The following is a 144,179-nucleotide window of genomic DNA, read 5'->3' on the forward strand; positions in this document are numbered from 1 at the left end:
ACCTCTTTATTCAGATTCTCATTGAGGAACGTTGTTTTTACATCCATCTGATGTAGCTCTAAGTCATAAGGAGCTACGCGGGCCAAAATTATCCTCATTAACTCCTTAGTTGAGACGGGAGAGAATGTCTCATTATAGACAATGACCTCCAACTGGGTGAATCCTTTAGCAACCAATCTTACCTTATGTCTCTCTATGTTAGCTTTGGAGTCTTTTTTTGTCTTAAAGACCCATTTATATCCTATGGGTTTTACTCTTTTAGGTAACTCAACGAGATCCCACACTTGATTTTTAGCCATAGAGTCCAGCTCTTGTTTTATGGCTTTTATCCAGTGTGAAGATTATTTGCTTTCAATAGCTTTCATAAAAGTCAATGGGTCATTATCTATATCTATGAAATCATCAGGCTCTTGAAAGTACACCACATAGTCAGGATGTATGGCAGATTTCCTAATTCTTGTGGATCTCCAAGCAGGTTGTTCCACAGGTTCAGATTGAATATGTTTGTATTCTTTTGCATTATCCACAATAGGTTCATTTTGAATTTGTGCATCAACAAACGGGTGATCAACCACATCATCTTTAGGGATAATAATATGGTATCTTTCAGTGTTTTTCTTAACAGGTAATGAAACTGGATTTTGTATTTCTTCAAAACCAAGGTTTTGAAGTTCACTTAATCCAACTGAACCATCTTTAAAGAATTTTGCCTTATCTGTTTCAACAATCTATGGTGAATAAGATGGGCAATAAAACTTGTATCCTTTTTATCTCTCTGGATAACCAATAAAATATGCACTAGTTGTTCTTGGATCAAAGGCTTTAATATAGGGGTTATATAGCTTAGCCTCTGCATGACATCCCCATATGTGCATATAAGACAGTGATGGTTTTCTATCTGTCCACAACTCGTAGAAAGTTTTAGGTACAGATTTTGTAGTAACCTTATTCAAAATATGCACAACAGTCCTTAAGGATTCACCACACAATTTTATGTGAAGTGTTGAATAATTCAACATAGCCCTGACCATTTCTTTAAGCGTATGATTTCTCCTTTCAGCTACATCATTCTGGTAAGCACTACCAGGCACAGTATATTGAGGCATAATGCCTTTTTCTTTAAGAAATTGCGTTAGTAGTCCTTCCCTTTGCCCCATCTCAGTAAACCTACCATAATATTTGCCATCTCTATCAAACCTGACTATCTTAATAACTTTATCGGTTTGTTTCTCTACTTCTTTCTTAAATTCTTTAAACATCTGAAAAATATTAGATTTTTCCTAAATCAAGTAAAGATACATATATCGTGAATAGTCTTCAATAAAGGTGACAAAAGATTTTTTGCGTGTGCAACAGGGGTAAAAGGTTCACATACATTCATATGGACTATCTTCAATATCTCACTACTACGTTTGGCACCATCTTTATATGTGTTTGTATGCTTAGCCTTTATGCAATCAACACACGGATCATTGTCGATAAAATCTAGAGATTTCAAGATCCCTTCATTTACAAGTCTCTTTATTCTCCTTTCAGAGATATGACCCAATCTTTGAAGCCAAAGTATGTAGGATTTATCATTAATCATGCTACGTTTATTCTCAACCAATGCGTATTCAGAAGTCAAAGACTCCTTAGTTTGGATCTTCATGTTTAATTTGTATAAATCATCATAAACTAATGCAGAACCAATTTTGACAGAATTTTTGTAAATGAATAACTTAGAATTTTTAAATTTAAAGCAATATTTAAATTTATCTAATCTTGAAATTGAAATTAAGTTTCTACTATATGATGAAACATAAAAGACATCATGAAGATCTAAATCTATGCATGTATCTAAAGTGATCATGTAGGTCCCAACACCCTTGACATGTGAATGCATCTTGTTCATCAAATAGATGCTCTTATCATGCATTGTTGGTTTCCTTCTGTTCAGGAACGACGGTAGACAGTTGGACATATGAATAGTAGCACCAGAGTCAATCCACCAGCTATTTTCAGGAATTTGTAATAAATTAAATTCATGAGAAATAAATGATAAATTACCTTTCTTTTCTAACCATTTTTTTATAATTTATGTAATCTGCCTTCCTGTGTCCCTTCTTTTTATAAAAGAAACACTTTATGGGAGCAGAATCGGGTTGCTTGCTTTGAGATGACTTATCTCCTGTTGACTTTTTCCTAGCAGTTTTCTTAAATGCATTCTTTTTTTGTCCTACCTTGGAGCCATGAGAAGTCATATGTGCACTTTGCACATTCTCTCATTTCAATTTATCTTCCTCTTCAACACACTTAGACATAAGTTCATTGAATGTTCATTCACCATTATATGTATTATAAGAGAATTTGAAAGGTCCATACTCCAAAGGTAAGGATGCTAGAATCAAATGCACTAGAAATGGGTCAGAAATGGTCAGCTTCATGTCATTCAGCTGAGAAGCTATGTTCCTCATTTCTAAAAATGTGTTGGCTAATAATACCCCCTCCAAAATATTTCATAGTTATGAGTTTCGATATTAGGATATTGGCCCTGGCCTTATTGGAACTGGCAAACTGTGCCTCAATGGCACTCAGGAATTTCTTCACTGTTCTGCATTGCGGGATAACACTTTGAATATTCTTAGCCACCTTAGATTGCAAAAGCAACATGCTAAGTCTATTCGAGTGCTATCACTTGTCAAAAGCACTCTTTTGTTCAACAGTGCGTTGATCTGTCAGGGTAGTAGGCTCATCCATTCTTAAGGCCAAATCCAGATCCATATATCCTAATATGAAAAGGACAATTTTTTTTCAATCACTAAAATTAGATCGATCAAGAAAAAAAATAGAACTTGAGTCATCTAGAATCACAGAACTAGAAACTGCATGACAAAAGATATGTATCAAAAGAAAGCATATACGAGACAAACCTGATGGAAAAAGCAATAAATAAAAAGCCCTGAATATGCTTATTTTTGGGCAAGTGCAGGGAGTCATTGAAGTCTTACTTTGATAAGAACTCCAATACGCGTAAATCACTTCGCCTAGCGACCACAATTGGTAAAACTAAGACTCATGTGAAGTTAGACCATCAACACATGGTACCTTTGGATACTCATGCATGATATATCTCAACACACTTGTCTTATTCTACCCTAGTTAGAATTCTAAACACGATAAAACTATCTTTGGGTCATTTATCGTTTCATGAATTTAAGTACAAAAATAATATTAGCTAAAGCTATATGATAGAACAAAAAAATTGACAACATATGTGCATTCAGTCACTTTGGTGATATAAATTCACTAAGTCATCTAATTATCCTTGATTCCAATATTATACATTCATTTATGCATGCATAATTACAAATAAAATGCATGAAGAATAACAAAAGCTAAGCTTTAATGGGTAAAACTGTGGGTCCATAAGTAGGAATCAGTCTAAAAATATCCTGAACCGGTCTGAAAATAGCCCCGAACCGGTCACCGGTCATCCAAGGCTCTGAACCGGTTCTAAACCTTATGAACCGAAGTCAAGTATGAACAAAAATTCATAAAACCCTATAACCATATGCTAAAATCCCTCTATCTTCTTATATATAAGAAAACAGGGTCTTAGCATCTCAGAATTGGTGAAAACTAGAAAGAATCGGTGAAAACGGTTCTGAACTGGTTCTGGAAAGGGCCAAATCAGTCACAGATCCGGTTCAGTTTCAAATAGTGCTAAGATCCTGATCCGGTTCATATTAGATTTGGGTTTGACCCAGTATATATTGGATCCAAGTCTGACCTGATTATAACTGGAGTCGGGTCTGACCCGGTACATATTGGATCATGGTCTGACCCAGTTCTAATCAGATTCGGGTTTGACCCGGTACAAACCGAATCTGGGTCTGACCCGGTACGACCGAATTTGGGTCTGATCTGGTACAAAACTAGATCTGGGTCTGACCATGTACAAATCGGATCTGGGTAGGACCCGATCCAATCATAACCTGAATTGGACCCAATCATTTAAGATCAGACCCATACCCAGATCCATTATGGGTTCAGGTCTAATCCAAGGATGACGGCAGACCTGATCTACCCTGAATGGGTTTGGATCGGGCCTATCACCGGGTCAAGAATATCAGACCCGAACTGGTTCCAACATTAAAACAGAAACCCAAGTTCTGTTTACAGATCGATCCTGAGAAACCGAAAGGGTTTCTCTTAGAATTCATGGTGACCCATGTCGCCTGAGCGATGACCCACATCGCCTGAGCGACAGCCCACGCCACCTGTCGGCGACCCACACCAGAGCCCCACCGGTGACGCTCCTCCCACCTCACCCAATGGTAGAGGGGAAGCCAGAAAAAGAAAAAAAAGAGGGCTTCACCGCCTTGGATGTTGTGTGATGTCGGACGGACCACGACGCCAGTGAAGCGGCCGATGAAGGCCGCCTCTTCCCGATGATGCACCCACGACATCCTGCAGATGTCGGCAAGAAAGCCCCACTACCCGACGGCAGATGGAACAAAGAATGGGAAAAAGGGGGTTTTTAAAACCCTTGTTATTGCACGTCGTCAGACGGATGTCGGTGATCCGGCAAAAACAACTCCCCTCCCCCCCCCCCCCCCCCCCCCCCGCGACAGTCCAAGGCAACCCCGACGCCGGTCGGCCTCCCTGCAACTCAACGGCACAAGTAAAACCCCAACTTTATTTTTTTGTGTTCGGTTGTCGCCGCCTGCGACCAACGTCGTCCCACGGTGACTCTGCTTCGCCGATGGCCGAATACCGATGAACTACGTTTCCTTGCAGTGATAGGCTATCGGAAAACATTGTCGCCCCATTGCGACAGTCGTCAAAAAAATGCCAACAGGCCTGCGCAGCGAAAAAGAGTGGTGCGGGTCCATAACCCAATGTTGGGATCCTCTGCGTGTAAGAAGTTCGAAGGTGTACCTGAAGAAGCCATTCCAATCCAGCAATGGCAGATGGTGTGTCGCAGAGCAGAAGAAACAGGGAAGATTCACTCCTCATTTGAATCACAGTCCTCCAATGACCGCAGGCACCTTCAGCAACCGGTGAGCAGAATCCCTTTTCCTTTTTAGTGAAAAATTCAGAAAGGGTAATTTCTTTCTTAATCATTTTCTTTATTTTTCTATTGATATGGGTTTAAATTGACACCCGTTTATATAATGTAAATCTTTATTAGAGAACAGTTATGTCCCTTTCAAAATCGTGAAATTTATCGGATATGGACACCTTCATGAAAGTCCTTTAATCTAGGTAACGCCCACTGGGGGACTCCAACAATTTGCTCAATGATGGGCCCAACGACGTACGTCCTTCGTTAAGAGGGGGTCCCACGCCTCTCTAATCAAAGGGCCGAATACCTATGTCACAGCGACGTCTCCTGAAAATATCACCTTAGATTAGCAATATTTTCAAAATCTAACGAATATTTGTGGCATAGGTTGGAGTTAGTATTGCTTTTTCCATTGATGTTTACTACAAGATCGGAGACTTAGCCGCGCTGGTTTGGCCTCTGTCATCGCAGAGTAAAACTCGGTCAGTACTGCTTGACTATGCTATATAAGTAGTCCCTCGTCCCAGCTCTTTGTAGACAACCAGCACTAGCGGCTTCTTCTTCCTCCGCATTTTTATTTTTATTTACTGTTTCCAAATGGGTAGTTTTCACAACACAAATGGAAGTTTCAACCCATTAGATGCAGAGGAATTTCGAAAACAAGCACGCCAGGTCGTGGATTTTGTTGCAGACTATTACAAGGAGATTGAGAGTTATCCTGTGTGTAGCCAAGTTGAGCCTGGCTACCTCCGCAAACACTTGCCGGAGAATGCTCCGAACTTGCCGGCGTCCTTGGAGGCCATACTTCATGATGTTAGGCAACATATCATCCCCGGCTTAACACATTGGCAGAGTCCTAACTTTTTTGCCTACTTCCAAGCCAATGCTAGCACTGCTGGGCTACTGGGAGAGATGCTTTGCAGTGGCTTTAACGTCGTTGGTTTCAATTGGATCGCTTCTCCGGCCGCCACCGAGCTCGAATCGCTTGTCATGGATTGGATGGCTGACATCCTTAAGCTCCCCTCACCATTTGTATTCACTTATAGCAATGGCGAACCCAAGGTTGGTGCTGGTGGTGATAGCGGTGGTGGTGTTATGCTTGGCAGCACATGTGAGGCAATAGTGTGTACTCTAGTGGCTGCCAGGGACAAAGTCTTGAGCAGCATAGGTTATGAGAACATAACCAAGCTTGTTGTGTATGGCTCTGATCAAACACACGCATGCTTGCAAAAGGCATGCAAGATAGCAGGGATCAACCCCAAACATTACAGGCCACTTGCCACATCTGATGCCACCTGCTTTGCGCTCTCGCCAGATGTCGTTCGCATGGCAATGGCAGGTGATGTGGCCACTGGTTTGATCCCACTCTACTTATGTGCCACGGTGGGCACGACAGGTGTCGGTGCCGTCGACCCACTCGAAGCACTAGGACAAGTGGCAAGAGAGTACAAAGTCTGGCTCCATGTTGATGCAGCCTATGCGGGTAGTGCTTGCATATGCCCAGAGTTCAGACACTACCTAGATGGGGTGGAGCATGCACACTCGCTAAGCATGAACCCACACAAATGGCTTCTTAGCAACATGGACTGTTGCTGCCTATGGGTCAAACACACTTCTCACTTGGTGAGTGCCTTGTCCATAAGTCCTGCTTACCTGGCCAACCGGGCGAGGACGAGCCTAATGGTTATTGACTACAAAGACTGGCAGATTGCACTGAGCCGACGGTTTCGCGCCATCAAGTTGTGGCTTGTGATCCAAAGCCATGGCCTAAGTAACCTTAGGGAGCATATAAGGAGGCATGTTAGGCTTGCTAAGCTCTTTGAAAGGCTGGTTAGTATAGATGAGAGTTTTGAGATCTTCACGCCTAGAAGGTTTGCGTTGGTGTGCTTTAGGCTCAAACCAAGAGGAGGGGATGGCAATGGCTTTGAGCTGAACTGCAAGCTGCTTGAGGCAGTCAATGCTACAGGGAAGGTCTATATGACACATACCGTTGTAGATGAGATGTATGTGCTGCGTTTTGCTGTTGGTTCTGCATTAACAGAGGAAAGGCATGTTCATGGTGCCTGGAGTGTCATACAACAGCAGGCCAGTGTACTGTTGGCAAGAGATGCAGCCAGTGTTGGTTAGGCCTGTTCTCACGTGGAAAATGGTTTCATGATCAAGTCTTGCTTCTAATAAATAAGTGATTAATATCCACATGCCAGGTTTGTAGCTTTTAGAGTTTTCTCCCTACCTGGTTATGCAAATCAGGTGGTTCGAGATGATGGAACTTGTTCTTTGGATTCTACTGTTGTTCAATGTATGACTTATATTATATAAGAGGTGCATTGTGTTTGAGCTATCATAAGTTTGTCATGCTATCTTTGTAAAAGTAAATAAAGCTTGTTCCGAGAAGTGGGGCAGTCCGACCAAGGAAGGTCTAAAATCTACAACCAATGATGTTTGTCATAAATTTTATCCACTTAATGGGACAAGTTAAATGTGTTCATTTTTTATTAATCAAGTTAAACAAAATGTTTGTTAAACAAGTAGCTAAAGAAGCTAATTGGTGTCTCGAGGAGGATGCAGAATTAATGTGAAATAAGATAGCGGGTTGCATGCGAATGGTGGCGAAGGAGGTTTTGGGTGAGTCTAAAGGCAGTGCACCGTTAGGTAAGGATACATCATGGTGGAACGAAGATGTCAAATTAGCTATTAAGGTTAAAAGAGAGTGTTATAGAAATCTAAGTAAGAGTCGTGATAATAAGAATTTGGAGATGTATATGGTAGCAAAGAAGGAAGCTAAAAAAGTAGTTTGAAACGCGAGGGATAAGGTATATAAGGAGGTCTATGACAAGTTGGATACCAAGGAGGGCGAAAAGGATATTTATAGGCTTGCAAAGATGAGAGATATGAAATCGAGGGATCTGGGTATGGTTCGATGTATCAAAGATGAAACACAAAGGGTTTTAGTTAAAGATGAGGAGATTAAGGAGAGATAAAAAGATTATTTTGATAAGCTATTTAATGGAAGGCATGCCCAGGATCTTGAAGACTTCTCCATTCCTTTTCATAAGATGAATCGTGACTTCATGTGCAAGATTCAAAAGAAATAAATTACAGAGGCTTTGAAGAAAATGCAATCCAGAAAGACAATTGGCCCAGATGGTATACCTATCGAGGCTTGGAAATGCTTAAGTGAGAAAGGTTTAGTATGGTTGGCAAATCTTTTTAACAAGATTTGGAGGACAAATAAGACGCCTAATGAGTGGAAGAAGAGTACTTTGGTGCCTCTCTATAAGAATAAGGGTGATATACAAGATTGCACAAACTATCATGGTATAAAACTCATGAGTCATACTATAAAACTTTGGGAGAGGGTGATTGAGTATAGGTTGAGGAAGGTTGCCATGATATCGGAGAATCAATTTGGTTTTGTGCTTGGAAGATCAACTATGGAAGCTATACATCTTTTTAGACAACTTATTGAGAGATATAGAGAGTGGAACAAAGATTTGCTTATGGTTTTTATTGATTTGGAGAAGGCATGCAATAGAGTACCTAGGGATGTTCTCTGGTGGACAATGATGAAGAAAGGTATCTCTCTCAAGTACATTAGTTTAATTAAAGATATGTACGAAGGAGTAGTAATCAATGTCCGCACTTGTGGAGGGGTGACAAACAATTTTTCTATAACGGTTGGGTTACATCAAGGATCTGCATTAAGCCCTTTCCTTTTTGCTATAGTGTTAGATGAACTTACGAGATCAATTCAAGAAAATGTGTCGTGGTGTATGTTGTTTGCTGATGATATTGTTTTGATTGATGAGTCTAGAGCTGGGGTTAATGCTAAGTTAGATATATGGAGACAAACTTTGGAAGCAAGAGGTTTTACGTTGAGTAAGAGTAAGACAGAATATATGGAATGTCGGTTTAGTAAGCAGCGAAGTAGTGATGACAGTGTAGTAAAGCTTGGTGAGCAAGAAATAGTGGTGGATGACTGTTTCAAATATTTGGGATCTATCATTCAAAAGAATGGAGAAATTGATGGAGATGTAAATCATAGGATTAAGGTTGGGTGGATGAAATGGAAAAGTGCAACTGGAGTGTTGTGCGATCGTAGAATGCCATTGCGGTTGAAGGGGAAGTTTTATAGGACGACAATTAGACACGCTTTACTATATGGTACGGAATGTTGGGCTGCCAAGAGACATCATTTTCAAAAAATGAGTGTAACTGAGATGTGTATGCTTCGATGGATGTGTGGAAAGATACTAAAAGATAAGATTTGGAATGAGGAAATACGTAAGAAGGTAGGCGTTGCACCCATTGAAAATAAGATGAGTGAGAATCGTTTATGATGGTTTGGGCATATTCGACGAAGGCCTAATGATGCTCCAATTAGAAGGATGGAGAAATGGGAAAATATATTAGCTAAAAGAGGTCGGGGTAGGCCTAAGAAGACTTGAATGGAGATTATAAGAAAGGATATGAAGGCTTTGAACCTCACCGAGGACATGACATTGGATAGAAATGATTGGAGGAGAAGGATTCATGTGGAGGACCCAAAATGATTTTCTTTTTGGTTCATATCGCCGACCCCAATTGTTTGGGATGAAGGCGTTGTTATTGTTGTTGTGAAGAAATGTTCTTTGATTCTGGTTAGTTCAATTCATTTGTGTTGTAAAAAGTTTTGATGCATCGTAAGTTGATGTTTTTTCACTAAACAAGCTTTAACTCGAAAGGATATCCTCTGCCTGAAAATCCAAAGAAGCTGAAACTCAATATAATTAAAGAGATAGCATCTAATAACTTAACTCGAAAGATAACCTTGTACCCTCCGGAGTTAAAACCTTTAGGATTGGTAGGGCAATTATCTTCCAATCTTCTGAGGCGAATTCTATAAATATCAAAAGAAACATTTTTCAGATACTAGGTAGCTAAAAGCAATGCGCTCAACATTGTTGTACAAAGTGTCCTCCTCCTTAACCCGCTTCTTGAGAAGAACAACGTGGTAGTGGGAAGGGCACATATTTCTCTCTTTTGTTCACAAGAGAAAGCGAGCGAGTGATTAGTCGTTCTTCTCAGGGTTATGTTTTATTTTTACAAACTAGAGGGTGGTGTATGTTCTCCCCCGATGATTCAATGAATCCCACGTCTGTGTTTGGGGGTTCGAATGAGCACCATGTATGTAAGCACGTGGGGCTTGTATGCCTGTGTATGTTGACATCACTTAACATCCGAGTCGGGTGCGGTTGCAAAGACTTAATCACCCTTTCTTGCTATTCTTGCCATAAAATGACGGTTTGAGAAAATGACAAAAATGTCCATTCAAAAAAAGGGAAACAAACAGTTCAAAAAAAGGACAAACATGTCCTCCATCTAGAAAGTTGAGGATGATGTTGACTCTTCAAAGTCTACACAGCAAAATGAGCCTTAGTTGGTGATCCGATGGTGATCCAGCAAAACGATGGTGAGCTGGCGATCCGATGGTGATCCGGCGAAATGAACCTGAGCCATCAAAAATGTATGTTTGAACTTTTCGTCGTCATCTTCTTCTTCTTCCTTCTCCGTAAAACACTGTAAAACCCTCTCTCTCTCTAGAGAAGAAATCAAGGGAGGCAAAGTGTCGGCAATCTGATGGTGATCGTCATCCTCTTTCTACTAGCAGTGATCGGAATGTTGCTCTCGTCCAGCGGGCAACCGACTGTGGTGGCTCCTCCTCCTCCTTCGAGGGACACCTACAACGGAATCTTCCTCCAGTACACCTATAACAGAGTACAACCTCCAGCTTCCCCATCATAAACCTCAAGACTTCCATCGGGATGGCTGGCGACTACAGCCTGATCACGACGAAGATCGTGCTCAAGGGGGCGGTGCTCGGCATCGCGATTTATGAAAATTGCGTCGCGCAAAAAAAATGGCAAATCGCAAAATCGAGTAGCGATTTATGGAAATCGCATAGCAAAAAAATAAATCAATGGCAAATCGCTATGTGATTTTCGTAAATCGCTATATCGAGTAGCGATTTACGAAAATCACATAGCAAAAAAAAATGGCAAATCATTGTGTGATTTTCATAAATCGCAAAATCGAGTAGCGATTTATGAAAATTGCGTAGCAAAAAAATAAATAAATGGCAAATCGCTATGTGATTTTCGTAAATCACTATATCGAGTAGCGATTTACGAAAATCATGTAGCAAAAAAAAAATGGCAAATCACTATGTGATTTTTGTAAATCGCTATATCGAGTAGCGATTTACAAAAATCACGTAGCAAAAAAATGGCAAATCAAGTAGCGATTTACGAAAATCGCAAAGCTGAAAAAAAAAAATAGAAAAATTATAGAAAAGGGTGTTAAGAAAACCTCGAGCAAGAAACAACCGAAGGAAACATGAGCACCACGATTAAACAAAACACTTTATTGCTCTTTTTCGATAGTTACAAGAGGGAAATAAAAGAAAAAATTTATACAAGGCCCCAAAAAAAAATTGGTTTGGGGGGCGCTGCCACCCGAGCCCCCCGCTAGGGCCGCCCTCCCCTGTACCCTCGCTGACTGCGCAGTGGGACTCGCGCCAAGGGGAGCCCCCAGACCCCCCTCTTGTAAGGGCAAAAACTTTGAATCAGGCTCCACAACTCATCAAGTTGAATGATGCTACCCACGCCAGGGGGAGCCCCCAGACCCCCCTTCTGTAAGAGCAAAAACTCTGAATCAGGCTCCACAACTCATCAAGTTGAACGATGCTACAGGCAGTGTGCAGGTCAGTCGGTGCTTGATGGAGCAATGTAGGATCGTCTGCTGGATGTGCATAAAAGCAGAAAGAGAAGGGAGAGAGAGAGAGGGTTGATGTTCATGGCCTTCTCCAGGGGGGGATTCTTTTCTCGGATAATCCTGTAGTGCAGGGACTAGGTCTTAAATAACCATCTTCGGGGTACTTAAGTCTTTACAACCACTTCTTTTCTAGAATCGTCATTTTTTTTGCACCAATGGAGGAAAGAGTACTTAAGTCTTTGCAATCGCATCAAACTCCAACGCTAAGTGATGCTGACAAACATGGGGATACGAGCCGCACATGCTTATATATGTGGTGCTCTTTGGGACCCCTGAACATGAGATGTAGCTACCTGCCCTGTTCAGGGGGGGACATATAACCTGCTTCATAAATTTATGGTTTCAAAAGTTGAGAGCGAGAGGGAAAGATAGAGAGGCTTAGGGTTTCAAAAGTTTTAAGTTTTTAAAACAATTTTGAAACAGAAGTTTTAAAACACTGGTGACTCGGCCGATACGTATCAGTATTGCAACTCAGAGATTTCTGATTTTTTAACCCACTGGTCGGCCGAGTCTCGATTATGCAAAATGATCGTGACTCAGCCAGAGTTTTAATGTTGAATTGGGCAAGTTTTTGGTGAATATCGAGTCACTGGGTTTTTTTTTACTCAGGTGGGTTCTGATCCCGAGTTGACTCGGTCGAGTCTGAAGTTGTTTGGCCGAGAAATCCAACCATGGTTTGTGGTGGTAGCAGAGGGATCGGGCTCGAGACTAGATGTGCATCTTAGTTAATGCTTTGTTCTTTGGATAATAAAACCTTTTTACCGTCTTTTTCCTCTCCTTGCAGATAAACCATCATCAAACCACCATTGTGATGACTGTTCAATATCTCTATGATAACCTAAGCGCACTACGACAACTTAAGCTGAGGAATCTATCATCTGGGTTCCTGCCCAATTAGCATTTGTATATGCATTAATAGAGTAATTTTGAGATCTCTTGATAAGAAAGATATGCTCAATAGTTTTCTTGAGATATCTCAGAATTCTTTTGACCGCCTTCTAATGTTCATTAGTAGGGGGTGTGCATATATTGGCTTACCCTGTTCACTGCAAATGAAATGTCTGGTCTAGTAAGGGTGGCATATTGAAGGGACCCGACGATGCTTCTATAAAGACTTGGATGTTTAAAAACTGAACCAGACTTTGCATATAAAGGAGGAGACATGGCCATAGGTATATTTGCGAACTTGGCATCTAATAATTTTGTTATGTTCAGGAGCTCTTTAATTTACCTTTTTTGAGACAGAGTCATTCTTTGAGAGTTCTTTTTCACTTCAATACCCAAGAAAAAATGTAGATCTCCAAGATTTTTTAGAGTGAACTCCTTTCCAAGCCTGCATATGAGTTGATGAACAATTTTTTTTGGATTTTCAATTATTATAATATCATCAATATAAATGAGAGCATAAACAGTATATTTGTCATTTTTTAGAACAAATAATGAATTATCTATTTTGACTCCTGTAAAGCCCAGCCTTTGAAGAAATGTGCTTAGTCTAGAAAACCATGCACGTGACGCTTGTTTGAGACCATATAGGGCTCTTTGAAGTTTACACATATAATTCGGATGTTTGATATCCTTAAATCCTTGAGGTTGACTCATATACACTTCTTCCTCAATATACTCATGTAAAAATGCATTTTGGACATCAAGTTGCCGCATATACCACCCTTGATCAACAACCAGAGAAAGAACAAGTCTAATAGTGAGAGGTTTCACGATAGGACTAAAAGTTTTGAAATAGTCAATCTCCTACTGTTGACTATAACCCTTGGCGACAAGCTATCTGACCTTATGCCTCTCTAAAGTCCCATCAATCTTTCTTTTGATTTTATAAATTCACTTGCATTCGACGATGTGATAATCTTTGAATCTGGGAACTAAGGTTCAGGTTTGATTTCTTTTTAATGCCTCAATTTCCTTTTTCATGGCAGAGTTCTAGTTTGGATCTCTCATGGCTTCTTCAAATGTCACATTTTCCTTGTCTTGAAACAAAGAGGCAAGAAAGGCACTTGGCAATGAATGTTTTGACACACCATAGATTTTTGGCTTCAAGGTTTCATCTTAAAACCGAGTTATCATGTGATGAGTGTGGGTAGGCACCATTTGAATGCTGTTAGAATCTTCACAAGCTTGATCATTAGATGTCATGGACTGAGTGTGGTCTTGACCGTTGATCGACATGGATTGAGTAGCTTCACTTTCAAATCTAGATTCATTAGAATGATTTGAATCAGGCTCAATGATCGAGCCATTGGATCTTAATTCATCATTGGAGGGAAACCTTAAAATAAAAGGGTCTTGATTAATCTTTTCCTTGGATTCCAGGTCCTTGGACTTACTTCCACTTCTAAAAAAAAATTTGTATTCATCAAATATAACATGTTGGGATATAAACATTTTCCTGGTTTTCGGGCTTAAGCAAAAATAACCATGGTGTTTGGGAGCATATCCCATAAACACACATTTTTCAGATTTTCCCTCCATTTTGTGTTTTCTATAAATGTGTAATCATGAAAAACAAGCACAACAAAAAACTTTTAAAAATTTATAATTTGGTTCAACTTTAAAGAATACTTCAATAGGACTTTTTCCTTTAAGAACTTTAGTTGGGGTCCTATTCATAAGATAGGTGGTAGCACTGAAGGCATAAGACCAGAATTTTTATGGTATACCGGCTTCAGCCATCATAGTAAGACCACATTCAACAATATGACGATGATGCCTTTCTACAATCCCATTTTGTTCTAGCGTGTGAGGACAAGACACCCAATGACCAATACTATTGGATTCAAGAAATTTGAGAGACCTTAATACTCGCCTCCCCAATATGAGTGAAGAAACTTAATTTTAAAGCCTATAAATAATTCAACATGGGCTTTGATTTTTTAGAAAACATAAAATAAATTCTATTTTTGCTTCAGTAGATATAACCAAGTGTACTTAAAGTAAGCATCAACAAATAAAGCATAATAATAAAAACTGTCAATTCTAGTTACCAGGGCCGAACCCCAAACATCAGAATAAATAATATCAAGCAAACCATTTACTGGTGTTGCGGACTTGTCAAAGGGTAAGTGATGACTTTTTCCAATTAACATGCCTCACACACCTTATTATCAATAAAACCTCGAAAGGGAAAACCAAACTTATTTAAAATTTTCACCACAGTATTAAGTGCAGGATGCCCCATGTGCTTGTGCCAAAGTTTAATGGAGTCTTTTTCAAAAAGATACGCCTGCTTATTTCCAACGAGAGTCATTTTGTAGAGTCCTTCACTTCCTCTTGAATAAGAGTTTTTTCTGTGTTGCAATCCTTCACATAGCAACAACTCGGGTGAAATTCAAAAAACACATTGTTATTTTTATCAAATTTCTGAATTGACAAAAGATTTTTTGAGATTTGAGGCACATGCAATATGTTATTCATCACACATTTATCAAAAATGGAGGAGCCAATATCCTTGATACTCAAACTTGACCCGTCGTCAATTCTGATGTTGTCATCACCTTGGTATTCCGAATGGATTAACAAATTATTCAAGTCACTTGTGACATGATGTGAAGCGCCTGAATCTGAATACCAGTTGTTGTCGCCACTAGAATCATTGTGAGGAGCCACATGATAAACACTAGGAGGAGATGTTGGGTTGTTCTCAACATAAGACTGCAACTTATAACATGTATGGGCTGAATGACCCAGTTTTTTATAAATCTGACATATAATGTGTGATTTATCATTTTGGTGTCGATCACCTCTACCATGAAACTGGCCTCTATTGCCACGGCCTCTTGGAGTAAATCCACCACGATTTTGATTGTCATAATTAGGTTTGAATGTTGTGTTCACTGAAGCATTAATCTGATTGGACTCGGTTTTATTGATGCCAATAGGATGTTTTTCTTGAATAAGAAGAAGACTATAGGGTTCATTCAAAGAGATTGGATCTGGTTTGGTCCGTATAGATGTTTTAAAAGCATGAAATTCAGAGGGAAGTCCTTTCAACAGTTGCATAACTAGATCATCTTCAATGATCGATTTAGATGCAATGGCCAACTGGTGAGATATGAACATGGCCTGCTAAAAGTACTCATAGATTGACTTGTTTCCCTTCTTGAGATCCTGAAGTTGGCTTTTTAGTTGCATCACACGCGATCTCGAATGAGCCACATATGATGTCTTGAGAGAGTTCCAAACCTCCAAGGAGGAACTTAACTCAATCACTTGACTGTGAATAGATTCACTTAAGGAGTTGATCAGCCAACTCATTAACAATTGATAATGTTTTAGCCAGGCACTATACAAGAGATTCAATTCCATTGACCCTTTGACATATCGAGGAGGACACGGTTTTACTACCATCGACATAACCCATAAGATCATAGGTGATCAAAATGGGTTTGAATTGGGATTCCCACAAGTAGTTTTCAGAAGTCAATTTATATAATGGATAAGAAATGGTGAAGATTAGTGGAAACCTAAGAAAATACTAAACCGCCAGTGGTAGAAGAAGGTTGATTTTTGGCTCCACTGAACTGAGAAGATGACATCGAGCTTGAGGCCATGATCGTTGTGCTCTGATACTATATAAGAAATCTCTTTTACCGTGGTTTGGTCCCAAGGTGGTTCCTACATCCACGGTGCTCTCTCTCTCTCTTAATCATCTTTGAAAGAGAGTATTCATTTACTTTTATAATTCAGAATACACGTCTGATCCCTTGATTCAAGGGATTAGAATCAATAACTGATTTACATGATAATAGCAATTATCCTTAATTATCATGTCTATTTAAAGTTACACATTTCAACAGCTTTCCATTTGCGTCATCACTTTCTCTTATTTTACCAGTGGTAATTGACGTGAATGTAGGATTTGATCTGGAGTTAGGATCCAGTTCTTGATATCTGCTAACATGTTTCACAGCACAACACCATATTCAGGCTGGGCAAAGTCAGTACCTCAGCACCTGTCCCATGACCGCTGAGGCCAGAAACAGGTCGGGTCGAGTCGAAAGACCTACGCTTCACAGCAGCAGAATATGTTCACTTCATGATGGCAGCACCCTCAGACCTTGACGAAAAGGACGGTATTCGTCATGGTCATCCAGTGGGGGTGCAAAAGGGGCAGGGTACTGACCCGACCTCAAACCAGATCCAACCCATATTCTGAATACTATAGATCTCAATTTGGGTCATACACAGGTGAAAGGTTATAACCCAACCCCTTTTTATGTTTTCCACATGGAAATTCGATATCCATTTTCAGTGGATCTAGCACCAGACGGACTCATATCCTAGCCAGATCGAAGCTTCAAACTATATATGAGTCAGGTCTGTTAGCTAGTCAGCCTGCGACCAATACCAGAGGATGGTCCAGTCTGTTGTAAAACATAACTTTCCAGACAAGGGGGGGGTTTGCCTGATTATGTTAATGTTTGCTTACAGTCGCCTGGACCTGGATCTGATAATCAAATCCAGAGTTTGATAAGACTGGGCTTGGAAGACACGGATATACTTGGGTCCAGCTTCATTCCTGCCTCAGTGAAATAAACTATTTCCAAGTAGGCAAGTAAATTCATTGATGACATACTATGCTTATTCTGAAGCGTCGTTATGCAAGGATTGGTGCTTAAATAGCCGGCAGAATCCTGCCTGGATACTGCATGCCCACTAGGGGTGTCAACGGGTCGAGTTTACCCGCACATGTCCCGAACCAAACCCTATAGGGTCTGGGTATGGTGATAAATAATAAGACCTGGGTTCCGACCTGAATGTCTGATTAATACATGAATCTGGGTATAGTTTGTGAATTTTTATACCAGACCCGGGCCCGACCGGAGTTCCGATTAAGACCAGAATTTTTTCAATGTAAAAATGATAAAAACTTTTATTTTATTGGGTATGGTCAGGGTCTGGTTCATGTAGTTTTTATCGTGTCTGAGTATGATTTCTCTTCTAGTGGACCCGATTTGAACCTGGATGGGACCCGATACTATACCCAAAATTCTGTCTCAAGTCTGATTCTACCTGGGTCCAAACCAAACCCGACCCATTGACACCCCCTAATGCCCACGTATGCATATACACATGACCTACTAACACCAACGTACAATGTCGGTTTCGTTAAACCACCATTTGCTTGATACATGGTTCATAAATCATAACATCTTCAGGTGCAACTAATAAGGTTCTGACCTAGGTAAATACAATTAAACGAATCTTAGTTGGAGACTATTCCTTGAGGTGGGTCCCATGCCTTTGTGAGAGGCCTCCCTGGCTTGACACATAGTCTTCTATGCCCACTTCATTGCATTGGATATAGTTGCTAGATGAGAAATTGGTGGGCATCAATTGGTTTCACAGGTTGGAAAGTTTTATGAGTCACATGTTTATTTATTACACTTGGTGTGGAAACAGTTGGGTTTAATTGCTTCACGTATTGTGCTGGCTTGAATTGCTACACTTTTTGACGGTTTGAAGCTGTCTCGTTTAGATTCCAAGTACCAATATGTAGACTCGGACTCAACCCATGGCTTAGATAGAAGTGGGTTAGATCAGGTTCTTAGCCCACTTAAACTCAGTAATTAGTCGCACCCACCTGAAGACCACTTCTCAGTGCAATAGTTAAAGTGCTTGGGCTGTCAGTGTGGATGATCAAATGCGGGTTCGAATTCAGAGTCCATTATTGAGTCCGAAGAGCCTAATGGTACCGATAGAACATGCAGTGTTGTTAATTACTGTTTAGTGAGGTGAATCCCGGTCGTGTTTCATGCAGTCGATCTAGACAGATGGGCATGAAGGGATGTCAATGAATCAGATTTTATCTGATATCGGACCGAATTAGATTCTGTTTAGTTGCATTTGGTAAGCCAAAACCATATCAAATTATAATAGGATGTGAATATGGTTTTGTTGTTTTGTTACCGAATCAGATAGATATCTGAATTTTGCAGATATCCAAATCCATTTACATGCTATAAAGCAGATTTGGTATGTCTTTTTGCCATCCTAATCTGAATTCGAATTCAAATCGGTTTAGCCAACATCCCATCATTGTCGAATATGGTATTGGCCACATCAGATCCGAATCGTAACCATTTACTTTCCTATGGCCATAAGCGATGAACCTAACATTTGTAGTGAGCCTTCAATGAGCTTGAGAGCCGTTGACTACCCGATAGTTTGGATCCCTTGACTTCAACATGAGCCGTGATCCAGCTGAATCTTGTTGTATTAATTCTGCCACATTGTATCTATATATATATAGTCTATGAGATAACGTGCCACTTGACCACTTATTCTGTTTCGAGGGAGTTGCAAGTTATGCTAAAGAAAATTTGGTCAATATCAATAGATTGCAGTGTAAATCCTAACTCAGTTCTGGATCCAGATCCATACATGCGGGTCAATTTGAAATGTCATTCTAATTGGGGTCCACTCACGATGAGTCTAGAAAAAATAGAATTTTGAAATACAGGGCCGTGTTACATGACTTTGAAATTTTGCGTGAATAATGGCCATCACCAGGATTCAGGTTGGACTTCCTTGAATTCAACCTGCAGATGTGGACTGGGTTCTGGGCCAGACAGGAATCCAACCAGAACGGAAGGGGCTTTTTTCCGATAAAAGAAAACATACGAACCCGGATCGCGTTTCAAAGTCCAACCAGAGACCTGATTAAGATCCAATCCTTTCATATGCAAATATTGAAAAAATAGAGATCTCACTGTCTAATTCTAACTATCCGAGCTTGGGACCCAAGGGGTTTGGCGTAGTGTGATAAGGCCCCGGCAGTCTAGCTTCAAATCTCATGGGCGTCACCCTCCTGCATAAGCATAAGCTTGGCAACTCCCTAGTGTGAGGTCAAGGGTAAGCCCGCGACCTTAAGTACGGCAGGCTGAGTCAGTGCAACTGGGTCCCTCCTTCTGAGGTGGTTTCTCTGAGCTATATATATATATATATATATATATATATATATATATGGATGGCACCTCAAAGTTGGATCCAGATTAGGTCCGGCCATTGACAGCTCCAGGCCCACAATGGCCCCCATCACCAAACCGATTCTCCGAAACGAGTTGATTCCCAGACCAATTGAGTCAGTTCCAATCTTATAGTGCAGAACAATGTTGTCAGTATCGGTATCAATCATTGGGCCATCATTCAGCTGTATCGGCCAATACCGATACTAAAGTGAATCGTTTTGTACTAGCCTAAAAATAATAAAAATTTATTACTTGTCAATCATAACGTGACACGTATTAAAACCCTTAAAATAATTTTAAAATAGCCGATTCAGGGTTCCAGGGTATCGATTTTCTGCCTGTGTATCGGCCGATACAGGCCGATACGCACCGATACTGATAACATTAATGTAGAATGGGCAGTTAACAGATGTCGTCCCCACCGCCCACCATTAGCAAACAGGTTTTTTACCTATAATATGCATTTCGGTTAGTATCGTATCGGATAAACTGAGTCGATCATGGCTGACCGCCATGAAAGCGACAAGGGGGGAGAGATTACGTCTCCTCTCTCATTAATGGCTGCCAACGTGACTCACTGAAGCTTTGGAGTCTTACTGGGAGGTCAAACGGTTTTTACATGGCCCTGCTAATGGAGGGAGGATCAGGTGTAATGCGATTGCACACGTTTATTGTGCTGCTGCACCTAATCACCCTCCATCTTCGGGATATAGCCTGTCAGATGTGTGGCCCAACAACAGATGGAAGGTGATCAGGTGCAAGTGTGTAATCACATTGCACCTGATCTTCCCTCCGATCCCTAAGGTTAATCTACGAAACAGCTTGAGTTTGCCTTCTCAATACCAATGGAAAAAAGTTGAAAAAAAGAAAAAGGTAACAAAACACCACGAGGCACGATGAAAGGAGGGACACGTTGCAAAGAAGCTGAAGATAACCAGAGGGGAGGCCAGTACCAACCAATCTAAGTTGACTTCTTGCCCCCTTGCCCTCTCTTCAAGCTGCCACTATTTATACACCTACATAGCTTTTACAGCAGCACCATGTGATCTCAAATCATACAACTCTCTCTCTCTCGACTTTTTTATGTCGACTTTTTTAAAAAAATTTGGGACTATGTTAAATCAGACGTGGTGAGTATGTTTGATGAGTTTCATCGTAACTCGAGACTGCCTTATCATTTGCATGTTGCTATTATTTCGCTCATTCCGAAAGATGATGAGGCCAATGATATTTCTCGATTCCGACCACTCTCAGTTATGAGTGTTCTCTATCGGATGTTTGTCAAAGTTTTGACGAATAGGCTGAAATCGATAGCTAACCAGATTTTTTCAGACTCTCAGTTCGCCTTTGTCCGTAATAAGAGGGTTCAGCACTCGTTCATCATGGCGTCCGAGGTGGTCCATTCCTTGCAGCATAACGGTCAACCTTACTTTGTCCTTAAATTAGACTTTCATAAAGCTTTTGACTATGTGCATTGGCCATTCTTATTTCAAATGTTAGCAAATTTCGGTATTGGTCGTCATTTTTCTGGTTGGGTGAGAGAGCTGGTCTCAAATGCCCAGGCCATGTTAAATATCAATGGTATTAGAGGAGACCGGTTCAAGCTAGGGCGGGGTTTGCGGCAAGGGTGCCCCCTGTCACCTTTGTTGTTCAATGCAAATGCTGAGGGTCTTGTGGTCTTGCTTAAGCGGGCTGTTGTATCGGGTTTCATTGATCCTTTGCAGGTTTTCGACTTCCCGGGTCATATTCTTACTTATGCTGATGATATGATCATTTTTTGTCGTGCAAATGTTCAACAGATGCTTAGGTTCAAGCTTATCATTCAGTTCTTTCTCTTCATGTCCGGGCTTTCCCTAAATGAGACCAAATGCTCTATAACCATGTTCAATGTTAATGCCAATATGCTTGCAGCTGGAAAGAGAATTTTTAATTGCACTACTTATGACTTGCCTATTATGTACCTTGGCTTGCCGTTACAAGTGAAGCCCTTCTCTTCAGCGGCTCGAGCTCCGACACTTCAAAAAGTGAAGCGCAAATTGCTTTCGTGGCAGTCATCTTATCTCTCTAGCGCTGGACGTCTAACCTTAGTCAGACATGTTCTTTCAACTATTCCAGAATTTTTCATGTCTCTGTTTATAATGCATGTGGGAGTAGAGAAGCAGCTGGCGCGCTTGCTGGCAGGCTTTCTATGGTCTGGGTGTAAAGTCAAAGGTAAGTGTCACTTGATTGGTTGGCGTTCGGTGGTACTACCTCGGCGTATGGGTGGTTTAGGCATTCCAGTGCCCAGACTGCGAAGCATTGTTCTTGTCGCCAAGCAATGTTGGTTGGCCTACCAACCGGATAACCCTTGTGCTAGTTTTCTTCTTGCTAAATATGGGGATCCAACTCTTATTCTGGTTCGTCTGGGAACCCAAGGTTTGGCGCTCTCACACTTGCGTAAATCGTGGTTGAGGGCTTTAGCCTGCTTTAGAGACCATTTTGAGGTCTCTAGAAATTTTGGTCAGTGGTTGCAGTGGGCGTTGGCACCAAGCGGAGAGTTTCTCACCAAAAAAGTCTATAGATCGTTGTTACCGCCAGGGGCTGATTGGTTGCCCGAGGATGTGCTTTGGGCGAAGGGTCCTTCCCCCCGTTCTCGAGTCCTGGCTTGGTTAATTTTGCATGATAGGATCCAGACCCACAGTAATTTAAAGAAGTGGGGCATTCAACTCCCGAGTTGATGCGTACTTTGTCAACCTGCAGAAGAATCTGCGTTTCACTTGTTCTGGTCTTGCCCAATTTTTATGGAAATCTTTAGTAGGACCTGGAGGCATCCGAAAGTATTTGTTAAGGAGGAGTCCTTTGCGCTAGATCTGATCTTGGGGCCGGTTTGTATTAGGCGCAGCAAGAGGTGGAGGTTCATCTGGCGGACATGGTTGCTTACTTCTTGGTGGTTTGTTTGGATGGCGCGAAACGATGCTCATTTTCGTCATATTCGAGTTAACATTCAAAATCTGGTGCATAAAATCTTGGTAGATGTTTATGCGATCTTGCGTATGCATCTTAGTGATCTTCCACTCTCTCCTGCTGATGCTACTTATCCTTTGTCGCAATCTGGGCAAGCGTCTCTGGCGTGAGCCCATTTTATCTGTCTAATGTTCTTTTCTCTTGTGCTTTCTTTATTTGTTTTGGTTTTTGTTCTTGTTCAGTTCATGGGTTCAACATTTTGTTGATCTTCATGAGTGGTAATGTTGAATTACTTTCGTCTCTCTCTCTCTCTCTCTCTCTCTCTCTCTCTCTCTCTCTCTCTCTCTCTCTCTCTCTCTCTCTCTGCTTGGAATTTGAGTGTTTTGAGTGATACCAAAAAAAAAAGTTTGGAGGGGTGAAATTGAAGGGTACAAAGAAGGATGTTGAAAGAGATGGGGAGGGTTTCTTGTTGTGGCAAAGATGGACTGAAAAAAGGACCATGGACGTCAGAGGAGGATAAGAAGATGATTGATTACATTCAGAGGCATGGGGCAGAGAACTGGAGGACACTCCCTAAGAATGTAGGTATAAAGAACAGGCTAGCTAGCACTTTTTGATGGGGTCACTCTCTTTACAAGAAAAGTGATTCTTTCTGTTCTTTTTTACCAAAAGAAAAGTGAAATAAAAATTAAAAATAATCTTCTAATCATGTTGAGAACTCACTGCAAGAATTTTTGTTGTTCAAAACTAATGTTGTTGGGCAATCAAAAACAGTTGTCATATTTATGTTGAAACCGATTTTGGATCAGAGGAATGATGAAAGTTGTTTTCATGAACTATTCAGGTCTATTAAGATGTGGAAAAAGTTGTAGGCTTCGTTGGATTAATTATCTACGGCCAGATATTAGAAGGGGTCGATTCACTGAAGAAGAGGAGACCATTATTCAATTGCATGGCATTCTTGGAAACAAGTAAAGCCTCATTAACCCAATCAAAATTTAGTAGCTAGCCTTTCCTTGTACTGTTTATGAAACAAATCACATATTTAACCTTTTTCTTCTTTGTTATTGAAGGTGGTCAGCCATTGCTGGACGTCTGCCAGGAAGGACAGATAATGAGATCAAGAACTACCGGAACACCCACATAAGGAAAAAGCTTCTAAGAATGGGAATTGACCCAGTGACTCATAGTACTAGGCTTGATCTCTTGGATTTCTCCACTATGGTCTCCTTTCTTTCCTCTTCTGATCTCAGTAATGGTACCAATCCTCTATGCAATTCCGAGGTGCTCAAGCTAGCTATAAACGTCCTATTGTCACAAAGACAGAATACAAGCCTTTGAAGCAATCAAGTTTTCATTCCCTATCAAGCAAACCACTCTTCAAGCCCTCAAATTGAGAACCAATGTCAAAATTTCAATGCTCAAAACATCACCTATATCCCAAATTGCACCACATCAAATGAAAAAGTTTTGGACTACTCACAGTTGATGCAAGCAGGTATTGATCATAAGATATTGTCCAACCCTCATATGTTTTACACCTCAACAAATCTACAAGAAGATTCATCTTTCCTACTTGACAATCTTTGTTATCATTCATCTGACAATCTTTGTTAGCCTGCACCCCCCCATACCCTACTACTTTCCATTCAGATGACCAAAGATTCAGCTTTTCCTGTGTTTTCCACCCCCATCTCCAATCACTATACCCTTTTGATTTCGTCGTCTACGTATGCAAGCAACTTGCTACGCTTTGCCACTCTTGACACTACAAGAAAAATGTTAATTAGCGACGGAAATTTGCGACAAATTTTTTCCGTCGCAAATTAGCGACAGATTAGCTAGAGAAAACTTTCTTAATGAATCCGTCGCTAAGTAGCGACGGATTAGCGATGAAAGTTGTTTCGTCGCTAATTAGCGATGAATTAACGACAACAATTATTTCGTCGCTAATTCTCAATACAAGAAAAACATTTTAGCGGGGGATTTAGCGACAGAATTTTTCCGTCGCTAATTTTCGATTTAAACCGAGCGCGAAATTTTCCCTCTCTCCCCATTCGAAATTTAAATCGATCGCGCTCGATTTAAACGGAGCGACGTCGGAGAGCGCGTTGGAGAGCATGTACATGAGAGTGGAGGACGGCGACGCCGGAGGACAGTCGGCGATCGCTGGAGGACGTCGGCGCCAGTTCACGGAGGACGACAACGCCGATTCACGGAGGACGGCGACGCCGGAGGACGGTCGACAATCGCTGGATGATGTCGGTGTCGGTTCACAGAGGACAACAAACGTCGGTTCACGGAGGACGGTGACGGCGGAGGACGGTCGGCGATCGCTGGAGGACGTCGGCGCCGGTTCACGGAGGACGATGACGTCGGTCCACGGAGGATGACGGCGACACCGGTTCACGGAAGATGACGGTGCCAGTTCATGGAGGACGGCGACGCCGGTTCGCGATGAGGCAGAGCGATCGTTCTGTGCATGCAATGCCTGTCGGGTGCGGTATAAGTCCGGCTTAGTGCTGCCGGAATACCGCCCGACAAGGATCAATTTTTTTTTTATTTTTTTTTTAAATTTAGCGACAGATTAACGGATAATGTTTGTCGCTAATCTGTCGCAAATTAACGACGGAATTAACGACAGATAATTTTTTCCGCTAATTAGCGAACAAAAATTCGCGATGGCCTCTATCCATCGCTAATCCGTCGCTAAACAGTTTAGCGACGGATTAGCGATGGATAGAGGTCGTCGCTAATCCACGGTTTTCTTGTAGTGTGACCCCCTTGCGTGCTCTCTCTCTCTCTCTCATATGTATGGTGAGACAAATATGTGTTGTTTTATGAGCAATTTGCGACAATCGGGGTTATGTATAGCAATGTTGTCAGTATCGGCCCTGAATCGTTTGGCCACCGATTCAGCTGTATAGGCTGATACCGATACTCAACTGAATCGTTGTTATGTATCGGCTCAAAAATAATAATAATTTATTATGTGTCAATCAACGTGATACATGTTAAAACTATTAAAATAAATTTAAAATAATATTATTATTTTTGGTAATTTTTACATTTATTAAAAAAATATCTGATTCAGGCTTGCATCGTATCGAAATTCTGATAAAATTCTGGCGTATCAGCCGATACAGGTAGGGATGTCAACGGGACCCCACCCATACCAAACACTATAGGGTCCGGGTATGGTGATAAATACGATGACCCGATTAAGAACCGGATTCGGACCCGAAGGTCCATTAATACATGGATCTGGGTATAGTTTGTGAAAATGTATACCAGACCTGGGCCCGACCCGAGTTTCGATTAACACCCACTAATTTTCAATGTAAAAATGATAAAAATAGTATTTTACTTGGTATGGGTTCATCAAGTCTGGGTATGGTTTGGGCCTGATTAGACTCGGGTGCATTTGTTGAGTTTTGATTGGTCGTTCGTGTCACGTTTACAGCATCCCCAGTCGATGCGGTGTGAGAATAGTGTCAGATAATGCCACATCACCACGTGTTGACCTTTTACCAAAAGTGTGTTTCTCGTGCCTACAAAGGCTCTACAGTGTCTACACACCTGATTAGGTGGGGTTGCCCCAAGGCGCTCAAGCTTAAGGACATCAAGAGTTCAATTACCCGTGGTGTGTGCATTCTTTGTCGAAGTCCAAAGCAACAGGTTCCCTAAATGGGCAAAGGTTGGTGGCCTTCCACTGCTAACTTGGGTTCTCTTTTCACCGCACACGGCATCGTGAAAGGTGGCGACCATAGCTTGACATAAGATGTCTGTCGACAACACACCGGGTCACAAGGACTCGCCATTTTGATGGTGTCCCTAGTGACATGAGTTCATGTAAGCACAGCCACTGACACATATGGTCAATATTTTAATATTTTATAATTTATGTATTGTTTTAATAAAAAAGTATATATTAATATTTAACTTTCAAATTAGCCTTTTAGGTAAAAAAACAAAAAAAAATGAACAATAGGAGTGTGGTTTCCTAAACGAATGAGGAAAATGAACAATAGGAGTGTACCGTAAAGCTTGGAATGAGTGTGGTTTCACTACTCTTGTAAACAATTCGGATTAGGATTGGAGGTGGCCATTACTATATTGGTCTAATTGATTGTTGGCTAAATGGATTGGAATTTATATTCTAATTCAGATGGTGAAAAGCTCATACCAGGTCTCTCCTTTTTTTTTTACATGTTAACAGATTCGGATATCTACCAAATTCGGGTATTTGTCGGATTGGATAGAAAAAAATCAAAACCATATCCATGTCGGATTATAATCGGGTATAGTTTTGGCTTACCAAATGCAACTGAACGGAACCGAATTCGATCGGATATCGGGTAAAATCCCATTCATGCCGTATCACGCTTCTCAAATGCTTTAACTAAAAAGCTTTTGGGAGATACGATCCAACCCAAAAATGGCGTGTACGATACCCACCACAAAATCTTTCAAGTAGCCAAACGGATGAATGATCAAAACGGTCGCCGGAAAATTCCTCCCACCAATCCTCGTTCAAAAATGCACCACCATGAAGCAGCTCAAGCAGATACACGCCCACTTCATCACGGCCGGCCTCCTCGACGGCGATGTATTCCTCCTCGGCCGCCTCTTCGCCTTCTGTGCCGACCCCAATTCCGGCGATCTCGACCACGCCCACCTCCTCTTCTCCCAAATCCAAGACCCCAACATTTTCTTCTTCAATACCATAATTAGAGGATACTCGAACAGTCCCAACCCCATCAAGTCCCTTGAATTCTATACCCACATTCTCCGGTCGCGCCTCGTCCCCGATCTCTATACTTTTCCCTTCGTTCTGAAGGCTTGCTCCCAATTTTCGGACCTCCGGCAAGGCGAAACGATTCATGGGCAGTCGATAAAATTTGGATTTAGTTCTTACGTGTATGTGGGCAATGCATTGATTCATATGTATGGTTTTTGTGGGTGTGTTGAGACCGCACGCCAACTGTTTGATGAAATTCCCCATCGAGATACAGTGTCTTGGAATGCTATGATTTCGGGGTATGCTAAACGGGGAGACGCCAACGAAGCGCAATCTCTCTTTGATGAGATGCCGGAGAAGAATGTGATCTCTTGGAGCGCCATGATTTCTTGCTATGTGCAGCAGGGATTGTCTAAGGAAGCGTTGGTTATCTTCTCCCAAATGCAAGTTGCTAAGGTTGGACCCCATGAGTCCACTCTGGTGAGTGTGCTATCGGCTTGTGCTCATCTGGGTGCGCTCGAACAAGGTAAATGGGTTCATGCTTTTGTGAGAGCTAATGGTATGAAATTGGGTGTCATACTTGGAACTGCACTTATAGATATGTATGCTAAGTGTGGGTGTGTAGACCTTTCCTTGAAAGTCTTTCATGAGATGCACGATAAGAACCTATTGGCATGGACCACTATGATCAAAGGGCTGGCAATGCATGGGCACGGGCATGAAGCGCTCAATCTGTTTTCCCGTATGTTGGCAGTAGGTATAAAACCTGATGATATTGCTTTTATTGGGGTGCTTTGTGCTTGCACTCATGCAGGGTTGGTGGATGAGGGGTGCCATTATTTTGAATTGATGAGTTCAATGTATGATATTAAGCCTAAAATTGAGCACTATGGTTGCATGGTTGATCTCCTTGCACGTGTTGGGCAGTTTGATAAGGCAAGGGAGATGGTAGAGAGCATGCCGATGAGTCCTGATAGTCTTATATGGGGTGCTCTAATGGCTGGCTGTAGATTTCATGGCAATGTGGATCTTGCAGAGTATGTTGCCAAGCATTTGATTCAGTTAGAACCTAACAACAGTGTAGTTTATGTCCTGCTGGCTAATATATATGCGGCATCCAATAGACATGGAGATGCTCGGAAGTTGCGAGAAATAATGAAAGTAAAGGGGTTGATAAAGACCCCTGGATGTAGTCTCATTGAAATTAAAGGGATTATACATCAATTTCGTGTTGGTGATACATCACATCCACAGATTAAGAAAATACAAATAATGTGGGAAGCGATAGAGAGGCTAACGAAATTGGAAGGGTATGTGCCTGACAGAACTCAGGTGTTGCTTGACCTTGATGACGAGGACAAGGAAGAGGCACTAGCACGCCACAGTGAGAAGCTGGCAATTGCTTTTGGCTTGCTGAACACGAGCTCTGACACTGTCATTCGCATTGTTAAGAATCTCAGGGTGTGTCGGGATTGTCATGACGTGACCAAGTTCATATCGAAGGTTTATGATCGAGAAATTATTGTTAGAGATCGAACACGATTTCACCGCTTCAAAGAGGGGATTTGCTCTTGTAACGATTACTGGTAACAATCTTCACCTGCATTTTTTGTACCTGTCAAAGTGTCAATCATTATTAATCTCTCATTTTTGGAGTTAAGTTGGTTAATCTTTACTTGCATACTTGGTCAAATTTTCTAAAGTAGTCCGATTACCCTCATATTTTGATTGTCATCTTTCCCTCCTATTCATCGTTTTTCTTTACATGGACACGCTGAACTTAAAAAAAATATTGAAAATGTAGTAACATGAATATGGCAGGAAGGACTCAGTATAGTCTTTGCAGAAATTCAGGGGAAAAAATTTCTCATGAAAATATTTCCAAGGAACATTAGATAAAGTGAAACCATACCTGGTTGTCCTTAGTTATCTTTGTACATCAGTGAGCTTTTTGCAAAGACAATTATTCTCACTTATCTTTTCCAAAATGGTTGTAGACCAGTGAGCTTTGTGCAACATTTGTTATAGCTAGAGATTAGTACGTGTCTATAACATGCATGTCCCAGGCACACGTGCGGCCCTCAGTTATTAGTCGTGTTTGGTTTCGAGTCCAAGCATGGATTCAACTCAGATTTAGTATGCGTGTGGGTCTAACTGAATCAACTCAAATGAAATGTACTGAAGCGAACACACCATTGGTTGTTGAATACACATAATGCACTTGGCTCAACTCTTCGGTTCCTACTATGGTCTAACCATGTACAACTGTGCCTGGTTGGGTCGACTTGACCCACTTGCACCCTCAGATGAGGCGCTGGCAATTGGGCTAGGTCTACATGCACTTGACATGCCACGTCATGGTGGTGACCTGTAATCTGGTCCCTAGCTACCTGGCAGCAGTATAGTTCTCCAAAATGACACCTGATAGCAAGACAGGAGTCGATGATCAAATTTTCTCTCAAGATCTGGAAAATTCAAGAAAAGGGAGGAAAGTTGTGGATTCAATCTCCTTTCCTTATCATGGTTCTTAGGTCAAATATTATTTAGTCCTTGTGCTATATATGCTGTTTAGTTGCTGCGTTTCTATTGGATCATATTATATTTAAGTGTGAACAGTAATTTGATTCCTGATTTATTTTATTACAAATTTATCGTGTGTGCATCTCCACCACCACCACCACCATCATCATCGACATCCGGCTTTCTTATCATAGATCGGTAAATATCATTACCTAACTCTATTACTCTGTTTACTTTATGAGCACTATAATCAACATTGATCAAAAATAGGGATGTCAATGAATCCGATTTTATCGGATATCGGACCAAACATGAATCCATTTAGTTGAATTTGGTAAAAACTATATTCGATTATAATCAGATACAGATATGGTCTTCATTTTTTGCTATCGAATCTGACAAGAAATTGAATTTGACAGGTATCTGAATCTGTTTACATGTAAAAAAGTAGATCTAGTGTGAGCTTTTCACCATCTGTATCCAAATCCATTTAGCCAACTTCGGTTAGTTGAATATCGTCTTGGTCACATCCAATCTGAATCCAAAATGTTTACATCCCTACTCAAAGAATATTCTGTTGAACTCTGAACATTGTAATCCTGGGGATTTTGCATGTCTAAGAGGTGCTTGATTGCACCCATCTAAACCGAAAAGTGGGTGTGTCCAAGCACCTTATTACTAGGGGTGTCAACGGGTTGGGTTTGGTTCGGACCCAGGTGGAATCAGACTTCAACCTGATTTTTGGGTATGGTATCGTGTTCGGACTCGGGTTTAATCAGGTCTACTATAAAAGAAACCATACCGGGACCCCATAAGAACTACCCAAATCCAGCTGGCATCTTTGATATTTGAGGTCACCTCGTAGGGCCTCAAATGAAAAAATATATATAACGCTTATATTTCACATGTAGGGGTGGCAATTTCTGACACGACCAACCCGCCTCTTAGGCGGGTTCGGGTTGGACTTAAGCCAACCCGTTTAATAAACGGGTCGACCCGTGTAACCCATTTATTAAACAGGTCGGGTTCGGGTTGGGGGTATGCCAACCCGCCAACCCGGCTGACCCGTTTAATAAACGGGTTAGGCGGGTGGGTCAACCCGCCAACCCGACTGCCAACCCGACCCGTCAACCCGACCCGCCAACCTGCCTACCTGCCAACCCGATCCGTCAACCCGCCAACCCGACCCGTGAACCTGAAAACCCGTTTACCCAACCCAACCCATTTATTAAATGGGTTGGCGGGTCGTGTCGGGTTACCCGTTTATTAAACGGGTCGGGTTCGTGTTTGCCACAGCCGACCCGTTTAATAAACGGGTCGGGTTCGGGTTGAGGTATGCTGACACGCCAACCCGACCCTATTGCCACCCCTATTCACATGCTGAGGGCCTCCAATGAAAAAAAAAATGAAGAAATATGGGCCTCCAATGAAATATACCTAGGGCCTCAATTTATCTTGAGCCTAACTGGAACTACATGAACCATTCCCGGTAAAATAATATTTTTATCATTTTTACATTGAAAAAATTCAATTCTTAATCCAAACTCGGGTCGGGCCTGGGTCTGGTATAAAATTTCACAAACTATACCCGGATCCATGTATTAATCGGACCTTCCGATCAGGACCCGGGTCTTAATGTGGTCTAGAGGGGTCTCCGTAAAACCGGCATGTTGACACCCCTACTTATTATTGATAAATGCTTGATTGAAAAGACAAGGGACTAAGAGTTCTAGGCAGAAGACCATGTTTCATTTCAATGAATGAAAAAATCCAGTTGGAGTTAGGCTCGATTGATCCATAACTAAGTAAATCTTATTTAATCTTTCTACCATTGTTTTGGTACAGGCCCAAATTAAGCCAGTAGGATGTACAGCAAGTGCGGTTGGAGTCTGAAGTTTTCCTTTATATGTGCATTGACCAAGTAGATCTGGTCTTGGGTCTAAACCTATGTCATGATTCATCGACACAAGGACACGACACATTCTCCACTGGCAAGTTCGATTTTTTTCAGAAGTAGGACACGAGGACATGGATTTTTTTAATATTCATCAATAAAAAATATTCTTTTATATTTTAATGTAAAAATGCATGTTTACTTGAAAATATAATATACAAAGTGTTAAAATATTATTAAAACTTATTAAAATAATGCCCTACGTGTCCGTGTTAATGTGTCCGCTTGTGTCATCAGGCACATGCCCCCAAAATGGTGTGTCCCTGTGACATGGGTCTAAACTAGGAAAACACATAAACGGTCTATAAGTACAGTTCAAGTCTGAAGTTTTCCTGAATATAACGCATTTGTGGAATAAGTCATGTCTATTAACCTTGAGTTTAGTCAGTAACTAACAATACAAAATAGTTCATCAGCCATCTGACCAAGTTTTAAGTCAATGTGACAAATCCTGTGGATCTTGCAAAAATACCGGTGAAGGAAAATCTCGTGATGTTTTAAAAAATCAGTTTTTTCTTAAGAAATTTTCAGGAAAAATGTTGGCATAGATAAAATATAAATATATATAAAGATACATAAAAGCACATTTAGAACTATTAATGAAATATAATGATATTTTTGGGTATCAAATTAGCCTCTTAAAATATCATGATATTTTCAAAATATTGGCGATATTTGTGACACATTTTGAGTCAGTACATCATTTCACCCTATGTTCACAATTAGTACATCATTTTGAGTCAGTACATCTCGTTGAGTGTTGGATTGAGTCACAATTAGTTCAAATGGCAATTTGATATTTTAGGTTGGAGAGTCATGAAAATAAAAAACATTTCACAAAAGAGATACTTATGTTCATGTAGTTACCCTTGTGGTCAGTAGGGTCCTGTGCCAGGTTGAAAGACCATTCTTGCTGGTGAATGGGGGTTGCCGTTGCTTTGTCACTAGGGATGCAAACATATCAGATTTCGGATCTCAAAATTTATTGAGAAGTTGGGTAGATTCGGATCCAGGACAGCCAAAATTTGCAAATTTAGCTTCCTGAATCCAACCCGTTTGCAACCCTATTTATCACGGTTGAGGCATGTAAGGTTGGATGGTCGTGTCCTCAACCCGGAGTTCTACCTCACAAGGAGGCTGGCTCATTAAGTGACACAAGTTCTCGGGATTTTCTTTAGTCACACACACACACACACACACACACACACACATATATATATATATATATATATATATATATATATATATATATATATATATATATATATATATATATATATATATATCACAAGAGTGATACGTTAAGATATGTTTAAGGGGATTACTGTTGAGGAAACCAGATTTTATGATTGAAATCCAGATTCTTTACAATTTGACACAAGAATGTGTGGAAATAATACCTAGAGTTGCGACCGAGGTGGTGTCCCATGTGGTAAGCGGGGTCTTGCGCCAAGCTGAAGGCCCAGCTTCGAATCCCTCTGCCACATGGGGCTTAAGAGATATCTGGTAGAGGTCTGCCTAACCCCAACTTGCCTCTCAAAAAAATAAAAAAGCAATACCTATAGTTAGTTAGTGGCATAATGTTACCCTTCCATGAGACTCATGTGGACACTTGCCTAATAAGGATTAGTTCCATTTCTTTAAACAATGGGTCATGCATTTCATGCTTGTTTTGGTAACACTCACAGCTACTAAACTATTATGTGCCTTGAGAGCGCAACTAACCTCACTATTCCTTGTGCCTCTATATTGCTACAATACAAGGTAGTAATAATTCATGAATGATGTCCATCCTTAATAATAAATTTTGTGAGTAGGACAAAGTACTTGACTTATATTTCGTTAGTGAATGCATTATTTATTATGCAGTACTTGACTTATATCTAGCTTTTGAGATATTAATCCTTGACAAAAGAAAATTTGATAACCAAAAAAAAAACTCACCCAGAACCGGGTCACTTATTGGTTCTCACTTATTGATATCCACCACACAACCCTGTACGGATGCATGTCCAAACAGACACTTTTGTCCCAACAGACTTTTGTCTGACTCAACAAATTGGGACAACCATCCTCCATTTTATCCAAACAGACACTTTCGTCTTGAAAACGTTGGGTCAGTAGGCTCCTCATCTTTTTGGAAGATGGACATGGTTGCCACAACTTGAGTTGGTGACAAGACAAGGGTGATATGTAGGGCTGCAAACGGATTAGATAACATCAGATATCCCACCGGAGTTTGACGTTTTCTTCCCCATATGGATCCTTTAATATCAAAATATACATTCAGATCGGATTCAGATTTGTTCAATGGGATTACTTTCAGATTCCAATCAACATTTAAGTTGGATCTCAAATTGCTCTGATTTAAAATCCGACCCAATTGCATTTTCTACATGTAAATGGCTTGTTTTTGTTTGATTTTTTTCCGGATCCAGTATTACGACATGTATTTTGGATTTGGATTCAGCCTTACATATTCATATTCAGATCTAGCAAGATAAGGCTCAAGTCCCACCCATTTGCACCCTTAGCGATATGACTTAAAGAGTCCTTGACCAAGTGTGACTTTTTTTTCATAGGCAAGCTGGGGTATAACATCCATGAGATTGGAACTCAAGACCACTGACAATGTGATCAAAGAAAAATGTTTATTTATGTGCTTCTAGGATGGCTTGACTTGGATGCTTGTAAAATATCCGTATCTATAAGTTCATGGGACCATGGAGGCCCTCCTTGGGGGCAGGTCGAAGTTGGGTCCACTTGGTGAGATGTGGGGACCCCAAGAATTGAGATCAGGTGCGATATGTTTGCACACTTTAAGTGTGCTGCTTTTCCTGATCACCCCACAACTGATAGACTTCATCTCAAAGATTGTGGGTGATCAAGTGCACACTAAAAGTGTGCAATCACATTGCACTTGATCATCCTTTGGACCTCAAAGCATTTACCAATTGGATTCTTGTCAATATACGATCAGCAATTAAGGGTTTTCTCTTGGCCTAATAAGAAAAAATATATACAAAAATACAAATAATAAAAAAATAAACAAAGTGTCATGTCATGATAATACAGGCCACAGAATATTGCTATTTAAAAACCATATGACACTTTGAAAATATCTTGTATCAATCAATGAGTTGGGTTTGTATTGGGTACCTGACCCAAACCCGAATTCCTAGGTATGGGCATGAAAATGTCATCCTGAATGATATTCGGGTTGACCCGAACCCCATCAGAGCAATATGCAGACCGAGTTTGGGTCATGATTTTTGTCGGCTACCCAACCCGACTCTGCTTTTTTGCCAAGTACAGTAACCGACTTGAGTACTTTATATGTATTTTTCATAAAAAATCATGAGATTGTGCGGGTTTGGGTCTGAAATCCTATTTTCGTGACTCTATTCAGGCGGGTTCAATATACCCTAATGAGTCGGGGTACCCGGACCAGTTGACAGCCCTGTTTGGGACTACGCTTCTAACTGGTAGCCAAGCCAACGCCATCACAACATAATAGTAGTTGGGTGATGTCTTGTGGACCTGAACCCGACCTGTTTTACAGAGAGCGGGTCAGGTGATGGGCTCGATCATGATCCACTGACTGATCCTAGAGAAACAACCCACATTCTTCCGGGGTCCAACAATAGATGCATCACCCTAACTGGAGGTCGGAGGCTTGATTGTTATGGATTCGATCACCTGATCTTGCTCTCCACCAATGTGACAAATATAGTGAGATTTATACAACAACAACTACGCCTTCATCCCAAAACAATTGGAGTCGGCGATATTTATATAAAAATAAAATAAAAAATATGTCAAGAAATTACTTGAAAGTTTTAAATTTTTATTTCTTGAAAAATTTTCAGAACATCTTGATTTTTTCATTAAAACCTAAATATCTCGTTTCAAATGTGATATTCATGTTTTTTCAGGCTATTTATCGTTAAAAAAACGTGTTTTTTAGTTTTACATAATTTTCTGTAATTTTTTCTATTTTTATTTTATTTTTATTGCTAAAAAAATTCTATTTCTCGCGAGTTTTTTGGCCGCCGATTTTTTTGCCGTTTTTAGCTTTTGTCGCTATGCTCTCCGCATTGATAAGTCAAAGGGCAGTGCTGTCTCCTAAAAAAAATAGACGAGGCTAATATATGTCAAAAAGAAATCCATAAAAAAGAAAAAAAAGAAGAGAAAAGTCAATTTCGTGTTTTTTGAACAGAAAAAAAAAGAAAATTACGAAAAAGGGTCCCCGTTTGGCTTTGACAAAGAAAAGGATAACCATTTGCGCTCGCGACGGGGAAGAGATACCGCGGGCCCCACAGCTCCTATATCCATTCCTTTCCTTCTTGCTTCCTTCCCTCCTCTGCGCCAGATTCGAGGCTTGAACCCTTAACCCCAGATTCACTCTTCCTGGTTCAGATCCCAAGCTAGAGAGAGAGTGATAGAAGACACAAAAAGTGGGAAGGATAGGTTAAGATCCCTCGACGACCCGATCCCGATCGCTGGAGTTTAGGCCGAAATCCGATCGTGGTGAGTCTCTGATTTTCTGGCGTTTGGTTGAACCGATTTCCTTGATTTTTTTTTTTGTTTTCTTCCTTGTTCAGCTCGTTGTAATTCTGTTTGGATCTCCACCGCCCTCTTTTTATCGATCGCGGTCTTTCGGTTCCGTTGAAAATCTTTTTGTTGTTTCGTTCGTCACGCTGAGTCGGTAGTTTTTTTTTTAGTTTTCCTTGCATTTAGGGAGTTTAGATTTTGGGGGTTTTTCAGTTTTCGGGGAATTGAAAGTTTCGTGATTTCGGGATCTTAAATGCCGTAGGACGAAAATGTCCGTGATGTCTTGGTCGAGGGTGTGTTCGATGGCGCCGGACGCTGCGCCCATCAAACGCTGGACGTGGCCAACTCGAAGAATGTGCATACCTTCCCAACTTTCCCTCTTGTTACGCTGAGAACATGACTGTGGCAACACCACTTGAAAGAAAAACTCGGCGGAGGGGTCGTCTAACCTACCTCTCTCTCCTGTGCAGCAGCGGGGCAGTGAGGCCCACAGCAAAAGGCCCTCTCTCTATTTTCTTTCTTTTTTTCTTTTTTTTCTTTTCTTTCTTGTTCTTGGTTCTTCTTCTTTTCTCTCTCTAGAGTTTTGATTATTGCTCTGAATAAGAAATTTCTTTGATAAGGCTTTGAATCAATTTTTTTAATTAAGATTTTTTATATTTAGTTTGATTAGGGTTTTTTTCAATTTGACGAGGGTTTTTTCCTTTGATTAAACTTTTTTTATTTTTATTAATTAGGGTTTTGAACCAAATATCTTTAATTAGAGCTTTTGATATTTAATTTGATTAGGACTTTCCTTTTATTTGTTTAGGGCTTTTTTCTTTGATTAGTTCTTTGAATTAAGTATCTTTAATTAGGGCTTTTGATATTTAATTTGATTAGGATTTTTTTATTTGATTATGTTTTTTTTTTCTTTGATTAGAGCTTTAAATCAAAAATTTTAAATTAAGGCTTCTTATAGCTAATTTGATTAGAGTTTTTCTTGTATTTGACCATGGTTGTTTTTCTTTGATTAGGGTTTAAATTAGGGCTCTTTATATTTAATTGTATTATTTATTTATGGTTTTTTTTTATTTTACCAAATATTTTTCTTGTAGTTTAGGGTTTTTTGGTTTATTTATGATTTATTTTTTTGCATTTTAGGATTTTATGGATTATTTATGGTTTTTGCATCTGGATATAAAAATATGAATTCTTCTTTATTATTCTCAAATTACTCAAAATTTAAACATTTTTTGGTATTTACATTCAGTTTGAGATACATATTTAAGATTAAAATTCATAATAAACTTTCATAATTAGATCCAATATAACGCATATTAAAGCATTTATATTATATAAAAAATATCAATTCTTAGCTTTTTATCAAATTATCTAAATTTTAAACAATTTTTAGTTTTTAGATCCAATCCAATATCCATATTAGAAGTTAAAATGCTTAATGAACATGTTAAAACACTCATATGGTGGGGACAGATTGAGTAAAAATCAAATGCCGGACACAAGTAACACAACTTCTTGTCCAATCAAAACAAATGCATACGTAGTAAGGTTGCTACGGAAAAGACAGAACATGTGTTCTCTCTGTTGTTTCATCCAAACTCGAACAAACAATAAAAAACACCCTTACCGTCAGGGGCATTGGGATGACAATTTTCTGAAATTGGCTTTTAGGTATGCCTGTTGTATTTTCGCTGAGACGACAAATGTAGGATTCTCAGATCCATGGAATTTGTTTTCTTGTGAAATTAATTTTCTTGGGATAATGTGGTGATAGAGAATCCATCATATCCAGTGATACGGTGGAAAGGGAATTTTTGCAGTCTAGTGTGAATTTGGAATTCCGGGTATTCTAGTTCTGCAGGATTTCAAGTTCTATAGAAGTTGATTTTCACACAAACAATGGAAATTCGTTGCCCAATCGGTGTCTAATTTTTTGCCTACTCCAAACGCTCTCTTAGCATCGTCATTCTTACACCGTGAGAAAAGCCATGTAGATCAAATTCATTTCCTAATCTGAACTTGCAGTGATATCTAAACATGGGTTTTCATCATAAGCAAACACCTTGGTGATGAATATTTGAATACTTCTCGAGAATATCGTTAAAAAGAGATGATGTTTTGCTAAAGAATCAGAACTAGGGATAGCAGTGGACCGGGGCAGGGGACAAGGTCTCCACCCTCGCCCTGTCTCAAAATACGGACCTCCATCCCTGCACGGGTTTGGATTTTAACCTCCATCCCCATTTCATGTCCTCCATCCCCTGTTAAAAACCGGATGAGGTGGGCTCGTTTTCCCTTGGTCCATTGCCATTCTTTAGAAGGATTGGGGACGGGACTGTACGGGTGGGGCAAGGCAGGGATCGGTGCAAGTCCATCCCTGCCTCCATCTTCGCATGGGTTTTGATTTTAACCTTCATCCCTGCCTCCATCCCTGTTTCATGTCCTCCATCCCCGGTCCAAACAGGGTGAGGCGGGGCGGGGCCCTGTTTTCCCCCGGTCCACTGCCATCCCTAATCAGAACTCTGTGTGTTGAAAAAGTTACCATTGTGTTGTTACTGTTGTAAAAAAAACTGAAAAAAAATATATTTATTCAACATAATAAAAAATCTTGAGAAAACTCATGATTTTTTGGATTTATAACTCGAAGAAACCGAACCCGTCTGGAAGACCTGGTTTTGCTGCTCAACCTGCCATACCTACGGTCGTCGTGCCGCCAATGTAAAAACTCCCAGGCTAGGACCCCTGCTCCCACAGCCTATGCTAGGCATTGGCTTGGACAAGCATGAGCAACTCTCATGGGAATTGAACCTTGACTGCCAGTCTATTCGCCAAGGCCCCTGGGCAAGAGAAAACTAGGTGATTAATATTTTAATTTAGTTTATGTCTTGTATTTTTAATCTGTTTTATTTTCCTGAGTCTTCCCAATAAAATTTTCGCTTTTCTGAAAAATATTAAATGCTACAAAATTGGTGGTTATTGCATTAATTGTCATAAGAACGTGATATTTGAAAAATATCACCTTTTTGGTGTTATATTGGGCTTTTCAAAATATCATGATAAACTCACGATATTTTCATAATGTCGGTCATATTTGTGACATAGGTTGTAGGTTGCAGTCCTATCCAACCAAACGACCGTTACCGAGCGACTCAACCTGGATCTTGGCATGAGTTATTGTGTTGTGTGGCGTTTATCAATAACCTGAAGTGACTAGGGATGTGAACGATTGGATAGGTCTAATCACATTTGGATACTAATGGAAGAAGCTATCATCTCATCCACGATACACTTTAATGCATTTGGTTTTGGATGTTAGTTCCATTCGGATCCAGATTCAGACACGGATATAAAACTCTAGAAACAGAATATGGCATGTTTAGTTAATTGGATCTGGAATGCTTTCCTGAATTGGAGTAATTGGTAGACTGGATATCCAAACCATACTTAATTCGTTGAAAACACCATCACCACCAACCGCACCTTGCAAGCCTCTAGTTGGTAAAGCCCTTGAGGTCCTCTCTGCTCACTGGGAGTACACCAAGTTAGGACCTTGCGGCAAGCAACACCCTTTGTGGGTCCTAAACTCGTTGTGTCCCGTGAATTGGTGACGTTCACAAGTCTCCCCTACCAAATGAGTGGAGTCCTTGTTGTTAACGCTGCACTGTTTTTGCAACTTGGAAAAGTAGGAAAGAAAATCACACGGAAAAACTATTCCCATGATTGGAATTACATGCGAAACATTTTTCTCGCTAGCTATTTAAATAAATTATTTATCTACTTCTACGTACAATAATAAATGAGTGTTTTTTTGCTGATTGGTTAGCATATATATATATATATATATATAATGCGGCTAAAGACTAGATTGCAGTTAGGCTTGCAAACATGTCACTATAATCTGGCTAAGCTGCTAGGAAAGAAATTCAGTTTTTCTGATTAAGTTGAGACTTCCCTTGTTTGGGTGAACAACTTCACCAAGCTTATAAGGTCCTCATAGTGTTCATTGTAAGTTATGACAGGACTCAACAAACCTTCTGCAAGATAAGAATAGCAGAGATGGCTGACTGCAGTTCAGATACTACTCGGTTCCTGAAGGAGTTCTATATTCCGGATTACATAATCGACTCTGAAGCCAGCATTCAGGAGATGTCGTACACACCAGAATTTCCAGTGCTAGTGTTCATTAACTCCAGAAGTGGTGGTCAGCTTGGTGGGGAATTGCTCAAAACGTACCAAACACTTCTTAATCCAGCTCAAGTGAGTTAGGTGGCTGCATTGCTGAATGTAAAGTTTGTTCTAACACAAAGCAGGATGAACCAGTAAGAACTGGTGAATTCCTTCTTAAACATTAGAAAGAGAAACAGAGGATACATTCAGTTTTAAATTCTAGAAAGATGTCTGATCTGGTATTCGCGTTACTTTTCAGGTTTTTGATTTGAGAGAGCATGCACCTGACAAGGTTCTTCACAAGCTTTATGGCAACCTAGAACGACTTAAGGCCAATGGCGATAGCTTTGTTTCCGATATTGAGAAGAGGATGCGAATAATTGTGAGTTTTTTCCATGGGTCCTTTTGGCTTCATGGACATATTGCAACCCAGAACGACTTTTGGAGATTCAGTTTGTTCAATCTATAAGAGATTCTTTATTTGTGAAAACTCAGTTTAGTTTGACTGTGTATGGGTACATTTGTGATTCTGTGAGTGGCCATGCTTATACAGGCTGCAGGTGGGGATGGTACAGCAGGTTGGATTCTTGGTGTAGTATGTGATCTCAAGCTCGCTCAGCCACCTCCTGTAGCTACAGTTCCTCTAGGAACTGGGAACAATCTGCCATTTTCATTTGGTTGGGTAAGCTTCAAATTGTTTTTTCTTTCCTTCAAAATGTTCTATTGGTGAATTTGGAAGAATGAAAGACACTATGTTGAGGGAAACCTTGACCATTCTTCGAGAATCCATAATTTGTTTGCATGTCTATGTTGTGCCCAATGGACATTATGCCAATTCGGTGTAAAATTCATTTATTGGTAGTTAGTGGTTTAAATATAATTATTCTGCTCTGTTAGGCCCCTTTTTCATTAATTTTTTGGAAAACTTATAACAATTTGGAAGAAAAAAAAAGAAAATTGGCAAATGGAAGAAAAGAAAGGAATAAAGAAAAAAACTCAAATCACTATAAAAAGAAATAGTAATGAGATGAAATTGTGAGAAACAATATTTAGCCAACACTGAAAAAGTTAGTCAGGTCCAAACTGGTATATAATCTAGTTTTGGAAGTCTATCTGAACATACACTTGTTGAACACGGCTATATACTTGAATTAGTCATTGCAATTTATAAGCCTTAATGCTTATATATACTTAAATATTTAGATACTGTTCAGTATACTAGTTACTGATTGCCTTAGCCAAAATGAGAGTTAACTCTGAAATAAATTACAAAATTTCCTTTAGACACATACGAAAATAAAGAAAAGAGCATAATAACATAAAAAATTGCTAACATGAAAGTTGAAATTCTTGTTTGTATTGTGGTACTGTAAACCTTTCGTTAATGAGGATACTATTGATGGAAAGCCTAAAATGAGCAAAATTGAAGTGATATAGTTGTCAAAAGGTGGAGTACTGTTGCCAAGAGAATGAACAGTAGAGATGATATGTTTTCTTAAATTCACATTCTGAAGCCACTGAAGCAGTCATCCTGCAAGCCAATGTGTGGCAACAAGTGAAAGTTCAGTAATCAGTATCTTCTCACAAATTGATGAATTAGGTAGGATGTTGCTTTTATGCAGAACAAAAACTGTAGAATTCTTAAGATCAAGCACTTATCTAACAGAAAAGACAAGCCAACAGATAAAAGTTGAGATACATGCACCATTCTATGAGAAGATGGTGTGATGTGGGGAAGTTTCCCTTTGGAGATCTCATGGAAATCTTGGAAAACAACTCAATTTGCTGTTTGAAATTGGAGAGAGGAAATGCTGATGAATATTGGATGGTAATTTATCGATTAAGTTCTGTGGGAAACTCATCATAGGGATAGCACATTCTTCAAGAGAATATCCTCAGTTTATCTTAGGCATTTTTCCCACCACAGAGTTTACCAAGAAGCGGTGGTTGGTTGGCTTAGTTGCAGACTTACACTGGATGTATCTGTTATATTACTGTGCATCTTGCTTCTGGAGCCAATACAGTTAACAGAGGCTGGCTACAGGCGAGGTAAACAGCCCATGCAGCTCCCAGTGATAAAAATCCCAGAGCATTTTGGCATCTCATTGGCTAATTGGTATTTGACTGAAAGGGAATCATGTATCCTTTTAGAAATGGAAGGCCCACCTTCTGAAGCCATGTTTTGTCAGTAGGATAGTCCTTAAGTGAAGTGTCTCAGGTATAGTAAAGTAGATCCGAAGTAAATGTTGGGCAGAGCTAAACGACGTATGTCCTAAAGCAAGCGCCAGGAGTGTATTTTTGATAATTTTCATAATTCCACAACGGATCATGATCCATTAGGCTTCCTCCTTGTTCATTTCTTATAAAGGAATGGATATCACGTTTGTACTACAATATGCACATAGCATTACTCAATGTAAATTGCAAAATACACAATCAGGAAACCAAGAATGATCTTTCAACACTTCAGTGACATTTGTCAATAGATTGTGCTCTTGGTTGATTAAAATCTTGTAGCAAACAGAACATCCATCTCCATGGCAGTTTCTCTTAGACAAACACTTGCATGCTGTGTCATTTAAGAAGTCTTCTTTCTTCATGCACCAGGGTTAAGTATATAGGCTGTATTTTCTAGTTCCTGGAGCATTAAGAATGAGGCCACCAAAAATAAAACTGTTTAGGGAAATGCTTCAGCATTGATCTTTACTAGGCTGTACTGCTGTACATCACATGTGCAGCAAATCAGGTTGGTCAGTTTTGTTTAATATGTCTGAAGAGAAGTTTTTTAAAGGGCTGTTATATCCCAAAAATGATCTTAAGATGTGTTATATCCCAACAATTATCTTGAGATGTCCAACAAAATTGTTAACATGTCCAGGACTCCTTTATTGGGCTCATTAATTTATAGTGGTTGTTCTCAAAGGATTTCTTACCTTTTTGAAACTTCCATGTATCAAAATCAAAGAGAGTACTTGTTCCCAATAGCGAACTACAAGATAAACAGATGGCATTCTTCAACAGTTGGTAATTAGTATTTTGGGTGTTCTATGCCTGCTTATTTTCCATCATTTTTGCACTTGAGATGAATAATGATAAGCACAGTATATGATTCATCCATGTAAAGAATCGTTTATGGTTTTGCCATATCTGTTACCATCAGTAAGTGATTTTGCAGGGGAAAAAAAATCCTGCTACAGATCGGGAATCTGTAAAAAATTTCCTTGATCAAGTGAAGAAGGCAGAGGAGATGAAAATAGATAGGTATTTTATATTACATTAATGATTGATTTTTGAGAGACTTGTCTTTCTAATAGGAATGTATTGCATTGATATTCATGGAATGCATGTACACTTGTTTTCCTTTGTATCAATATAATTTGAAAGCTGGTTGGCCTTTATTATGTAAATTCCAGCTTTAAGGGATGTTTTGTTGTTTATGTTGTCAATGTTAATTATTAATATGTACATATATATATATATATATATGTATTTATCAAGGTTGTAAGTATCATATCATTACCTATATTGGTTGGTCCCAAAGTAATACTGTATCATATCATAAAATATCATAATTTTTAATAAAAATTCCCAAAAAAAATAAGAAAAGTAGCAAAAATTATAAAAAAATTATAACACATAAAACAAACCATGTAACTGATAACTGACAATATAAATAAAAGGCAACTACATAATTTGAACACAATTAAAACCTTAACAATATTAAATTCATATCCAAGTCACACTGAAATGTCATAAGTCATAATTAAACTATTGAGAGTTCATGATAACTCAAAACATCACATGTAACCAATGTCTTATCTGTTAATCTTCATTTCTAAAGTCTAAACTATAAAGATCCTATTTTTTAATAGGCCAAGAATTAGGATAGAAAATCCTCATTGTTGCATCCAATTGTTGCGCCACCACCTCTTCGTATTGATACTCTTTTTTGGCAAGTGGGTCATCATCATCTTCAGAATCTGGAATAATGGTTGGAAGTCTTTCTTCTTTGTATTTTTTGCGACCTTCTTATCATTTTAATTGCTTCTAGTTCAACAGTAATATCAACACGAAAAGTGACAGGAATAGATGGAGAATCACATGGACATACTTTTTTACGAAGACCTACAATATGTTGTATGAATCTATGCAACTCACCTCTAATAATAGCACCAAAAAACACACATCTCAATGATGACTCCGATCGTGGTACATCATCCATGCTTCTGTAGTATCACCATGCAAGATCATCTCTATGTGAAGATTGTTAGAATACAGTCTGCATATGCGTATGGATCTGGATCCAGATCCATACGCATATTATATGCAACACATGTTAAATAGGATCTCATTAATGGCATTCTTGTAAAATGTATATGTTTTTACTTTATAATGTTTAGGGTTTTGGAGGTCGCGTATTGAAGTGCCGCCCCAGCCATTTGTGAATTTCTCTCTCTCTCTCTCTCTCTCACTCTCTCTCTCTCACTCTCTCTCTCTTTCTCACTCTCTCTCTCTTCTTATCCCCTTTGATCAAATCTGTTATGGTATCAGAGCTCAGGTTAATCCTGTGCGTGAAGAAGTTCCAGCGTGAGATCGTGGTTCTTCAAAGCTCAGCGTGAACAGTTCCAGCGTGAGAAGCGTGAACAACAAGCCAGCGTGAGATCATGGTTCTTGTGAACAGCAACACAGCGTGAGATCGTGGTTCTTCAAAGCCCAGCAACACAGCGTGAGATCGTGGTTCTTCAAAGCCCAGCGTGAACAGTTCCAGCGTGAGGAGCGTGAACAACAAGCCAGCGTGAGATCGTGGTTCTTCAGCTTTCACATCAACCCCAGCGTGAACAACAAACCCAACATGAACAACAAACCCAGCGTGACATCTTCTCTTTATCTTATCTGAAATCTTATCTTCTAAATCTGAAATTTCATATTCTGAAAGTTGGTACCTTTATCTTCTTCATTCCATCTTTTCCTCAACATCAACAACTGGTTTTCAGACCTGTGTTGGTTCCATCTTTTCCTAAACACCAACGATTGTTTTATTGTTGTTTTAGTGTTCTTTGTGCAACACTTTTGGTAGTACAGGTATATGCCTTATTCAAGGTTTACTGATTGATTAAGTGATCTCAAAATCTGTTTTATTTTCTTCCCATTCATCTTGTTTGCTTATTCATCATTTCACTGCTATGGACTTCTCTTCGTCATCTGGCTCGTTACTGAAAAACTTACTCATTCTAATTTTTTGACCTGGAAGAGGCAAATCCTTCCTTTTATACGGAGTCAGAATCTCGATGAACATTTGGGTGGTTTAGTTCCTATACCACCACGACTTATTTTGCAGGAAACCAAGGATGAGAAGGGTGACACAATTACCATTTCTATTAAGAATCCAGAGTATACAGCTTGGAGGAAGCGGGATCAGTCTTTGGTTGCTTATATTACGTCAACACTCTCTCAAGAAGTGTTGGTTACTCTTTCAGATGATTGCACTGCGGCAGATCTGTGGAGTAAGCTGTCTCAGACATACTCTCAGATATCAGAAGTCCGAGTTATGTACTTAAAACATGAATTTCAAAGTTTGAAGAAAGGCTCTATGACAGTCATGGAATACATAGGCCGCTTGAAGAGTATTACTGATCAATTGGTTGTTGTTGGAAGTGCTATTGCAGATAAAGATAAAGTTCAACAACTTCTCAATGGATTGGGTCCTGATTTTGACATGTTTACCACAGCTTTATCATGCCTCCCTCACTTGCCTACTTTTGACGACCTCCAAGCGAAACTTCTTCAGCATGAGATGATTATGAAGCAAAGGGCAGAAGGAAATGAATCAGCTCGTCCTCATTCAGTTTTGGCCATGGACACTTCTGTAGGTTTTGGACGAGGGAATGGAGGGTATCAAGGAGGCAGAGGCCGCAGATGTTTCGGGCAGGGAGGACGTGGTATCTTGCCTACACCTAATATTTCAGGGGCTTTTAATACAGGGAATCAGAGGAGAGTGCCCACTTGTTTCTTATGTAACAAAAGAGGACATGTGAAAGCTGATTGTTGGTTCAATCCACAGAATAGAGGAAAATAAACAAAATTGAGAATAAATCAGCTACTGCTCTGGACACAAAAGTGCCATCCACAGATGTGCAACAACTTTTGTTATCAGCATTGTCACAGATGACGATCAAGCAGAATGAACAAGGTGAATGGTATGTTGATTCAGGTGCCGCCACACATGTTACGGGTAATGCGGGTAAGTTATCTCACTTATTGCCTTATTTTGAAAAAGGTAGTATAGTTACGGGAGATGGAACTTATCACTCCATTAGTCATACTGGCAATGCACATATCTCTATGTCAAAATCCTCACTTCATTTGTCAAATGTCCTTTTTGCTCCTAATATTAAAAAGAACATTGTTTCTGTAGCTAAACTTGTTGACGATATGAATTCTTCCGTCAAATTTACTCCCTCTTCTGTTTATGTTAAGGATCTACGAACGAAGGAGACGTTCGCTAAGGGGGAGCAACAAGGAAACATGTACGTCTTCAAGGAGATTCCTTCAGTGTCTTCGCCCTCAGTCCCAGTCCTCCAGTTGAAGTCGTCCAAGCATTCTTCAGTGTCTTCACCTTCAGAGTCTTTGTTTTTTCCTTCATTGGAAGTTTTTAATTCATCTTATTGTAATAAGCCAGATATTTGGCATAGTCGTTTGGGACATTGTAGTCGAGGTTTCGTTGAAAATCTTGTATCTGATGGTCTCCTTCCAGAGTCTAGTTTAAGTTCATTTTTTGACAATAATAATAAATGGTCTTCATGCGAACTCTGCAAAAGCCATGTTCTTCCTTTTCATATTATAAATAAAAGAGCTTCAAAGCCATTTGAGATTATTTGTTCCGATGTTTGGGGACCCGCACCTATTCCTTCTCTTTCTAGCAGTCGTTACTATGTTGTCTTTATTGATTCCTATTCCCGTTATACTTGGATATATTTCTTAAAACTCAAGCATAAAGTTTTTCAAATATTTCGGAAATTCCATTCGATGGTCAAAACAAAGTTTGCTTGTGATATTGTGCATTTACAATGTGATGGTGGAGGAGAGTATTCGTCGAACGAGTTTATTGCCTTTCTTCGGAATAAAGGAATAAGTCGACAGGTTTTTTGCCCTCATACTCCTCAACAAAATGGGGTTGCGGAGAGGAAACACAGGCATATTGTCGAGAGCGCGATGAGCATGTTACATGATAGCAATGTGCCCGTTAGTCTCTGGACAGAAGTTTTTCACACATTTTTTCATATCATAAATCGTCTTCCTATGGCACTTTTGGATCGAAAATCTCCCTATTATACTTTATTTGGGCAACATCCTTCTTACGATGAGCTTCGTGTTTTTGGTTGTGTATGTTATGTACATATTGATTCATCTCTGCGAAATAAGTTTCAGGACAAGGCTGTCAAGTGCAGATTTGTTGGGTATGCAGATGAATACAAAGGTTATCGATGCTATGACCCTACTATAAAACGTATTAGGACCTCCAGAAATGTTGTTTTTGACGAACAAAATTTTCAGGTCAATGACTCTGCAGTGTTGCCACCTCGAGAATTAGAAGTATATGATCCATGGATGAGCGCAGATCTTTTTGCTAATACAAGAGAAAAATGTCAAACAAATTGTTCTTCCTTCGGCTTGAGTAGGGAGTTGAATGACTCACAAATGCATGTTGAATTATCTCCAGTTGAGCCAACCCCAGTAGAACGTTTCTCTGGACAGATATACACTAGACAGAGCAAAAATACAGAGCCGAGGAATGTGGAGGAAAGCATCGCCAATGATTCAGCTCAAAGGCCGTCACGCATTAAGCATCCTATTCAACGATGGGTGAATTATGAGACCTTTTCCCTTGATTTCCAGTTGTTTATGTCTCAGTTCACAAAACAGGATGAACCCACTTGTTTTAATCAAGCTCTTCAATCCCGCCATTGGACTGAAACTATGAATGAAGAAATGGAAGCTCTTCATGAATGCCAGACTTGGGAAATAGTCCCTCGACCAGAAGGAAAGAATGTAGTTGGCTCAAAATGGGTTTATAAAATAAAATATAAGCCTGAAGGAAGTATTGACAGATATAAGGCGCGACTTGTTGCTCGAGGATTCACACAACAATATGGTGAAGACTACGACGAAACTTTTAGTCCCGTAGTCAAAATGGGTACTATTCGTATTATCATATCCCTAGCAGTCGATCAAGGTTGGAGCCTTAGCCAGATGGATGTTAAAAATGCATTTTTGCATGGAACCTTAAAGGAAGAAGTGTATATAGAGCAACCACCTGGTTATGCCGGGAATGATCCTATTGCCTGGGTGTGCAAACTAAGGAAATCTCTGTATGGGTTGAAACAGGCGTCCCGTTCCTGGTTTGAAAGTTTCTCTATGCAGATTCAGAGTTATGGTTTTATAAGATACTCTCTGGATCACTCACTCTTTATTTACCAAAAGGCGGACATTGTTATACTTCTTCTTATATATGTTGATGACATTGTGATCACTGGGAGCTCAGATGGTCATGTGCAAAACGTGAAACAGTTTCTAATGAAAACTTTCAAGATGAAAGATTTAGGGGAGTTGCGGTACTTTCTTGGTGTGGAAGTTAACAGACAACAAGACACATTGACACTCATGCAACAAAAATACACTCTTGACCTTCTGGAAAGAGCAGGGATGACGAATTGCAAACCAGTCAGCACTCCTAGTGTATTACATCAAAGGCTGAGCTCTGAAGATGGTCATCTTTGTATCAACCCTACAACGTATAGAAGTCTCGTGGGGATGTTACAGTACTTGACCTTTACCAGACCTGATATAGTTTATGCTGTCAATCAGGTATCCCAGTTTATGCATGCTCCAACGGAGGGTCATATGGAAGCTGTGAAGCGCATTCTACGCTATTTAAAAGGAACTATAGGAGACAGACTTGTTTATCGCAAGAACGATAATCTGCATAGAGGACATGCACTCATCACTTATACAAACGCAGATTGGGCAGGGGATCCAGATGAGAGACGATCTGTCTCTGGATATTGTGTTTATATTGGGCACAATTTAGTGTCCTGGAGTAGCAGAAAACAAAAGGCAGTGGCACGATCCAGTACAGAGGCTGAATACAGATCGATGGCTGCAGGCACGGCAGAAGCCACATGGATTAGACACTTATTGAGTGATCTTGGGGAGACAATTATTCGATCATTTCTTTTCTGTGACAATCAAAGCGCAATAAACATTGCATGTAATCCTATCCAGCATAGCAGAACGAAGCACATTGAGATTGATCAACATTTCATACGGCAGAAAGTCGAGATGAAGGAGATAGAACTACGTCATGTTCGAACAGAAGATCAAGTGGCAGACATGTTTACCAAGGGATTAACAGGACATCAATTTTGGCTATTGAAGAGCAAGTTGTACATGCTCCAAAATCATGTACAACTTGAGGGAGGGTGTTAGAATACAGTCTGCATATGCGTATGGATATGGATCCAGATCCATACGCATATTATATGCAACACATGTTAAATAGGATCTCATTAATGGCATTCTTGTAAAATGTATATGTTTTTACTTTATAATGTTTAGGGTTTTGGAGGTCGAGTATTGAAGTGCCGCCCCAGCCATTTGTGAATTTCTCTCTCTCTCTCTTTCTCACTCTCTCTCTCTTCTTATCTCCTGTGATCAAATCTGTTAAAGACGACATCAAAAGATCTAAAATAAAACATAGCCAATTAACTACAAAATAAAAATATAGGCATACATACAAATATTCGACAAGTTTACACATATATAACAAACTTATGTCCTAGCAGTACGAATGTTGACAACCACGACATTTGTCTGCTCGACTAAATGTTGAGGAGTCATAACAGTACAACATTTGCCTGCTCAACTATGTTTCATTATGCTCTTCATTGTAACAAAATAGTTTTTTGGTTTAACGAAATAAGACTACCCAACCACCAGCCTATGAGAACTCCCTCCTCCTAGCACCAGCTATAACTTTCCCCCAAAAAACTCAGTAAAAAGCAAAAAATAGAGATTCTTTACCTTAACCCACTTCCTTGAGTGAAAAAAAAGGTGAAAATTTACTCTTACTTGAGAAAATCGCAAAATCCCTCTCCCTAACTCACAGATCGGCCCCCAAATTTCTCTCACGGCTCCTAGGGTACATGGGTTCCCCTCTAATGGCCTCTACACAAGTGAGGGTGTCAGCCCTCAAGAGGTCTTTATAACCCAAAATTGTAAAATTATGATTCAAATCCTTTTTAAGTGCGTTGAGCTCGTATCATACTGTATTATATGATATGATATGATACATACGATACAAATATGATACCCACTCGTTTCGAGATACAAGTGTGTATCGTATCATTTTCCTTCATAGTAACAATATGTATTGTACGATACTTACAACATCGGTATTTAAATACTGTGATTGTATATGTATATAATACGTATACTATATGTATATGTTACATATACTATATGTATATATTATATATATTTATTTCATTTATTTTTCTCCTTTGTTATTTTATTTTTCCTTTTTTTTTAATTTTGTGGTTGGTTTGACCAGCCTTTGACTAGCCATTAGGACTAGTCTAACGGCTATTCAAACTAGCCATTAGACGATTCTAATGGCTAGTTAGTGGCCTCTCTTTTGTATATATAGGGGATCTCCCCTTCTTGTAATGCATGCATATTTTGTGCATTTTGTGAGATCAATAAAGTAACTATTTTTTATTTTTGTGTGTTCTCGTCTTTAGTGGCTTGTGTTTACCCCCTTATTGGCTTTGTGTGTGCCCACTTTTTATTTCATTACATGGTATCAAAGGCTTGGGCTCTTGATTCTTGGGATATTGGTGATCAAAGTGTTTGTGTGAACATAAACTTGTGGTGATGGTGTGGCCGTGAGCTCATGGTGTTTGTCTGCCTTGTTCCTTCTCTTTCTCTCTCTCTCTCTCTATCTCTCTCTCTCTCTATATATATTTATATATTCCTTTACTCTCGTAATGAAGGACAAGGAATCTATTACTGTCATCCCTATCAAGCTTGATGACTCCAATTATGTGATGTGGACATCTATGGTGAAGCATCATATTTGGGGTAAAAGATTGTGGAGTTTGGTAGATGGGTCCGATAAAGAGCCTAAACTAATCCTCACAAAGTCCGTCAATTGAAAGAAGGTGATGTTGTAAGGGTACAAAAAGAATAAAGATATTAACAAATATGAATAAAAATGGAAAGGATTGGAGGATGGGTCATTCAAAAATTATGTCTTAGCTCATTAGTAGTATAGACATAAAGAAGTGTGCAAGCTTGAAAAATTTCTAATATGCTAATGATGCATGAAAGTACCTTTAAGATATGTATTCACTCAGATATTTCACATGTGTGTGATTTACAAGACAAAGTGAGGACTATCACTCAATGAGACATAAGCATTCGTGAGTACTATAATACTCTATCTGTCCTTTGGGATAAATTAGCATTGCTTGAGCCCAAATGGCATTATTCATTGGATGTTGAGCTCCGTTAAAAGCAAAACATTTTTACCAATTTAACTATACGCTTAGACCCAAGCTTGAGGCCACCAAATCCGCTCTCTTCATAGAAGGAGTACTCATTCTATTGTTAAAACATTAGAAAGATTGGCTATTGAGGAGAATAGGCTAAAGAAGAGTATTTCTAAGAATGAGGACTTGGTTTTGACTATGTCTAGGCCCGACTCTAACACTTGTACTTACAAACCATCACATTTTGAGAGATCTTTCAATGACCATGAGAATAAGAAGAGAGTTGTAACGCCCCAAAATTTCGACTTGTGATTTCGAAAACCTTATCGAAAAACCTTTCAAAGATTTAAAGTTTTAACTTTTAAAAATGACAGCGGAAGATATTTAGAAAGGAGCACAAGTCAACAATCCTGGGTACGTTAGTTGAAAATCATCATTCACATGTACAACAACTTAAAGGAATTGAAGAAATAAGGCAATAGATTAAAAATCTGCAGTTTATTACAAAATGAGCATTTTGTTCCAAAGTTCAATAAATCTAAAGAAAACTCCAAAAAGACCCAGAGCCAAGCCGCCAGCAGAAAGAAGATAAATCTTGATCCATGTTGCACCACGCCATCGGCCGCCAGTGAAGTCCTACTCCTCACCTGCCCATGAAATGGGTCAGTTTCATAACAAACCAGTAGGTGCACGAACAGATAAGTAGAATGAAAATAAACCAGGGCATTCATGAGATAAGCAATTATGATATTGAAGCTATCAATACAATTGTAATCTATTCTAACAAGTGTAATATGTGCAAAGAGTTGTTAGTTAAAGCATTTTCAGCAGTGCAAGTCTCAATCATCTACAACTATTCATGAAAATATTCTTTTAGTTCTGATATTAACTGGCATGTGGGTACGCACAGACGCGAAACATAGAAACATCCGAGACCGATCCGGGGGTTTATTATGTCAGGTGTTTTCATTAACCCGGATGGCTGACTGAGTCCGCTCCTAAGGGGACGGTCAGTGACCAAGAGAGTAAATCCCCAAAGGCATTCGTGGCCCATGGATGCATCCAACTTCTGCAGAAGTACCTGGGAGTTACCACCTAGGATAATTTATGGTAATCCCAATTCCCCTAACTCCGATGACTGGGGAAGCCGGGTCTTTTGCCCGTGGGGTGGTTGTTAACAACCTGTCCATCGAAGTTTTTGTACCATCCATCCTCTCTCTTGATGAACCGTGAAGGTCGAATGGGTACGACGGGGGTTTCTTAACCGCTGCCCCATCCTACATGCTCTGGTCTATTAGACCCACTCGAGCATCTTGCCTGTGAAGGCGAATGGTCACCATTTATGTGATCTCAGCATTGTGCTAATTGCACGCATCGAGGTTGCTACAACCTCATCCTCCAACCATCGTAACCCACATGGGACGTACTTGTCCAAAAGTATGGTTGTACCTCCCTAGAGGTACGACTACGATAAGAGGGCAACATATAATGTTTTATGATTCTTTTGGTTCATACATGACATGTATTGCTCTTTTGAGCAATTGGCCTGTGGAGGCCGATAATATCACATCAAAACAATAAAGTGTTAATTCCCACTTCAAGATACTCCATGACCTCACATAAAATTCATACCGTACATGCCTTAAGGTTCGGTTACAATAGCAATTTCAGTGGTTTTCTCTCCATAAATGAGTCTATTCATAAAGTCTACCTTAAGTATGCAGTTTCAACAGAATAAGCATGCAAAACAGACAATCACGAGTTAAGTAATCCTACAGGTAACAGGTAAGCCAATTAACTACTTGATTCTTTCTAAAATGAGTCTACCATTGAGCATGTGATTTCAAAAGAATAAAAAAGAGTAAACTCTGACCAGCAAATACTTCTTCAGATAAGCAGGTATGCAAAATAACTATTCTATATCAGAAGTCTTATTTTATTTTGTTCATACAAACTCTTCGTGCGACTTTCCCCTACCTCGGAATGTCGTCCAGCTGCGTGCGTCTACGAGTGTAGATGATACGAGGCTCAGGCCGCGGAGCCAAAGCGGGGTTCGATACGAAGTCTGCAAAAGTATAAGTATTCAGCGCTACTCTATTTATCATGCAGAGAAATAGAAAAACAGGCCTGTTGATCGAAAAAGAGAGAGGCAGCAGGGGTGTGCCCCTGCTGGCCGAAATCAGAAAAGCGACAAGGGGTGAGCCCTTGCCTGCAGACAACCGCAGGGTGACAGGGGCTGAGCCCCTGACAAAAAACAGCGAGGCGGCAGGGGGGCCCAGCCCCTGCCGACAGCAACGAGGCGACAGAGGGTTTGCCCCTGCCGACAGCAATGAGGCGGCAGGGGCTGAGCCCCTGCCGACCGCAACGAAACAGCAGGGGCTGAGCCCCTGCCGACAGCCACGAAGCGGCACGAGGGCCAGCCCCTGCCGACAACACGAGACGACAGGGGACCAGCCCCTGCCGACAGCATCGATGCGGCAGAGGAGGCAGCCCCTGCCGAAAACCATGAAGCGGCAGACGCTGAGCCCCTGCCGACAGCCAAGAGACAGCAGGGGCTGAGCCCCTGCCGACAGTCGAGAGGCGGCAAGGGGCCAACCCCTGCCGACAGAGAGGGAGAGAGCTCGGGACAAGGGGGGGGGTGACAGGGGGACAAGCCCCTGCGTGCTGAGAATCAAGGGGCAGCAGGGGGGTTATCCCCTACCCTCCCAGAAGCCAAGAGGTGGCAGGGGGGTGAGCCCCTGCTAGCCTAACAAAACAAAAGGGCGACAGGGGCATTGCCCCTGTCAGCCGAGACATGAAGGCGGCAGGGGCACTACCCCTGCGCGCCAAAACTCTAGAGGCAGCGGGGCGAGCCCCCGCCTGCCGAGAAACATGAGGCGGCAGGGGCATTGCCCCTGCCTACAGGTGATCGAGAGGTGGCAGGGGGACTGACCCCTGCCAGAAAGAGAGAGACCGGGGTGGGGGTGACAGGGAGGGCAACCGACCTCCCGTCGGTTTCCCTATCACCCACAGAGGTGAGGGAGTGTCGCAGGGGCCATTGGTCCTCTGCCGGCACTCCGGCGCACCCCCCAGAGGGATGAGGGGATGACAGGGGCCTCGCAGGCCACATGTCAGCCCTCCGATGAGTACAAAAGAGGCGGGAGGGCGCGGCAGGGGCCGTGCGCCGCCTGTCGGCCTCCCGGCGAGGTGACTGAGAGGGGGGGGAGGGGGGAGGAAGAGAAGAGGGAGGAGACGAGGGAAGGTACTAACCTGGGAGGCGGTGGCCGGCGTCGGCGGCGTGCGCAGCGAGGGAGGAGACTGGCGCGATGGGGGGCGAGGGCTGCGAGAGGGAGGTGTGACTCTCCTCGCCCTCCAACGTTTCTCTTAAAGGCACAGTGGGGGCAACGAATGGGGAAACCCTTGGTGGGTTTCCCTAATCCGCCCGCAAGCGAAGGGGAGGAGGTGCGGTGCTCGGGAATGCTCGGGAGTCGGGTTACTTAAAACCCTAATGAAAAGGGGGTCCGGGTCGGGTCGGGTCCGGACCCGACCCGGCCCGGGTCCAGAACAACAAAATTTTTTTTTGTGTGTGTGGTTTTTACAAGAGTTGTTTTTAGAGCCTAATGATGTTTCCACACTACAAGGAGTTCCAACAAACCACAATCAAGAAAGAGAAGCTTATGAAGAAAATGCAACTATGGATGAGAGATATAAAGAAGGCCATGTATATACCAAAAGAAATAAAGGGGCAACTTGTTTTGAAGTTGGGGAACAAAGGGAAATTGGTAATGAAGTCAGACAAGAGTCAGAAAACATGGAAAATACTATCACCCAATTTGATGAAGTAGTAAAACAACCAGGGCTTAGGAGATCAAACAGGGCCAGACATCCTATTGAAAGTTGGGTAAGTTATGAAAATTTTAGCACAGATTATCAGGCTTTCCTTATGGAGATAAAACAAACAAGAACCAGTTACTTATTCCCAAGCCATCTAGAATAAGAAATGGATTGAGACAATGAATGATGAAATGAAGACATTACATAAGTGTCAAACTGTGAAAATGTCTTCAAAGAGACAACATACACAAGAACACTAAGTTCTTAATGAAAAACACGTGCATAAAGGCACAATAAGAACACTTAAAGCAAATGTGCACAAAGGAACAACACATTCAAGAGATCACAAATGCACAAAGGCATAAAGAATATTTTTTTTATTGAAAAAGGAAGAGAGCTTTTGCTAAAAAGATTAAGAAATACAAAGGGGTTCACCCCTATTTATATTGCAAGAAGGAGACCTTGGAGGGGCTCCATATAGACCTTGGAGGGGTTCACCCCAAACAATTTCTATGGTTGTAGTTGTCATGGCTTGGTACTCAGCTTCCATAGAAGATAGGGACACCTTCTGTTGTTTCTTACATCTCCATGAAACTAAAGATTCTCCTAAAAATACAAAAATCAGTGGTAGAGTGACGGTTATTTGGGTCACCTCCCCAATCAGAATCAGTATAAACAATTAAATTTAACTCAGAAGACGAAGATAGAAATACTCCCTTATTTATGGACTCTTTCATATATCTGATAATCCGAAGAACACTCATATGAACTGATGTAGGGGCATGTTGAAATTGGCTTGCAACATGCACTGCATGAGAGATATCTGGTCTGGTGATGCTAAGATACATCAATGAACCAACGAGTTGTCTGTAAGGAGTAGGATTTTCTAGCAAAATCACATCATCAATCTTCATCTTTGTCCCTACAACTTCAGAAGTTTCACAAGTTTTGTCATGTGAAATACCTGACTTGTCAATGACCTCATAAGCAAGCTTAGTTTGGGACAAAAAATAACCCCTATGAGAATAGGCAACTTCAATGCTCAAAAAGTATGTTAGAAAACCTAAGTCCAACATTTCAAAAATTTTCGTTACAGTAGACTTGTTACTCTTGATTCCTATTGCATCATCACCTGATAATCAACATATAATAACAAAATTACAATACCTGCATAAGAGTTCTTGACAAATAAAGCAATATTAGTGTAACATGAGACAAAACCATTTTCTACCATTATACTGGTAAATCAATCATAACAAGCCTTGGGAGCTTGTTTCAAACCATAAAAGGTTTTTTGTAGGCGAAGAACTTTACCTTTAAGCACATTCATACCCAGAGGAAGATCCATATAAACTTCTTCATGTAGCTCTCCATTTAAGAAAGCATTCTTAACATCCATTTGATATATGTTCCATTTTTTAATAGATGCAATTGTAATTAGGCATCTAATAGTAACCATTCGTGCAACCGGAGCAAAAGTTTCATCGTAATCAATACCATATTTTTTACTATACCCTTGGCGACAAGACGAGCTTTATATCTCTCAAGAGACCTGTCACTCTTCGTTTTTACTTTGAAAACCCACCTACATCCTATTGTTTTCTTTCCTTTACGCAAATCTTAGAATTCTTAAGTTTTAGCTTTCCTAAGAGCTCTAAGTTCATTATCATTGTATCCCTCCACTCTAATATTTTTTTGGCTTCTTCAAAACTTTTAGGTTCTATACATTAATGAATGGAACTAAGACATGCTCTATGTTTAGGTGAGAAGGATTCATAGGAAATAAATCTAGAAGGGTTTCTTCTAGTTCTCTCGGTTCTACGAGGATTATTTGTTAAAGAAGATTCACTATATTTTTCAATTACACTTTTAAAATTGTTTCTATCTCTATGTGTATAGGTGATAGGGTCATTAGAAGCTCTTTCTATAGGATGATCAATAGGTTGATAATGGGAGTTGTTATTTTCATTATTTCTAGAATCATCATATTCGAGTTCATTATCGCTAGAAATATCATCATCTCTAGATAGTAACTCAAACAAGAAAGAGTAATCCATCTTCTCTTTTGTCATCCTTCTTCCCTTACTCCTTGATTTTGATTTTAATTAAAATGAGGAGGCTTATATGCTTTTAAATTGCTTTCGGGCCTAGAGACAACATAAGCACCTTCGTTTTTATCTTTACTTGAAGGCATGACAAGAACACTTGGGTTTTATTTACTCATTCTCAAACAAGTCTCTTCTCCACTTAATTTGGTAAGAATATCTTCAAGAGGAGAAGTAAAAGAGGATAGGAGAGAAGATCTTATTTGTTTGAATTCGGGTCTAAGCCCATTCAAAAAATTAAAGAGCCAATCTTCTTTAAATTGTTGGTGGTGAAGCTCAATGGCTTCTCCACTCCACTTTGGTTCAAGCATAGCAAGCTTATCTCAAATAGAAGACAATTCGGCGAAATATTCTCTAATGGTCATTTTGCCTTGTTGAAGAGTCAAAGCTCTCTTTTGGAGATAATACTTATGACACAAATCTCTTGAAGTATACATCCTCTCAAGATATTCCTACACTTGAGATGCTCTTTTAAATTTAAATTTTTTTGCATTGATTCTAGTCTCAACCAAAGAAAAAATCTATGATAGGATTTTGTAGTTTTTCATCTCCCATTCTTCATGCTTTTTGCTATATTCTTCAAGTGTTTTGGCTCTTTCTTCTCCATTAAGAACTTTTATTTTCCCATTTTCAACCATCGTAATTTTTTGCTCCGGTTCTGGTATTGAACATTGCATGTACCCCCAAAGTCCCTTACCTTTGATGTGAGCTTTCATATTACCGGCCCAAACATGATAGTTTAACCCATTAAGTTTGAGACCAAGAGAAAAGTGAGAATCTTTTTCCGCCATATGAGAAGCTTATATGAGAGATTTCAAGAGTAGAAGCATGTGATCATCGCAAAATTTTTTCCTCTCGTAATATTCTCTCTCTTCCTTCTCTTTTCTTTTCCAACCTCTTATTTTCCTCCTTTTTGAACGGAGAAAGATAAAAGACGGAAAGAAAGAGAGAAGAGAAAAGAAAGAAGAGAAGAGAAGATGAACTCTTTTGCGGGTCTCACTTGACCTTAATTTTGAAGAATTTTGAAATAACTCGCCTCCGTTTTTTAAATATTTGCGGGAAAACTGGGAGACGGGATCCGCTCGTCGGTACGAGGTTCGAGCGTTCCTGACGCCTTTACTAGGGGTAATCGAACCAAGGGTCGAATTAATGCCTTTTGTTTTGCAAAGAATTTATCTAAGTATTTATCCTAAGTCTAAATGCACAATGAATCATGCTTGTGCAAATGCCAAGATGTATGCTCTTTTTGAAAATGTTTTGAAGAATTCCCAAGTGTTTCTGAGATGAATCTGATAAAGTGAAGAAATGATTTAGAACTTAAGATTAAAGTTATAAGTTTTTAGAATAATCAAAAGTTTGGGAATAAATCTGGAATTTGGAAATTGATTTTGAAGTTTTGAGATAAAAAGAGAAGGAGATTTTCAAAGTCACAAATGGACTTTGAATTTAGAAGTTTGAACCTGGATGAATATTTGGAGTGGAATTGAAATCCAATTTTGAAGTCTTGAATTTAGAAGGACATGTGGGAAATCTAAAGGAATTGAGAAATGGGATTTGTAAAAGTTGGAATTTCGAGATGAAATCTGAATCCAAGTTCTGGATTTTGAATAGAGTTTTTAGTTGATTTTTGGATTTGGGATCCGAAATAGGAACTTGATTTGAAATCTGGAGTGAAGAGGAATTGATTTTAAGAATTGGAATTACAGTGAATTTGGATCTGGAATTTTGAATGGAATTCGATTCAAGATTTGGAATCCAAGATGGTATTTGGATCTGAAATCTGAGATCCGAGATAGGGTTGGACTCTGGGTCCTAAGATGGAATTGGATCTGAAGTCTGAGATCCAAAGTAGAATTGGATTCTGGATCCTAGAATGGATTTGGGTCTAAAGTCTGAGATCCAATGTAGAATTGGGTTCTGGATCTTAAGAATTGGAATTTGGATCTGAATCTGAGACCCAAAGTAGGGTTGGATTTTGGATCCTAAGAATTGGAATTTGGATCCGAATCTGAGATCCAATGGTAGAATGAGGATCTTGATCCTAAAAGAGATTTGGATCTATGATTTGGAGATCCAAAGTGGAATAAGGATTTAAATGGAATTTGGATCCGTGATGGGAGATCCAAAGTGGAATAAGGATTTGGATCCTAAATGGAATTTGGATCCGTGATGGGAGATCCAAAGTGGAATAAGGATTTGGATCCTAAATGGAATTTGGATCTGTGATGGGAGATCCAAAATGGAATGGAGTTTATACTTGGAAATCTGGATCCAAGTTGAGACTAGGATTTGACTTTGGATTTGGGTAATGAAAAGTCCAAATAGGACTTTTAAAGATGGATCTGGGTTTTTTAGAAACCCAAAATTTAAGTTTTGAGATTCAAATCCAAACCTTGATTGAAGATAAAGGAGGTGAACTTGATTTTAAAATCAGAAGATAACTTCAAAGTTAAATTGAACTTTGAAATTGAATTTTGGATTGAGTTGGAAATTTGAAGTTTGAATATAAAATGATTTTGGAATTTCAAAGTCAAATTGGACTTTGAAATTGAATTTTGAATCTTTGAAATGAGATAGAATTGGATTTGAATAAGATTTGATTTAGGAAGAAGAATCACTTGGAATTTTTTTTTAAAAGAAGTTTTGAAAATATGATGCAATTCTATCCCATATGATGAATGAATTTGAAAAAAAAGTTTAAAATTTGGAATTTGAAAAGCTATTTCATTCTTTAAATGAATTAAAAATAAGATTGAAAATATAATACATCCTTGACTATGGTCATTGAATGTATTATATGATAATCTGTATTTAAATTCAAAAGAAGAATAAAATACATTTTTAGTGCTTTTATAGAATTTAAAATGAAATTAACCCTCAATATACCCTGACTATGGCCATTGGTATATATATTGAATTAATTCTAAGTTAAACTCTGATAAAAGGTGAGATATTTGAAGAATATGATGATTTTTGAAAAGGATCCAGTGTGGATCCAGTGTTATTTCATAAAAGATAAAAATACTAAGTCTTGTTTACACCCCGACTATGGCCGTTGATGTGAATCATCAACTTAGAATTAATTTACCTCTTATGAAATAGTGCACGTGTCATTCGTGTTTCACCATTGTGAGAATTTGAGAGAAAAAGAAAAAAAATGCATGAGAACAAGCAATTTATGATGTTTACAATGCTCATCCATTTTACCTAAAGCCGAAAATGTAAATTTTTATTAAGGCCTAACTATTACATCTCATAAAATCAAATTTACAACTTCAGATAACTTTATACACATATTTCCTGCAAAACAAGAGTTAGCCTAAACAAGAGATAATATATCACAAGAGATGTCACAATGGGAATTTAAGACAACATGATATACATATTTAGCCAACATACATATACATGTTATTTAGGTGATATTATGCATACACAGCAGGTGGTTTTGTAAAGAAAATGCAAGTGGCTATGATATATTGCATGATATGGGCTATTTATATCTAAGTGGGGGTTATGAATGCTTCGAATGCATAAATGGTTAGGTGAAGTACTTATACAAATGCCACTATTAGAATAGGGATATGTTGTATGGAGGATGAAGTGAGTGTGGTGACAACATACTGAATATGATAAAATTTGGCAGATGGACTAGGGGAAGTGTAAGGGAAAACACTATGCATGCCGCAATTTTGCAGCTAATGGCAACAGTGGGGAGTGATGCTGCTGTAAATGTATACAGAGATGGTGTGAAAGTATAGCAGGGGCTATACAAATGTTGTTGTAGCAGTGGAAGTAGGTCTGAAAAGATGAACCACAGCAATGCCTTGGTGTTGTTGTAGGCATGTTTAGAGGGTACGACAGTACCCGACACGGCTACAGATACAAAAGAGAGTATCACAGTAGTGCATAGGCACTGATGTGAGTCTATGAAACATTATAGCAGTGCCACGCACTGCTGTGGGTGAGGATGACTGCGGAGTGTGACAAATGGGAATGGACCTGGAGGGTAGGAAACAGCTAATGAGGCAATGGCAAGGCTGTGTTGTGCAGCAAAATGCAGGATTTGCTGCTGTAGTAGCAGCAAATAGGCGAAATGCAGCAAAAAGATGCTAACTGAATCCCAATGGCTGAAATTCCCAAAAAAAAAATGGATTTATATACAGGCCCCAATTGCTATTGTTCAAGTCAACCATTAAGCGTCCGGAAAATTCAATCTCCTGTACAACCATATAATAAAGGGAGGTATGGAGAGGCTTATGCTGCTACTGTAAGCAATGCTAAATTTGCTGAAAAGAAGCAATAAGGATGTAATTGCTGGAGCTAAAAAGGTGGTTGAAGTGGATTAGATGTAGGTACTTGGAGGTGAATGTGTTGGTGAATGGTTCCTATCAGTAGAATCTAATTTCCAAGGAATGTTATGAAGGCGTCATTCATGAGTTAATAGCAGTGGACACTTGCTATAGAAGTAGTGCAGGAAATGAATGGTAATGCCAACGTGGCACATAAGGGAAGGTGCAGCAAGTTGATGAGGGAAAGGTCAAGGCATGGAGTATGGTGCAGGTAGGTAATGCCGGTATAAGGAGATAGGGAAATCTGTGTAACAGGGTTATAGATGGATGAGGGTGCTACGGTAGATGTTAAATGAGCGTGAGATGTGGAAAACACAGTGGAGGGTGAATGATATGAAAGTCACCAGTGTAATGACTAATGCAGCGAGAAACGAAGGTGGGTCTTCTACAATACTTACTCTGGATGGAGGCATTGGCACCAAGATTTAATCAAAGCATTTCCCAAATCCACCAGATAATTTCAACTATATGGCGAAGATTTCTATGAACACAAAGATCAAAGGAATGCTACCATTACGAATGAATGGGAGGCACCAGCTTTCTTTTGCAGATGAATCATCACTTTATAACAAGAATATCCTGTATATGTTATTGAAGAAAATTTCACACTACCCTTTGCATTAACTGTGAGTTTGTGACACGGGTATATAAAACTAGTGTGTACAAGTGGAGATATGCAAAACTAATACAGGGTACTAATGACAGGGTATGGGTGCTATGCTTAAACCAATTATTTGTGGTTAGATTATCACCAACGAGATATAGGCAAATGAAATGAACTAATATGATATGGCATGTATACAGATACAGTAAAATGCAAAGGGATCATGTGCAGGAAAAAAAAAAACTGTATGTAAGATTGAACTGATTCCCAAGCACTCCTGGAGCTGCTATTATAACATTTAGTCAAAAGGAAAAGAAGAAGGAAAAAAAAAATTTGAGAGTGGAAAACTAAATAAAATAGAATGTCAACGAAATGTTATAGGGACAGAAAAGGCAAGGGATAAATAAAAGAATAAAAAAAATAAATAAATAAATAAAAGAAAAATGATGACACAACTGGTTATAAACAATCTAAAATCCTATGCCCATTAGGAACTGATACTAATACACCAATCGAGATCGACCGACGATCGGGATTGAAACAGGAATCAAAAGAAAAGACCTAAAGGATAAATACACAATTATTAGGGGGAAGCAGAGCATTTATGCTAAACCGAAAAAAAAATGTACAGGAGACTTGTCACTGTAGAAATGCACGATGAAGGGAATTAACAATCAATTCTGAATCAGTTTTATAATGGATGGCCTCATTGCTTCTGGGTTGATAGTTGAAAGGGGAGAGTATCGTGAATTTGATTGCTCAAAATACACGGACAGGAGAGATGCCATCGAATGTAGAAAAAAAAAAACTAAGGGAAATGTAGAAGGCAAAAACTCGGCCAATGAGATGATATGGTTCATGACCCCATTGATCTCAACGGTATTTGATGATTCTTTAAAACAAGAACATCCAAAACGATGAAACCAGAAACATATATATATGTGGAATACTGGAGATTGCGTATCCAGAAAATAATAAGAAAAAAAATGCTTGATGAAACTACGATCTAGATACACTAATCTATGTACTCTGAACAGTAAACGTGATGATCTGAATAGATTTCACTATATTATGCAGGGTCTGAAAAACACATAACTTGTAATTGCAAATACAGGAGATGAACTGAAATCTGAAATCACTTATTAAGAATAAGATAAATGGGAGAAATGAATGGCATTAGTAAGTATAATAAACTAATGATATAAGCAGATGATGGGAGCATCGATTCAGTTCATACATATATAAAAAAAAGGATTCAACATTACAAAATGAAGAAGAATTGTTGGAATATAAGTAATCCATTGATTTTGCAATATGTAAGCCGATAATGCTACATGCGTATCGACATTACACAGATGCTTGCCTCCGAAAGAAGAAATAAAAAGAAAAAAAAAAGAGAAGTGAAAAATCAGACACTACAGAATTCGTGGCAGAGAACTTAGAGATAAGAGAAGAAAAGGAATAAAGGGGAAGAGCAGAAGTACTTACCTCGGTAGAGCTTCTGTCGTAGGATCTACCTTATTCAGGTGATAGAAAGAAACTAGAAAAGTATAGAGAAGAAGGGAGGGCGATCTCCAGCCCGTGCGCCACCACCGGTCTGTTGCTCCACCAAAGAAGAGAGAAAGGGGAAGGAGAAGAAGAAGAAAAGGGAAAGAGAGGGAAAGAAGAAGAAAAGAGGGGTAAGCTATCGATGCCAGGCAAAAGGGTGATGATGGGGCCAGAGGCGATGAAGTTGCTCTAGCAGAAAGATCAATGGATATTTGATGAGAAGAGGTGTTGATCGAAAACCGGATGCGTGAAAGTAGATGGATTGCAATGGATTTTGCAGAGAAAGCTTAATGACGAAGATGCTGATAATGGATGCCTAAAGACAGGAGCTCGCCTCTTCTTAAAGGGGGAATGGAAAATTCGAGAATGGAGGTCGTTTCGGATCGAAGGTTGAGGAGAGAGGAGGCTGTTGGAAGATCAACGGTGGAGAGGAGAAGGAAGAAGGCGCGGGAGGATTCCGTTGTAGAATTTCTCATTTTCCAATAAGAGGACTCCTTTTAAGAATTTTTTGCAAAAATGGTTGGGAAATGAGTTTTTTAGCAAAACAACTTTAAAAAGCTTGAAATCGTTCGTTTTTCCTCGTAGTTTTTCTAAAATCTTGTTCTTTTTGGTTTTTATGTTATTTTTCTTTTTTTTTTTGTATTTTTAGAATAAAATCCTAAAGTTTTACGAGAAATTAAAGATTTAAAACTAACTTTTTTTGTGTTTTTGCGAAAATATTTACAAAAAGGAATTTTTCTGAGAATTTAAAAACTATTTTGAGAAAATTTCTTCAGAAATGGGTTTTGTTCCGGATTTGGAGGAAATATGGATTTAAAGTGCTGGATTCGGATCCGGAGTTGAATTTGAATATATCAATGTGGAATTTTAATTCAGAAAATCTGAAGAATGACTGAAATTTAGCTTTGAAATCGCCTTGATTTTCTTAGAAGATGGAGTCAGGGACAAAAGGGTCATTTTATAAATATTTGAAAATTTTGGGGTGTTCACAGATGCCCTTCTTTGCTACTAAGCCGGTTGAAAGCCGAGCTTAGTGGCAAAGACAACACTCCAAATTTTGAAAATGCCCCAGTCAGCAGATCTGAACTAGGTGTGGAAGAATTATTTTGGAAATATGGCTTCTCAGGCTTTGAAACCTTATCCTGAATGGTTTTGGGGAGACGAAATCCTCGAAGATGATATGATTGAGTAGAAAAATGAGGAAATCGTGATGGGACTTTAGATGGAAATTCTGAAATGGTGGGAAATGAAAATTTTGATCAGGTCTCATGGGTGAGACAAGATACTCTTTTTGGAATGATCCAGGTTTAGCCCTTATTCTGGATGGGACGAATATATATCAAAAATGAATTGAATGAGGAAAAGGCTACATGAGAACCTTAATGGGACATTTTGAGAAATGTCTCGTGAATTGAAGCTCGAGTGGAATCCTATCCTGGATGGATATACAAAGCATGGGTTCCTTGATGGGAAGAACCATGATGGGACTGGAAGAAAACATCTCGTCAAAACGAGGAATCTCATGGGAATGTGACTCAGGTTTAACCCAAACCTGCAAGGAAGATACCTCGCGAAGCGAGGTTCCAAGTTAATTCTTAATATGGATAGGAAATCTACCATATGGGTTTCTCAGAAATAGAGAAAGCACGATGGGACCTTCGGAATTTAGACGAACAAATCCGAGAGGGGTTTTTGCGAAAGAAGGAAATATAGAGTCCCTAAAGCTTTGAAAAGGGGAAGAAATTGGGCGTCTCATTGCTGAGACTGAAATAGCTTTTGAAATTAAATGATCTTTCGCAAATGGTTCAGGTTTTGACCCTTATCCTGAGTGGGGGAAATCTACCATACAGGTTTCTCAAAAATGGAGAAAACCATAATGGGACCTTTAGAATTTGGACGAACAAATCCGAGAGGGGTTTTTGCGAAAGGAGGAAATATAGGGTCCCTAAAGCTTTGAAAAGGGGAAGAAATTGGGCGTCTCATTGCTGAGACTGAAATAGCTTTTGAAATTAAATGATCTTTCGCAAATGGTTCAGGTTTAACCCTTATCCTGAGTGGGAGAAATCTACCATACAGGTTTCTCAAAAATGAAGAAAACCATAATGGGACCTTCGGAATTTGGACGAACAAATCCGAGAGGGGTTTTTGCGAAAGGAGGAAATATAGAGTCCCTAAAGCTTTGAAAAGGGGAATAAATTGGGCGTTTCATTGCTGAGACTGAAATAGCTTTTGAAATCAAATGATCTTTCGCAAATGGCTCAGGTTTGACCCTTATCCTGAGTGGGTCATCCATACGGAATTCTTTAATGAGAAAACCGTGATGGGACAGGAAGAGATGCCATCGAATGTAGAAAAAAAAAAACTAAGGGAAATGTAGAAGGCAAAACTCGGCCAATGAGATGATATGGTTCATGACCCCATTGATCTCAACGGTATTTGATGATTCTTTAAAACAAGAACATCCAAAACGATGAAACCAGAAACATATATATATGTGGAATACTGGAGATTGCGTATCCAGAAAATAATAAGAAAAAAAATGCTTGATGAAACTACGATCTAGATACACTAATCTATGTACTCTGAACAGTAAACGTGATGATCTGAATAGATTTCACTATATTATGCAGGGTCTGAAAAACACATAACTTGTAATTGCAAATACAGGAGATGAACTGAAATCTGAAATCACTTATTAAGAATAAGATAAATGGGAGAAATGAATGGCATTAGTAAGTATAATAAACTAATGATATAAGCAGATGATGGGAGCATCGATTCAGTTCATACATATATAAAAAAAAGGATTCAACATTACAAAATGAAGAAGAATTGTTGGAATATAAGTAATCCATTGATTTTGCAATATGTAAGCCGATAATGCTACATGCGTATCGACATTACACGGATGCTTGCCTCCGAAAGAAGAAATAAAAAAAAAAAAGAGAAGTGAAAAATCAGACACTACAGAATTCGTGGCAGAGAACTTAGAGATAAGAGAAGAAAAGGAATAAAGGGGAAGAGCAGAAGTACTTACCTCGGTAGAGCTTCTGTCGTAGGATCTACCTTATTCAGGTGATAGAAAGAAACTAGAAAAGTATAGAGAAGAAGGGAGGGCGATCTCCAGCCCGTGCGCCACCACCGGTCTGTTGCTCCACCAAAGAAGAGAGAAAGGGGAAGGAGAAGAAGAAGAAAAGGGAAAGAGAGGGAAAGAAGAAGAAAAGAGGGGTAAGCTATCGATGCCAGGCAAAAGGGTGATGATGGGGCCAGAGGCGATGAAGTTGCTCTAGCAGAAAGATCAATGGATATTTGATGAGAAGAGGTGTTGATCGAAAACCGGATGCGTGAAAGTAGATGGATTGCAATGGATTTTGCAGAGAAAGCTTAATGACGAAGATGCTGATAATGGATGCCTAAAGACAGGAGCTCGCCTCTTCTTAAAGGGGGAATGGAAAATTCGAGAATGGAGGTCGTTTCGGATCGAAGGTTGAGGAGAGAGGAGGCTGTTGGAAGATCAACGGTGGAGAGGAGAAGGAAGAAGGCGCGGGAGGATTCCGTTGTAGAATTTCTCATTTTCCAATAAGAGGACTCCTTTTAAGAAATTTTTGCAAAAATGGTTGGGAAATGAGTTTTTTAGCAAAACAACTTTAAAAAGCCTGAAATCGTTCGTTTTTCCTCGTAGTTTTTCTAAAATCTTGTTCTTTTTGGTTTTTATGTTATTTTTCTTTTTTTTTGTATTTTTAGAATAAAATCCTAAAGTTTTACGAGAAATTAAAGATTTAAAACTAACTTTTTTTGTGTTTTTGCAAAAATATTTACAAAAAGGAATTTTTCTGAGAATTTAAAAACTATTTTGAGAAAATTTCTTCAGAAATGGGTTTTGATCCGGATTTGGAGGAAATATGGATTTAAAGTGCTGGATTCGGATCCGGAGTTGAATTTGAATATATCAATGTGGAATTTTAATTCAGAAAATCTGAAGAATAACTGAAATTTAGCTTTGAAATCACCTTGATTTTCTCAGAAGATGGAGTCAGGAACAAAAGGGTCATTTTGTAAATATTTGAAAAATTTGGGGTGTTCACAAAGCACTTACCACAACTAGTCTTTAATGCTTACTTGATGTGGTGTGCTTCACTAGGAATGAGTTGTAGAAGCTCTCCATGCTAAAATGCAAGAGTGAAGAACGGGCACGATTTTCGAGGTGGCCACTGAGATGAGGCAAATCACAAACTAATCTTTTAGCGAACTTGCTCTGATACCATGTGAAAATGTCTTCAAAGAGACAACATACACAAGAATACTAAGTTCTTAATGAAAAACACGTGCACAAAGGCACAATAAGAACACTTAGAACAAATGTGCACAAAGGCACAACACATTCAAGAGATCACAAATGCACAAAGGCATAAGAAATATAGATCTTTATTGAAAAAGGAAGAGAGCTTTTGCTAAAAAGCTTAAGAAATACAAAGGGGTTCACCCCTATTTATATTTCAAGGAGACCTTGGAGAGGCTCCATATAGACGTTGGAGCCCCTCCAATGGTCACAATTGTAACCGTTGGAGGGGCCCAACGTCTATATGGTGGTTCCCTCAATGGTTTAAAAAGGAAATAAAAAAATAAAAAAGAAAAAAACGAAAAAAATACAAAAACAAAATTACATACATATTCCAAGGGGAATATGCGCAAAATGAGAAATAATAGATTTACCCTTAGGGTATTACAAGAAATATATATATATATATAGATATAGATATAGATATATATTGTATGTATATGTATCTCTCTATATATATGTATAGATATATACATAGGATACATTTTAACACAAACATGAGAAGTAGTTAAAAGACATTCATATAAGAATATGGGTTTATAAGATTAAGTATAAACCATATGGGACTATTGAAAGGTATAAGGCCTGACTTGTTGCAAAGGGATTTACTCAAGAGTATGACATGGGCTATGAGAAGACGTCCAACCCTATGGTGAAAATGAGAACAATACATATCATCTTGTCCCTAGCAGTGGATCATGATTGGACACTAAATCAATATAATGTTAAGAATGCATTCTTACATGGATACTTGAAAGAAGAAGTTTACATGAAACAACCACAAGGATACTGTGAAAATGATCCAACTGAATATGTGTGCAAGCTTAAGAGGGAAATATATGGGCTAAAACAAGCCTCTCGTTCATGGTTCGAGAGTTTTTCTATGAAAATACAAAGACATGGCTTCTACAAATCTTCACTTGATCATTTGTTGTTCACTCACAAAAGTTAAGGATATATGACTTTTGCTTATATGCATGGATTACATCATTATTACAGGAAGTTCGGATAAACATATTCAGGAAATAAAAGAAGTTATGAATAAACATTTTAAGTTGAAGGATCTTGTCCAGTTGAAATTCTTCTTGGAAGTTGAGGTTGATAAAAGGAAAGATGGTTTGGCCTTGACTCAATATAAATACACCATAGATCTCTTACACAAAATAGGTATGTCTGATTGTAAGCCTTTATTAACACTTGTTCTACTCCTAGTTGTCAAAGGCGGGTGCCTAGGCGCAGCTCCACTGCCTGGGCAACCAGGTTTGGGCGGTGGGGCCCTATATTGCGGCCTAGGTCACTTAGGCACCGCCTGGGCTTTTTTTAGAGCCTTGTTTTTTTTTTGAAGAGTTTTTTTTTAATATATCATTTGTTTTCTTCTTCGAAGAGGAGGAGAAGAAGAAGAAGAAGACATGTTATTTGTCTATTGCTTGTATTATGTCTATTTTCGATAAGAAGAAGACATTATTTGTCTATTGCTTGTATTATGTTTATTGTTGGGAAGAAGAAGAAGAAGAAGAATACATTATTTGTCTATTGCTTATGTAATGTCTATTGTTGTTATTTTTTTTGTATATATGATTTTATTTTTTATGTATTGTTCATTCACATTGTTAGTTATATGGTTTGTTTATTCAATTGTTAATTTATTCCTAATTTGTTTGATCCGGTTAAGATTATGTAATATAATTGCTTTACAGTGTTCAACGGCATATTATTTGTCTATTACTTATTATTGATTGATTTTATGTTGTATACATGTTTCTTATTATGTTTTTTTTTTTAAATTTTTTATTTGGGGTACTACCTAGGCTCCGCCTAAGCCTTTTTAGGGGCTCACCACGTAGGCTTTGCCTAGCGCCTATGACAACTAAGGTTTTAGTACATCAGTAGTTAAGTGTTAATGATAGAGAGTTATATAATGACCCTACTGAGTATCGGAGTATTGTGGGAATGTTACAATATCTCACTTTCACCAGGCCAGATTTTGTGTGTGCACTAAATCAAGTATCTCAATTCATGCATCAACCAAGAACTATTCATATGAAAGTAGTGAAGAGGTTTCTAAGGTATTTGAAAGGCCCCCTAGGTGACGGATTGTTTTATAAGAGAAGAGATAAAAAAAAAATCTTCTTATAGTCATGCTCTACTCAGATGTTGACTGGGCATGAGGTCTAGATGAAACGAGATCAGTTTCAGGTTATTGTATATTTGTTGGGGGTAATTTAATTTCTTGGTCAAGACGTAAACAAAGAGGTGTAGCTCGGTCCAGTACTGAAACCGAATATCGAGCTATTGCAACAACAACTTCAGAGTTGACATGGATAAGAAGATTATTACATGAACTAGATGAAACAGTCCCTAGATCCATTTTATTATATAACAATCAGAGTGCCATCAATATCTCCTTGAATCTTGTTCATCATGGAAAGACCAAGCACATAGAGACGGATCAACACTTCATCAGAAGCAAAAGTGAAGATGGGGAACTTGAAGCAAGATTCATTGGCTCAGAAAATCAAATAGCGGATCTCTTCAAAAAGCTTGACAATGCAAACGTTTTTGTACTTGAAGTCCAAGTTGTCCATGGCGATTACCATGTACAACTTGAGGGAGGCTATCAAGAGATAATGTCAACTAGATCTGGATATTGGATCCAGACCCAGATCCAGATCCAATATTCAGAACCAGCATACAGGAATATGCTTGTTCATGCATGCCTTCTATTTGTGTAGGTTTCCAATTTATATAAGGTTTCCTATTTGTGTAGGTTCCCTACTTGTACACGGTTTCCTTTTGCGTATGTTTCTATTATCTAGAGAGTTATTATATTTTGGAAGGACTTTATTTCATATTCTATAAATAACGGAGCATATCACACAATTTCTCTATTGGGAATCATAGGAGCCCTTCTTCTTCGTAGCTGTTCTGGACACATAGGTACCAGATTTATTACTTGACAAATGACTGAGAGCCACTATGGGTTGAAACTAGTGGCCCACGTTTCATAAACTTTGAGTATTATGTTATAGAGTCACTAGTTTTTGTCATGGCATCTCAGGTAAGAAATCTCTCAGGTGACTATTCCCCAACTTGTCATGACAAAAACAGGTCATACAGTATCCTGTTTTAGCACTCTTTGCCTGGATAAACCTTCTCCCTGTTGTATCCATCACAGATTATTATTAATTTTGAAAGAATACAACACAGAAAATATGCTACCTAGAATTTTTGTATTTACTTTGTGTAATGTTTTTCAGGCATATGAAGCACTCACTCGGTTGGTGGTTACCAAAATACTTTAGCTAGTTAGTTGGAATAAAATATCTGTTGCTCATATGTGTTTTCTTTGTAAGCCATGCTTACATTATAACTTCATAACTTGGTTATGTCAGTTTGACGACGAATTTAACTGCAGAATCTCTTTGTGGCTAGGTATTTTTTCCATTATGATGTTCTTGCAAAAATGACTTTGACCAAATGGGATTTCCATGAGACCTTTAGAAGGTCTACAAGCATGTCATGAATACTCCATTCTATATCATCTATGTTGCACAACATGCCTTATTGCAGTGATATTAAAACTACAGTATTGGTGGAATACCGAGGTTAACCCTTTGAAGTTTTAACATTTGTGTACAATGATGTCTCATGCTTGTATTAGTATTTTTTTTTTCTTTTTTCTTTTTTAAGTCAATGAACCAATCAGGGACGTAGTCCATTGTGGCATTTGAACTCAATACCTCTTCGATTAAAGATAGTGCCACTCTACAAGTCAGGCAATGATATTGAACTAGTTTTGAACTTTTGATAATACTTGCATAAACTATGGTTTGTAGCATGAGAAAATAAGAATTTAGAATAAATGACCATATTGCAACATGAACGTATTGTACAAAAGGACTTCTCATTGATATCTTTGCTTTACTATTGTAGTTGGCACATTCTCATGAGGATGAAAGCTCCAGCAGAAGGTGCTTGTGATCCTATTGCACCTCTAGAGCTGCCACATTCTTTGCATGCATTTAAGCGTGTATCCCACACAGATTCAATGAGTGAGGTAACCCATACATATAATATTCTCTGTGCACCTGCAATTTTGTTGTATGAATTCAGGAACTAGATTCATCTTATCTTCTGATATACTGAATTCTGCACTGTTTTAGATTCATTTTATAATAGCAAACTGTATGCCAAAAATAAAATTGGTGTATTATCATTGATGAAATTCTTAGAAGTTTTCTATTTTAAGTGTGGTAATTGGTTAGAATGTAACAAGTGGTCAAATTACAAATCCAAAGAAACAGATGAAAAGTAAATTTTATGAATGCATAATACCTTTGCCAGAGATATATGAATATCGGAATGACAAATGTTATAGGTAATGGTTGCATATGGTATTGAGGCATGCATATTCCATATTGGAAAATGAAAAGTGTGCTTTTTAAAGCAGCTGTATTATTTTATTCCCTATAAAAATTCCAAAAGATTATCATGCTACTGTCCCAATGCACTTCCGCTAGTGTTGGTGGATGTTAGCAAGTTCGCCACATTTTTTGCTTGTACACGATATTTCTGTTGAGTACATGGTACATGCACATGCAGAACCAGTCACCTGTATGTTAAAGGTAATTTCTCAGAGAGTGTCTTTCTCGGAGAGATTTTCAAAAGTTGATAAATCTGGGGAGTTTAAAATTTTGAAAAAATATAAATAACAACAAAAAACCAAAGAAAATAATAAGTTATGCATTATTTTTCATTCAAAAATATAAAGAAACATGTTTTAAAGGTTTTAAAATATAAAAGAAACAAAAAAATAGGAAATGCAAACTTTAAAAAAAAAAGAGTTTTTCCCAAAAATATCACGATAATGTCTTTTGGCGATATTTTGAAAATATAGTGAGATATTACCTTTAATATCAGCTACCTTAAAATATTGGTATTTCTCGCGATATTTTCAAAATATCGCCGATATCGGTGACATGCGCAGAACACATACACATACTTTTCCATAAAGTGTGTGTTCATTCTGCAGTATTACTTGCCATGTGTCATTAAAGACATTTATACTATGAATCTTGTTATTCAAACAAGGTTCTACTTTCTGCAGGATGGTCTAGATACCTTACTCTTGTCTTTTCTTCTGATGTGGGGGTGATGGGTTGGCATTGAGTGTTTGTTTTCTGTTTCTGGTTGACCACTGGTCCACAACCTTGTTGCATGGCCGCTAACTAGGATGGATGGTGGCACCCCCCTGAAATTCTAGCAAAGGGGCACCAGAAGGGCAGGAAGGAGAGGGAGAGAGAATAGAGTACAACAACAACTATGCCTTCATCCCAAAACAATTGGGGTCGGCGATATGAACCAAAAAAGAAAATCATTCTGGGTCTTCCACATGAATCTTTCTCCTCCAATCATTTCTATCCAATGCCATGTCCTCGGTGAGGTTCAAAGCATTCATATCCTTTCCTATCATCTCCATCCAAGTCTTCTTAGGACTACCCCGACCTCTTTTAACTAATATATTTTCCCATTTCTCCATCCTTCTAACTGGAGCATCATTAGGCCTTCGCCGAATATGTCCAAACCACCGTAAACGATTCTCTCTTATCTTATTTTCAATGGATGCAATGCCTACCTTCTTACGTATCTCCTCATTTTGAATCTTATCTTTTATTGTATTTCCACACATCCATCTAAGCATATGCATCTCAGTTACACTCATTTTTTGAATATGATGTCTCTTGGCAGTTGAACATTCCGTACCATATAGTAAAGCATGCCTAATTGTCGTCCTATAAAACTTTCCCTTCAACCGCAATAGCTTTCTACGATCACACAACACCCCAGTTGCACTTTTCTATTTCATCCACCCAACCTTTATCCTATGATTTACATCTCCATCAATTTCTCCATGCTTTTGAATGATAGATCCCAAATATTTGAAACAGTCATCCACCGATATTTCTTGCTCACCAAGCTTCACTACACTCCCATCACTATTTCGTTGCTTACTAAACCGACATTCTATATATTCTGTCTTACTCTTACTCAACTTAAAACCTCTTGCTTCCAATGTCTGTCTCCATAATTCTAACTTAGCATTAACCCCAACTCTAGACTCATCAATCAAAACAATATCATCAGCGCAAACAACATACACTACGACATATTTTCTTGAATTGATCTCGTAAGCTCATCCATCACTATAATAAATAGGAAAGGGCTTAATGCAGATCCTTGATGTAACCCAACCGTTATAGGAAAAATGGTTCACCCCTCCACAAGTGCGGACATTGGTTACTACTCCTTCGTACATATCTTTAATTATACTAATGTACTTGAGAGATACACCTTTCTTCATCATTGTTCACTAGAGAACATCCCTAGGTACTCTATAGTATGCCTTCTCCAAATCAATAAAAATCATATGTAAATCTTTGTTCTTCTCTCTATATCTCTCAATAAGTTGTCTAAGAAGATGTATAACTTCCATAGTTGATCTTTCAGGCATAAAACCAAATTGATTCTCCGATATCATGACAACCTTCCTCAACCTATACTCAATCACCCTCTTCCAAAGTTTCATAGTATGACTCATGAGTTTTATACCACGATAGTTTGTGCAATCTTGTATATCACCCTTATTCTTATATAGAGGCACCAAAGTACTCTTCCTTCACTCATTAGGCATCTTATTTGTCTGCCAAATCTTGTTAAAAGGATTTGTCAACCATTCTAAACCTTTCTTACCCAAGCATTTTCAAGCCTTGATAGGTATATCATCTAGGCCAACTGCCCTTCTTGATTTCATTTTCTTCAAAGCCTCTGCAATTTCTTTCTTTTGAATCTTGCGCATGAAGTCACAATTCATCTCATAAAAAGGAATGGAGAAGTCTCCAAGATCCTGAGCATGACTTTCATTAAATAGCTTATCAAAATAATCTTTCCATCTCTCCTTAATCTCCTCATGTTTGACTAAAACCCTTTGCGTTTCATCTTTGATACATCTAACCATACCCAGATCCCTCGATTTTCTATCTCTCATCTTTGCAAGCCTATAAATATCCTTCTCGCCCTCTTTGGTATCCAACTTGTCATAAACCTCCTTATATACCTTATCCCTCGCGTTTCAAAGTACTTTTTTAGCTTTCTTCTTTGCTATCATATACTTCTCCAAATTCTCATTATCACGACTCTTACTTAGATTTCTATAACACTCTCTTTTAACCTTAATAGCTAATTTGACATCCTCATTCCACCATGATGTATCCTTACCTAGCGGTGCACCGCCTTTAGACTCACCCAATACCTCCTTAGCCACCTTTCTCATGCCACCCGCTATCTTATTCCACATTGATTCTGAATCCTCCTCGCGATACCAATCAGCTTCCTTAACTACCTGCTCTACAAACATTCCTTGTTTAGCTCCTTTCAGTGCCCACCACTTAATTCTAGGATCTATCCTATGTCTATCCCTTTTGTGGCATAGAGTGATCACCTAAAATTTAGAGCAAGAAATACCAGAGAGAGAATAGAGTGATCACCTAAAATTTAGAAACTTTCTCTAGTGCAAATGGTATCAATATCCTGATAACTTAATGTTTTCGGACATCTTGTTATCTGATGAGCTATGGAGTCAGAATTTCTAGATGGTGCCTACAATAGTAAAGAACAAATATTCTGAAATTCTAAAAAAGTTTAAAAGAAATTTCAATTTTACTAAATTATGATAATAAATTTCTAACATTAACTAAGAAAGTTCTAATATTTAATTTTTAATTGCTTTGAGATGCATAGCACCTGTGGCACTGGCTATGTTAATTTGGAAACAATGTGCATGGTTTTTCTTTTTTTCAGTATGGAATTTCTGCTATGAAGCTAATGAAGGAAGCAACCTTGATTTTTTTTTTGATCTTCTATGGAATTATAAATTATTTTAATCTTATCACTATTTTGAATTTAAAGGTCTGCAAAAATTTAGTTTAAGTTTTATACATAGCATTATTTTAGAGTGAACTTTGAATGTATACCTCCATTGTAAAACAGAACACCGAATCCAATTCATCTAGATAGCATATTTATAGATGGATCCCTTGTCTTGTTTTAGGTCTATGATGTTGCATCACATTGTTTATGCACACTACTTTTTCATGTTCTATGACCTCTTACAGGATGGCTTTCACACATTTCGTGGTGGATTTTGGAACTACTTCAGCATGGGTAAGCAATCTTTCTTTAGACCATATATTTTGATTCTCTTTATTGAAGCATCATATGCTAATCACCTTCTTTTAGCATAAATCCCTGGCAAGGTTCTTCACTCATAAAGACACCCAATTACCAATGCAAATGCTATCCATGATCCCTGCTTCTCTAGATTAATGCTTAGTAGTTATGACAATTGTGTAACTAAATCAATGTACAGTAATTGAAATATCACTAATCTGTGTGCATTGGCAAGGAGCTCGTGGGTGGATGAGCAATATGATTTGATGCCCTTGGCTGCTGATGTTTTTGCATTTAAAAGTCAAATTGTTTAAAATGAAATGGATGAATAGATGAAGAAATATGTAGATGCTATTTGGTTCTAGAGGCACTTTTTGTAATATTGGTGAATTAAATGGGTGACTTTGTATTTTTTACATGACGCAGGGATGGACGCCCAAGTATCCTATGAATTTCATTCTGAGAGGAAGCTGCACCCAGAAAGATTCAAAAATCAGTTGGTCAACCAGGTTATTTTCATGCATTCTTTTTATGGAAAATTTGAAACCTCTTGCTTCCTTAATTATTGAAGTTTGGTAATATGTATAGTTCTTTTTTCTACTCTTTGAACCATCAATTATATCAACTTATTGAGTTCTCATTTTGTAATTCACAGTTGCTGAAGTTTGTCATGTAATATTTATAATCTGGCACTTTGAGTGGCGTTATGTTCACTTAGAAACATGTTACCCTTGTTTTGCTGGTTATTTGACCTTTTGGGTCTTACCTAACATCATTTTGGCACTTTTCTCTCAACAAATTTGGTTTCTACAAAATTTTGTCTTTTATAAATTTTATAGAGGAAAAAAACTGCAAGAATACGTAACTACATTTGAAACTTTACAATCTAGAAATTTATATAATAAAAAATTAGGCTAAGACATGATTAAGGGCACTAAGCATTTATTGTCACAAAGAATTTCCTTTATTTTTGTTTGTTCAAAACACAAAACTGTGAAATCTAAATTGATTGCACTATTAAGTCATGGCATAAAAATGTATAATTGACTAAATTAAATTTTGTTTGTTTTTTATCTTTTAGGTGTTTTAATGTATTGACCTAGAAAGTTTCTAAAAATTGGACTATATCCTTATATACAGTTGTGCAACATTTTATATTTTGTATTCCTTTTTGCTTTTTATTCTTTTTTGCTGGCAAAACATTTTACTTTTTTGTGTGTTGATTTCTGTGTGAAAAGTTTATATGTTACATAGTGTCCCATTGTAACTGTGTATTAGGTGTTTGATGCATATTGGTTCAAAGTAAGAAGCAAAACTGACCTAATTCTTTACCTCAAAATAAAAAGATGACATATATGTAGAGAAATATAACATTGTAAAGATATAAAGTCAGACTATTAGCTAAAGGGTATTCACAGGAATATGGGATAGACTACGATGAAACCTTTGCCCTGTCGCTAAAATGATCACTGTTAGAACACATATAGTTGTGACTGCTATTAGGAAATGACCTATCTACCAAATGGATGTCAAAATTTTCTTTCTTAATGGAGAATTGAAGGAAGAAGTATATATGGATCCACCACCTGGGTATGATATTCCGAAAGAAAAGGTTTTTCATCTTAAAAAGACCTTGTATGGTCTCAAACAAGCACCGAACGCCTAGTATAAGAAGAAAAAGAAGAAGCGCTCCATTGGGAGATTGTTGGGAATCATACTTTTCATGAGCGCACTAAACACATCGAGATGGATCGCCACTATGTCAGAGAAAAATTCTTGAAGACGACGATTTTGCTGCCACATGTCGTATCTGAATATCATCTTGCTAACTTTTTCACTAAAGCACTTCGTTCTCCGAGGTTTCATTTCTTGTTAGGCACCGTAAGTTTGAGGGGGAGTGTCAATGTATATAGTAGTATTTTAGTCTTTTTGTACATAAGGGTATTATTGTCATTGTATATCCTTTTTTCATTTTTCTTTTCTTTTCTTTCTTTTCTTTTTATTTTTTCAATTGATAGATTAGGGAAGGACTTAATGGTCTTTAGACTATAGAGCCGTTGGGATCTCCCCAACGGCTACATTTTTAGTCGTTAGGGAGGTCCCAACGGCTCCCTCTTGTTTCCTTTGTGTATATAAAGGGGTTGAAACCCCAATCCTTGTATGATTTTTCTTAGAGCATTTTATAAATAACATTTTACATTTTCTATGTGTTGTGTACCCTTAAGTGGCTGATTTGTGTCTCTTGTGTTCATGCAATTGACCCATAAGTGGTCATTACGATTGTGTATGTCCATAAGTGACATTTGAATATCTTTTGTATTTCGTTACACCATGTCCATCACATAACCCCAAAGTTTCCTTCCCTTGAGGTTGTTTTCCATGACGGTGGTCTACATCTTGTAGTTTGTACCATTAAGTTTGAAGGAGTGATCTATCTTACAATCATGCTCTATACTTGAAGATGAGAAAAGAGAGAGAGAAAAGAAAAATAGACAAAGAGAGATGGCAAAAGCATGTCCACCATAATCTTCACGAGCACACAATCCTTGATCGCCATGAACAACTTGTTTTAAGGTCCTTCGGCCCTGATACCATGCAATGAAACAAGCGGAAAATGAAAGTACAATGTGCACAAGCACAAATACAAATTCGCTAAGGGATAATACAAAGGTACTAAGGCACTACATAAGCACAAAGTGCATACAAGGCTTCAAGGAGCCAAAAGAAAAATACAAAGTTAAAAACATAAATATTATTGGATCCTAAAAATGCTTAAGAGAAGCATAATACAAAGAGAGTGGGAGACCCCCTATATATACACCTCTATGGGCCTTGAGGAGCTCCCAACGGCTATAATTAGCCGTTGGGAGCTACCCCAACGACTCTATGGTCTTAGAAGCATAATACAAAGAGAGGGGGAGACCCCCTATATATACACCTCTATGGGCCTTGAGGAGCCCCAATGGCTATATTTATAGCCGTTGGGAGCTACCCCAACGACTCTATGGTCAAAAGACCATAGAGCCCTTACACAATAAAAAAAGACTAAAATAATAGCAATAAAATAAATACAGAAAAAAGTCAGTGTTGTCCCTAGTGGACAATCCCTATTATATGAGTGAAATGGCCAAAATACCCTTGAGGGGCAATACAATTTACATTTGAGAAATATATATATATATATATATATATATATATATATATATATATATATATGACTACATTTTAATAGTTATACACCAATATCTAAATAGGGTGTAATCAGCAAATAGCTGCCCATGTAATGCTTAGATATCTTCTTTAAAAAACTTAGATTTCTGTACAGCCTTCTCATAAAAAAAAGTACATTAGAGAAATATCAATAACAAGCTCCATTAAAGGTAAAAAACGATGAACAAGATGACAAGTAACCTTGACCCTCAAAAACTGTAACGACCCCAACTCCTACCTTTGAAAAATGCGGAATAATTTTTTTTTTTTTCTAAGAGTCGCGGAAAACTTCCCAGAGACCTGGGGTCCCTACAGTTTCAATTTCAGTTGGATAACCATACACCACAAAGCAACTTACATTTATCAATCATAACCAATCCACTGAATTCTTTTATTAATGAATCAATAAGAGTAATATGTTCCATGTCAAAAATGAAATATCAAATTGCAGGAAATCAGAAGAACTAAAAGAAAATAACAGTAGAGCCACTCTGTCTGTAAGTGAAGTCGTCTGAAACAAATGTGACCTCGTATCCCTCAGAAGCGAGTCGACTTCACTGATTCACCCGTGCCTGGGAAAAACCAATAAAATAAGAGGGTTAGAAATCCGAAGAATTCTGCGTACAGGTTTCTCTAATGAATCAAATAAGAAAAAGAGCATAAATAAGATCCATGTAATATTTTGAGGAATACGATTATACTCAATTCCTAAGTCAATTAACCATTCATGCATAATTAAACATGTAACATTTAACAGGAGGGAACACGAAATATGTAACATTAATCACAACTTAATCAATAAGGCAATTAAATGCAAAAGAGCTCAACATCATACTGATCAACATAAACAACCAAGTGAACAGGTAAACATGCATGAACTAATGCATAGCAAGAATATGCATGATTTATGTGCAATACATGAACCATTTATTATTTTCCATTTAAGTTTTCCTCTTTCCATATGCATGTCCTATTAAATGCACATAATCCTTAAGTTCCTCTTTTTAATTACAGTGGCCCGCGGATACACCAAACGGGTACAATCCCCGAGGTCAAGTAGGGTTCCCGGGGTAGCTTCACACACAATTTGTATTTTATTACCGGGTTCCAAACTTAGCCCTCGACCGATATCAGGAAACAGCACCATCTATCGGAACCTTGGAAAACAACATCCAAAGTCGGGGACACCAGGGAAAACAGCATCCACTGGCGCCACTTTCTTGGTATACCAAAACAAACTCACAGCTGTGACTAGCACACCACTCCCGGGTAAAGTGGCGGATTCTCCCTAAAACCGTGGCCAGGAGAAGAACCTCAATATCGGGTTCAGGGGCAACAAAACGCACACGGAGTTTTTGTATCCTCACGGTTTCCCCTAAACCGCAATATCCCAGATTCCCACGCTAAAGCAGGGACATCAAGGAGAAAGTGAATTACACTGTTCTTTATTTTCTTTTATCTGGTTATTAATTCATTTCTTTTACATTTGCAATTTTACATGCAGAACTAATAACCTAAGCTTGCACCTCAGCATGCTAAGCTTTTCACGGGACCACCGCCCGTGACAACATAGAACAGTGCGGTAAAACAACAATATCACATTTGATTTGTTGCAATGCGTCAAAAACAATTAAAACGGAGAACAACTAGTTCTCGAGGCTCACCCAGCCCCTGATGATCCAATTTATCATCGATGCACCACATGAAAAAAAAAACATGAATAGCATACCACAAAGCATCACTTTTGAATGTTTCACAATATACATTTATGCATGCCAATTAAAAATGCGCACTAACAATGATAAGCATATGCATGCATATGAATTCGCAGTCTCATATTTATTGCATGTGTCCCTCGGATTTGCATATTCATGTCAACGGCATGATTTCATTGAGTATTTGTATGCATGCTTTCCTTGCAATACATACGTACAACGGCTATGTGCACACTCATACAACCACTCGCATGTAGACATACTTCAATTCCATGTAGACTCATGCATGAGAAAACAACCAAGTGTTACCATTAGTAATGCAGCATAAGCTATCCTACGTATCTTGATCACAATGTAAATGGGCATGAACAAAATACATAAACATAAATCAAGATAGATTTGGTGTCCTAAGATTTCTTTTTATTATGATAAAAATGCACAGCCCTTGCACCAAAACTTTTTCCAAGAATTTTGAAGGTTGACAAATAATATGAATATTAGGCATATGGTCTAAGTAGCATTGGCGAACACTGGGCGGCCTGGACCAAGACCATGTTGGCTTACCAAACAGAAGCTTCTAGCACTGGTTACTGGACCAAAAAGAGTTATGTAGAATAGTCACCCAAAACACGAGTCAACAATTCACCAATCATACACCACAATCTTAGTAAACCATGTACAATCTTTCTAGGACACTGAACTTGGAAACAGATTTTCTGCAAACGTAGTCACATTGCAATCATAGATGCATAAGTAAGGTCATCTTGTAGCATATGAATGTCAGATAAACATGATAGGAAGCATAAACATCAATTCAATCATACTGCTAAAACATCATCATATCTGAAACCATTGTGCACCTACACATAAGTATTTCTGTATATGGAATCAGCACAACCTGTGCAGATTCTAAATCAACATATATATATATATATATATATATATATATATATATATATATATATATATATATATATATATATATATATATATAGGGTGTCTCTCTTTTTTTTTTGACAGCTTACAGTCAGCCGACCTAAGTCGGTTGGGGACCCCAAACAGGCCCAGCTGGCCCAGGTCGGCTGGGTCTGGCCTGGGCAGACTCTGGCCGGACCTAGCAATGGGCTGCCAGGCCTATTCCAGTCCGGCCCAAGGGATGGACTGGGCAGGCCAGTCCCTGCCAGACCGGGTTAGCCGAGCCAGCCCGTGTGCAAGTACTTCCCTAATGCAGAAAAATTCATGATATCTTTGACCATGTGCAACCCAAAATTTGATTTCTATACAATACATTTAAAACAGAAATCACAAGTTAAATATCGAATTTACACTACATGAGTGCATGCCTCACTGACATGTTTTTAATGGCAACTCTTTCAAAATCACTTCGCGGAGGAAAGCACAAAACAAGCATATTAATGTTGATCAGATTTATACGTATCAATTTTTTTTTTTGGAAATTTCCCCTACCACATCGATTAGTAGTTCATCCAATCCATTCCGGGTTTTATTTCAGTATGATAGGCAGGTACCAGTTAACATGATTCAGCATTATACAGATACACACGGACTGATGGTGAAGTATTACAGAAACCAAATCTTTTTTTTTTCTTGCATGTACTCGCATGACCTCTAATACTAAATAGTTCACAGAACAGGGACATCTACAGAGAATACAAGTTCCAGCATTGGTACCACAGCCAACGCATCAATTCCGGATATGCCATAACAGGAAGTGAACACGGAGGTTCTAAGCATCAAAAGACTGCATAACATGCAGCAACCTTGATCTGAAAACGGGGTTTCCCAGCAGCTGAGATCCCCAAATTGGCAGCCATTAAACCCATCCGTAACGTGGATCGGAAAAAAAACCCAAATCTGAGATTTTGAGGTTTTCAGAAACAGCGTTCCTAAAAGGAATCCGGGAAGCGGCACTTGTCCTTGGGAAAATTTCCGGCAATCCACATCCCTTTTCCTTTGGATCCCGACCACTAGCATCCCAAACTCGACCCACCGAAAGCCCAAAAGAAAACAAAAAGAACCATGAAGTTCAAGATGAGATTTCCCCTCAAAATATTTCATGAAATCCAGTCCATATCCTGTTTCTCATTCGATTTCAAGAGAGAGAACCCGTACCTCTTACGGTGGTTTTCCGGTGGCCGGAGACGGTTGTCGCAGAGGGGTGCTGACTGGTGACGCTCCTTCCAACTGCCGTGAAAAGAGGTGCTCGAGGGGCCCTTGACGCCTGCGGATGGCCGGTAATGGGCTCCTTCCTCCGGCGTGCGCACACACAGCGAAAGAGAGAGAGAGAGATTGAGGGAAGGGAGAAACGAGGGAGACAAGGGAAGAGGGTGAGACCCCCTCTTCCACTTCCCATTTATCGCCAACCCCCCCCCCCCCCCTTTTCTTGCCGAGATGGGTGGGGGTTTCGGTTACGCCTGCGTAACCCCCCCTCTTTCCCCTTTTCTGTTCTGCTACAACCCTATCGGGCAACCCTTATCGGGTTGCCCCTTTCTTTAAAAGGGTTACACAGGGGGTGTGGCTCGGGTCCGGACCCGAGGCCCGTAACCCGACCCCCAACCATATGGATCCATCAGTTGGATCCGAATGGATCCAACTGTGGATCCTCGGATAATTAAAAAAATAAAAATTTAAATTTTATTTATATATTATATTATTAGTTTTATTATGAATATGGATTTAAAGACCATTTTATGGATCTTAGATCCATATGTTGGATCCATTTGGATCCAAAAAGGATCCAACCTTAAATACTCGGTTTTTCTTTTCTTTTATACTATTAATTATTTATTTAACTATTATAAGTATAGTTTTAATACCCCATTGTGGGTTATTTACACGTTCTTTTATGGATCCGAGGCCCAAATTTAGAAAAATACTCGTTGTTTTCAAATAAATAAATTACAAAATTTGAGGTTATTACATCCCTACCCCCTTAAGAGAATTTCGTCCTCGAAATTAAAACATACTAAATAAGTATCGATAGTGCCGAAATAAAACATCATACGAGCCTAACGATTGACAACAAAGACGATACCTTACACCAGATCAGCCTGATCGTCCTGTGTAGTGGTCATAACGGCATAAACTCTCCCGTTGGCCTTTCTTTGGCCTTGTTGTTGCTGAGGTCTCTGTTGTTGTTGTAGCTGCTGCTGCTGATGTCCTCCCTGAGCTACTGGCGGGTTTGGACAGTAGGGAGCGATGTGCCCTGGCTGCTGGCACCGGTAGCAAACTCCCTTAAACATCGGACAAAAACCCTGAGGATGACTTTCATTACATCTACGACACATTGATTGGGCTTTCCCTTGCTGTTGCCTCTGCTGAGGTTGTCCCTGATGCGCACTCTGCTGACATCCTTCCTGGGTTCGCTGCTTCTTGCCAACCTGAGTCTTTTCGCCTATCGGCGGGTCTTTCCTCTTTCCGCCCGAAGCATTCCCTCCATTTGTTCCTCCCTTTTGTGACACATTCCTAGACCTCTCCCAGTCCTTGGTCAGAACCGTGGCTGACTCGATCGCATCGGCCAAGGTAGGAGGCCGACCTGACAGTACACGAGCTCGTAATCCATCATTTAGTCCGTGCACGAACTTCGACGCTCTTGCCTTCTCATTTCTGAAGAGGTTCGGACAGTACCTCTCGAGGTTCCGGAACTTGGTAGTGTAATCTACCAGACTCATGGTTCCCTGAGTCAGATCAAGGAACTCCCGTTGCATCTGTTCCTCGGCGTATGCGGGGAAATACGTGTCCAGAAACTCTTCCCTGAATGTCTCCCAGGGGATTTCGTCCCAATAGGCGAACTTCACCCTTCGCAGGGTGTCCCACCATTTCTTGGCATCGCCCTTCAGACGGTACGTGCCAAAAGATGTCTTCCTGTCCTCAGGAACAGACAGGACGTCGAACACCCGTTCCAACTCCTCAACCCAGTGCTCTGCTGCCTCTGGGTTTGCCTCTCCTGAAAAGGAAGGCGGGTCCAACTTCAGAAACCGCTCGAAAGAAACGTCGCCTGCGTTTGGAACAATATTGACAGGAGGGTCACGAGTTGCTACTTGTGCGGCTGCCTGCGCAGCTGCCTGGGCAGCCTGTGCAGCTTGCGCCGTTTGTGCTGCCTGTGCCGCCTGGAGGTTCTGGGCCGCTTGCAGCGCCTGCGCTGTTTGTGTTGCTTGAGCCGTCATAGTCTCTGTCAAAGTATGAATGGCTTCCATCATGAAATCCCTTTGCTCCTGCCAGTCTGAGGGAGCAGCAATAGAGGACGAAGCACCTCTGCGGGTATAATGCGACATCTACAACGTACATCCTTTCTACAAATTAGACTCCTACTGATCCTACCCCCTTAGGGTTGATCACTAACAATAATAGTTCACGTAATCATACCAAGACTTATTAAATTCATAAAAAGAATATTAAACTATAATTTCAATCAATCACATAAAATTCACATACTTAAAGTAAAAGTATTAAATAGTCATACAAGCGAAGAAGACTGCTCTGGAGGACGAGTCACACTTGTCGACGATTCAGGACAGGGCTCATATACCAAAATTTAGAAATTTAACACAAGAAAGATGATAAAAGTGTAAGTCTTTGTGGTGGCTCTGATACCAAACCTGTAACGACCCCAACTCCTACCTTTGAAAAATGCGGAATAATTTTTTTTTTTTTCTAAGAGTCGCGGAAAACTTCCCAGAGACCTGGGGTCCCTACAGTTCCAATTTCAGTTGGATAACCATACACCACAAAGCAACTTACATTTATCAATCATAACCAATCCACTGAATTCTTTTATTAATGAATCAATAAGAGTAATATGTTCCATGTCAAAAATGAAATATCAAATTGCAGGAAATCAGAAGAACTAAAAGAAAATAACAGTAGAGCCACTCTGTCTGTAAGTGAAGTCGTCTGAAACAAATGTGACCTCGTATCCCTCAGAAGCGAGTCGACTTCACTGATTCACCCGTGCCTGGGAAAAACCAATAAAATAAGAGGGTTAGAAATCCGAAGAATTCTGCGTACAGGTTTCTCTAATGAATCAAATAAGAAAAAGAGCATAAATAAGATCCATGTAATATTTTGAGGAATACGATTATACTCAATTCCTAAGTCAATTAACCATTCATGCATAATTAAACATGTAACATTTAACAGGAGGGAACACGAAATATGTAACATTAATCACAACTTAATCAATAAGGCAATTAAATGCAAAAGAGCTCAACATCATACTGATCAACATAAACAACCAAGTGAACAGGTAAACATGCATGAACTAATGCATAGCAAGAATATGCATGATTTATGTGCAATACATGAACCATTTATTATTTTCCATTTAAGTTTTCCTCTTTCCATATGCATGTCCTATTAAATGCACATAATCCTTAAGTTCCTCTTTTTAATTACAGTGGCCCGCGGATACACCAAACGGGTACAATCCCCGAGGTCAAGTAGGGTTCCCGGGGTAGCTTCACACACAATTTGTATTTTATTACCGGGTTCCAAACTTAGCCCTCGACCGATATCAGGAAACAGCACCATCTATCGGAACCTTGGAAAACAACATCCAAAGTCGGGGACACCAGGGAAAACAGCATCCACTGGCGCCACTTTCTTGGTATACCAAAACAAACTCACAGCTGTGACTAGCACACCACTCCCGGGTAAAGTGGCGGATTCTCCCTAAAACCGTGGCCAGGAGAAGAACCTCAATATCGGGTTCAGGGGCAACAAAACGCACACGGAGTTTTTGTATCCTCACGGTTTCCCCTAAACCGCAATATCCCAGATTCCCACGCTAAAGCAGGGACATCAAGGAGAAAGTGAATTACACTGTTCTTTATTTTCTTTTATCTGGTTATTAATTCATTTCTTTTACATTTGCAATTTTACATGCAGAACTAATAACCTAAGCTTGCACCTCAGCATGCTAAGCTTTTCACGGGACCACCGCCCGTGACAACATAGAACAGTGCGGTAAAACAACAATATCACATTTGATTTGTTGCAATGCGTCAAAAACAATTAAAACGGAGAACAACTAGTTCTCGAGGCTCACCCAGCCCCTGATGATCCAATTTATCATCGATGCACCACATGAAAAAAAAAACATGAATAGCATACCACAAAGCATCACTTTTGAATGTTTCACAATATACATTTATGCATGCCAATTAAAAATGCGCACTAACAATGATAAGCATATGCATGCATATGAATTCGCAGTCTCATATTTATTGCATGTGTCCCTCGGATTTGCATATTCATGTCAACAGCATGATTTCATTGAGTATTTGTATGCATGCTTTCCTTGCAATACATACGTACAACGGCTATGTGCACACTCATACAACCACTCGCATGTAGACATACTTCAATTCCATGTAGACTCATGCATGAGAAAACAACCAAGTGTTACCATTAGTAATGCAGCATAAGCTATCCTACGTATCTTGATCACAATGTAAATGGGCATGAACAAAATACATAAACATAAATCAAGATAGATTTGGTGTCCTAAGATTTCTTTTTATTATGATAAAAATGCACAGCCCTTGCACCAAAACTTTTTCCAAGAATTTTGAAGGTTGACAAATAATATGAATATTAGGCATATGGTCTAAGTAGCATTGGCGAACACTGGGCGGCCTGGACCAAGACCATGTTGGCTTACCAAACAGAAGCTTCTAGCACTGGTTACTGGACCAAAAAGAGTTATGTAGAATAGTCACCCAAAACACGAGTCAACAATTCACCAATCATACACCACAATCTTAGTAAACCATGTACAATCTTTCTAGGACACTGAACTTGGAAACAGATTTTCTGCAAACGTAGTCACATTGCAATCATAGATGCATAAGTAAGGTCATCTTGTAGCATATGAATGTCAGATAAACATGATAGGAAGCATAAACATCAATTCAATCATACTGCTAAAACATCATCATATCTGAAACCATTGTGCACCTACACATAAGTATTTCTGTATATGGAATCAGCACAACCTGTGCAGATTCTAAATCAACATATATATATATATATAGGGTGTCTCTCTTTTTTTTTTGACAGCTTACAGTCAGCCGACCTAAGTCGGTTGGGGACCCCAAACAGGCCCAGCTGGCCCAGGTCGGCTGGGTCTGGCCTGGGCAGACTCTGGCCGGACCTAGCAATGGGCTGCCAGGCCTATTCCAGTCCGGCCCAAGGGATGGACTGGGCAGGCCAGTCCCTGCCAGACCGGGTTAGCCGAGCCAGCCCGTGTGCAAGTACTTCCCTAATGCAGAAAAATTCATGATATCTTTGACCATGTGCAACCCAAAATTTGATTTCTATGCAATACATTTAAAACAGAAATCACAAGTTAAATATCGAATTTACACTACATGAATGCATGCCTCACTGACATGTTTTTAATGGCAACTCTTTCAAAATCACTTCGCGGAGGAAAGCACAAAACAAGCATATTAATGTTGATCAGATTTATACGTATCAATTTTTTTTTTTGGAAATTTCCCCTACCACATCGATTAGTAGTTCATCCAATCCATTCCGGGTTTTATTTCAGTATGATAGGCAGGTACCAGTTAACATGATTCAGCATTATACAGATACACACGGACTGATGGTGAAGTATTACAGAAACCAAATCTTTTTTTTTTCTTGCATGTACTCGCATGACCTCTAATACTAAATAGTTCACAGAACAGGGACATCTACAGAGAATACAAGTTCCAGCATTGGTACCACAGCCAACGCATCAATTCCGGATATGCCATAACAGGAAGTGAACACGGAGGTTCTAAGCATCAAAAGACTGCATAACATGCAGCAACCTTGATCTGAAAACGGGGTTTCCCAGCAGCTGAGATCCCCAAATTGGCAGCCATTAAACCCATCCGTAACGTGGATCGGAAAAAAAAACCCAAATCTGAGATTTTGGGCTTTTCAGAAACAGCGTTCCTAAAAGGAATCCGGGAAGCGACACTTGTCCTTGGGAAATTTTCCGGCAATCCACATCCCTTTTCCTTTGGATCCCGACCACTAGCATCCCAAACTCGACCCACCGAAAGCCCAAAAGAAAACAAAAAGAACCATGAAGTTCAAGATGAGATTTCCCCTCAAAATATTTCATGAAATCTAGTCCATATCCTGTTTCTCATTCGATTTCAAGAGAGAGAACCCGTACCTCTTACGGTGGTTTTCCGGTGGCCGGAGACGGTTGTCGCATAGGGGTGCTGACTGGTGACGCTCCTTCCGACTGCCGTGAAAAGAGATGCTCGAGGGGCCCTTGACGCCTGCGGATGGCCGGTAATGGGCTCCTTCCTCCGGCGTGCGCACACACAGCGAAAGAGAGAGAGAGAGATTGAGGGAAGGGAGAAACGAGGGAGACGAGGGAAGAGGGTGAGACCCCCTCTTCCACTTCCCATTTATCGCCGACCCCCCCCCCCCCCCCACCCCCCCTTTTCTTGCCGAGATGGGTGGGGGTTTCGGTTACGCCTGCGTAACCCCCCCTCTTTCCCCTTTTCTGTTCTGCTACAACCCTATTGGGCAACCCTTATCGGGTTGCCCCTTTCTTTAAAAGGGTTACACAGGGGGTGCGGCTCGGGTCCGGACCCGAGGCCCGTAACCCGACCCCCAACCATATGGATCCATCAGTTGGATCCGAATGGATCCAACTGTGGATCCTCGGATAATTAAAAAAATAAAAATTTAAATTTTATTTATATATTATATTATTAGTTTTATTATGAATATGGATATAAAGACCATTTTATGGATCTTAGATCCATATGTTGGATCCATTTGGATCCAAACACGGATCCAACCTTAAATACTCGGTTTTTCTTTTCTTTTATACTATTAATTATTTATTTAACTATTATAAGTATAGTTTTAATACCCCATTGTGGGTTATTTACACGTTCTTTTATGGATCCGATAATGGATCCAAGGCCCAAATTTAGAAAAATACTCGTTGTTTTCAAATAAATTTAAATAAATAAATTACAAAATTTGAGGTTATTACAAAAACTGCCTAAGAAGCCCAAATTTGTCACAACTTATACTCTAAAATTTCCAGTTCATATATTGAGACATGGAAAGAGACGTATAGTTTTTCTTGTCCAATAAGTGAATATCTCCTAGAAAAAACCACTTCAGTCATACAGCTGACTGAGATGGCCGAGTTAGGTTTCTAAACGGGCAGGTACTGGTTATGACAAATGTAGGCTGACTAAGATTAGGCACCAGAGATTTGATGGCATCTGAAGCAATTTAGCATGCATCTGTCGATAAGTACTTAGGTAGTCAGCAACAGTTTGATACTCATGAACCAACTTGGAAATAGCTTTCATGTAAATTGATTAATGGATAAAAAAATTGAAAAGTATGATAGTGTACAATATCAACATCCATCCTGATTTTGAAATACTCTATCAGCAGTTTATTGGAGCTTTTTCTTTTTTCTTTCTAATGGATGTTGTATGGTACCCTATGATTGTTTTGTGCAACATGATGTTCACTAATTTAATTGTTTGTTTTTCTTGCTTGAGTGGCATGTAAAGACATGTTCCATGTATTTGTTTAATTGACATTTTTCACAATTATGTAGAGCAACTATGCAAAGATTGGATGCTCACAAGGATGGTTTTGTGCTTCTCTCTTGCATCCATCTTCACGGTATGGTTCTTACCAACAAATTAACAATAAGTGCCTGATTTATTCCTCTGATTTGGAACCATTAGATGAGCATCTGTTTTTTTTTAAAGTGATTACTTCTGGAACTTCTCTGAGCATGGCTGGAACCTGTTTGATTATTACTCCTATTTTGCAATTTTGTGGTTGGTGTTAAATTATGTATATATTAATATATATACATATACTTATATATATATATATATATACATTCGTATATATATATATATGTATATATACATAATTTATTTTTCTTTTTCTGTACAACCAAAAACCCGATAGGGGTGTTTTGGTAATTTACCATGTATTTTTTCCTTTTTGTATTTTTTCTTTTTTCTTTCTTTTTTCTTTTTTCCTTTTCCTTTTTTTATTTCTTTTTCTTCTTTTTGTAGGACCATAGGGGGCCCCACCCATCTAGTCGTTGGGGCCCCAACGATCATATTTATGACCGTTGGGGCTCCAACGACTAAAAAGGAGCCCCCCTTTATGGTCTCCTTTTTAGCCCTCCTCCTCTATAAATAGAGAAGGCTCTCACTTGTAATGTTTTGGGGTTTTCACCCTTCTCTTTCTTTCTTCAATAATATTCAACTTATGACTTTAAGTCATTTTCTACTTTTGTGAGTTTTGTCACTTTGTGTGTACACCTTTAGTGTTTGTGTTCTTGGCTCTTGTGGTCACTCTTAAAGAGTGCTTTTTGCTCTATTGGTGCTTCCGCCTCTTTTCATTACATGGTATCAAAGCAAGGTTGGTGATTGGGCTTCTCTTTGTTATCTTGGAACGTGTACCTCTCAAGCTTTTGAAGAAAGGAAGAATATTTGGTGCCGATGGAACGTGATTCTAAAGTTAAGCTTTCTTTTAAGCTCAATGGGTCCAACTATCTTATGTGGGCCTCCGCTATGAAAAATCATCTAAGAGGTAAGAAACTTTGGGGTTTTGTTATGGGAACTACTCCCGAACCCTCTCTTGTTCTCACTAAAATCGAAAAATGAGGATTGGGAGAGTAACCATGCCAAAATTTTGGCATGGTTTATGAACAATGTAGACCTTAAAAATTGTGCTAATATTGCCAAATTTAGAAGGGCCAATGAGGCATGGTTTTTCCTTAAGGGTATGTATACCCAAAAGGATCTTGCTCGACAATTTTTTTGTCAAGAAAAATTCCGTTCCACCAAACAAATGAATATGAGTGTCCGGGACTACTTTAGCTCTCCAACCCCTCTTTGAGATGAACTTGCTCTTCTTGAGCCTAAATGGGTGGCTCCGGAAGATATTGAGTTAAGAAGGGAACAAATTGAAAAAGAGCACTTTTTCCAATTTCTTCATGATCTTCGACCGGAATTTGAACAAGTTAGGGCATCACTTCTCTATAGAAGCAAAGCCTTACCCATTGAAGACGCCCTTGCCGAAATATGCCAAAAAGAAACTCGACTTGGCCTAAGCGTTAGAGTGATGAAGTTTTAGCCGTTACTAGGCCCGAAACAAATGTAAAAGCATATAGACCTCCTCACTTTAACAAAAATAATGGGCCTAGAAAGGGAGTGATATGTCATTATTGTAATGAACCGGGACACATTAGACCGGTTTGTCCCAAACTTAAGGGAAAAGTAGCCGCGGTTGGAGAAAATTCTCCAGAGAAGGAAGAAGAAAGTGCCAAAGAGGGAGATATTAAAGAAACTCTTAATCATATCTCTGAAGTTCTCCTACATCTTCTCAAGACTTCTTCTTCAACATCCGGAGCCGCCATCGCCTATTCTTCATCACCTCCAGGTATGTGGATACTAGACTCCTGTGCTTCTTTTCATATGACATCTCATAAAAACTCTCTTTCACATGTTTTTTCCGAACCCATATCCTCTTATGTTTCAACGGCCGATGGAACATCTTTGAAAATTGAAAGTATTGGAACACTTGATTTTAAAAATTCTAAAAACTTTTTCGTTCCTAAAGTAAGAATCGTTCCAAAAATTAATCTAAATCTTTTTTCCGTTTCCCAAATCACCGATCACGGATGCCAAGTCTCTTTCTCACCTAAAGATTGCACCGTGCAGGATCTCCAGTCAGGGAAGCTGATTGGGCAAGGCCATTGTGATCATCGCAAAAATTTTCCTCTTTCGTGGTTTCTCTCTCTTCCTTCTCTTTTCCTTTTCCAACCCCTATTTTCCTCCTTTTTGACGGGAGAAGAATAAAAGACAGAAAAGAAAGAGAGAAGAGAAAAGAAAGAAAGAAAGAGAGAAGAGAAACTATTTTGCGCGGTTTCACTTTACCTTGATTTGAAAATATTTAGCAGATAACTCGCCTCCGTTTTGAAAATATTTGCGGGAAAATGAAGAGACGGGATTCGCTCGTCGGTACGAGGTTCGACCGTTCCTGGCGCCTTTACCAGGGGTAATCGAACAAAGGATCGAATCTATGCCTTTTGCTTTGCCTAAATATAATCTAAGAATTTATTCTGAATCTAAATGCACAAAGAATCATACTTGTGCAATGCAAGGATGTATGCTCTTTTGAAAAGAATGTTTTGAAAATTTCCAAGTATTCTGAGATGAACTTGATAAGGGAGTGAAGAAAATGATTGAATCTAACTTAGAACTTGAGATAGATCAGGGAAGTTCTAAGTCTTTGAAGTAAATCAGAGTTGGAAGAATAAATGAGAAAGAATGACTTGAAGCTTTGAAATGAAAGGAAATGAAGTTTCAAAGTCAGAAATGAATTTTGAATTTGAACTTGAATTTAAGAAAGGAAATGAATACTTTGAGATGGAATTGAATTTGGATTTTTAAGTTTAAAATTTAGAATGGATCTAAGAAGGTCAAATGGTATTTTAAAAATGGATTTAGGAAGTTCAAATGAGATCTGAAAATGGAATTGGATCTGAAATCTGAGATCCAAAGTAGAATTGAGTTCTGGATCATAAAATGGATTTGGATCTGAAGTCTGAGATCCAAATGTAGAATTGGGTTCTGGATCCTAGAATGGAATTAGATCTGAAGTCTGAGATCCAAAGTAGAACTGGGTTCTGGATCCTAAGATGGAATTGGATCTGAAGTCTAAGATCCAAAGGTAGAATTGTTTTGGATCCTAAGATGGATTTGGATCTGAAGTCTGAGATCCAAAGTAAAATTGTATTCTGGATCCTGAAAAAAATGGATTGAGATTTGAACTCTAACTTTGGACTTTGGACTTTTGAAAGTCCAAATGGGACTTTGAAGATGGATCTGGGTTTTTGAAAAACCCAGATTAAATTTAGAAAAAGAATTGAATCTTGAGATTCATAACCAATCTCAAGAGGATTTTGAGGATAAAACTTGATTTTGAAATGAGAAGATGAATTTAAATTGATCTTTGAACTTTGATTTAAATTTAGAATTTGGATATACAAATGAATTTCAAAGTCAAATTGGACTTTGAATTTGAAGTTTGAATTTTGAATCAGAAGATGAATCAAAAATTTCAAAATTGAACTTTGAATTTGATTGGAGTTTTGAATATAAGATGAATTTGGAATTTCAAAGTCAAATTGAACTTTGAAATCTGATTTGAATTGGAATTTTTGAATATAAAATGAATTTGAACTTTGAAATCTGATTTGAATTGGAATTTTTGAATACAAAATGAATTTGAAATCTCAAAGTTAAATTGGACTTTGAGATTGAAAATGAAATAGAATTGAAAATGAAAAAAATGAATAGGATTTTACAAGATATGAAGATTGATTGAAGAAGATATTAACATCACTTGGGTTTTTGAAAAGGGAATTTTGGAAATATGATGCAATTCTATCCTAAATGATGAATGAATTTAAAGAATTTTGAGATTGGTTTTTTTTAAAACCATATTTCATTCTTTACATGAATTTGAAATAAGATTAAAAAAAAATATAATACATCCTTGACTATGGTCATTGAATGTATTATATAATAATCTATATTTAAATTCAGGTGAAAAATAAAACATATTTTGGTGCTTTTATAGAGTTAAAAATGAAATTAATTCTCAATATACCCTGACTATGGCCATTGGTATATATATTGAATCAATTTTAAATTAAACTCTAATAAAAGAAGAAAATATTTGAAAATATGATGATTTTTGAAGAGGATCCAGTGTGGATCCAATGTTATTTTATAAAAGATAAAAATCCTAAGTTTTGTTTACATCCTGACTATGGCCATTGATGTAAACCATCAACTTAGGATTAATTTACCTCTTACGAAATGGTGCACATGCCATTCGTGGTCCCATTGGTGAGATTTTTGAGAAATAAAGGCAAAAAGCATGAAAATAAACAATTTATGATATTTGCAATGCTCATTCATTCTATCTAAAGCAAGAAATGTAAATTTTATTAAGATCTAGCTATTACATCTCTGAAAAAAAAAACTCCAACTCCTAAGTTAAGAAGGAAATGATTTTTTTTTTTGTATATTTCCTGCAAAAGAGCAAAGTTAGCAAAGTATGAAATGAGATTTAAGAATGTACATCATGATGAGAAGGTATATCCTTGAATACATATGAGATATCCTAAATAAATGAGAACATTTGAGATGCATGTACATGTATTCCTAGATATGATGCTTAGATTTGAGGAAGGATATGTAACCTTGGGAAACTATGTTTAGATCAATGCTAATTATATGAAGGATATATCCTTTTGCAGAATATGGGTGGTGCCTAAATGCAGGGTAGTGGAATACCAATGGCTGGGGCATTGCTTCCAGCGGTGCATAGGTGAGGTAAAAGAAAGATGAATATTTGTTGTGAAGAAAGGAAACAGAGGTGTTGGCATCATGAGCTGGGAATGGCTTTGACGCATATGTATGCTGGGCGGATGTTGATGTTGTGCTGAAGATATAGCCAGTTGCGGCGATATTTAACACTATCGCAGGTGACCGAATGAAATCACAGCAGTATTCATGCACTGTTGTGGGTACCAAAGATGCAATCACTGTAATGCCTAGACTTTGCTATAGGTGACAGCATGAATATACGTTGCTGTAGCAGGGGATGTGGATGAAGGGTAGACACTGGTGTATGCTAAAGGTGACTAGCACCTTGGTGGGTGCCTGAAGCAGAACCACAAGAGTGTTTGTGCACTATTATGGGAAGAAAAAAAAAAAAGTGAGACAGTAGTGCATGGGCACTGCTGTGAGCACGTGAGAGGCTACAGCAGTGCCGAGCACTGCTGTAGATGTGAGGATAGCTATATAATAGACAGCAAGGGTAGGGATATATACTTTAGCAAAACACCACTGTGTATACATATATGATGCACATGCTGTGGTAAGTAAATCGGTGATGTGCACAGTGAGTAGGTGGTGTATGTGCTACATCACAGATGATGTATGGCTATTGGAAGGGTAGGTTTGAGGGACATTGTAGCATTTAAAACATAACTGTAAAACAGTTAATGAAGTGTTGTGGTGCTGTGATTAATGAGCTACTGCAGGAAAATGGATGTGGGAAACATGCAGAGTGGCAATTAGATTACAGCAGGTATTTGTGAAGGTGCTGTTGTGAAGAAACTGTGCAAATAAAAGGATGAATGAGGGTGAGAAAATGGGAGATATGCTGTGTAAAGGGAGGCTATTTAATCTAAACATGCAATGCACTCTGGCTCTTAATTAATCAATCGGCAGAAGCAAACAACACCTTCCTTTACCTTCTTCAATCTTGCCACTGCACTGGTCCTAGCCAAATTACCTTTTGGCAATTCTCCTGTGCACGTCAACCCCACCTCCAGAATTGGTGGTGGTACTTGAAATTCCAAAGCTGGATCAGATTTAAAACATATCCAGGGGCAGCACCAATCCCAATGCTCACTTAGAGATGGTCGTTTATAACACCCATTATCACATCAGAGAGTACTGCAGCCACCCAATTTCTCAGGCTGAAGCTTCCTTCTAACGTTGAATCAGTAGGTTTTCTACAGTGTGATCCCATAGCTGTGAACATCAGTCTCTTTTTTTTTTATGAAACTGCACTTGGGGTAATGTAACTGATGGTGCTTGTGATGGGATAAAAGGGAAGTTGTCAGGTGCATTTTAGAAATGCATATTTATATGTAAAGGGGTATATGATAGGGAAGTGGATATATAAACCTGGAACTGACTACTACATTGAAGTCCATTTATATTATCCCCATGACAGTTACCACTCAGTGATATATTAGGTTCCATATAGCTAACGTGGCTCCACCAACATTGATTTTTGAATAGACCACAAGGCAGTTTTTTCAGACATGTCCAGAGAGTCAATTTTATTGCAAAATCAACCTCACAAGATATCAACACTAAACTCCACACTGAAGTTCAGAAACCTAATTCTGAATCAGCAACATCCACCAGGAAGGAACAACAATATTTTTAGGGTAAGATGGATGCTTAGCAGATAACTAACACAAGCTCAAACAGTGGCCAGGTATGCTGATGCTATCAAGATTATTCACTGTGAACGATGGTCACTGAACTCCCTCACCAATTGAAGGTAAACTCTTCTATTTGAAAATACTAAAACAGGAATAATGTTTAGCACGTAGTGATTTCCACCTTATGAAACCTAAATCACCTTGCTATTCCTAATCCAAAACAACTCATCATGATCAAAATGTTGCACCATGGCCACCCTTAATCTATCCCAAAGTAAAACTTATTATTCACTACCATTATACAGATTATATGTAATTCAACAATAAAATCAACAGTCTCGTGGCCTTATTCATATACATTTAACTTGTAGGTTTCAGCTCAATATATAATGAGAAACATATTGTGCAAAATTAACCGTGTGACCAAATTATGCCATAACACACAGCTATAATAAGATCTTCCTCATAAAATGACCAGACAAGCTTAGTTAATCCACAAAATATGAAATATTTTTCAAACAATACCCTTTTCATTCATGGGACTTCTCACGCAAGAATAAAAATAATCACCATATCGATAACAGGAAAGACCATTACGTTATTGCAATAGGAAAATGAAGCTAACAATCTTTAACAATCCCCTGTTTCCCAACTATACTTTCTAGAGAGAATGAAAACATCGAACCTATAATAGCAAAATCAACTTATCATATTCCCTGTCATTGAATCCAGCAGAAATTTACAACGCATATGATGAGGAGAGTGTTAGGGGAATACCTGCTGGAGATTCCATTTGTGGCTACTGTAATAGATCCACCAGATGTAATGCAAAATCATGCAAATGACAGAACAACAAACTATGGAAAAGAAAGAAGCAGTGCACACAAGAGAATTACTCAGCGAAATGAGGGAGGTTCTACTATGAATCGTGCATAACGTTTATTCAAACATAAGCATTCTCAGAGGGATATCCTCAACGTAGCAGAGGCGTACATTGCAATGAGCACAACAAAGAGGGGAAACTCCATTCTCAATTGACAACAGGGGTTGATGTCTTCCCTTGAGACAAATCTAATCTTTTGACAGATCGAAGGAGTTGTCCTTGGTAGAGCAAGCCGAAACAGTAGATCATACATCACGATGGGTATCAGCATTTTGTAAAAAGTGGACGTTCAGCCTTTCCTCCCTCTTGATCGAACCATGTTTAACCACTAAATTCTTGATCGATACATAGGAGATGGGATGGTGGTGCATGTTTATGCTACAGCAGAGCATGAACACACACTTATGATGGAGTCGCAAGGATATCACCCCGAAAGACCCCAAATTGTTTGGACGAAATGATACATTCGGGTTATTATTTACAGAAGCTCACTCTCATAAGGCACGAATTAATATCAGTGATTGATAACCTCTATTCGCAAATGAGGGGAGTACATCCCCAGAAACCAAAGACTACAAGAATAAATTGTGAAGATACACCACGAATTACAGAGATAACAGAGAGATAAAAAAAAAGAAATCTAAAAGAAAATTTGATAATTACAAAAGTAAGATGTCGAAATCGGAGAGGATTCCATTTGATCTTGCACAATATGTATGGATCAGTATTCGCTACATGCGAGACTGATACCTACGATAGTGCTCTGATGGGGCAGAAACCAAAAGAGATCTAAAACCAAAATCGAGAGAGAGAGGAGACGCACCGCGGCCTTGCAGAGAGTCTAAACAAGAGAGAAGCGATGCTTCTTCAACAGAGCTGGAGGAGGTCTTCTTGCTCGCAGGAGCCTTGAAGGAAGGAACAGTGGTGGCGACGAGGCGCCTTTTCTATTGCTGCAGATCTCGATTCCTTGCAGACGACCAAGAGAACGCATGCAAAGGGGGAGGGAATGGGCGTCCAGCAAGAGAAGGTCGAAGACCCGAGGGGAGGAGAAAGGAATCAAGATGATCGATACGACAGGCTGCTTAATGGATCCCCCCCCTCTCGGTTTCCTCATTGTGCCTCTCTTAAAGAGGGGGACGATGGTTCGAGAAGGGTAGAGTTCGTTAAGGATGAACGTGAGATGGAGGCTAAGGAGGATCGGAGGGTGGAGGAGCCCAGGAGATGAAGCATGCGAGTCCGTTGGAGATGGACGAAGGATGGAGCAGGAGGTTTACCAGTGGGTGATGGAGGGTTTGGGCGAGAAGGGGAGAAGGTTCTGGAGAGTTTCGTAATGAGCGAAGGAGAGAGAGACGATGAAGAGAGGAAGATTCAACCCCTTTTCTGCGAAGGATCTCAAAACCCTAAAAGGTCTTTCGACGACCCCCTCTTAAAAAGTATTTTATAAAAAGGGGTTCCTTTTAAATAAATTAAATTTTTTTTTTCTGAAAAAGTGGTTTTAAAAATGAGGTTTTTAGCAAAGTTCAACTCTTTCAAGCTTTAAAACCATTTGCTTTCCTTATATTTTTCCAATTTTTTTGATTTTTGTTTTATTTTTTCATTTTTTTGTATTTTTGGAATAAAAATCTAAGATTTTACGAGAAAACAAAGATTAAACACTATTTTTTTTGTATTTTTCTGAGAAATATTTACAAAAGTGTTTTCCGAGAATTTCAGGCCATTTTGGGGAAAATTCTTCAGAAGAATGAGTTTGGACCCAAGTTTTGAGAAAATGTTTGAGTTTTGAAACTCGAATCGAGAAATATAACGTAATGGATCCAAACGGATGTCGGATGGACTGTCCGAGCTATTTTAAAAAAACTATTTTTGGTATTTTCTGTAATTTTAATTTAAAATTTGGACAATGAGACTCATATTTGGATCTGGACAATGGATCCAGATCCGAAATTAATTTAAACATATAAAATGGATTTAATTTCAGTAAAGCTTGAGAAATGAACTGGAATTTAGATTTAAAATGACTCATTTGCTCAAAAAATGAATTTAGGGGCAAAAAGGGAATATTTAAAAAGATTTTAAAAAATTTGGGGTGTTCACAGCCATAGAAGGGGTGATCTCTATTTTATGGATTTTTTGACTCTTCCATCTAAGTCATCTTGCAATCTTGTAAAAGACAAAAGTATTGGAATTTGGCATGAGAGACTTGGTCATCCAATTTTTGTAAAAATGTCTTTTTTCCTTTTTTGAACAATACTTGTAAAGACAATCACATGACTTGTAAAGATTGCATTTTTGGGAAATCTAAAGCTACTTCATTTCCTCAAAGAAGTTACTTCACCACTCGGCCTTTTGAACTTGTTCATTCCGATGTGTGGGGACTTTCCCTATTTTGTCTAAAGGAGGATTTTTGTACTATGTGGTCTTTATTGATGACTTCACTCGATTTACATGGATTTACTTCCTAAGTCGCAAATCCGAAGTTTTCTCCTTCTTTAAAGAATTCCATGCGATGGTTAAAAATCATTTTTTGGGGAACATATCTATTCTTAGGTCCGATTCGGGAGGCGAATATATGTCCAATGATTTTCAAAGCTATTTAAAAGAAAATGGAATTTGTCATCAACGTTCTTGTCTCAACACTCCGCAACAAAATGGTCTTGCGGAAAGAAAGCATAGACACATAATAGAAACCACAAGAACGTTATTAATTTCAAAAAATATTCCAAAATCCTTTTGGGCCGAAGCGGTTCTAACCTCAACATACCTTATCAATAGAACCCCTTTATCTTCTTTGAAAAATCTTTCTCCATTTGAAAAACTTTACAATATGTCTCCCGATTATAAAAGGCTAAGAATTTTTTGATGTAAATGCTTTGTTGTAACTCACAAAAATGATAAACTTTCTCCTAGGGCTATTGAATGTATTTTCTTAGGATATGGGGAAAAACAAAAAGGTTATCAATGTTTTGACATACTCAAAAACAAACTTTATATCTCAAAAGATGTCACATTCCTAGAAGAAGAAAATGGTTTTTCGCACCAACCAAATGAAAATATTGATTATTCCTTTTTATTTGACTTGTTGCATCAAGAAAACATCATAGATGATCATATTGATCCTAGTGAACCTCTTATTGGAGATCATTTTGAACATCCAAATAATGATCAAAATTAGAAGAAAATGTTTCAAGGCAAATACAAGTCTACTCTAGAAGGAATGAAAGAAATCCTCCTTGTGCCCTTGAAAAATTCTCTCAAAGTGAGTCGATCGAAGAAACCTCTCAAAGAAGATCAAATCGTATTTCCAAAGTACCAAATAGATTTGTTTCTTATGATTCTTTTTCTCCAAACTTTCGAGCATGTCTACTTGCTCTTCACTCCTTTCATGAATCATCTCATTACAATTATGCTAAACAATATGTTCATTAGAATGAAGCTATGGAACTAGAACTTAATGCTCTTAAAAAGGCACAAACTTGGGAAATCATTGATCCTCCCAATGGCAAGAAACCCATTGGATGTAGATGGGTTTTTAAAGTAAAAACTAAGAGTGATGGTTCATTAGATAGATATAAGGCTAGGTTAGTAGCCTAAGGATATGCCCAAGAATATGGGGTAGATTATGATGAAACCTTTGCCCCAGTTGCTCGAATGACTAGTATTCGAGCTCTTATTGCTATAGCCTCTGTTAAAAAATGACCAATTTTTCAACTTGATGTCAAAAATGCCTTTTTGAATGGAAATTTAAATGAAGAAGTTTATATGGAACCTCCTCCGGGTATAAATTTAAATGGAAAAATTTTGAAATTAAAAAAGGCCTTATATGGACTTAAGCAAGCTCCTAAAGCTTGGTATGACAAGTTTAGTAATGTATTAATCAATTTAGGATTTTCTTCTTGCTATACTGACACTGCTCTTTTTATTAAGAAGGCAGGTGACTCCATTGTTATGCTTCTGCTATATGTTGATGATATGATCATCACTGAGAATGACAAAAAGGGGGTAAATGATGTAAAGTCTATGTTAAAAGAAACTTTTGATATGTCTGATCTTGGATACTTGAGATATTTTTTAGGAATTGAAGTGGCTTATTCCGCGCGAGGATACATCCTATCTCAAATGAAATTAGCTGCAGAAATTTATACCAAATCAGGAATATCTGATGAAAAGAAAGTTGAGACTCCCGAAGCTATCAATGCAAAACTGAGACTTGAAGATGGTGTTCTTCTTGAGGATCCAACCTCCTTCCGTCAATTAATTGGATCCCTCACCTATCTATCCATCACACGTCCAGATATAGCTCATGCGATTCATGCAGCAAGCCAGTTTTAGCATTCACCTACTTCGGTTCATATGGCAGCCGTAATGAGAATTGTGCGATACATCAAAAATACCATCTCCAAGGGACTCTTCTTATCCTCTTTCTCATCTCTTGAATTAACTGCTTTTACTGATGCTGACTGGGGAGGAAATCCCAATGATCGTATCTCAATTACGGGTCTTTGCATTTTTTTAGGTGAATCTCTCATTTCGTGGAGATGCAAGAAACATCAGAAGGTATCACTATCATCCACTGAAGCTGAATATCGGGCCATGACAATGACAACTATGGAAATCGTATGGCTCAGAAGTCTCCTTGGTGACATGGGCGTCCTCATTTCCACTCCCACCAAGCTTTGCTGTGATAACAAAAGTGCGATATATATTGCAAGCAATCATATTTTTCATGAGCGGACCAAGCATATCGAAATGGATTGCCATTATGTTCGAGACGAATATCTCAAAGAAACTATCACATTACCATATGTTACTTCAGAATATCAACTGGCTGACTTATTCACCAAGGCGCTCCCAACTCCACGATTTATGTTTCTTCTTAGCAAACTTTCGGTCTTCTCCCCGTAAAGTTTGAGGGGGCGTGTTAAATTATGTATATATTAATATATATATACATATACTTATATATATATACATTCGTATATATATAAGTATATATATACATATATGTATATATACATAATTTATTTTTCTTTTTCTGTACAACCAAAAACCCAATAGGGGTGTTTTGGTAATTTACCATGTATTTTTTCCTTTTTGTATTTTTTCCTTTTTCTTTCTTTTTTCTTTTTTCCTTTTCCTTTTTTTATTTCTTTTTCTTCTTTTCGTAGGACCATAGGGGGCCCCACCCATCTAGTCGTTGGGGCCCCAACGATCATATTTATGACCGTTGGAGCTCCCAACGACTAGAAGGGAGCCCCCCTTTATGGTCTCCTTTTTAGCCCTCCTCCTCTATAAATAGAGAAGGCTCTCACTTGTAATGGTATGGGGTTTTCACCCTTCTCTTTCTTTCTTCAATAATATTCAACTTATGACTTTAAGTCATTTTCTACTTTTGTGAGTTTTGTGTGTACACCTTCAGTGTTTGTGTTCTTGGCTCTTGTGGTCACTCTTAAAGAGTGTTTTTTGCTCTATTGGTGCTTCCGCCTCTTTTCATTACAGTTGGTTGCCTGATATGATCTACATATGGTATTATAGGTATTGTTTGCCAAAGGACATTTATGGATTGTGGAACTCTGCATATGAATACTTTTAATCCAAATGGAGAATTGCTCATTCGAATGACTTATTTCAGATCCAATTGGATGAATGATAATCATATGTCAGAAATATTAATCTCAAATTTTTAGGGAGATTATGTAAATTAAAAAATGGTTGATCTAAGTGCAAGATCTGACAGAAGAAAAAGAAGAAGAAATAAGGAGTGATAGAAGACTACGAAGCTTCCACTCATGCACTATAGGGATTAAATTTCTTTCTAGACTATGGCACTCTGTAGATGCATTAAAATTTCTACAATTAACCAAATACTGAAGTACACTTTCTTAACATAAATGATATAAAGGAAAATAATAATAAGGGGTCGTTGTTAACCTCTCTCATATCAGGATAAAAGTGCCAAAAAAAAAACAACTTGGATCTGCTACCCTTGTCTAACTTCATCTACAGTAGGTCCCTCCATATTCTATCTTGTTCTATCTTGGAGGGTTCACACTTCTTAGGCTCATTTATTTTATAACATCATTGGAAAGGACATTTCCATTGAAATTCTGAATTTACTTTTCTGTTAATGATTTTGTAGTAAACTTGAACTTGTAAGTTTCTGAAACTCATTGAGCAGGTTTGACAAAGAAAATGAGAAAAACAGATGATGTATCCAGGATACCAATTTATCTATGTTCTACTTCTGTTATCTGATTTCATTGTGAGATCTAGTTTACCAATGAAGGTGTCATCCCTGTGAATTATGTCTGCAGTAACATCGCTCAACTTGCAAAGGTGAAGATAATGAAAAGGCATGGGAAATGGGAGGACCTCCACATTCCACACAGGTAATTTTGATGGTTCTCTATCACTTCTCTCTTTTGAGAATCTCTCCTGGACCGAACTTTAGACATATCAGCTTTCATGTCTTATATCAATTGATGTTCACGAAGGTGATATACCTTTTCAAGGATCATATATTACTACTGCTGTCAGTATTTCTCTAATTTGGATTCATTTATTTGATATCTTTGAGAATGTAAAGAATCCTGTTCCAAAATAATTGGTATATACTTCATAATTTGGTTGATTATTAAGGCATACTAATTACTTATAATTGAACACTTTTATTCATTTCCATGTCTCTTCTTCTTCATCTTTATTCATAATGTCATTTGTAACTGGTGGGAACTAATTCAGCTCTCATGAAGATCTGAAAATTGTTAGCGCTGGCAAAACTATGTGAATTTGTTGACATACACCAAACTGTTAAGTTAATGTCCTTGGTATATATATTATATAGATATATGGTTATATCATATATATGTGTGTATTTAATATATATAATATATATAATGTGTATATACATTATATATTCTTTTATTATTGTAATAAGTAATACCTTCTAGGGGTATTTTAGTCATTTTGTCTTGTAATAAGATCTGCCCATTAGGGGCAGGACAGTCTTTTTTTTATCTAAGTCCTTTGTGTAATAGCCAAGTGCATTTTTATCCTTGGCTATTGTAGCCATTTGGAGTCCCCAACGGCTGGATTTTTAGCCATTGGGAATTCCCCAGCCGTTGGGAATTCCCCAACAGCTATATTGGAGTCCTTGGCTCTTATGTTGTGTATAAATATGGGACCACTTGTCCCTTATATTCAATGCATTTTTTATGCATTTTGACATTAATAAAATTATTATTTTTTATGTGCTCTCTTGGCCCTTAGTGGCTTTTGTGCTTAAACCCATATTTGGGATGTGTGAAGTGACTCTTGTGCATGAACCCTATTGGGTTGTATTTGTAAAAAACATCTTCGTTTCATTACATGGTATCAGAGCTTTGGTAAATTGACTCTTGAAGACAAGTTGCTCATGTGGACATGAGCTTGTGGATCATGTGATCGTGAGGCTCTTCGGGTTCCTTTGAGCATTGTACCTCTCATCTTCCTTTCCCTCTCTCTTGCTCTCTTATATCTCTCCTTCACTCTTGTGACATCACCATGGAAGAGAACTGAGAAAACATTGTTACCATTCCCGTGAGATTAAATGACTCCAACTATATGATGTGGGCATCGATTGTCAAACATCAAATTTGGAGTAAAGGTCTATAGGGTTTGGTAGATGGTTCAGAAAAAGAGCCCAAACTCAAGCTTACAAAGATCGACAATAGTAAAGAAGTGTCACTCCAAGAGGACAATATGAATAAAGTTGTTGCCGAATATGAAAAGAAATGAAAGGCATCGAGGATGTGTCATTCCAAGATTATGGCAGGACTCATTAATAGTTTTGACATAAAAAGTGTTCTACCCTAGCCAAATTTGATTTTGCAAATAATGCTTGGAAGTATATCCAAGACATGTATTCTTTAAAGGACATCGCTTATGTATATAATCTTTAACATAAAGTTATGACTATAACCCAAGGAGACATGAGCATAAGAGAATATTACAATGCTCTATCTATCATTTGGGATGAGTTAGCTCTTTTAGAGCCTAAATGGCATTGTCCCATGAACATAGAGCTTTATGAAAAAATTAATGCGGAGCATTTTTATCACTTTTTAGATGGACTTATACCTGAATTTGAGGGTACTAAGTGTTAGATTTGCAACCTGCAGATCGTTCCATGCGAGAGAGTTGCGAAACAAAGAGAGATAGAGAAAGGGAGAGAGAGGTTTGGGAAAAACCGATACCCTGCAGTGTTAGGGTCGGCTGCTGTGTATATTCCTTTATATTAACATGTGATTACAAAATTAGGGTACTAAAATACCCTCATTACAATAACTAATATTACATAATGCCATTAATGAAGAAGTGGATGTCACGGGTCTGGATCTTCAGATCCATGACCCGTAACCAGTGAAAACACTTCTTTTCACCCTCCCTCAAGTTGTGCATGATCTTGAATCATGAGCAACTTGCCTTTTAACGTCCAAAATCTGTCTTTTGTCAATCCTTTTATAAATATATCAGCCACTTGATCTGTAGTTCGAACAAATTCAGGCTCAATCTCTTTCTCTTCTATCTTTTGTCTCACAAAATGTTGTTCTATTTCAATATGTTTGGCACGACTGTGATGGATTGGATTAAAGGACATACTAATGGCACTCTGGTTGTCACACAAAAGAAGTGATCGAGATATCGATTCTCCGACTTCTGTCAGTAGATGTCTAACCCAAGTAGCCTCAGCAGTGGCGGCTGCCATTGACCTGTATTCAGCCTCTGTACTGGATCTGGCAACAGCCTTTTGTTTCTTACTACTACAAGAAACCAAATTCATCCCAACAAATACACAATAGCTGGATACTGATCTGCGTTCATCTGGATCTCCCGCCCAATCCGCATCAGAATAAATAGTGATCTCATGTGCATTTTGCCCATTTGTCTTTCGCTTATATATGAGACCATCCCCAACTGTTTCCTTCAGATATCGTAGTATCCGTTTAACTGCTTCCATATGCCCTTCACAACAAAGGGAACCATCAACCTTATTATGCGAACTTAACCGTGAAATAAAGCCGCTCGACACCAGTTTCTCAAGAGAAGCATTATTACAATGACCCAAACGACAATGCCAAATATTTGGCTTATTATACGAAGATAAACTCAAACAATCCTTAGATGAATCCAATTTGAATGGTTGACCAATGGACGATTTTGATCCAGCTCTACGAACAGGTGAAGAAGTCTCTTTGAGGATATATATATTTCCCTTTCGCTTTCCCTCAATGAGCGTCTTCTTCGTGAGTGGATCCTTGACACAGACAGAAGAAAGAGTAAATTCGACGCAAGAATGAATGTCATCAACCAATTTAGAAACGAAAATGATATTTTTGACAATATTAGGAGAATGAAAAAATTGGACAATTTTAGGGAACCATCAGAAAGAGGAATATTCACATTTCCAGTGTAAGTTATTGGATGGAGAGCTCCATCTCCAATTTTAATACTTGCATTTCCATGATAAGGGATAGGTTTCAAAATCTTACCAATATCACCGGTCACGTGAGCTGCAGCTCCAGAATCAACATACCAAGTTCTCTGATCACCCTGTTTGAAATTCAATCCTGACAAAGCTGATATTAAAAGGCTCTTGACATTGTCTTCATCCCATTGATTTCCTCCAGCTTTTCCCTTGCTCGACGACCCTGTGACATTCATTTTCCCTTTGTTTTGCGGGTTGTGCCAACAATTTGCCTTGATATGCCCTTTTTTGTTGCATAAATAGCACGTTGGAACATTTTTGAAATTGTGATTTCCTGAAAAACTACCTGACGGCATGCTAAACGTGGGAAACAATCCACGCCCCCCTTGATTATTTCTTATTTGTCCATGTCCTCCTCGAAAGTGGCCCCGTCCTCTCCCTGAATTTGTCCCTGTAAACAATACTTCTTGGTTTCCTGAATTGTTGCCTACATCTTCTCCTTTAATGGAAATTTCATATTGTAGTAATTTCGCTCGAAGGTCCTCAAAGTTAGGAAGTGAAGGAAGACACAAGAGAGATGTTACCAGCATATGATAATCTGATCCAAGTCTGTTTAGCGCTTGTTGAACTTTATCCTTATCAGAAATCACACAGCCCACCATAGCCAATTGATCTGTGATGATCTTCACCTTGTTCATATACTCTGTAACAGTCATGCTTTCTTTCTTAAGGAGTTGAAACTCCCTCTTCAAATGCATAATCCTTGCCTCTGAGATTTGAGAATAGGTCTTCGTAAGTTGTTCCCACAACTCCATTGCTGAGCACTCATCTGGAATACCTACAAGAACCTCTTGCGAAAGAGTAGAGGTAATGTAGGCTACAACTGCTTGATCTTGTTTTCTCCAAGTGGTGAATTCAAGATTTCGAACCGACCTACTAGAAGCCTCTCCCTTATCGTTCACAATTTCCTGCACAATAAATTCTGGTGGTGCGGAGATCGTTCCATCTAGGTGTCCATAGAGATCAAGACTCTTAATGAAAGGCAATATCTGCCTCTTCCAGGTCAAATAGTTGTTGTTACTCAGTTTGTTCGAGATAAGTTGACCTAGAAAACTAGATGGCAGGGTAGGAGAATCCATGAAAACTGAACCGAAAACTGAATGTATCTGACTGCTGCCAAACACTTAAGGAATGACTTTAGAACTGAAATAAATTCAGACCAGATTAAATGAAGAAGAAAAAAAATAAAGAATAAAGAATTGGTATTTTAGGTCTAGAAGGAATGACCAGAAATCAGAAATCGGGAATAAAGGGATGAATTTGGATCAGGAAAATAAAAAAAAATGATTCGCTTCAGATCTGAAGTGAACTCAGATCAAACCGTGACAGGGGAAGAAGACACAACAACTAAGAAAACAGATCTGATATCAGAATACACGTCTGGGCAGATTCGGACTTCAGATAGTCTTTGGGTCCGACTGTCTGATCCAAATCAGACGTGATGAACAAAAAAAAAAAGAATATAGGTAAAGAGGGCAGCAGTCATGCAGGGTAAAGAGAGCAGCAGTCACGCAGCCGAAGAGATCTACGATCAGATCTGACCGATAGTTGAAGAAAACAGAAGGTTCAATAAGAAATAGAAGCAGTCGATGACTAAACAAAGAGGAGGGGAGAGGATGATCGACTAAACAGAGAGGAGAGGAAAGGATGGTCGACTAAACAGAGGGCACGGTAATAGAAAAGATGGCAGATGGAAGAACCTGGAAGAATCAGCACCTGGGACGTTGATCTCGCTGGATAGTCCTGGACGAAACAACACCTGCATTGTCGATCTCGCTGGACATGCCCTTCAGAGTTGACTCACGGTGCAGAAGCCTGCTCTGATACCATGTGAGAATGGCCCTGTGAGAGAGAGAGAGAGCTGCGACAGTAAATGGGGAGACTTCGCAACCGAAGCCATGCCCTACTTCATGTATATATATATACAAAGTAGTAACTGGGTTGGACCAAATGTTTAGATCCATACCCAAACAACTGGGTTGGACCAAATGTTTAGATCCATACCCAAACATAAAGTTATATGTTACATTAAAGAACCCAACATTAACTGGAAAACCCGATCCAGTTTATAATACAATCTTAATACTTCACCCCTGTCTGTCAAGCATGCAAGGAGACAGGGACTTGTCCCCTACTTGGCGATTATGCAAACAGGCAGGGGGTGAAGCCCCTGCCTGATGCCGGGGGAGAGGAAGGGGGCTCTGCCCCTTTCAGCCAAAAAGCAAAGAGGCAAGGGCTAGGCCCCCCCCGTTAGCCACAAAGGAGGAGGCAAGGGGCTTCGCCCCTGCCTGTCGAAATTAGCGAAGGCAGGAGCGACGCCCCTGCCTACTAGAAGGAGAAGGTGCAGGGAGGGGGCTTGGCCCCTCCCCCGCCAAATTGAGGGTGCAGGGAGGGGCTCGGCCCCTCCCTTGCAAAACGAGTGCACAGGGAGGGGCTTGGCCCCATTCCTGCCAGAGGGTATGCAAGGAAGGGGCTCAACCCCTCCCTTGCATACAGGGGGTATAGGGATGGGGCTCCGCCCCTCCCCTATCGCTAGAAGGTGTAGGGGGGGGGGGGTCGCAACCCCTCCCCTGAACAACAAGTGTGCAGGGAGGGGCTCGACCCTCCCCTACCGTCAAAGGGAGCAGGGAGGGGCTCAACCCCCTCCCCTGCTGTAACAAGGAGCAGGGAGGGGCTCGACCCCCCTCCCTTGCCTATAAGGGTGCAGGGAGGGGCTCGACCCCTCCCATGCAACCAGAGGGCACCGGGAGGAGGATCGGCCCCTCCCTTACCAAACACGACACAGGGGACGGGCTCAGCCCCCTCCCTCGCTAAAAGGAGTTGCAGGGAGGGGGGCTTTGCCCCTCCTCTGCGATTTAGGGCAGCAGGGAGGCGGCTCGACCCCCTCCCTGCGCAACAAAGAGGTGAAGGAGAAAGAGAGACGAAAAGAAAAGGAGAAGAGGCGTACCTGGGGGTTGCCAGAGGAAGGGTCACCGGCGTGCGAGCGTCGCAGGAGAGGAGCTTGTCGGAGGGGGTCGCCGGCGTGAAGAAACGAGAGAGAGAGAGAGAGAGAGAGAGAGAGAGAGAGAGAGAGAGAGAGAGAGAGAGGTTTCGAGAAACCTCCCCCCTTTGCCTTGTTGTCCTTAAAGGGCGCGAGGGAGGCGGTGCCTCCATTGGGTCCGGGTCGGGTTTGGATCCGATTCAAATCCAGTTATATTTTTTTTCTCGAGTTTTACATATGAAGGACGCAACTCTATATATACAAATTATTGGAGCTCTAACTTACCTTTCTATTTCTCGGCTTGATATTGCTCATGCCATTCACTCTGCTAGTCGATTTCAACATGCTCCTACTACAGTATGTATCAGTGTTGTAATGAGGATTATTAGATATATTAGAATCTATTAGTTATGGTTTATTTTTGTCATCTTCTTCTTCGTTAGAAGTCATTGCATATTCAGACTCTAATTGAGGTGAAGATATAAACGATTGATACTAAACTACAAGTTTTTGTGTTTTTGTAGGTGATTCCTTGATTTTATGAAAATGCAAGAAACAACAAAATGTGTTTATCTTCCACAGAAGCATAATACTAAGCTATGACAACCACTACTTTTGAATTGGTGTGGTTGAGACAACTGTTAGAAGACTTAGAAGTTCACATAGCAAAACCCTCAAGATTATATTGTGACAACAAAAGCACAGTTTATATCGTGGACAATCACACATTCCATGAGCGAATCAAACACATCTAAATGAATTGTCATTATGTTAGAGAAGAATTCTTTAAAAAAACCATTACTTATTCACCAAAGCACTTCCGTAACCGAGATTTCAATTCCTCCTTGGCAAACTCTCGGTTGTGGCATCATGAGTTTGAGGGGGTCTTAAGTTAATGCCCTAAGTATATATATTATATATATATGGTTATATCATATATATGTGTATTTAATATATATGATGTATATATACATTATATATATATATATATATATTCTTTTATTATTGTAATAGGTAATAACCTCTAGGGTTATTTTAGTCATTTTATCTTGTAATAGGATCTACCCATTAGGGGCAGAACAGTCTTTTTATTTTTCTTTTATTTTTGTATAAGTCCTTTGTGTAATAGACAAGGGCATTTTTGTCCTTGGCTATTATAGCCGTTGGGAGCTCTCCAACGGCTACATTGGAGCCCTCTCTCTTATGTTGTGTATAAATATGGGAACTCTTGTCCCTTATATTCAATGCATTTTTTGTGCATTTTGACATTAATAAATTTTTTTTGTGCTCTCTTGGCCTTTAGTGTCTTTTGTGCTTAAACCCATATTTGGGTTGTGTGAAGTGACTCTTGTGCATGGACCCTGTTGGGTTGTGTTTGTGAAGAACATCTTCGTTTGATTGCACAAACTTGTGGCGACTACAGTGTACAAGCTACACGTAGAATAATCCTACATGATTTGGTCAAGTTAGAACAAATAGCTTGCTTTATAATTGAGATAATTGATCATAAATACAAATTGTTGAAATTGAAAGCAGGGAAAGTTCAAGATAATAAATATTGACTGCAACATAATAGCATAGTCGTGTTCTAAAGACAACAGAAAGTTTGACTTACAGAACTTAACATTCTTTCACTCAGGATGTGTCTCATGAACAGATTCAATGATTTACTGCATCTTCTTCATATTGATTGTCATCACTGTGTTAGTGCTTACCCTTGTTTTCATTCTCAATCTTCAGCATCAGATCCATTATATGCCTGAACTTGCCTAGCTTTTCTGGGGGGTTGAATCCATGGGGAACACCAAGTAGTAAGAAAAAAGGAGATGTGAGTGGGTATTTCTATAATTCCCATTGCATGCTTTTTTAGCTACAAAGACTTCTAGCCACTTGCTGTTTCCTAACTTTGATATGAACTGTTAACATTTGGCAGAGGGATTTGACTGCACCATTTGTTGATGATGGTCACCTAGAGGTGGTGGGATTCAAAGATGCTTGGCACGGACTTGTTTTGCTTACCCCCAAAGGACATGGGACTCGACTTGCACAGGTAAGTGGTTATTCATTTCTCGCCAGGAGATTATGGTTTTTGACCGACTCATCCTCTATTTTCATATCCATGTACAACCTCGAGATTTTTTTTTCATGTGTTGAAATTTTCACAATAAATTGAAAATCAAAGCCATAGCCACCAGGCTCACTTGTTGCAGGTCATAGATTTCCAAGGTCCAGCTATGTCAGTAAACTGGGGTAGGATCAATTGAACTAGAAACAAATAGGTACACGTGAAATGCTGGTAAAATGTGGTCATTGCCATCCCAAAGTAGAGGATGCAGTAACCATGGCCAGGCCTTCTGACCTCCCACAATTGGTCAGTAGGTTAGAATATCCACGTGAATGTCTATCTGTGGCAGTAATAGAACTGATAGAGGTCATCCAGGTCATTTTGACACGTGCCTATTTGATTTATTGCTGAAGTCCTCATGGAGATTCAAATAAAATATATGACCCAAGTTGATATTCATATGCAAAATCCAGTCAAATTAAACTCACATGGGCCAACACATAAAATTGGGACTCGGTCATGTGATCCAGTTCAAATCCAATGTGTTAACCATGAGAACTCAATCCTGCTGGATTAGGACAGAAAGTAGCCTGAAGTCTTAGATTTTCTGGCTTAAATGGCTAAACCTAGTTATGTTGGGTTGAGGGCTCAGTTATTTGGTTCACTGTAGCCCATGGTGACAAATATGGGCGATATTGCGAAAAAACACTATATGCTGGCTGACCGTTTTAAGCTTCAAAATAGCGCGATATTTTCAAAATATGTCAATATTTCCAGCAAAATGTAAATATCATATTTTTATCTAAGTATTTTACGTTTTAATGTCAGGATTTTCGAAAAAAAACAGACAGCTAGCTACTTTAAATTTGTTTAAGATGCATTCAATAGCATCATTTTGTGCAAATAAAGTCTCATTAAACACTATCATTAAATTCACTCTCTCTCTCTTTCCCTCATATTCAATACTAATAAAGTTTCATCTCAACCACCAAGAATAGGAAACCTTTTAAAAAATTCGGTTTTGGAAACTGTTCAGAGGAGAAAACAGTTTCCTAAAATCCATTTAGAAATTAAAGGCTTTGAATGTGTTGAGAGTAGAAAACGTTTTCCCAAAATAAAAGCTTTGAATGATTTTATTTAAAGGTTTGAATTTCGAACAAGACCTTGAAGTGTCTTTTTAATTTTTATTTATTTTCCCCCATATATTTTAAATTTTAATTTATTTGTTTTTAGCGGATAAGTTCCAAAAAATGCAATATAAATAAAAAAGTTGAAAATCTCATGAGAAAATCTAGGCGATAAATTGCCATTTTAAAACTATGCTCTACTCTACAAGCTTGCCATCCATGTTCACAGCTTAAATCACTCAAAGGATAATTAAGTTTCTTCAGCTCCTTCATAATCCTTTCTGTATTGCGGCCATCTCTTTGTGTGTGTGTGTGTGTGTGTGTGTGTGTGTGTGTGTGTGTGTGTGTGTGTGTGTGTGTGTTTGCCTGTGTATGTTCACTTGCGGGCATGCTACCATACAAGAATCTTTTATAGATATAGGAACTTTGATATGAAAATATTTTGTTGAAATTTTTGCCAATGTAGAGGGCTCTTGCTTTGCTGTTTCTTGTAACACATGGTCATCATTTGCTTATACTAAATCTGCCTGTTAACTAGAGTTGGATGAACCCATAATTGTTGCACCCCTGCATCATTTGGACTTGATTCTTTACTTCTTACAAAAAAAAGGTGTGATAAGTCTACCATCTCTAATGAATTTTATTTGAACTATTGTGGCAACTTGATGTAGGCACGTGGTATTCGCTTTGAATTTCACAAGGGGGCAACAGATCATACATACATGAGAATGGATGGAGAACCATGGAAGCAGCCTCTCCCTAGTGAAGATGAGACTGTTGTGGTTGAGATCTCGCATCTTGGTCAAGTCAATATGCTTGCTACCCATGATTGTATAGCCAAGAGTATCCAGGACCCTTCTTCTCCATCTCATGGTCATGAAGAGGAAGATGATGAGGACAGCATGGATTCTGATGAGGGATCTGAGGTAAAAAGGAAGTTTGGGGCAGCCGACACTTTCAGGCTCTCAATAGATGATGATGCTGCCACTCACCACAGTTAGACCTTCTGCTCATTGCTGTGGAAATTTGATTTGATACTCTTTGAAACGTGGGTTGTGATTTTGTGTCCTTTCTTACAGTGCGCATTGGTTTGTAGTTGTAATGTTTAAATTGTTTTCATTAATACTTAGAACAAACAGAAAGTGCATTATTTTATTTTGGGTCTGCTTTGTATGATGTCAATTGGTCTGTAATCTGTATGCATATCAGTTCAGCAAAAGTGTAATTATTGACCAAACTTGGTATGAACAAGAACCTAGTTTGATGCATCTGTCTTGGATGTTATGGTGACTTGATTGGCATTACATTTGATGTACCAAGGCTTGCAAATTAGCGAGTTTGAAGTAGGGATGCAAACGGGCCGATCCAAGTCTGGCATGTTATTTCCAGATATGGATCTTTTAAGTAAAATCCAAATGTACATCAGTTTGGATTCAGATCTGTTCAATCGGATTTGGATCAGCATTTTAAGTTGGATCTGGAGTTTGTCCAAATCAAAATCCAACCGGATTGCAATTTTTACATATAAATAGCTTGTTTTCGTTGTATTTTTTTTTAGATCCAGTATTACCATGTGTATTTCTGATTTGGATTCAACCTTACCTCCTTGAATCTGATTAGAATCCAGATCCATATTTGAATCTATTAACCCTACCTCCTTGGATCTGATTCGGATCGACTGTTTACAACTTGAATTTGGATTTACATCTAACAAGATCCGGCCTGAATCTGACCTATTTGCAGTGTGGAAGCTTGGCTCGTGCAAGCTCATGATTAACCCGAACTAAGTGAGCTGAGCTTGAGCTGTCATGTTTATGAAAAAGATACATTGTTTCATAGCTGGAAGCAATAGGAGAAACTCTAAACCTAGAGTTTGTGAACCAAACACTTCAATCATCAGTTGTGCATTAAACAGTAATGTAAAAAAAACTAAAGAGGTCACTTTTTATTTTTTATGCAGCTTCACTTCTGCTGACCATCCATCTTGACATTTCTCAGGCAGGTGGCCGCCATGCAGCTGTGCTACATATAATGTGAAGTCAATTCTAAAATATATTTATTACTATTTAACAAGCTTATAAGTATTGAGCCGAGCCATGAGTAACCTTATGTTCACCTTGCTGAGCGATTTTTACGTATTCAAGGAGCACAAATTGAGCCATGAGTAACTTGTCTTGTTTTCTAGCCCATGTACCCTAACTTCAAATGGCCAAGGAATCGACAGCCAAAGTTGATCTACATCGGCTCAAAGATTGTGGACTCAATGATGTGATGAGGGTCACGGACTTCTTTTTTTTTTGGATTTATTTTGACAATAATGAACTGCATTGCATTTTTTAGATCTTTTTTGTTGTTAATTAACCCATTCAAAAGGTTATTTTTTGATAATTAAACTATAACTCGTGGAGACAATTAGTTAGGTTATTTCTATTATTATGAATAAGCTATTTCTATTTATTATAATAGAAATGGGAACTCGGATGTGATCAATAAACTATTTTTATTTCTATTATTTATGTTTTAAATAAAAAACTTTTTGCTTACATTTGAACTGGATCCCACCGTTGGCATCCGCCGCAATTAGGGATGTAAATGGTTTGGGTTTTGGATATGATGTATCCAATGCCATATCCGACTAATTGGATGTGGGATTCAAATTTGGTTGGAGAAAAGCTCACACCAGATCCACTTTTTTACATGTAAATGGATTCAGATATCTATCAAATTTGGATATTTGTCGGATTCAATAGCAAAACTTCAAAACCATATTTGCATCTGATCATAATTGGATATGGTTTTTGCTTACCAAATGCAATTAAACTAAATTGAATCGAATTCGGGTCAAATGCCAAATAAAATCCGATTGATTGACATCCCTATCTATAATAGTATTTTCATTATTAAAAAACACATATGAGGCTTTTTTTCGTCTTTTCAGGGTAATTATAAAGACTAAACCTCAAGTGATTTTCTAATGGGGTTGACGTAGTGGGTGACGTCTTGGCTGTTAGACTGGGCAGTTAAGGTTCGATTCTCATGGGTGTCGCTCATAAGCCGAAGCTAATGTCTAGCTGAAGGGAAGGTGTTCTATCATCGGAGTTTTACGCTGCGTGAGGTTTCTTCTGGTTATAAATTACGAAAAAAATGACTCAACCCACAGTATGTTTTTTTAGAAGAACCCAACCCACAGTATTCACCACGGCAGCTACAAAGCCTACAATCTTAGCATCAGCTTTCAAGATATAGCCACGTATCTACATAAGATATCACGGCCGTCCATTAGTCCCTTCCCCTCCCCCACGCGCATAGAGGTACCGCGGTTTCCTCCAACCCGACGGCGATTTCCCTCCCTATAAGATCTCCCTGAACGCATTTCTTTCACCCCCAGGATCGCAATACAGCCAATCAAATATCCTTCTTCCTTTCCTTCCCAAACGCTCCCCATCCTTTCTAGTCAATCCAAAAACCCTTTTTGTACAAGCTTTTCCGGCGATTCCACCAAGTGGGTCTTCACAAATCGTTCGAATTCTCTCTTTGGAAGCTTTCCATCAGCTTTTCCGTCGATTTCACCAAGAGGGTCGTTTCCAATCCGGCGATCAGTAGTGAGGGAAATGAGCCTGAGGCACGCGAGTAGGATATGTTTCGCCGCCGGCAGCAGAGCGGTGCAGGGGCTGAAGGACCAGGCGCCTAAGTGCGACGTCGCTGCGAAGATCAACGGCCGGAGGGACGCCAACCAGCTGCGGCGGTTCTCCGGCGCGCTCGATTCCGTCAAGAGGAGGGCCGCCGAGGAGGAGAGCAGGCGTGCCGAGGAGTCACTGCGCACCGTCATGTATCTCAGTTGCTGGGGTCCCAACTAGAGTCAAGTCTGATGAAAAACCCTCCCCTTTGATCCAACAAGATGTAGAAAAAAAAGTGTTGAAATTGGTGTTCATATTATGTATTTATGAGATGGATTGTCGATTGAGGTTTTGTAAAATTTTTGTAGTTTAAACAATAAGAAAAAACCCATTATACAAAGTGTTAATCTGCTTGAAAGAATGCCCTGCCTTAATTGGTATATATTGTTTTGTTGGATCAGAGCGGGCTGTAGGGAGGTCTAGGATTGGTGTTCATGCATGGGGTTGTTGGTATATGTCTTTGTTTGTTTTGTTTAGTTGGAAGATAAATCAGACACTACAGACAAAACTGTGAGTTTTGTGGAATATCTGTATGAATATGTTGTTGATGTGTAGACTTGTTAAAATTTGAAATGGAAAGAAATTATTCAGTGTGAAGCATGTGGATGATGCATTGCTTTTATTTGTAATGGTTGTTTTTTGTTGGATCGGAGGGTGGATAAGAGATGACAATCGATTTTTTGAATTTGATTGTGTGAATGATGCTTTGGCTAATATGTGAAGGTTAATTAGGTTGGGTAGGCTAATAATAGATGAGACCATTGAAAATACTGCTTGTCCTGTTTCCTGTGTCGTTTTATGTGACTTTTGAACTTATAACCTGTTCCTTGGAGTTTGGTATTGTGTCATTCATGTTCTGGGAAAAGCTCTCTCTCTCTCTCTCCTTTTTGTGAACTGTTGATTTCAAATTTGCATCAAATTCACAAGCTCTGTTGAGTCTGTTTTCTTTCACAGGTCATAAATGAGCAATTATGATTAGGAGCGTCCTCCTTTCTAATTCAATAATGGCAACCATTTTTTCTGTCGGGAACAAAATTTTCTGGAATAAATAGCTTTTAATTCACCAACCTTGTTTGCGTATATCTGCGCAAGCGTGTCCTTAGACAGCAGTAATTTCAGCAGTTTTTTGTTTACAAGCCTGTCACAAATACCTCCGATGTAAAATATCATGATGTCGTGCTTTTATCAAATATTAACAAGATAAAAAATTTAATTATTGGTAAAACACAAGTTTTTCATAAAAAAAGTCACGACAGAAAATTGAAACATTAACCCACTTGGGTTGCCCAGGTGGTTAGGGTGTTTCTTGGGAAGATGGTTTAATCCCGTTTTGCCCAGAATTGATTCTCACTAGAATCATGTCTTGTTTGGTGGTGGTTATTTGAAGGTTAGGACACTCACCTGGGGTTTATTAGGCAATAATTATATGTCACAAGGATGCAGCTAACGGTGCATGGGACACCATTTTTGTGTAAATCTCTATAGTATACAAAGAGGACAGGACACCGGGCAGGTTGGAGTGTCCCTGTGACAGTTCTTGGATTTTAAAAACAAAAACCCTGAAAGCATGCATGTCAGTTATACTATATATTTAAAAAAAGAAAATAAAGCGTAAAGGAGAAAGGAATAAGAGGGACCTAAAATGACACTGGTAAACCAACCGAGTAGTTTTGTGATTTGGCTTGGCTGGACTCTCATGAATTCGTTTATGATAGCTGCTCATTTAGTTTAAACAAGTGCATGGTGTTCAGTTGGACTCGGCTCCAGTGAGTTCATCATATAGATAAAATATATTATGTAGTTTATGTGTTATATATAAAAAGAATGCATAGAACATTATGTTCTATCTTTAAATAATAAGAGATTTTTTACACCAAAAATGATCTTACTGTCCTTGCAATTTGGTGGGCTTTCACAAATACCTAACAATTTGATAAAATCTTTTGCATATTTAAAATAGTTGACGTCCATTTTTTTAGGATATTTTTGCCCTTTACACATGCAAAGAAGACCCGTGCTTTCATAAATACCTAACAATTTGACAAAATCTTTTGCATATTTAAAATCGATGATATCTAACTTTTTTTAGGATGTTTTTGCCCTTCACACATGGGAAAACCCAACTAAGAGTTTTTTAGGATATGTTCGCACGATATATATACACTAAGGGTGTCTACCAGTCAGGTTCACCTGAACCCTACCCAAACCAAGTCCCTATAGGGTGCAGGTATGGTGATAAATAAGAGGACCCAAGTGGTCCGATTAATATATAGATTCAGGTATAGTTTGTGAAATTTTATACCAGACTTAGCCCCGACCCAAGTTTCGATTAAGACCTATAATTTTTCAATGCAAAAATGATAAAAAATATTATTTTATGAGGTATGGTGTAAGTCTGGTTCATATACTTCTTATTGGGTTCGAGTAGGGTATCTCTTATGGTAGATCCGATTAGACCCAGGTCCATGATATTGGGTCCAGGTGTGGTTTCAACTAGGTCTGAACCAAACCTGACTCGTTGGCACCCCTAATAGTTATGTTGTAGGAAGTCTTCAACCTTTCAATAAATAAAGATTCCACAAATACAATACAATACTCACAAATATGGTATGACCTTTGCGAATATTACCTCTGAACCTCACTTAAGTAAATACTTCTTAAGGAGTTTTGTTAATGTGTGTAACATTCACAAATACCTACTGTGATTGTTCTTGATTTTTGCACTATGATGAAACTTTCGGAAATATAGTATGATGTTTACAAATACAATACGATCTTCGCGAATATAACTTATGAACCACTTTAAGTAAATACTCTTCAAGGAGTTCTATAAATTTTTATGACATTCATAAATATTTGATGTGAATGTCCCGATATTCACATGTTGATTAGACATCTGCAAATACAATACGAACTTTATGAATATAACCTACAAACCTTCTTTAACTAAATACTCTCCGAGAAGGTTCGCAAATGTTTGCTGATATTCTTAAATACCTATTTAAATTATTCTTAGAACTAAGCACATTTAAATGTGTCTGACATTGGAATGTCTTTTATTAAAATTATACTTTAAAATTTTTTGTTAGATTTTTATGAAAATGTTTTATAAGATCCAATTAGTATTTTGGATATTTAATGGTTAACTACATAGGCTACGGGTTTGACAGTAACTTTTATTCTTAAAAGGCCTATATGGGATATTGAACTTTGAAAGAATTCTTTTTTTTAAATATTGTTTTTAGGAAAGAACTTATTGAAATTCTCTCTTATTTAGAGGTTCAACCTTAATATGGATATCCCACAACACTCACGATTCTAGTAAATAGTAAATGTTAAAATTCATTAATTGAATGAACCTGGATTGGATAAGCCAAAGCGCGATAACCTAAAAGTCACTTATAACTAACCTCTTCTTAAAATGTAGTTACATATGAAGGAAAACCTATTAATAGGAGCGATTGAGGAAAAAATGACATTTCTCAATATAACTACAGTTCTTTGGTACCATTGAGAGATTAAGATTGAGAGATATAGCCACAAGAAGTTTTAGGAGAAATCAGAAGAAATCATTGTTGGATGAAAAAACTCCATTTGAGGTATATCTTCATTTCTTTTTTCAGACTGTTTGGGTATTTGATAACCTATATATATATATATATATATATATATATATATATATATATATATATATATATATATATATATATATATATATATATATTGAATTTTGTATTTTAAACCCATATTTATCACTTCTGGTGTATTTATTCTTCATAAAATGAGAGTGGAAATATGAGTGTTTGGCATCATGGACGCAGGCTCAATATAGCCGAAAATTGTTACTTGCTTTATGTGATTTTTGTGGCCTGTGTTACTTCATGTTCTTGCCTTGAATCTTATGAAAGTTGGTCACAAGATTGACCTTGTCAACAACAATCACAACTTGAATTATCACGGTTGTAATTGTTCATCCCACCTGCGGTTAAAGCAATTGTCCTTGTACAAGGAAGTAGGAGCCAAAACTTTCATGGGGACAATCGTTTCTGCTTTGATAGGAAACAACCCCTTTTATATGAAAATGGGGCCATTTCAAAAGAAAGGCTCTGAAACCAATGCCTCCTAAGGGATTGTGGCATAGTTTCTCAGATATTTATAGGCAAAGTGTGAGATTATTAACCACCAACCCATGTGGTAAGCGGGGTCCGCCTAACCCCAGTTTGTCCTTTCAAAAAAAAAAGTTTGAGATTATTAGTGCAATACATGTGAATACTTAATACATTGCCCTTCCAAAGAGAAGGGGGACAAGGAATGTCCAAAATTTACAACAATGATTATTGAGCAAAAACATATTTGATCTTTATAGCTTATTTAGTGAAAACCATGCTTTTGATTGTGTTATTTTGGGATTTAGACAGGTTTCTAATACTACTAAAAAAACATTGGCTTGCAATGCATCAAAATCTTTTACAACACAATTGAATTGAACCAGAATCATGGAGCATTTCTTGATTAATAAAAAAAATGAGCACATTTAAATTGTCCCATTAAGTGAACAAAATCTACCACTAACATCATTTGTTTCTGATTTTTGACCTTCCTTGGTCGGAGTGCCCCCCTTCTCTGCACAGAAGCTCTATTTACTTTTACAAAGATGGCATGACAAACTTATGATATAACAGCAATCGTACATTGACCCACAGTAGAATCCAAAGGTCAAGTTCCATAATCTCAAACCACCTGATTTGCATTACCAAGGGAACTTTGGTGCAAATAAGAAAAGCAAAGTATGCTTTAGGGACAAACTCTAAAAGCTACAGACCTGGCAGGTGGATATTAACCACTTATTTATTAGAAGCATAGTGACAAATATCGCCAGATTTATGAAAATCTTAGATAATATAGTGAGAAATTGCCTGAAAGTTAAAAACGGCAATTTCTCATGAGATTTTCAAAATATCACGAGATTTATGGAAAAAACATAAATACCATGATTTAAATGTGTTATTTATGTTTTAAAGGGCTATTTATCATGAAAAAACATGTACTTTTATTTTTAAATAATTTTTATTAATATTTTCTTATAAAAAATACATTTTATATTTTTAATTTATTTTTTATTGCCAAGATTTTGCAGAAAAAATGTAAGATTTATGAAAAATTTTCAATTCTCACAAGTTTTTGAAAATCGAGAAATTTCTGTTTAAAAAGTTTGTTACTATGATTAGACATGGAAGGCATTTTCCATGTGACAACATGCCTAAACAACACTGGCTGCATCTCTGGCCAATAGTACATTGGCCTGCTGTTGTATGACACTCCAGGCACCATGAACATGCCTTTCCTCTAAGAGGGTGGTGTGTGTTCTCCCCCGAAGATGCATTGAATGTCACAATGCGTGTTTGGGGGTCTAAATGAGCATCACATATGTAAGCACATGGGGCTCATATTCTCGTGTGTGTTGGCATCACTTAGCATCGAAGTCCGGTGCGGTTGCCAAGACTAAGTACCCTTTCTTGCTATTTTTGTCATGAAACGACGGTTCGAGAAAATGACAAAAATGTTCTTCATTCAAAAAAGGGAAACAACGGTTCAAAAAAAGGACAAAAATGTTCTCCATCCAGAAAGTCGAGGATGATGTTGACTCTTCAAAGTCTAAACAACGAAACGAACTTGAAATACTCTCTCTTTTTTTCTGTTTGAACTTTTCGTCGTCATCTTCTTCTTCTTCCTTCTCCATGAAACACTGTAAAACTCATTCTCTCTCTCTCTCTAGAGAAGAAATTAAGGGAGGCAAAGAGCTGGCAATCCGATGGTGATCGTCATCCTCTTTCTGCTAGCAGTGGTCAGAATGTTGCCCTCATCCAGCGGGCAACCGACTGCGGCGGCCCCTCCTCCGCCTTTGAGGGATACCTATAACAGAATCTTCTTTCAGTACACCTACAACAGAGTCTTTCAAAGTACAATCTGTCTATCCCCTACGTCGACAATACTTCCGATCAGGGCTATGCCTTCCAGGCTACCTTGACGTGACTCAACACAGGCATCAGGAATGGCATGTTCCTCTCTAGATTCCCCATCACGGACCTCAAGACTGCCATCGGGATGGCTGACGACTACAGCCTGATCACAACAAAGATCATGCTTAAGGGGGCGGTGTTCGGCATCGCAATTTACGAAAATCGTGTAGCGCAAAAAAAAAAAAATGGCAAATCGCAAAATCGAGTAGCGAAAAAAATGGCAAATCGCTAAATCGAGTAGCGATTTACGAAAATCACATAGCGAAAAAAAAGAAAATCGTTAAATCGAGTAGCGATTTACGAAAATCGCGTAGCAAAAAAAAACAGAAAATCGTGAAAAAGAGTGTTACAAAAACCTCGAGCAAGAAACAACTGAAGGAAACATATGAGCGCCACGATCAAACAAAACACTTGATTAATCTTTTTTGACATTTAAAAGAGGGGAAAAAAGAAAGAATTTATACAAGCCCCCCCCCCCCCCCCCAAAAAAAAAAAAAATCAACAGTAGACCCCCCACCTGCTGACTGCGCAGCGGGACCCGCGCCAGGGGTAGCGCCCGGACCCCCTTCTGTAAGGACAAAAACTCTGAATGAGGCTCTACAACTCATCAAGTTGAACCATGCTACAGTCAGTGCACAGGTCAGTCGGTGCTTGATGGAGCAGTGTATAGGATCGTCTGCCGAATGTGCACAAAGGCAGGAAGAGAGAGAGAGAGAGAGAGAGAGAGAGAGAGAGAGAGAGAGAGAGTTGATGTTCATGGCCTTCTTCAAAAAGGATTCCTTTCTCGGATAATCTTGCAGTCTTAAATAACCATCTTCGAGGTACTTAAGTCTTTGCAACCACTCCTTTTCTAGAATCATCATTTTTATGGCACCCATGGAGGAAAGGGGTACTTAAGTCTTTGCAACCGCATCGGACTCCGACGCTAACTGATGATGACAAACATGGGGATACGAGCCTCACATGCTTACATACGTGGTGCTTATTGGGACCCCCAACACGAGATGTAGCTAACGACCGTCTTCCGAGGGGGGGACATATAACCTGCTTCACTTTCCTCTATTAATGCAGAACCAACAACAAAGCGCAACACATACATCTCATCTACAACTGTATGTGTCATATAGACCTTCCTTGTAGCATTGATTGCCTCAAGCAGCTTGCAGTTCAGCTCAAAGCCATTGCCATCCCCTCCTCTTGGTTTCAGCCTAAAGCACACCAACGCAAACCTTCTATGCCTCAAAACTCTCATCCATACTAACCAGCCTTTCAAAGAGCTTAGCAAGCCTAACATGCCTCCTTATATGCTCCCTAAGGTTACTTAGGCCATGGCTTTGGATCACAAGCCACAACTTGATGGCGCAAAACCGTCGGCTCAGTGCAATCTGCCAGTCTTTGTAGTCGATAACCATTAGGCTCGTGCTCGCCGGGTTGGCCAGGTAAGCAGGACTTGTGGACAAGGCACTCACCAAGTGAGAAGTGTGTTTGACCCATAGGCAGCAACAATCCATGTTGCTAAGAAGCCATTTGTGTGGTTTCATGCTTAGCGAGTGTGCATGCTCCACCCCCATCTAGGTAGTGTTTGAACTCTGGGCATATGCAAGCACTACCCGCATAGGCTGCATCAACATGGAGCCAGACTTTGTACTCTCTTGCCACTTGTCCTAGTGCTTCGAGTGGGTCGATGTCATCGACACCTGTCATGCCCACAGTGGCACATAGGAATAGTGGGATCAAACCAGTAGCCACATCACCAGCCATTGCTGTGTGACCGACATTTGGCGAGAGCGCAAAGCAGGTGGCAGCAGATGTGGCAATTGGCTGTAATGTTTGGGGTCGATCCCTGCTATCTTGCATGCCTTTTGCAAGCACGAGTGTGTTTGATCAGAGCCATACACAACAAGTTTGGTTATGTTCTCATAAGCTATACTGCTCAAGACTTTGTACACACTAGAGTACACACTATTGCCTCACATGTGCTGCCAAGCATAACACCGCCACCGCTATCACCACCAGCACCAACCTTGCGTTCACCGTTATTGCTATAAGTGAATACAAATGGTGAGGGGAGCTTAAGGATGTCAGCCATCCAATCCATGACAAGCGATTTGAGCTCGATGGCGGCCGATGAAGAGATCCAATTGAAACCAACGACGTTAAAGCCACTGCAAAGCATCTCTCCCAGTTGCCCAACAATGCTAGCATTGGCTTGGAAGTAGGCAAAAAAGTTAGGACTCTGCCAATGTGTTAAGCCGGGGATGATATGTTGCCTAACATCATGAAGTATGGCCTCCAAGGACGCCGACAAGAGTCTGCGGAGGTAGCCAGGCTCAACTTGGCTACACACAGGATAGCTCTCAATCTCCTTGTAATAGTTTGCAATAAAATCCACAATCTGTCGTGCTTGTTCTCGGAATTTCTCTGCATCTAATGGCTTGAAACTTCCATTTGTGTTGTGAAAGCTACCCATTTGAAAACAATAAATAAAAATGTGGAGGAAGAAGAAGAAGAAGAAGAAGCCGCTAGTGCTGGTTGTATAGAAAGAGCTGGGGCGAAGGATAGCTTAGTCAAGCAGATATTCATTAGATTTTGAAAAATATAGTGAATTTATTACTGAAAGTATCTTGATATGCGAAGCAGGTTATATGTTCCCCCCCCCCCGAACAGGGCAGTTAGCTACATCTCATGTTCGGGGGTGCCAAAGAGCACCACGTATGTAAGCATGTGCGTCTCGTATCCCCATGTTTGTCAGCATTAATTAGCATTGGAGTTTGATGCGATTGCAAAGACTTAAGTACCCTCTCCTCCATTGGTGCAAAAAAAAATGACGATTCTTGAAAAAGAGTGGTTGTAAAGACTTAAGTGCTCCGAAGATGATTATTTAAGACCCAGTCTCTGCACTGCAAGATTATCTGAGAAAGAAATCTCCCCTAGAGGAGGCCATGAACATCAACTCTCTCACTCTCTCTCTCCTTTCTATTTCTACTTCTATGCACATCCAACAGAAGATCTTGCATTGCTCCATCAAGCACCGATTGACCTGCACATTGACTGTTGTGGAGCCTGATTCAGAATTTTTACCCTTACAGGAGGAGGGTTTGGGGGCTCATCCCAGCGTGGGTAGCATCATTCAACAAAATGAGTTGTAGATCCTGATTCAGAATTTTTACCCTTACAGGAGAGGGGTCTGGGGGCTCCTCCCAACGTGGGTAGCATCATTCAACTTGAAGAGTTGTGGAGTCTGATTCAAAGTTTTTACCCTTACAGAAAAGGGGGGTTTGAGGGCTCCTCCCAGCATGGGTAGCATCATTCAACTTGAAGAGTTGTGGAGTCTGATTCAGAGTTTTTACCCTTACAGAAGGGGGGTCTGAGGGCTCCTCCCAGCGTGGGTAGCATCATTCAACTTGATGAGTTGTGGAGTCTGATTCAGAGTTTTTACCCTTATAGGAGGAGGGTTTGGGGGCTCCTCCCAACGTGGATAGCATCGCTCAACATGATTCGTTGTGGAGCCTGATTCAGAGTTTTTTCCCTTACAGGAGAAGGGTTTGGCGGATCCTCCCAGCGTGGGTAGCATCGTTCAACTTGATTCGTTATGGAGCCTGATTTAGAGTTTTTTCCCTTATAGGAGAAGGGTTTGGGGGCTCCTCCCAGCGTGGGTAGCATCGTTCAACTTGATTCGTTGTGGAGCCTGATTTAGAGTTTTTGCCCTTACAGGAGGGGGGTCCGAGGGCTCCCCCCGGCACGGGTCCCGGGTGTCGTGGTCAAAAAATGCACATGGTGTCGTGGTGAGAAAGACATATGTTTGTTCTAAGCAAGGTTGGAAGAAATCAATGGAAAATTCAACAAGGAGCATGCCAGAATCAAGATGTGGATGTCAAGCGAGAATGATGTTGTGCAACTCAAATAACACAAAATAATAGGGGTCTGGTTTTTAGTTAAAATGAGAAATGAAATGACAATAGAAATCGCTGAAAATTTACAGAAATAAACTAAACTCAATAACAAAGACACCACTTTTTACGGATTTGGAATATGACCTCCGGTTAGGGAGATATGGCCCTTACAAGTTGGTCCTAATTCAGGTAGCGATTTACAGCGATTTGTTTACTGAATAACACTACAAATCGCTATAGTGATTTGCGGAAGACACTATAAATCGCTATAGCGATTTGCGGAAGAATCTACAAATCGCTATAGCGATTTGCGGAAGACACTACAAATCGCTATAGCGATTTGCGATTTGTAGTGTCTTCCGCAAATCGTTATAGCGATTTATAGTGTCTTCCGCAAATCACTATAGTGTTTCGTTGGAGACCTGAAAATACTATAAATCGCTGTAGAAAAGCCCGATAACAGTACAAATCGCTGTTGGAAGGCCCCAAAAAATTTTGGTCCGGAGGGCGCTGCCCCCCGAGCCCCCGCCAGGGGCACCCCTCCTGGACCCCCGCCCGCTGACCGCGCAGCGGGATCCGCGCCGGGGGGGGGGGGGGGGGGGGGAGCCCCAGGACCCCCCTCCTGTAAGGGCAAAAACTCTAAATCAGGCTCCACAACAAATCAAGTTGAACGATGCTACCCACGCTGGGAGGAGCCCCCAAACCCTTCTTCTGTAAGGGCAAAAACTCTGAATCAAACTCTACAACTCTTCAAGTTGAACGATGCTACAGTCAGTGTGCATGTCAGTCAGTGTTTGATGGAGCAATGTAGGATCGTTTGTTGGATATGCACAAAAGTAGAGAGAGAAGGGAGAGAGAGTGAGAGAGTTGATGTTCATGGCCTCCCTTGATTTCTTCTCTAGAGAGAGAGAGAGAGAGAGGGTTTTACAGTGTTTTACGGAGAAAGAAGAAGAAGACTTTGAAGAGTCAATATCATCCTCGACTTTCTGGATGGAGGACATGTTTGTCTTTTTTTTGAACGGAGAAAGAAGAAGAAGACTTTGAAGAGTCAACATCATCCTCGACTTTCTGGATGGAGGCCATGTTTGTCTTTTTTTTGAACGGAGAAAGAAGAAGAAGACTTTGAAGAGTCAACATCATCCTCGACTTTCTGGATGGAGGACATGTTTGTCCTTTTTTTGAACTGTTTGTTTTTTCTTTTTTGAATGAAGGGCATTTTTGTCATTTTTTAAACCATCACTTTATGAGAAGAATAGCAAGAAAGGGTACTTAAGTCTTTGCAACAACACCAGAGTCTGATGCAAAGTTATGTCAATATACATGGGAATACGAGCCCCATGTGCTTGTATACGTGGTGCTCATTCAAAGCCCTGAACACAGACGTGAGATTCAGTGAATCATCGGGGGGAACATACACCACCCTCTCCTTGATATGTATACATTTTCAATGTTTTCCCAAAAAAACTAGACTGTTGAAAACAATGTGAAAATTTTCCCGTCCACAAATTTTCAAGAACAAGATATATATATATGACAATTATCGCTCAAAGAACTTAGTCATGTTTTATTCATTTTCTTGAAAGAGATCAGATCCAATTATCGGGCAGAACATGTGCTCAGCTCCAAGCCATGTAGTAGCCGCCCCTCCATTAAGAGAGGGGCCCTACACCTCCCCTTCTTGTCACAAAAGAACAAAAGAATACACGCGTTCGACTCTCAAATAAAAAAAAATTCAGAAAATTGAACACGAGGACGAGATTTCGTTTTTAATTTTTTAATCAATAATATAAAATGCATGGTGAATATTACTTATTCAGGTGTTTATCAACCGTGGCTTACGATTCAAAGCCAAGAGTTTAGTGGTATATAAAAAGGAAAATCTTTATACTGGAGCTCCCAAATGCAAGCCAAGCGTTTAGTGGTTCAAAAATGTCGGTTCCTTTGACATTTTAAAAAATGGTCTACAGTAAAAACACGGGATTCTTTGCTAACACGTTAATATCTCATTAAAATAATTTTGTCACTTTTCTCATAAAATAGGAGGCAGTATGAGCTGCAATTTGCAATGTGCCCCCCCATTTCCTCTTGTACAACCTGTCGGAGTGCACATGTGCAGGCCGCTGGACTACACCTCATCATAGGAAGAACAAAACAGGGAGAGAAGGGTTCCTCTACCTAGGCAATGGCAGTGGACCAGGGGAAAACGGGTCCCGCCCAGTCTTGTTTCGTTTGGACCCGGGATCATAGTGACAAATTAACGTTAAAAACAGCAAAATCTTGTTTTTCAAAAGCTTGGGAGAAATTGAATTTTTTTCATAAATCTCATTTCTTTTTCGGCAAAATCTTGGCAATAAAAAAATAAATTTTAAAATATAAAAAATATTTTTTATAAGAAAATATTAATAAAAATTATTTTAAAATAAAAATACACATTTTTTCATGATAAATAGCATTTTAAAACATAAATATCACATTTAAATCACGATATTTATGTTTTTTCATAAATCTCGCGATATTTTGAAAATCTCACAAGAAATTACCATTTTAAACTTTCAATCAATTTCTCGCGATATTATCCGCAAGAAATACATGGTAATGACAGTAGTTCAAACTTGTTTTTGTTATAGTCTCGAATACAGAAAAAGCATCTACACCCGAAGGATCTAAGACAAGAGTGATCCTGTTGTTTATTTAGGAGGACCTCAAAAGAAGACTTCATATGAAGATTGAGTGATGGTAATCGATTGATAAGGGTTTCCACCCAAAACCGAGCAAGGAGGTTGCTCTGAAATATCATAGTTAGTCCCAATTCAATAATGGTATGATGCTTGTGCTGGATCATCCCATTTTGTTCAGGCAACTTAGGACATGCCTTCATTTGTCGAATACCTTTAGCTTTCACAAAATTTTTCAATGCCTTGTTGTTAAATGCCCCTTCATCAGTTAAAAAAAAATGATCATTTTCTCAAATTGAGTAAGGACCAAAGTTGTAGAACTCAATAAATTCCATCGTGAGATCAGATTTGGCTCTCATATGGTAAAACTAAGTAAATCTTGAAAATTTATCAACAAATATAACATAAAATCTGAATTTTTGAAAAAAATGGTTTTCAATCCCCACAAATCACAATGATTTTTTTCAAATAATTCAGAGCAATGTTCATCAACAGAAAGAAAAGGTAACCTACACATTTTGCCCATTTGACATCTTGGGCAAATAGAGGAGCACTTATTTTGTGAAGTTACCTCAATATAGTTATTCTTAACTAAAAAATCTATCAACTGCATATTGGGATGACCAAGCCTTGAGTACCAAACATCCTTATTAATAGATATGAACCAGGAAGAATAAAAAACCTGTTTACTTTTTGAGGTGACACCATATAGCTCTCCATTCCTATTGCCTGTCACCACCACCTTGTTGCTGGCCTTGTCCTTTACAAAAAAACCATTAGATAAAAATTTAAAAGAATAGGGATGTGCTCAGTTGATTAACTGAAATCAAATTTCTTAATTTCATGAATAACAAGAACATTGTCCAGTTTCAAAATTTGATTTTCAACATTCAAGTTTGCAGTTCTGGTATGAGTAATATCAAGTTTAGAACCATCACCAATCATAATTTTTTTCGGTCCATTGTATCTATTGAGATTAACAAGTTTACCTGCATATGAAGTAATGTGGGCGGTAGCTTCATGGTATCCTGTCCATCTGACAACTTCAAGACAACAAGATCTTGTGGGACGTCTTCAGCTTAATGCTTGATTGAATCAATGAGAACAATTAATGGCACTGTGATTTGACTTATAGTAAATTTGACAAATCATACCTTTTTTCCTATTTTTACTGTGATTTTGACTCAACCCTTGATCATTGAACTAATTTTGATTGGGTGCTGAGTTATTTCCCATTCACAACCCTTTGAATTGAATTGCCATTTCTTGTTGGGATACCGATATTTTTGGTTCCCAAACTTTGACCTATAAACGCAAACCAACAACTTGTTTATACGAGGCAAGCAGTGGTTTTAGCATCATTGTAACAAATGCTTCGTAGCCAAATCCAAGTCCATTTAGTAACCGCAACACCTTAGTCTTATCCTCTATTGGTTTGCTTATAGCTGCTAGCTCATCACATATGTTCTTAAATTTTTTGACATAATCAACCATAGATAACTCATTCTTGCGATTGAGTAGCAGTTTTTGGATACCTCTCAAAAAGTTTGAAGGCCCACTATGATGCCACCATCTAAGCAGCAATCGATCAAAGTTTCTGCTTTAACTCCTAATGGCCAAGCAAAGTCATCATCATTGTGAATACCAAACACCATAGAGTCAGTGGCGGAGCCAGGGGTGGGCGGTCGCCCACCCTATAATTAGAAACTGATTCGATTCGGGACTCAGCCGAGTCAACTTGACTCGGTTTCCAACTCCGAGTCTATTGTGACTCGGCCGAGTCAGGAGTATGGACATTTCAAAAAAATTATGGATTGAGGTTTTCCATTTCATTTTCACCGTTTCATTTGGGCTGCTGCTTCACCCATGCCCACCCCAAGCATCACCGTCGTCTGCCATCATGTCGGAATGGTGGACCACCGGTTGAAGGCTTGAAGCAGGTCGGTATCTCTCTCTCTCTTCCCCTTCTTCTTCGTTTTCTTTCTTTCGTTCTCTTTCATGTTTTCTGAACGGTTCCTTTTTTGGGTGTTTTTGAATTTGTTATACGTAAAGAACTAAACAAGAAATACACAAACACCATCTGGGACGGATGGTGTTTGTGTATTTCTTGTTTATATTCTTCTAAATTTTGAGACTGAAACCCCAATCTTCCTATTCCATCCCGCTTTCAATATAAGCATCACTCATGCCTCTGAAAACTACCACTATTTTTCCTTTGATTCTGGGCCTCTGACGTGATGGATCCTCTTCATTCTGCTCCACACATGGATTTTGCATTGTGGGTGTCTGTGTTTCTGCTTGTATTCTCGGTTTTTGTGGGATGGTATGAGAAATTTCCAGAGTACAAATCAAGAGCTTTGTTTCTAACGGGAGAAAGCCATGCAGGTCTTGAAAACTATAAATTTATAGTCTATGTGATGTGATTGTGTTTCTTGATTAGTTCCTCACTTATGACTACTAATAGGGCACTGCATACCTCAGTTGGCAAGTGTTCTGCTACACCACAATAGACATTCATCTGGGTTCAAGTTCAACCACAAGGGTTTAGCTGTAAGTTAACCCGTCTCATTGACATGGCACATGATAAATTACCAATCAATGAAGACCTTGCAAGCCATAATAGAATTGCCAAATATATTGAAGCCCTGAGCCAATAAGTAGTTGGCATTTGATTTGACCTGGCATGAGCTCGTATTTTCATTCAAGTTGGCAATGCCAATTTTTGTATATAAAGGTTGGTCTTCTGAATTTAAGTTCACTATTTTAAATTTTGGTTTCTTTCTGATTATGTAGATTGGCAATCCTCTCCTCAATCTGGTTGTAGACACCGCTGCTACTTATGAATATTTTTGGTCTCATGGGTTGATTTATTAAGAAACTGGTTCAATCATCAAGAAAGAATGTGATTTCAGCCACTGGTCCAAATAAATGGATCGCCCTTCAAGACCATAGCATTGTCCTCGAGACCCGAAGTCTGCCCACCCAACAAAACTCTTTTGGCTCCGCCACTGCATAGAGTGAGAAGTTTACACGCTTATATATCACGTTTCTTTTTTTTTCACCACCTTTAATTTTCTTTTTTTTTTTGTTGCTAAGAAAAAATATAATATCCATATAATTTCACTTTTTTGGGTGGAACTTTAATTACATTCTCTATTTGTGTTTTTTCCTTAGATTAATTGATAGTTTCAGCCAATCAAATTGATTTGGTCAATCAAATATATTTAAATTTTAATAGTAAAAGTTGTCGATAAATTACCGATATATATGCAATATAGCTGATAAGTTATATGAGTGGCAATTCATAAGTTGCCAAATGACTGAGTCTCTCTCTCTCTGCCAGCCGTTCCAATGACTCACACATCGTGCCCATCCTAATTCGGATTTCTTGGCTGAAGATATTTTTTTTAAAGATTTCATTTCAACATCCATATGCCTTGATATTTACGTGACATAATTTTTATAATGTCAAATAAAGGGTAAGAATATAAATGAAAAGTTTGTGTTGTTTGCCTCTCACCCCAATAGGCAACCACAAAAACGTCTTTGTTAAGACTTTTAGCAGCGAAAAAAAATCGCCTAAAAGTGTTTTAGTGAGATTTTTTTGCTGAGCGTTCATCGCACATCACGATGGATGCTCAGCGCGCGTCCATCTCACTCAGTGCTCGTCCGTTTTGGTCAGGCAACTACTACTCACTATATATATATATATATACGTTTGAAAGTGAGAAAAAGTTAAAAAAAATAAAGGTAGGAAAGAAAAGAGTGGATTTTTCTATCGTTCCAAACGAAAAAATATTTTTTAAAATAGTTTTCCTAAAAGGTTTGACTTTTTATGAAAAACATTTTCCCACTTGACGGTGAAAGAATTTTTTCTACCAAGAGAAAATGTTGATTTAACATACACACTCCCACCCCCACGACTACAACTAGTGTAGCTCCTCTTCCAATCTCATCTCACCACCACCACTGACTCAGCCCTCCTAACCATCGCCACCTCTCTCCAGCAGCAGCAGCAGCACCACCACCACCACCACTCACCGCTACGACAATTTCAACCCAATTCCCTTTGTCTCCAGCCCCTCCATCGTCTCTTTGCCATTAAATCCGCCCTCCACCACCTCTCCCTCAACCCACCTCCTCCAGCTCCCCACATCACAACCCGAACTCAGCCACACCCCATACATTGAATCCACGCTCGAGCTCAGTCCCTCATAGACCAAGCAGCTCACACCATTCATACTCACTTTCACTCCTTGGTCTGACGATCCCACACCCTCTGTCACCTCAAGCTCATTGCCTATTTTTTTTTGGAGGCGGGGCAAAAAAATGGGTACTTGTGGATCAAACAATGGTGGTGAAGATAAGGTGGGTATGGATTCCATAGGCTTTTGGAAAGCCTATAAACATTGTACTTTTCAGCTTGTTTTTCAGGACATTGAGATTCATGTCTTGGTTTCACCCCAGAACTTGAGTGGTAAGTTGGATTGGAACAGTTGAACATTAACAACTTTCACTAAATGATATTGCTTTCGCTCTACCAGTCCATGACAACACAACTATATTTGATGGATGACACTATCAGAACAATTGCATATCTTGTGAGAAAAATTCTGATCTTATAAAAACTTTTGATCTGGGTCTAGTATTGACTATGGGCGATGTTGAAGAAGGATTTGAGTAATGTCTTAGCGTCGTACTTGTGTCTCATAAGATACACACAGGTGCATCCAGAGTAATCATCAACTGTAATTAGAAAATATGTGATCACGATAAAAAGGATTCAGAAGTCACAACGAATTAATTCAAAAGCGGACGAAGTAAAAATATCATTAAACCGAAGTCTAGCTTGTTTGGCTACGACAAATATCACAATAACAAGACTTAGAAATAGTAACATTAAAAGCAGTCTCTAAATAAATTCATACCAGATAGAAAAGGATGTCTTAACCGCGAGAGCCATAAGTCAGTTTCAAAGCTGACGGTGGGATGTCGAACACTTGAAGGTAATAAAATCCACCCTTCTCTTCACCTGCTCCAATCATCACCTTCGTAGCACTTCGAATATGATAAATTTGAAGTTCATGGCTATGGGTAAAACGATCTTTAAGGTCTAACCAGTCATCTTTAGCAGTGGATGCATATATAACACTAGTAGATCTCTAGAGATTAAGTTTAAGATCCACGACAGGGTCATATGATTGCATCTCATCCATATATATTCAGGAGCCGGTCTGGTTGAGGGGTAGAACTATCAACGAACCAAGCTTATAGGTACATGATTATGGTTCGACTCTTATCGCCATTAAGTAATTGGAATACTAAAACTGTACCTGGGTTCCTGGGTTGTCCGAATGATGAACGTAGAAATTAGGACTTGATACATTGGACAGCATATCCATACTTAGCATGGTGGACCTAATGGAAGTCGTCTCTGGTGGAGTTTGTTCACTTGACATGGCTGCAGTACGTCTAAAATTGTTGATCTAAACATCAATCAGGAGAGGGGAAGTTCTCAGCCACGATGAAGAGCTACAAGAATATGCAACCCAGTAAAGCCCACACCGTGAAGTTGGAGAGGTCAAGAAGGATGCAACGCAGAAGGATTAGAACGAGTGAAACATATTTTTCATATTCATGTATGAGAGGACTTCCCATCTTTTGATTTTTATTTATTTGAAAGACAAGCTGGGGTTAAGCAGACCCTACCAGTTATACAATGATAACATTGGTAGTCCAACTTGCAACGTTCCAACACAAGGTGACGTGCACTAGCTGCGGGCACTTCTCCTCTTTTTATAGTTACAGTAAAGATCCCACCATCTTATGGGATAAGAACAGAGAAAAAAACTAAATAGAAAGAAAAATTAAATCTATTCTCTTGCTAAATTTACAGATAATTACCATCAGAAATTTACAACAAATGGAAACTAAATTTACAGCAAATAGAAAACTCATGCTGAATGAAAACTCCAGCAAGAGATGGATCTTCAGCAAATAGAAACTTTTTGCAGATTGTGCAACTCTCGTGAAAGACCTGATCACGTTACCAGAATCGTAACAATGTTGGAGTTCATGAAATTGGTCTCATTCTACATGATGCCCAAACTTGATTCAGGTATTTTGCCCACTTGTAAATGCAAGATACAAAGGGATTGTGCCAATTTACCAAGCAAGCGCAAATGTCAGTTTTACGACTTTGGTATCTTTTCACTCTTATTCCTTGTGTACAATATTCTTTAGTTAAAAATGATAATAGTTAGATGATGCTTCATAAATGATGGGCCAACAAAAGAGTAAAGATTGCATTAAAGAATTGATCATTTTTCTCAAAAACAGAAAAAGGGAAATTCATCTGTTGTTACAAGTCTGATCCCAAAATTTGCACATCTTTGTGTACATTCAACTTTCCTTTCATATTTACAAAATATTATACCGGGACATTGTGCTTTATAGCTCTTTAAGAGCATCATTCACCTCTTTTTTTCCCTTCAGTTGGGTCCCCAGACACTCAAGTACATGACTTTCCTGAGGGACTCCTCAGCCTCTTTCCTTCTCTCTTGACCCATCTTCTGCAACAATGAAGATGAAGAAGAGGAGTCAATGGCCGTCGATGATACTGTCTTCAACTGCAGAGAAGAAGCATAGTTTCTCCTGGCGTTCTGATGCAAGACTCTGAAGACTGAGTTGAATCTGATGCCTTGATCTTTCAGCCCCTGCACAGCTGCAGTCACGCCTGCTGCTATCAGTGCTCGGTTCATCATCTCGTTAACTTCTCTCACTCTCACACTCTGTTGTACCGGAAGAACTAGAGATAGAAAGAAAGTTTGTTTCTCTTTGGCAAATTTCTCTTGATTGATTGTAATCAAAATAGATGTGAAGGGTGTGAATAACCACATTTATAGGAGGGGGAAGGAACATGGTACCCCCCAAAAGGTAAAAGGTAGGATGGTTTTGAAAGTAAGGGGTAGAGCTGATGCAAAACCGGGTTCTGCGCTGCAATTAAACCATTGGCTGAATTAGAGACATCCCTCCCATGGTTTTGGCAATAAGGTGGGTGGTCCATAAGGCTGTTTTGGCGTCAAGTTCAAATACAACCTGATGCATTGTCATTGTCAAGTTCAAATACAACTGTTGGGGCCTACTTTAATCAAATTCTCAAGACTTGACATTGTTGGTTGATTTCGGCATAGGAGAAAATTTGGAAGGAGCGCAACAATCGAACCTTTAACGAGTGCAAACTTGATTATCCTATGGTTATATACTTAGTTGAATCTAAGTTTGAACACAAATTCATATCTGATATCCACATCACTTAGTTGGATCCAAGTTTTAACCAACCTATTTTAGCGGGGGTCTAACCCATTGACACCCCCTAACGTAAACCAATTGAGTCAAGGCAGAGCAAACTCATGGAAAAAACACATTGTTTTAAAGCTAGAAGCAATAAGATTGTATCTTTAAACTGTTGGTTGAAGCCAAAAAACTTCAACCATTTATTGCAAAGTGCTTTATGTGATATAAAATATAATATATATATTTATTATTACTTAGCGAGCCTGTATGAGTTGAGGCACCGAGCCAGAACACGTAGGGTTTGTTTTCAGCTTGACGAGTTTCCGAGCATAGGATCAGTTTGTATTCTTGATATTATCATAATGTTATTTTATAAGATCAAGGGTATGTTTAAATGTGGGAAGCGGTTTGGTAGCTCTTTTCTATAGCTTGAACTTCCATGTGCCATATAGGAATAAGGTATAGTAAAATATTTCATGCTGCCTATATTCGGTCTCATATAAAAACAAACATTTTAAAGCTTACAGCAAAATAACATGGGTAACACAGATTTATCCAAACATTCCCCAATGTCAATGGGGGTGAAAAGCTAGCATCAGAATTGCTAGCCATTTTCCAAGGAATTTTTTTTTTTCAAGCAATTCTACATGCCCATCTTTTTTTTTAGATTTATAAACCAAAGAAACCACACCCGGTACGAAGACCTGATCGTGCTGGCTCAGCCTTATATGCCTACGGTCGTCATGCCGGCAGCCTAAAACTCAGAGTCTAGGACCCCTGCCCCTGGAGCCATCTACACTTTATTTGTTTACTTTGTAAATTTGAGGTATCAAACTGGTCATTGTCTCATAGTTGGTGTTCGTCTTTTCCCTTGGAGCTTTGCTAGATGCATTGCATTTTGGAAAGGCAGCTATCTCTGTCAACCAACTGTATGTGCTGCTAGAGCCCGCCATCTATGATGTAATGATAGTGCACGAGAGTGTGACCCGAATGGATGCATTCAAGAGTATACAAAAAGCAACTTTCTACTCATATTCATACTTCAAAAGGGTCTGCCTTGTTAAAAAAATATAATTTATAAGGCCACCATTTACTATACCTTGCTTATTAATAGAGGACATACACGCGCGCACACACACACACAAGACCAATGTAACGTGGTTTGGTAAACACTTACTCCCACGATAGTTTCTCTCTCTCTTCTTATTTTTATATAGATTACAACGAGAGTCCAGTTTAATGCATTTGAAAAAATCTAGAATAGCCTTAGAATTAAGAATACAAATCTCGGGTTAAGATCTTTCCTTTCTATCCTAATCTTCAGGATTAGGTAAAGGCTGATCTTTAGCAGGTGATGGTTTGGAGTTTCTTATCATTATCGACTTTCCAAGCAAATGATTTTTAACATTAGATGACTTTTTTTTTCATATTGACACTATCTTGAGAGTCCATTTGGGAAGGAGTCTTGGTGATCGATCCATCCAGATTCTTATAAAAATTCTTTGAAACCATAGAAGTTTACTTTCGTCCTTTTCTTAATATTTTTAAAAACTTGGTGAGAAGCTTGCTTTTAATTAGGAGCACATTTTTGTCATTAGGAAATCAAATATCTTTGAAGTTGGAAATGCACGTTTTACATCAGTAGAATTGTATTTTCTTAAAATTGTGCTTTTAGTGTAAATCTTATAAAAACAGAAATTTTATCTGTTTTGTGTCACTTTCTATTTTTTTTTATCGTTTCTTACTCGCTTTCCGTGAGTTTCTTAACGGCCTTATGTTTTATATTTTCATTTCTAAGAGAATCGATTCTTGCTCTACACTTTACGTATCCTTCTAATGCTTCTCACTATACTAAATGTGCAGTGTGGAGAGGTGTAACATGGAGCATGCAAGCAAGGGATCAGGTTGCTTGAGTGGCAGCAGGCTTGGAGAGAGAAGGTGCTGATCCCTTTCATCCCAAGATCAACTCCTATCAGGTGTGCAGGTGCTTTTAACTTGTGGGCTCGGTAAGGGCACAAGTGTTGATAACCTCACTCGGAGTTTACCTCATGATGGTGGGTCCATTAAGTGACCGGTTTTTGGCGAGGGATCTTCGTCGTAAAAAAATAAATAATTATTAGGATGGTTGCATTCCAAAAGGGAATATATTTTGATTGGCTAGCGAATTTGAGCAAATGAAGACTGAACTTTTTATATTTGTAGTGGAATTTATGGCCCCCATAATGATGGAAAAGCTTTGAAACTTGGAACTGTTGTAAATCCGGATTGCGTACCACAAAACCATATGCTAAAACGAGAACTTTTGATTTATTATGTTAACGGTAATTTGGTGGATAAGAATGAAGTCGAAGAGAGGGGCCTATCGTGCCAGTATTTTTTAAATAGCCTTGATGGCCAAATTTATAATCATTCAGGTAAGATCAACTAGCTAGCCTCGTGTCTCAGTATGGTGCTCAGGATGGCCATGCGAACACCATATTGCCAGCCATGTTTAGGTGGACAAAAGATGATCTCTCTCTTATGATATCACTATAAGTGAACCGTTGAAAGATCAATAGGAACGGCATGCCCCTTGCCTCGTATTTCTTGCAGGGGCCACTGTAAGGATGTCACAAAATTGATCCAATCAAAATTAACGAATGCTGAACTTTTGAAATGAAAATCTATTCCATCCAATTCCCTACAGTGACATCCATCTTGCCCAAAGATAACCAGACTAAGGGAATATATATATATATATATATATATATATATATATATATATATATATATATATATATATATATAACTCCGCCTGTGTAGTTATACACTGCCGGTCTCAAGCCCAGATAAAGGAGGAGGGTTGCGGTAGGCCTGTGACACCCAGCATAAAAACTTTGTCATATCCTATGAAAATGAACCAATATGAGAATTTCGTTGGGGCGTTCCCTACTGAGCGACGCGCTGTACTCTCTAGGCCCGGAGGCAGTGATAAATGTGCAAGGGTTGCTAGGTCGTCGCCCAGAAGCGACGCGTCACACCGGCGCCCGGGTGTGGTGTCAAATAGGCAAGGGTTCCCTCACTTTGTTGGACGGGTGGGGGTAAAGAAGTTAGTCCAAGACCATAAAATTAGGTTAGCCACTTGGAACATAGGGTCTTTAACTGGTAAGTTGGTAGAGTTAGTAGATGTTATGTGTAGGAGAAAGATTGATATTTTATGTCTTTAAGAGACCAAATGGGTAGGTGAGAAAGCTAAAGTGATAGAACCTTGGGGATATAAGATTTGGTATACAGGAATAAATAGGAATAGGAATGGAGTAGGGATTGTTATGAGTCGTCAGTTTATAGATAATGTAGTTGAGGTCCGTAGGAAGGGTGATAGAATTTTACTTATTAAATTAGTATTAGGTACGGATATTATTAATATTATTAGTGTTTATGCACCTCAAGTAGGTTTAGATGATTCCATTAAGCATCAATTTCGGGAAGATTTAGATGGAGTAGTACAAGAGACATCTTATGGAGAAAAGCTTTTCATCGGCGGTGACCTTAATGGACATGTAGGCATTAGTAGGGAGGGATTTGAGAATATCCATGGAGGATATGGTATAGGAGAAAGAAATGAAAGTGGAGAAAGGATTTTAGATTTTTGTTTGTCCTATGATATGATCTTAGCAAACACTTGGTTTAGGAAGAGGGAGTCTCACCTAGTAACATTTAAAAGTGGGGTTAATACGAGTCAGATAGATTTTTTCCTACTTAGAAAGAGAGATAGGGGTTGTTGCATCGATTGTAAGGTTATACCAGGAGAAAGTGTAGCTACACAACATAGAGTCTTAATTTTAGATCTTAGAATTAGACAATGCCGCAAAAGGGATAGACATAGGATAGATCCTAGAATTAAGTGGTGGGCACTGAAAGGAGCTAAACAAGGAATGTTTGTAGAGCAGGTAGTTAAGGAAGTTGATTGGTGTCTCGAGGAGGATTCAGAATCAATGTGGAATAAGATAGCGGGTGGTATGAGAAAAGTAGTTAAGGAGGTATTGGGTGAGTCTAAAGGCGGTGCACCACTAGGTAAGGATACATTATGGTGGAACGAGGATGTCAAATTAGCTATTAAGGTTAAAAGAGAGTGTTATAGAAATCTAAGTAAGAGTCGTGATAATGAGAATTTGAAGAAGTATATGATAGCAAAGAAGGAAGCTAAAAAAGTTGTTCGAAACGCGAGGGCTAAGGTATATAAGGAGGTTTATGACAAGTTGGATACCAAAGAAGGCGAGAAGGATATTTATAGGCTTGCAAAGATGAGAGATAGAAAATCGAAGGATTTGGGTATGGTTAGATGTATCAAAGATGAAACGCAAAGGGTTTTAGTCAAAGATGAGGAGATTAAGGAGAGATGGAAAGATTATTTTGATAAGCTATTTAATGATAGTCATGCTCAAGATCTTGGAGACTTCTCCATTCCTTTTCATGAGATAAATCGTGACTTCATGCGCAAGATTCAAAAGAAAGAAATTGCAGAGGCTTTGAAGAAAATGAAATCAAGAAGGGCAGTTGGCCCAAATGGTATACCTATCGAGGCTTGGAAATGCTTGGGAGAGCAAGGTTTAGAATGGTTGACAAATCTTTTTAACTTGATTTGGCGAACAAATAAGATGCCTAATGAGTGGAGGAAGAGTACTTTGGTGCCTTTATATAAGAATAAGGGTGATATACAAGATTGCACAAACTATCGTGGTATAAAACTCATGAGTCATACTATGAAACTTTGGGAGAGGGTGATTGAGTCTAGGTTGAGGAAGGTTGTCATGATATCGGAGAATCAATTTGGTTTTATGCCTGGAAGATCAACTATGGAAGCTATACATCTTCTTAGACAACTTATTGAAAGATATAGAGAGAGGAACAAAGATTTGCATATGGTTTTTATTGATTTAGAGAAGGCATACGATAGAGTACCTAGGGACGTTCTCTGGTGGACAATGATGAAGAAAGGTGTTTCTCTCAAGTACATTAGTATAATTAAATATATGTATGAAGGAGTAGTAACCAATGTCCGCACTTGTGGAGGGGTGACAACCAATTTTCCGATAACGGTTGGGTTACATCAAGGATCTGCTTTAAGCCCTTTCCTATTTGCGATAGTGATGGATGAGCTTACGAGATCAATTCAAGAAAATGTACCGTGGTGTATGTTGTTTGCTGATGATATTGTTTTGATTGATGAGTCTAGAGCTGGGGTTAATGCTAAGTTAGAATTATGGAGACAGACATTGGAAGCTAGAGGTTTTAAGTTGAGTAAGAGTAAGACTGAATATATGGAATGTCGGTTTAGTAAGCAACGAAGTAGTGATGGGAGTGTAGTGAAGCTTGGTGAGCAAGATATACCGGTGAATGATTATTTCAAATATTTGGGATCCATCATTCAAAAGTATGGAGAAATTGATGGAGATGTAAATCATAGGATAAAGGTTGGGTGGATGAAATGGAAAAGTGCTACTGGAGTGCTGTGCGATCGTAGAATGCCATTGCGGTTGAAGGGAAAGTTTTATCGGACGACTATTAGACCCGCTTTACTATATGGTACGGAATGTTGGGCTGCCAAGAGACATCATATTCAAAAAATGAGTGTAGCTGAGATGCGGATGCTTAGATGGATGTGTAGAAATACAATAAAAGATAAGATTCGGAACGAAGAGATACGTAAGAAGGTAGGTGTTGCACCCATTGAAAATAAGATGCGAGAGAATCGTTTACGGTGGTTTGGACATATTCGGCGAAGGCCTAATGATGCTCCAGTTAGAAGG

The 144,179-nt window shown here is 38.9% G+C and overlaps 2 protein-coding genes and 3 pseudogenes across 4 annotated transcripts; 4 read left to right on the forward strand and 1 right to left on the reverse strand.

Annotated features, from left to right (window-relative positions):
• The first annotated feature begins 5,647 nt into the window (after positions 1-5,647).
• Positions 5,648-7,177, forward strand: LOC149844506 (phenylacetaldehyde synthase-like). Its single transcript, XM_089997181.1, has one exon. It carries the CDS (start codon positions 5,648-5,650, stop codon positions 7,175-7,177), a length of 1,530 nt encoding a protein of 509 aa, XP_089853307.1.
• A 16,066-nt stretch (positions 7,178-23,243) lies between these two features.
• Positions 23,244-24,408, forward strand: LOC149844507 (transcription factor MYB41 pseudogene; annotated as a pseudogene).
• Positions 24,409-27,256: 2,848 nt separating this feature from the next.
• Positions 27,257-29,174, forward strand: LOC149844508 (pentatricopeptide repeat-containing protein At5g66520 pseudogene; annotated as a pseudogene).
• Positions 29,175-36,297: 7,123 nt separating this feature from the next.
• On the forward strand, positions 36,298-116,097 carry LOC149844509 (diacylglycerol kinase 5-like). 3 transcript variants are annotated; one of them, XM_089994618.1, is made up of 13 exons: positions 36,298-36,536; positions 40,580-40,817; positions 40,987-41,109; positions 41,281-41,409; positions 43,903-43,988; positions 72,968-73,091; positions 77,206-77,254; positions 77,687-77,769; positions 91,805-91,872; positions 105,446-105,520; positions 113,378-113,465; positions 113,571-113,687; positions 115,501-116,097. In XM_089994618.1, the coding sequence occupies exons 2-13, from the start codon at positions 40,617-40,619 to the stop codon at positions 115,828-115,830; spliced, it is 1,473 nt and encodes a 490-aa protein (XP_089850744.1). In that variant the 5' UTR covers positions 36,298-36,536; positions 40,580-40,616; the 3' UTR covers positions 115,831-116,097. The 3 variants fall into 3 exon arrangements, with proteins under 3 accessions (XP_089850744.1, XP_089850745.1, XP_089850746.1); XM_089994619.1 differs by having other exon boundaries at positions 36,387-36,536; positions 40,571-40,817; XM_089994620.1 differs by lacking the exon at positions 36,298-36,536 and having other exon boundaries at positions 40,769-40,879.
• Positions 116,098-123,766: 7,669 nt separating this feature from the next.
• LOC149844510 (phenylacetaldehyde synthase-like) lies at positions 123,767-126,996 on the reverse strand (annotated as a pseudogene).
• Positions 126,997-144,179: the final 17,183 nt, after the last annotated feature.

This window comes from Nuphar pumila, chromosome 2 (genome assembly GCF_984573655.1).
Source record: "Nuphar pumila chromosome 2, dmNupPumi1.hap1.1, whole genome shotgun sequence".
NCBI lineage: Eukaryota > Viridiplantae > Streptophyta > Magnoliopsida > Nymphaeales > Nymphaeaceae > Nuphar > Nuphar pumila.

Bases quoted from the DNA above. Each gene is read 5' to 3' on its own strand.
- LOC149844506 (XM_089997181.1), top strand. From the start codon at position 5,648: ATGGGTAGTTTTCACAACACAAATGGAAGTTTCAACCCATTAGATGCA.
- LOC149844509 (XM_089994618.1), top strand. From the start codon at position 40,617: ATGGCTGACTGCAGTTCAGATACTACTCGGTTCCTGAAGGAGTTCTAT. The intron at 43,989-72,967 runs GTATTTTATATT...TTACTATTGTAG, and splicing joins GAGGAGATGAAAATAGATAG to TTGGCACATTCTCATGAGGA. The intron at 91,873-105,445 runs GTATGGTTCTTA...TTATGTCTGCAG, and splicing joins CTCTTGCATCCATCTTCACG to TAACATCGCTCAACTTGCAA.